At 33.3% G+C, this 144179-nt stretch overlaps 2 protein-coding genes and 1 long non-coding RNA gene across 8 annotated transcripts; 2 read left to right on the top strand and 1 right to left on the bottom strand.

The window, feature by feature from the left end:
• Window positions 1–36540: 36540 nt before the first annotated feature.
• LOC143223869 (uncharacterized) lies at window positions 36541–38151 on the bottom strand. The gene is made up of 3 exons (XM_076452345.1): window positions 38131–38151; window positions 36827–36936; window positions 36541–36679 (listed from the first exon to the last, which is right to left on the bottom strand). The coding sequence occupies exons 1-3, from the start codon at window positions 38149–38151 to the stop codon at window positions 36541–36543; spliced, it is 270 nt and encodes an 89-aa protein (XP_076308460.1).
• A 4360-nt stretch (window positions 38152–42511) lies between these two features.
• LOC143258520 (organic cation transporter protein-like) lies at window positions 42512–126909 on the top strand. 6 transcript variants are annotated; one of them, XR_013032335.1, is made up of 12 exons: window positions 42580–42858; window positions 48143–48371; window positions 56388–56491; window positions 58454–58608; window positions 65610–65778; window positions 74442–74571; window positions 79174–79280; window positions 83728–83942; window positions 96220–96401; window positions 101557–101693; window positions 124874–125064; window positions 125424–125562. XR_013032335.1 is itself a non-coding variant. In XM_076517614.1 (11 exons), exons 1-11 carry the CDS (start codon window positions 42716–42718, stop codon window positions 125557–125559), a joined length of 1707 nt encoding a protein of 568 aa, XP_076373729.1. In that variant the 5' UTR covers window positions 42583–42715; the 3' UTR covers window positions 125560–126909. The 6 variants fall into 6 exon arrangements, 3 of the variants coding, with proteins under 3 accessions (XP_076373731.1, XP_076373730.1, XP_076373729.1); XR_013032333.1 differs by having other exon boundaries at window positions 124871–125064; XR_013032334.1 differs by having other exon boundaries at window positions 124871–125122; window positions 125424–125560.
• A 9810-nt stretch (window positions 126910–136719) lies between these two features.
• Window positions 136720–143392, top strand: LOC143258521 (uncharacterized). Its single transcript, XR_013032336.1, has 2 exons — window positions 136720–141004; window positions 141466–143392. It is a non-coding gene; the product is annotated as an uncharacterized LOC143258521 (long non-coding RNA).
• The last annotated feature ends 787 nt before the right edge of the window (window positions 143393–144179 follow it).

Raw genomic sequence — 144179 nt, 5'->3', positions numbered from 1 at the left:
TATTCCTGACAGATACTACATCTTGTGCAACATATGTATGAATATTTATTATAATATCATTATAAAATTTAGATTTTAATATATAATATTTAATACAAGCAATATTTAAGATACAATGTTATTGCTCAATCTTATAAATACAGTAAATCGTGGTGTCTGTTGAAGCGTTTTTCTGTCTACCGTTTGAAAACTGCCCACGTAGAGAACATCCATTTTGAAATAACGGTCATGAATAATGTTGGTGCTAAATCTTATTTCTCAAGCAGGATATCTTACCTAAATTGTTAGTAATAGACTACACTATCATCCACATTTCAAAATGTGACATTACCTAAAGAATAAAAATATAGATTTACCATACGTTAAAGTGGGTCTTAGCCTGACTGAAATACTCAACAATTACTTTTCTCGGTGACTGGGAGGTTTTGCTCCAAGTAAAACCAAGTGTGCAACACAATTAACGTTTTTAAAAGCCACAAAATAATAAATTATTAAATTAACGTAATTATTTTTCACGTCACTGGGAATTGATACTTTTGGTTAGATTAACTTAAACTTTTCCCGTCACTGGAGATGGATAGATTTGCTTGTATAGCATATAACACAGCATGAGAATTATAAAAGCAAAAATTTTGGCTTGGTAAATTATGTTGTCTTTCAAAAGTTTAATAAAGAGACAATACTCAGATAAATCAACTAAATATTATTAAAGGAACTTTGAGAAGATTATTGATGAAAAGAGAAATAAACTGAGAGGAGTTTGAAAATCTTTAAGTATGTAACAGAAACAGAAGTAATACAGAAAGATAATACCACACATGACAACCACACCTGATATAAAGTCATGGTGGAAAAGCATGTACAAGAAGCGCATTTTTACATTGTTTGGTGTTGCGTTGGTAGTGTTATGCCATTTTTAGGTAGGCTATGCAACAATAGTTTTCAACGCAAAATATTCGTACACTCAGATCATAAAAACTGCATAAAATATGTTGGGTATATCTTCTGTTGGTAGCAAAACGCAAACAAAAGTTCATACCCATGTCACCTTTCATCCTTTACACGAAACAAATTGTCACAGGTTATCTTTCACCTTCCATAGAGAACGAAGGGCCATCATTTTTCATTGACAATTATCCTACGCATCTTTTGAGTATTTTCAATGGCTAGATAGATAAGGTAGGGGTGGTGGTGGGAGAGCGTACTCATAACCAGTTAAACCCACCACTCTACAACAAAAGTAGCTACCAAGCTAAATTATTTTTACTTTTAAATTGTAGTGTCTTTTGTTGGCTTCTATTTTCACTGGGTTGAACAATACGTTGGATGTTAGTATCCGTGTTATTCATTTAATATTTTATAATAGGTATTTTCCTTTGTTTATTCTACAAATGTTTTGTAAAAGACAGAAGGTGGTATCTTAGGCATACAGAATACAAAAGATAATTTCCTACCTAATTGCAATGTCATAATGCATTTCTTTTTTAGTTTGTTAAAAATCTTCCCCTTATGGTAAAGAAATAGTTTCCTTTAAAACATGTTTTATAAATAAAATTTGAATTAAGCAAGAGGGAGGTCCATCAACTGTAAAGCGTTATTGTTTATATTGGCAATAGAAAGAGCAGATTCTTATCTAGATCAAGCTTGGGTGCATTCAAAGATTATGTGCATTCATATATTCAATGCTGACGTTTATCTTATTGCAACTTGGTCTTAATATTAATTTTTGTTATCGTTGACTTTCTGATGTTGCTTACATTGGTGCCCCCCCCAGTGGCACAGCGATATGTCTTCGAACTCACGCCGCTAGAAACCGAGTTTCGATATCCGTAACGAGCAGAGGACAGATAGCCTATTGTGTAGCTTTGTGCCAATTCCAAACAACCAACGAAACAACTTACGTTGGCTTAACACATTATCAGCCCAAAAGAGCATTGAATTCCACAAATGCAAAATGGTAGTTTTCATTAAGAATGTGGCTTTTGTGATACTGATGGTTGACTTGCGATTTACAGGTATAATTGGGAGTTTACAGCTTTTTATAACTAAAATCTCTGTTACAATGAAATAAAAGTAAGTTCATGAATTTTAAGCAATTACTTGCTTTCAATTTTAATATAAATATTAAATTGAGCTTGAAGATCAGTTGCTTAAAACGTCGCAAAATAAAATATTTGTTTTTACTTTAAATGTGTTTTTACAATAATTTTGTTTTATTGGACTTATCCTCCAACACTGTACTTATTCCAAGTATCGTGAATCTTGGAACTTGCCCCTTACAATTGTCTTTTTGGATTTGGCTCGACTCACGTAGTTTAAAAGAAGTTTGGATTTATGTTCATTGATCTGAGCTGTAACAACATTTCTGTAACTTATGTGTAGCTTACTTCAACAGCAAGGTACACTTTAGTAATTTTAGACATTCTATATGTTTTGTATACTAAAATGCATCTTTGAAGTCTACACAACTTCTTTTGTAGATCCCAGTTTGTAACATTAAACGACATTAACCACAATGTTTAAACTACAAGTTTGAATTATACGGGAGTGCAAGCAACAAATCAATTTCATAACATTGTAAGCTATACAAATGATTGATTGTTATGTAAATTTGATATTAATTGTTATATTTTTAACACAATAAAATAAAGTTTTAGCATTTATGGAGAAATAAATGTATGTATATGTGTGTGTAGCACATGGTAACCGAAATGTTATTGTAATTAAGATGAAAATCACTTTCACAGGATTTTCACTCAGAGTCAGACTGTAATGATTTCGGTTATGCTCTTTGAGGAACTTATAAATTTGGGAATTTTCTGCAGTAACTGCAACTAATTGGTTATGTAACCAAACTGGGTATGCAATGATGAAACTTAGTATGCAATTGTGAGTAATTTATCAGACAACCTCCAACATTTGAAAGCTACAAATTCTTTGAAAATTTTTTTCAAAACGTTACCATTATTACAAAAGTACGAATTTGGTTGTTTCATTTTGCAAGCAAAGTTAATGGTGTTAATTGATCATAACTCTAACCAGATTTGTTATCAAATTTATAATAAGTATGTTTCTGAATAGTCCAAATATCAGTATGTCCAATCAGCATTTAAAACAAGTATGTCCATTCAAAAATACTTACATGCGTCCTAAAAATTTGCAATTGGTCATTAAAAGACTCTTTAATAACATCTTATCATAGCCTAAAAGGAATATCTTTTATGCAAGAAAGTTATATAAAATAACTTAAATATTCCCTGTATTTAAGAATACATATATATTTTTACTAAATCCCCAACTCCATAGGTACAAAATAGTAGCATCACAATCCATAATATCAACCCTTTTCGTTTGTGGAATTATTTCTGGAACATTTTATAATTGTCTCTGGTCAGAATAATGTGTTTGGTTCTAGTTAATAGACCATCCCTATTTTTGTCTATTATTTTTTTATAATTAATGTAATTTCTATATATTGATCCTCTAGACTTTGCCACCTACTGGCACAGCTGTATGTCTGCGAACATACAACACTAGAACCCTGGTTTCGATACTCATGGTGAGCAGTGCAGAGACAGCCCATTATGTAGCTTTGTATTTAATTTTAAACAAACAAACAAACAGATAGACTCTATATAAAAATATTTTCTCTATATGCCTGCCTACCCCACATTTTTTTTCACTGCGAAACGAAAACCACAAATACTTTTTCCGACCTAAAACTTTACCTATAATTGTATGTGTATTATCTTTGAGCAGTTTCCTTGTCTGCACTTCACACATTTTGAGCTCAGTAATAGAATAATTTATGGGACTTATTTTAAATTTTACTTAAGTCACATCTTTTATGTGGTTATATAGCTGGAATTTTTTGAAATAAATAGGATAACTGATTTATACAAATGTTGGTATGAACTTCCAACTATTGCCCTGAAGATCAAAACGTATCATCATCAATACTGGTCTGTCTCAAGGATCACCTTTCTTATCAGTCCCATTCAATACATACACCATGGATCTATCTCACCTTGAAAGTCCAACTAGATGTCATTTTCTAATTTTTGACGATGACAATCTGGCGTACAGTGAAGGCTCTATCAAAGCTGAAATAAAAAGAAAGATGTAATCAGACTTTAGCAGGATGAGCAGTTGGTGCACTGACAAGAACGGTCATCAGTACTGCCAAAATCCACATTCAGCGCATTAAATAACATATACGCTTATAAGGACAAACCATCACTATTCTTTATGGGTACTATTATCAATACGAAAGACATCAATGCATTGAACGTTGTGGCAAGATGTAAAGATAAATATTGCTACTTATTTATGATCTAACAAAGTATTGTCCATTCTATCATTGATTATGCACTATCAATGATCAATATCTGTGTTATGCAGCTAGGTAACTTTAAGAAGATACAGAACAGTTGGATAAGGCTGATATGGGATGTACCTCAGCTATTACTATTAAATCCTATTACACCTAAGCAGTATTGTAGAGAACCAACAACACTTAGAAGCAAAAATTTTCATTATGGCCTTGTATTGTATAGAAAATTCACTTCATTATCAACCCCATCGCCCTTTCCAATTAGAATACTACAACTCAACGATGACTTCTTACGCACCAGCCAAGTGTATTGTATTTCTTAAAAGGTGCTTCAGACGACAGTTATAGGTGACAATTGCTATATAAACACCGCTAACCTAATCCATATCCACAAGATCTCAGTGTGAAATAAATATCCGACACAACTGCAATCTGTGGAAATCTGTCTAGACATAAAACGTAGGTATTTGGCAGAGAATTAAGCATAAATAATATATAATGGATAATCACAGATGGTTCGTACACTACAGATAACGAGAAAGTTGATTTGGAATTCATCATCTCGTTGAGCAGTAATATTTACTAGAAGGCTTTTGGAGTACTCAAGATTCCCACAAGAATGAAATTAGAAAACATAAAGCAAACTTTCCTCTGAACTTCTGAAATAAATAAATTACAAATAGATAGTGCTATCAACATCATACTTTTTAACTGACTCGAAAGCAGTATTCGGTAATGAATGTTCAATGTAGTTGGTCTTCAACTGGAAGGAAAAAATAAAGAAAATTCATGATATGACCATTATATTAACGCATGTATCAAATAATGTATGGATAAAGCAAAACAGGGAAGCTGAGAAGCTCGCAAGGGAAGCCCATTTATCAAATTCTATTGGCAGGATATTAACTTCCACTACACTAACAAGCGTAAAAAGGTCTACATCGACATTCATAGATGGAAAGAGACTGCTGGAAAACAAAGTGCACTGTATTATATAATTTAGAGGAACCATGAGATGAAGTATTAATTAAATTGTGTATTGCCAGAAGGCCGGCTTTCACAAGAGAAACCTCTGGAATTGTCAACCTGGTGTTCATCTCAACTCCTGCACTAGACATTGTATTACATCTTACTCGTGCAGTATTTGCTTATACATTGTTCAGAAAACAAAGTGCAAGACGATGTTCCTACATTAAATTGTTTAGAAATGTAGTATAATATTAAACGTTACATACTGTTTATTATTTAAACACTATATTACATATTAGTACAGTAAACACATTTTTTCATAAAGTTGTCATAATAAAAACGGTTTTATCAGATTTGATTACAAACTTTAAGTTACGGATTATTGTAATAAAAATTATGTTGCAAAATACTGTTTTAATTTTCAAAACATGATATATATAGCTTTTCTATTAGTATAACGCTTTGCACATCAAACAAAAGTATCAAAATAACTAAGAAATATTGTAAGTAAGGTTTATATATAAGTTGTTATAACCCAAAACAATCCGAAACAAAATAAAAAAAATAAAATACGCAGCATAAATTGAAAGCATCCCAGGATACTGGCTATAATGTTGGATATAACATCTAACCCTAGGTTTTGAAGATGACTGCAGACAGTTGTGGAAAGGTGACTGCTCTCCCAAGTAAAAAAGAAGAATAAATGAAAAATAAAAATAAGGTACTTCAATTTGGGGGTAACTAAGTTAAATAACTTTACCTCTTGATGTTAGTATTACAGACCCCCTTGTGGTAGTAAGGCACTAATTAGTATTCTAATAGACTTATTATAGTAGTATGAAGGGGTCCAACCAATTATCTAAACCAAATATTATAACTCCAACCACCACCCATTAAGTCTGCTCTAACTATCAATTTTCAGACTCTAAACAAGTCTTTATATGTGGTAATGTGTTCATCTGCATAAAGTAGTGCCAAGCTGTTTGATAACCTTCTTCACAACTAAAAGGCCCGGCATGGCCAAGCGTGTTAAGGCGTGCGACTCGTAATCTGAGGATCGCGGGTTCGCATCCCGGTCGCGCCAAACATGCTCGCCCTTTCAGCCGTGGGGGCGTTATAATGTGACGATCAATCCAACTATTCGTTGGTAAAAGTGTAGCCCAAGAGTTGGCGGTGGGTGATGATGACTAGCTGCCTTCCTTCTAGTCTTACACTGCTAAATTAGGGACGGCTAGCACAGATAGCCCTCGAGTAGCTTTGTGCGAAATTCAAAAACAAACAAACAAACACAATTAAAAAGTAATAGGAGTTCTAATAGGAGCTACTTATTCCACTTGTATGGTAAATTTCTCATAAATTATTTTATGAGAACAGGTTTATTGAAAACTACATTTTGCTTTAACTTAAAGATATATAGATGATTTAATTAGTATAAATAATTCTGAAATAAATAATGTTATTAATATTATTTATCCGATAGAATTAGAAATTGAAAACACTTCAATATCTAATATAGAAGCACGCTATTTAGATTCAGTAATTAAAATAATTGATAAGATTTGTTTGTTTGTTTGTTTTGAGTTTCGGGCAAAACTACACGAGGACTATCTACGCTAGCTGTCCCTAATTTAGCACTGTAAGACTAGAGGGAAGGCAGCTAGTCATCACCAGTTACTTCTAACTTTTGAGCTGCTCCTTTACTAAAGAATAGTGAGATTGACTATTACCGTACAACACCCATACGGCTGAAAGAGCGAACGCATTTGGTGTGACGACTTCGAAATCGCGATCCCCTATTTATGAAGGCTCAATTGAAAAGATATCAATATAAATATTTTAATAAAAGAAAATATTTTGCCTTGGTCTACCTTCTTTTAATGTGTGTGTGTGTGTTTTCTTATAGCAGAGCCACATCGGGCTACCTGCTGAGTCCACCGAGGGGAATCAAGGCCCTGATTTCAGTGTCACAAATCTGTAGACTTACCAGCGGGGGACCTTTCTTTTAATAGTAATGCACCATATCCTTCTGTTATAAACATTATAGATTCACAATTATTCAGATTTTGTAAAATTTGTAATAAGTTACAATGTTTTATTACTAATGTTGAAATATTGATGCAATATTAATATTAAATGGATTTAACAAAGAAACTTTGAATAAAATGATTAAAATATTCTGTATTAAGTGTAAGAATGTATTAAATTGATATAAAAATAAAATTTAAAGATATTTTACTAAAATTTTCTGATAATTATTTTTAATTGTATATAAGATCATCAACAACTTGGCACTACTTTATGCGGATGAACGCCTTACTACGTATAAAGACTTGTTTAGAGTATGAAAATTGATAGTTAGAGTAGACTTAATGGGTGGTAGTTGGGAGCTATAATACTTGGTTTAGATAACTGGTTGGGCCCCTTCATACTAGTATAATTCATTTAATAAGCTACCAATAAGTGCCTTACTGCCATAAGGGGAGGTGCTGGAATGCAAACTTCAAGAAGAAGTTTATTTAACTTACTTACCCTCAAATTGTAGTACCTTATTTTTATTTTCAATTTTATTTGTACTTATTTTTATTGTTTCTTTTTCTTTACTTTAGAGACGTGCGAGACACTATGGGCTTGAGCACCCACATTTCGCTCTATTAACTTCTATTTATATTATTTGAATTTTAATTTCTATTGCTATTTTTTTATTGTTCCCTTATCTTATTTCTTTACGTGAGACTGGCAAACGAAGGTTAATATTGATAGATATATATCTCCACCGCAATGTAGGTCTCACTTCTTCAGTCACTTCCAAAACTTAGGGTACATTTTATATCCCACATTATATTTACCCATGTACCCTGGGATCCTTTCAGTTATTATAGCCTTTTTTATTTTATTGCGGCTTGTTTTTGGTTTTTAATAAACTAACATTATTTACATGTTTGGATTTACTGTTTCAACGCAGTTCTTCCATTTTATTTTGTTTCATTTTATTTAGCTCTTCACTTTTAATTGTTTGTTTGTTTGTTTTTTTTGGAATTTCGCATAAAGCTACTCGAGGGCTATCTGTGCTAGCCGTCCCTAATTTAGCAGTGTAAGACTAGAGCTAGTCATCACCATCCACCGCCAACTCTTGGGCTACTCTTTTACCAACGAATAGTGGGATTGACTGTCACATTAAAACGCCCCCACGGCTAGGAGGGCGAGCATGTTTGGCGCGACGCGGATGCGAACCCGCGACCCTCAGATTGCGAGTCGCACGCCTTAACGCGCTTGGCCATGGCACTTTTAGTATTCTCTTTACATATATATATATATATATATAGAGAGAGAGAGAGAGAGATACGTGACGTCATCTGAAGCTAGAAAAATTTAAAAGAAGCACTTTTCTAAAAATAAAATGAAAAGATTATGTCACACAATAATGAATATTACTAGTTTTTCTCGTATGTATATCCTGTTTCAGGCATCTCTTTAATGAAAATTGCATTTACTGTTTTGTGTGTATTTCCGTTTGCATGATTTATTCATCATCAGTTAATAACAGCAAACAGTTTTAGATCCATTGACAGAGTAATTCCATTTTTACCTATAATATTTTAGCTTATTTCCCAATCTAGTCTAACGAAAATTTTGCAATGATTTCCAAAATCTTATGATACTTTTTATCTTGTTTCACAATCTACCTACGAAAAGAATATGTAAAAAATATATTAATTTTAAATAGAAAGTTTACCAATACACTTTCTGACTGACTTTTAATAATCGTTTTTATTTATATATTTACACTTAAATTTATTTGGAATTATAGTTATGATATAAATTACTTAAAGATATCTATACATCTTTAAACTTAAAAATTTAACTACAAGATTGAAAGGATTAGTAAGTTCTTACAGAGTAGGATGACATGAAATATTACGAAAAATTAAACTACAGCTTCAGATAAAAATATTATTAAAATGTAACCAAATTCCAGACGCGAATTGAAGGATTTTACAACTGCATGGGCTTAAATTTATAAACTGTATAATTTTCAATATATAGAAATGCATACTATCTTAACCATGTTGATATACTGCCATAAAATATCCATGCTTCATTCCAGGATTCTAAGGTCTCTTCATGATTTACAGAGGCTTAATTGTGCCAGTCAGTCGTCATCATTATCTTAATTACTTAATTCAATTCTTTAATTGACTTGTCTATTGCCACTTCCCAAACTTAGTTCAATTTATATCTTTTAAAAAGCAAATCTTTTTAACTTGGCTTTTTAGATACGTTATATTCTTCTTGTGTTTTAATTATCAATTTTCGAATTATTCATTATTCTTTGATTCACATTTTTCCCAGTTGTTTGTTGCCATTTCTTAAACTTAGTTCAATTCAACTTTTTTTTTCAGATTTGATATTTTCTTTCCATGTTTGTGTTGAAAAAGAATATTTGGCAGTAAGCCTTCACGTATTGTTTTTTCCCAGTAAGAGAAAATTAGAAGAAAAAAGATATGATGCTTTTCTATAGATTTTCAGGAAACAGAATTGTAGGATTTAAGGGCTACTGGCCAAAAGTGTTTTGAGTTAAATCTAAAAGATAATACCTCTCATGATTCCCTTTGTATGCGAACAAAGTTCTAGGTGTCTAAGATCTTTCCTCTTTGAGCTATAGCGGTCACACACACACGAGCTCTTTTTATTATCATAGATAGTTTATACTCTCATTAACTAATTGTTGTGTTATGAAAGAAACTGTATGAAAAAATCTGCACGAAATATAGGACTACAATCTCCTTTTTAATTGAAGATGAAATAACTCTACCATAATTATGATGTATTTCCGCATAAATAAAATTGAAGTAAAACTGCACTTAACCAACTTAATCCAGTTCATATCATAACAGTTGTTGTCAAGCTACTTGCTAATATAAATAATATCTCAACCACTAGTATGTATGCCGAATTCTAGCTGACCCATCATTGGCTCAACGGTAATATTGACGACGCAAAACTCTATAAATTGCGTTTGATATTGGAAGTAAGCACAGCACAAGCCATTGTGTTACTCTGCCCTCAACAAACATACGTATCCTAACCAGCCGCTAGAACACTGGCCTTGGACGAAGGATTGCGTCAGAACTGGGCATAACAGATGGTTGTGGGACAATTGCTCCCATACAATTGTCTCTTGGACAACTTATCTCGTAGGAGCATTGACCCAGAACAACTATTCCTCAGTGCCATATGTTCTTATATTAATATAATTAACTAAAATAGGAAAAAAATAATACATATTTATCATAATCTAGAGAAAAACAAATTATCTAAATTGTTTAAACATTTCACCAATGGCTCTCCTTTACTGCGCATGACACGAAGTTTTGGTTACTTATAGTGAAATTTTAATTAGCTTACTTTTTGTTTACGTATATAAACCAGTTAATATAGCATAGCCCCCCAGTGGCTCAGCGGTATGTCTGCGGACTTACAACGCTAAAAACTGGGTTTCGATACCCGTGGTAGGCAGAGCACAGATAGCCCATTGTGTAGCTTTGTGCTTAATTCAAAACAGCAATATAGCATAAGTTGTTCAACAATAAACAAAATTTAGCATAAAATCTGCGTTATTTTATCCTACTTAAAACATTTTTATATAATTCATTCTTCTATTAAATGCAAGAAATATGCAACATATATGTGTGTGTGTTAGTTTAAATATACCTTTAATCAGACAACGTTCTGCACATCCAAATGATATCCTAATTTAAATTCCCACATGTATTCCTACAGAAATACATGGCATTCTATTTTAAATAAACTTTGAATTAGACAACGTTCTATAATGGTACGCGAAGTGTTAGTTTAAATAAATTTTCAATGACGCAACTATATATACGACTTTAACCTCGAAGCAAGCATTCTTACTTGTTAAAATATACTTTGAATGAGGCAGTTAATTGACAAGTACAAAGGAATGATAAAGGCATTTAAATAAAACAGTCATAACAGTTCAATTGTCTCAGGAACACTGCCGAAACTTAAATGTGAAGATAAAATTAAAAGTTGGTCACTATGATCCTGAGCTTAAGTTCATAAATATCTAAGAACGACAAGATTGTTTAGTTATATTATGTGATTATTTCATTTGGAAAGTGAAGGTTTTTGATATGGATGTTTCACATGTCAATACGGTAGATGCTGGCTTATTTGAAAGGACTATTAACTCAACTGAAAGGGCAGGCTTGAACAAGATCTAGACAGTGGTAAGGGCCAGAATAATAAAGAAACAATAGGATGTAGAAAAAATATAGTGTAAAAACAAAGAGTAATAACAGTTTTAATGGTAGGCAAAAGTTTTAGAAGTATAAGAAATGGAATAGATTACTTTAAAGCATTGGTAAATGGAAAAGTTTGAGTTAACAGGAAAATCTGAAATCTAGTTAAACGTAGACAATTTTACGGATATGAATTTCTTTGAAATACTGAGGTATAGGTTATTTAATAGGAATTTAAAACTAAAAAGAAAGGGACGGAGTGGCTTCATATGCGAAATATTAGTTACCTCCTATCCAAGTTGATAATATCAAAGCTAGTAGATGAGATTGAAACTATTTGGCTTATCATTAGTGATTATAAGGACAGAATGTTTTTAGTTGGAATTTATTACAGATCACCAAATGAAACTTATGAAAATAATAACAAAGTCAACAGTAAGATAAATATTTCAGCTGATAATGATGCCATAATTATGAGGGTTTTGACCTTAGGCATATAGACTGGAAAATGTTAAGGCTAAATTATGAGGGAAACAGATTTTTAGAATCTTTTAAAAATGTTTTTTCACCATTTGGTTAAAATCCTACTAGCAATATCTATTTTCATGTATAGTACAGAAAGAAATTATTGTTAGGGTAGATACTATGGAATTCCTGGATGAAAATGGTCATTACTGAATTAGGTCTGATATTTTGTTACATATAGTACTGTGCAAAAGTGTTTGGACACGGCAAAAATTAGATTTCAGCTTACTTTCAAAGAAAAGTGGAAGGTAAATCACAAGTGAAATATCAAAATCTTATTAATTTTTATATATAGTACAACAGAAACTCAATGGAAATGCTTGAGTTCAGCAAACAGTTAATATTATGTGTGTACCCTTTTGTTTCAATAGCTGCAGACAGTATTTACGATATTATTGCAACATAGTTAATGAAACTGTCCTTTGGAATTTTACTTCAAATTTCTCTAATACATTCCCATAAAGCTTCTTTGGAAGTAACGTTTGATTTCTAAAGTATTTGATCTATCAAGTCCCAGATCTGCTAAACTGGGTTGATATCGGAACTCTGTGGGGCCATTTCATCCTTTGAATGACGCCAGTAACTTCTTTCTTAGCTAAGTAATTTCTGCACAGGTTGGATGACTGTTTGAGATCATTATATGCTTGGTAGTATAATTCTTTACCAATACTCAAACCACTGGGCATATTATGATACTTGCACTGGTTTCCATTATTTCATCTCTTTTGCAAAAATCTCCTGTCTCTACAGCAGAAGAATTATCCCCAAACCATCACACTGCTATTCATTGTGGTAAGAATTTTTTATATTTTTTTCAGCCCAACATACAACCTACGCTTTGAACTAAATATTTCAAATTTGGATTCATCTATCCATTGCACCATTTTCAATCATCAACAGTTTAGTTTTGTACTTTTAGCAAACTTCAGTCTTTTGCCAGTATTTGGAGATCGAAATAAAGGTTTCTAAACTACTTTACGACCAAATATTTAATTATTGTTGAGTCTTTGCGCGACTGACAATTCGCTGTACTTTTGGGGCTATGGCATGACAAAAACATAATATAGAGTGTTAAATACTGTTTAATCAAGATTTATTTCTGGAGTATTATTAAATTGATTTCTTCTATTAGATACTGGTACCATATGTTGGCTTCTTTCCTTATATTTATGACACTGTATTTTATCAGTATATTTATTCAAGAAGAACCGTTGTAACATGCCCTTGATACAAGTATATGAGAATCGAAAGAATGATAAGTATTCTCACCCTGGCTCATTCAGTTGTCAAGAGGGATCAGTGAAGAATTACTATAGTGTTGAGATTTATATTCTGTAATGACATAGAATAATTATTCTCATAAAATGAAAAGAATTACAAAATATTCTGTTGTACTAACAGTTTTGTATAGTACTGCGTGAATATAAGACAAAGAGGATAAAAGAATTATCTCTTGTAAATTTGACAACAGAACTGATCAAATGTAAAACACTTTTAAAAAGAAATTGTCAAACATTCAAAATAGACAAGTTCCTTATGGGGCGGGGAGGTAGCTGCAAGTAAAAACCAAGTTGGTTCATAAAGGGTATGAAAAATAAAATTAAAGAAAAGTATTAACATTTTAAAAAAAAATCGAAATTGCTATGATAAGAGATTTAAAGAATTATAAAAGATCACGCAAGTTGGTCATGATAGGATTAGAAAATCGAAAAACTATATGGAAAAAGGTTGGTCGAAAATGTAGAAATTAATAGCAACGATTGTAAAAAATACATTAAGGGTAAGCAAAATATTAAAATGGTAGTACAGCCTTTGAGGGTTGACACAAAAAGGCTTACTTCTGTTTATTATGAAATGACTGGGCTATTAAATTATGCTTTTACTTACATTTTTACTAATGAAAATGTAATCAATACTTCTCATCTAAAGCAGATGGTAGATGGAACAAGATCGCATTAATTTTGAACTTATTAATCAAAATGTGATAGTTTGAAGAAAAATAAAGCTCTTGAGTCAGATAATAATCCCTGAGGGTTTTGAAGATTGGATATGTCAGCTACTTGGTATAATTTTGTATAAGTACTTGAACAGTGGGCAGATGCTAGATGATTGGAAGTTGGCAAATTTACATCTCTTTTCAAAGGAAGTGACAAAAATTATCTCTGTGATTATTAGCTTATTAGTTTTTTATATCAGTAAGTTATGGAAAAGGTTTTTTTAACGTTTGGCTTCACTAGATGAAAGACTTCCTTTACTAATATTGCATTCTTTGAAAGGTTTATTTCTTATATAAATGAAGGTACAGGAGTAAATCTGGTGTGCCTGGATTTTCAGAAAGTATTTGATAAGATACCACGTATCAGTCTTGTTAAAAATATCTCTGTAGGTGAGGGATTATATTGCATCACTGGATAGAAAATGTATTAGTGTAACAGTTGAAGTACCTCAAGACCTAATGTCAGAACCTTTGTTATTTTGTATTTACATCAAAGACATAAATGAATGATAAGCCAATGAATTATTTAAATTTAAGGATTTGAATTATTGATGAGTGGCAAATAAGTGTCTTTTTTTAATTACAATAAATACGAGTAATGTCCATGTGGCTTCTGTCTACATTCGGTATTTATAACAAGGTATTAATTTGAGTTGCGAATGTAATTTTGACAGGAATGGCCTAAATAGTATTACGGAAGGATCTGTTCGTTATTCTTATTAAGGAGACAAATAGGATTTTAAGTTGTGTGACTTGTATCTACTGAAATGTTGAATACAAGTTCAAATACACTATAATTTAATTCGTTAGGCCACATTGGAAATATTGTGTTTAGCTCGGTCTCCTCATCTTAGGAAAAAGATTGAACTGTTCGAAAAGGTTCGGGTAGAGTTACTAAGATTGGATGGAAATGTTTTTCTTTGAAAACATAAAAATTAAAGTTGTTTAAAAATATTAACTAAGTGAATTGGTAATGTGGGTGCATCGTCTATTTCATACTTATTTGTGTAAATGGTAAAATTAAGGGACACAAATACAAATATTTCCAAGGTAGAAGTCATCTTTAGCTAGAACAACTTTATTTTTTATAATGCGATACTTGGCCTGTGCAATGGGTTGCATTCGGATGTGGTAGATGCAGCTAATTTAAGGGGTTTAAAGAAATTTTTGATATTTGAATTATCAGGGCTAGCTTTAGGAGGTTTTCATTTTAAATTTAGTTTAGTGAATAGGATGGCCTAGATAGAACAATGAATCCTTTGTTGTTCTTAAATCATATTGAGCCATATCTCACGATCTTTTATTTCCAAACGATTAAAAACACACATCTTTAATCTCCTAATTAATTTATTCATTGATCCAATTACTGGTTAGGTGGAATATGTTACGTAAAGCAGTGTTTTCGGAATACATATGGAACCATTTCAGATTAAATAGAATTGCCCAACCTACCCTATTCAAGAATATTTACAAGGAAAGTAAAAATCATATTCATCATATTTTAAAATTTAAAAATAGCTATATTAATAACACGTTTCATAAAGTTCATAGTGTTTCTGTTCAAGTTCAGTATTTATAACAGATATACTGTTCTAAAAAATAAGCTGGCAATACCTAACGTGAAGTTAAAGCTGAGTCGTTTTTGTATCGCATCATGCACAGCTTTTACGTTTTCACAAAAAAACCTTGATTTACATTGCTCTAAAGCATTGTAATAACAAAATTAATGTTAAGTGAACTGAAATAGTATCTGAAATAATGTTTACAATATAAATACAATCAAATGCCCATAATAGCGATACCAGGCAAGGCACTGTAAATAAACCAGACTTTTATATTTTGCAGTGTACCTACTGGTATTCATTGATGAACAAGAAAGAATATATTCATAAAAGTCAGCGTAAAGATATTGTTTGACATCTTTACATGAAATGTTTTTGGTATAGAAAAGGCATGGTCAAACATTGCTGAAAACGAAGGGCATGAAATGTCAAAAACATATTCAAACAACCTTAATTTTAAACTTTCCATGACTGAAATTTGGATGAATACATTCCTGTAATTCACACAATTATATATATATATATACAATCTGCGAAAATATACGCCTAAAACTAGCAAATATACACATATGCTTGGGATAAATGTGTACGATTACATATTTGTAAACCCCACATATATTTTCTATAACTTGCATACATACGTGTCTATAATTTGCGCATACATACATATCTGAAATCTTTGCATAAAGAAATATTTGCACATGTATATGGTCTCCACTCATACATATGCATTACTGCGATCTCCTTCAATTCATGTAGATCTATAAAGATTACACGTTTAAGTGCATTTCCCTGAAAGGAGGCCATAGGCCGCCTGGAGATGTCAGTTGCTTTAATCACTTTCACCATTTTACAATAGTGTGTAGTCTGTCAGTCAGTCGGTAGACACTAAAATAACATCACAAAAGGGATGCTTAATATTGCAATTTGTACTTTTATGAGCGTCAGTGAACATGCGCGTGCTATGAATCACGAGAAGAATTATGCACTCTCTAGGCTGCAACACATCATGCCATATGAACTTCATAAGCATGAAATAAAAAATATTTGTTACTCTTGAAACAAAACACTATCCGAGACCCTTCGGAAATACATCTAGTTACAACACTACACGTCCTTAATATGCAATCAAGCTATACGTGTACGCGAGTATAATTTGTACGTATAAATTAATATGATCTGTATGTTTTAGTGTTCCATACTGCGCCGGCTGTGGCCAAATGATTAGCGCGCTAGTGTGAATTTGAAGATCACAGTTTCTCATCATGATGATATAAAATGCGCTTCGCACTTTGGACCATCGGTTGTATAAAAGCGACAATCGAATCTGGCTTTTCGAGTAGAGTACTGCATGATTTGACGGTAGGTGCTGTTGAGTGGTTACCTAGCTTCTAGTTTTTCAGTTGAAAAGTGTAGACAGCTAACAAATGTAGCCTTTGGTACCTCTTCGCGGGCATCTAAATCAAATAAGCTATAAGCTATCTGCATATGTCTGTAATCAGCATAAAAACATGTCTTAAATATGCAAAATAGCATATTCTATACTTAAATGTATCTTCAGTTTTTGCATAACAAGTTTCTAACTCTTTTCACGTGTATACCATACAATTTTAGGTATACTCCATATTTATAGGTGTGTAGAGATTTTAAATATGCGCTTCGCATCTACGTATTACATTTCTTAAAATCTTAAATAAACGTGCCTGTAAGGTGAATGTTTTTATTCTATACTTTTAGATGTGTTAAATCAGCAATTACGCATGACTGTAACCTGCAAGTATATGAAGCTGTGACTAGTGCAAATTCACTCTGACTATTTAGTACCAAGTCTTTCATAAAAAATATATATGTATAGAGATAGCCACTGGATAACAATGGGCAAATGCTAGAAAGATTTTTTTTTCAGAATGTGTTTCGAGAACACCAGTTGGAAAAACAGAATTAGCAAATAATGTTTCAAACTCCAGATCTTCATCGTTCTCCTTATCCTCTCAGCTTGATCATTTTTTTAAGGTCAGGAAAATACATTTGCTGTTCAAACTTCTTTTAATGTAAATCTGAATACTTTAAACTGATTTATAGCCGGAAATATGATTATTAAACCTCTAGCGTTTTCAAAACATTTCATGATCTATAAATCACGATCTTTATTTTGAGGTATCAGGTAACTGCAAGTAATTACACTCTAACGTTTACCTGTATTAATATGTAAAATAATTTGCAACTTAGTCGATATCAGATAATTTAAACACAAGGATTATAAAGGGTGGAGGCTGTAAAAAATCTGTGATGGTTAACTGATGAGGCCTGCTGTGCTAAATTAACTTTCCTAAATATGTAAAACCTGTAATATTACAGTAATATTATTGTCGACGATAAGAATGTTAAATTTTGGAATGGATGTATTTGACTATTAGCAGCTAATGAGTTTGATAATCATGAGAATATTGAGATCTTCTGACTAAATGTTCTAATGTAATTTACTGTTGAAAAATGTAATTTTTAAATTAGCTATTATTTTACTTGCCCCCCAGTAGCACAGTAGTATGTCTGCGGACTTGCACACTAAAATTCGGGTTTCGATACCCGTGGTGGGCAGAGCACAGATAGCCCATTGTGTAGCTGTGCTTAATTCAAAACAAACAAACAAACAAAAGAATTATTTTACTTACTCATAGATGGCGTCTCTTTGTTAGACTTATAAATCGAGACATCTTCGAATGTGAAAGATGCTTTGAACCCTTGTCCAGGAAAATTACCTCGACTCTGAAACAGTACATAAAGGTTTGGTCCAGTAGATATCATGTCTAAAAGAGTATTTGTGTTACAAAGCTGACCAGTGACTGGACTATGAGCGTCGTCACCGTCTCTCACTTCAGTTTTGTCTGAATTGTTGAGGCAACTGAAACATAAAATAATTATGCTTTGTTGTTCATGCCAATATTATGGCCAATATTAAAGTACAATGAGAGTCGTTAATACCAACGTTATGACATATTCTGATAGATTCATACAAAGGAAATATACTCTTGTTATTTATTTAACGTCAGAAGTATATTTGATTTTATATTTTTAACAGAAGAGAATATATATGTGTGTGGTTCTGAGGGTTTAGCGTCAAAAAATTATTTTCATGTAGTTAGAAATACCAAGTTATTATACAATTCTGTTTGGTTAATACCAGTAGAATAGTTGTTTTTAACAACAGAAATGTACCTGTTTTTGATTAATTAATGCCAACTTAACAAGAAAGCACATTTCACCATGATTGACAACAAGTTACATATGAATAGAATTATTTAATGTTAGAGACGTGCTAATCAGTATTATCCGTGAACATTATGAAACGACTTGATGGTCTCTCAGTAGGATAGCAGTAAGTTTATCGACTTACCACATGGCTTTGTTATATATAAAATAAAACACAACAAGTTACCGAATACTGAATACTTTCATTTAATTTATTGAATTAAACAATCTTATCTGGACAAAATAAAAAGGACCAAATGTCACATAATTTGTTAATTACTAAATAAAAATGTTTGTAACACCTTACTGCGTTTGTTGAATAATTAACAAATTATACGCTCGTAAATTTCAATATAATCAGTTAATAATGTCATAAATAAGGTTATCTGTTTTCCATGAAGTAAAATATCACTTTATTATTTTGGTGAATCTTAAAATTCTTACTGAATGCAGCTTAATTCTGTTCATGTATGAAAAAGTTTCTCTGAACTTATTATTTATTTGGTTCACCAATCTAACAGGTCTTTTGAAATTATCGCTCATTTATGTTGATGAAGTTCTCCTCCAAAGTTCTTTACCAAATGGTGATATATCCAAACATTTAAGTTAAGGATTAAAGCCTGTATTGTTTCCACTTCTCCAGTCAGGGTGAAATTCAAAAATCAAGGCACTCCCAGCTGAATAATGAGTTTGTTGTATGTCAGACAACTTCCCACAGAGGACGCTGTTGTGCATCGCTTTCTCGTTTACTTCGATATCTTTTAAATGTAGATATAATTTTGCGTAGTCCCCATACATGCAGTTATATATAGATAAAATAATGGCTGATTAAAAACATTATTTATTTTTTGGAAATAACACTGTTTAGAATTCAGTTATACTTTCTTGAAATAGCTTGTAGATTACCCCGTGGAGAGAAGAACGTGAGGTACGTCATGTTTCCAACAAAATTAATCTTCCTTTGTTTTACAGTCACGGCGGTTTCACAAAATGCACAACGGTAATCATAAGAATATACTTAAATATACTTATTTATATGAAAATTTAATTGTCATCAGTTTGTTCTAAGTTGATTTAACAACACACAGAAGCAATTGTTCGTCCTTTATTTCACAACCTTATGCCACCTTCAAGCTATAAAAAATATACATTAATTAATGTTAACTACTTCATTGTCATTTTCTTTAGGCATGTTGTTCTCATTTATACGACCAGGAACCGTGTATGTTTTATTACTCAAGAAAAGGTAAAGCTTTCTTTATAGATCATGCGAACTATATGTTGGCAAATAAATAAAGTTCAGGTTAGTTGTTTTGGTGTTTTATGGCGCAAAGCAACTAAGTTATCTGTGCCAAATAAAGTGTAGTTAAAACTATTTTCATGGGCAAGGAGTGCCTTTTAAAACTTAGAAATAAATAAAATAAAATATTTTTGAGGTTGTAAAAAAGCCACATGCTGTTAGGTAAATGAATATATTTCAAGAAGACGATTTCAGAATGTGAGTAGGGAACGTATTACATCACATATAAATATGCAATAAAATGACTGTTTATAAACGGTAAAAAACCTTGTTTACCACAAATAACATTGCAAAAAATTACATTAAGTTTAAGACTATTCTGCTACAACATTTGAGTTCGAAGCAGTAAGTTATATAAATGTTTAAAATGTTTTGTTAAAAACACTAATGTTAATAATGAAAACAAATACTGTAACTTTAGATTTTAACTTTTTATTATTAAAACATGAATGCTCATAGTAACGCCTTATATTTAGCGTAATAGTGTTCGTATACAGGTATTTCGTGTTTTTTTGATTTTTTGTTTTCAATCAAAAGTTAAAATAATATAATCCTATGATTTGTAATTAAAATAAAATCGAAGTTTAAGTAGTGACAACTGCACTTTTTTTGGAGACTTCCATACTGGCTAATTAATTATCGGTCTTTGATAATCTCAAATGTCTGTTGTTATATAATATGGAATACCCTTGACAGTTTGGAATCTAAGTAATCAACCACAAACCGACGAGTGCAGTATGATTTTTTGTATGAAGCACAAAAAAACAGAACTCATTTTTTAAAGTTGATTTTATGAATTCTATTTGTTTTCTTCTTGCTCACTTGCGAGAACAAACATGAATCTGATAATTTTGTGTGATTATAAAATTATATTGTATAACTTGTAGTAGTAACATAAACTTTTTAAACATACATAACAATAATATTACATTTGTAAACTATTTTAACGAGTTTTTTAATTATACAGCGAAATCGTCGAAACACCGATAAATATATTAATGTTATTTTGCAGATGTTTAGAAAACAGATTGAGAGAGAAAAACTTATTGATTTACGTACAAGTAGATACATAGATTCATATTCTTACCAGCTGTAGCTGATTTGGCAGTTCGTACGTGAATATGCACTATTTGGGCTAGAATTGATGTGAGGAAGATTACACTGGTCATGTTCTATATAAACAAAAACATTGGCCATCTTTGAACTGAGACTAATTAAGATTCATTATCATCTTCGAAATAAATATACCTTTCAAACTTTAATCTTCCTACTTATTAATAACCAGTCCTTTAAATGTGTAAAAATTGTTTATTTGTTTGAGGTTAGGTAAAAAAAAACTACGCAACATGCAATCTGTGCTTTGTCCAGAAACTCAGTGTTTAGCATTACAAGGTCTTAGACTTACCTTAATTTTTTTTTTCTGTTCGCATTAGATGACCCTATACACAGGATTGGATATATTTTATTAAAACGATTTTGAACATGTAAGTCAACAGTCTTCTTATGGTTAAGTAGACTTACAAAGCTGAAATCTAAAGTTTGGTTCCTCGCTGTGGACGAAGCACAGAAAGCATATTGTATAACTTGTTGCTAAAAGATAATCAATCAGAGGCAAGTTACGTGAAAATTACAGCCGATATATTGTTGCAGTAGAATGGCATTTAGCAAGATTACATTTTGACAATTTTGTGGCATTTTGTAGATATTGTATTACCACTGTACAATAACCGCTTTTCAGAAGAGTATGTTACAGTATCCTCCGACACAAAGTAGTTCATAAATAACCATAAAGATATGGTCATGTCGAGGCTCTAACATTTCTAAGACAGTGATATTCTTTGTACTTAATGATGTTGGAAGACGAAGGAATATACGTCAACTTGGTACTCTGGGACCATCCAAAAAGAGATCTGAAACAAGTGATACAGCAGCCGTGGTAAGCAGAATGCATCTTGTACAAGGTAATAATTCAAGAGTACAAAAATCAAGATAAATGCCTTCCACTCGCTCTAGCCGATATAATCAAGCTATTTCTATGTAGAAAAGCAACATAAGTTACATGTACACAAGTTGCTTTTAAAACATATCTTTTTAACTGTTGTACACCTCAAGCAGCTCGTAAATGAAAAAAACTGATATTCATGCAGTTACATAGAAAGACATACCAGTTAAGTTTTCCGCGGATTTTTTTCTATTACATATTTGAAAAAGACTCTGAGAAACCTTTATTCTCATACACTAGCTGTATTGTGGAAAGAAATAGGGAGTAATTGTGTGCTTTTGACACAACACCCTTACAACATAGCCTTCTGCCATGGAAATTATGTTGCAGAACTATTCTAAAACAATCAGATGTAGCATGACCGAACATGGTTACATGAATTGTAACGACGTGGTGAGGCTCCATAATCGTTTTACTATAATGTACTCAACCTGTATATTATACGCACCATGGAGAATGTCTACATCAATCTTTTGTGTTTGAACTTCTTGTCATACGTATATGGAAATTAGTTCTAGGGTTTATATACCGTATTCAGAGTACAAGCTACATGGGTAAAGGAACAAATCTTACCTTTATATTAAAGTTATGGAAGCATGTGCAATGTTGGCATTATGAGAATTACTTCGTCAAATATTAATTCCTCTGTGATTTCTATAGTGACGTGCAAGTTGGGTGCCTAGGTGAGCTAAAAACCCCAACTTCCTCCCCTTATGCCTCAAAAGTTCCTTTCTCTTTGTTATTAAACTTGTATACAGCTACTGACAGACATCCCTGATTCCATACGTTGCTTGATGCGATCTGAGGAAAAAAAATGCCAGCTTTAAAATGAATAACACAAAGAGACTTATAGGTGTTTACAGCAAAAAAAACTGATAATAATAGTGGTATGCTATAAAGTATTCATACTTAAGAATTTAATGTTTAGTTTTAAACTATAAACGTGTTTACAGTACTGATTTAATAATAATAAAAGAAGATCGGATTGCCTCTCATTGCTTTTTATCCTATGTGTACCAGCAGCAAACCATAGACCCCATAGTCTCGGTTAATGCTGCCCCTAAAAGAAAAGTCTTGTCTCACGATACTTGGAAAGTGCCCTTTTTTTGTCAGTAAGCCTCTGCACGTTACTCTATTTCCGATGCTGAACCTCATGAATGTTAGTTGTAAATACCAATTATAATTTATCAAAAAACTACAGTGATATGTTACTAAGTTTCTGAACACAAAAGTTTCTATGAAAAGCCTTCTTTATCTAAAACCTTTATAACTTTAGAATCCTTGAAATGAACAAGGAAAACAAGCTTTATATTCCTGAGAGGTTTTCTAAGAAACGCAGTTTATCATTCTAGGCTCCAAAGAACTAATCTTAATCAGAATTTGTTTAATAAAATAACATGTTGTAACTATTTCATTCAATTGTTAACATATATAAAGCCACAAATTACTGCTATTTTGGATAATGTAGCTACCTTTAAACAATGAATGCCTTAGAACGGCTGGTATGGGTATTAACAACCGCAAAATCATAAAAGCCCTCCTTATACAACAATTAAAACCAAAATTAAACCAATATAATGGAACACCTTTATACCTGTACTAATTAATAACCTATCATCCAACTGCAACGTTCTCTACAATCCCTTACCCGTTTATACTCTCATTCCTAAGACGTGTGCCCGGCAACGGTCAGTTGCAAACTCTCTCTTTGTTAACCTGAAGATGACCTACAAAGGTCAAAACGTTGTTCTCTGCTTATTAATAGAAGTGTTAATACCCATACCAGCGGTTCTGAGAAACATTTTGATTTCAAATGGGTTTCTCGTCATCATGAATGAATGCCTCAACTCCCTTATATCCCTTAATGATTGCTTCGCTTAAACAAGTATCAAATCTTATTTACGACAAGCGTTTGTACCGGTTGTAAGACAAACGAAAGGTACTTGACTTGTAGATATTCAATCAGAATAAAAATCGATGATATCAGACAAAATTTAAAAAAAAAAAAAATCCAAAGTTCTTAAGGTTTGACTGTCTTGTCGAGAGAATGTTCGTTTGTTGCCGAAAACCCTTGGTGAAAATATAAGAAAATGATTTCAGAATGAATTTCACTAGAGTAGGTAATCTTGCATACTTCCAGTCATGACATAAGTTTCTAAAGTCTCAAATTAATATTTTATTATTGAAGTTAAAATTATCAGGCCACCTTTTTGATGAAGTGATCGCTAGATTTTGTATTTTGTTAATTATGGAACGTTATAATATTCCATAAAAATATATTTTTAAATAAATGAATATAATTTAAAAAGAATACAGCACTGTGCATACGGAAATTTCTCTGTCATTTGATACAATGTCGTTTATCTCATGAAAGAGATCAGTGGTAGTTCTTCTTTCGTCCTAAATTTTCTTAAACGAAGAAATTTAACCTCAGTGTCATCGAGATTAGGTGTTATGTCTCTTCCTTTTCTATTACCGAATTTACCTGTTTCGGTGTCACGATTCAGAGTGTTCTTAACAGTGTTAGGGGAGTATTTCAAATCTGCAGCAGTTTGTCAAAGAATCCAACCAGCATTATGTAAAACTGTTATGCTAACACTCTGCTCTTTTGACAGTTCTTTACGATTCTGGGGCTGGGCCATGAAAGCAAAACCTAGTATATGGTGTTAAACACTGTTTTCTTTATCTGTGTTTATTTATCTAGCATATACCGGTACCATATATAGCTCAATATAGTTAAGACACTGCGTGGGGTAGTATGACAGTTATTTCAGACCCATAAGTTTTATCAGTATGTTCATTCAAGTAGTACCCTTATAGCATGCCCTTGGTACAAGTATATGAGAATTCTAAAGAACGATGAGTATTCTCACCCTGGCTCGTTCAATTGTCAACAGGGATAAATGAAAAATTACTATAGAGTTGAGTGTACATTCTGTAATTGCTTGAAATAACTAGCCCCATAAAATGGAATAAAATGACAAAATATTCTCTTGTTCTAACACTTTTGCACAGTGCTGTATATCACGTGCCCTGTCAGCTATAATTACTTATCAACAAGCAATAAATGGCACTCCAGGTCATGGTACAAAGTTTAAAAAATAGCTTAGAAAAAACAGTAACCACAAACTTACATCACAGCAATTAGCTTTCTAGAAGATAAGAAAATAGTATATAAGAGCTCACTTGTAAAGGTCAGAAATCTATAAAAAAAAAACATTTCACTTTTATTTTAATTTTTAGAACAACACTGGATAAAGTCACATGATCTAGCTAAAAATAAAAGCTTATGTCTTTCAAATTCACTTCTGATGATGACGTAGTAAATATGCAGAATCCACATTTTAGAAATGCTTTTATTTACGTATTGATTTTAACGTTGTGTGTTATTTGTTTATTATTTTATGCAATACTGATTTATCATTGTTATACAATTTTTAAAACTCTCAGTGGTGACTGAAGGACGGAAACCATTTTCGTTAAAGACGACAAGCGACTTTAGATAGATGTTTGCCTATTCTACCAGACATTTCGGCTTACGCCTTTTTCAAGGGTCTATGAACGTCACGGGTTATAAAAATGATTGTAAATTATAGTAACCCAAAATAATATGTCAGGTAGAATAAATAAATATTTATCTAAAGTTGTTTGTCAACTTCATAGAAAAATATACTCCAAAACAAGAAACGCAAAAGGGATATTTTTGTTATTTTAAAGAGAAATATATGTAATAACGTTACAAGCTCAGAGTATGTGATGTTACACGTGTTAAGGCACTGATTGTCAGACCCAAATGGCAATAAAAGTTGTGCACTTTGAAAACGGAGGAAAACATCGGATTTTTCGCCAAAACGCATGCGCGTCCAATAAATTTTTTGAGAGATATGCATGTTCTGCAAGTGCAACATGTGCAAAATCCCTATAAAAGTGACGGGTTCTCGGTTTCCATAGCTCAGTGTTCAGCCACCGACACGCAATACAGTTACGCCAAGACTGACTGAAGCACAACGCAACAACGCCATTGGTCGCTTGGAAGCAGGCGAATCTCGATCAGATGTTGACAGAGCTTCGAATGTCCACCCAAGCACCATCACAAGGCTATGGAATCGTCACCAACAACATGGATTAACTAGTGACCATCCACGATCTGGCAGTCCTCGTGTGACCACGCCCGCACAAGATCGCAATATCCAGTTACGTCACCTTCAGGATAGGACCACCACTGCGACGTCTACTGCCTCAACCATACCAGGGCTACGTAGGATTTCCGATCAGACCGTACGCAACTGTCTACGAGATTCTTAGGTCCCATGTGCAACCCATCATGGTGAACGTCAACGACGTTTTTCAACATGACAACGCCCGTCCTCACACAGCCCGACTCACCACTGTCTTTTTGAGACACCACAACATCAACGTTCTTCTCTGGCCCTCCAGATCACCAGATTAAAACCCCATCGAACATCTTTGGGACGAGTTGAACCGACGTCTGCGACGGCGACAACCTCAACTGTAGACTCTATCTCAGCTTGCAGCAGCTTTGCAGGCTGAGTGGACAGCCATTCCACAGGATGTGATTCGTCATCTCATCGCTTCCCTGGGCAGGAGATGCCAAGCAGTTATTGATGCTTACGGGGGGCATACTCGTTATTGACGTTGAGTGACGTTAAACTTCACCTAGTGAGCGTGGACTTCGCCTTTGCAGACTTTGGATGTTCAGCAGTGAATGTGCAAAGTTTCACACATGTCATACAGAACTACCCGGAATAAACTTGTTAACAATTTATCTCATATTTTGCCTTTTGCGTTTCTTTTTCTGAAGAGTATATTTACCTATACTACAGAACACTCTGATAAGTGTAAAAAAATGCTTTAGACAAAATCTTTCAGGCTTTCTTATAATACATGTACACATATTATGATTATGTGAATAAGCGTACACTATCGCAAGCCTCAGTAACGGATAGAAAAGACTTTGCTGCAAATACACATATATTACGCTTAAATGTATGAACAGATCTTTGTAATGCACACTTATACACTGCTGGCCAAAATCTTAAGGCCAATGAATATAAAGAAAAAATGTACATTTTGCGTTGTTAGACTCAACCACTTATTGGAGTCGAGCTTCGAAAGATGAAAATAAGAAAAGGGAAAATGAAAATTAAAACCCTTTTTAACATTTAATAGGGAAAATGTGAACACTATGAAATTAGCCTAAATACTAGTTGACGTTAAACTTCACCTAGTGAGCGTGGACTTCGCCTTTGCAGACTTTGGATGTTCAGCAGTGAATGTGCAAAGTTTCACACATGTCATACAGAACTACCCGGAATAAACTTGTTAACAATTTGTCTCATATTTTACCTTTTGCGTTTCTTTTTTTGAAAGTATATGTTGATATACCAATTTGTTTGTAAATTGTACCACTTATAGACTGAGACCTTCGGATATCCGTAATCAGAATAAAAGCTGTATTGGCACTTACTAAGAACTAGGATGAGTAAAGGAAACTGGTATTTTTATTATACCAAAATAAATTAACTATTTTACATAACTCTCTAAAAGCAGTGACTATATATAGTTAATTAAACGCTAATAAAGTATAAATTATCTATTAAAAATGTCTTAACAAAAACCAGTTTTATGAATATTATTTAAAAAAACGATATACTTTTAAAGTTTTCCCAATAAAGCTATGACTATGATTGTATTTCAATATATGTAATGGAGAAGCCGCAGATATTAGACTATCCTACATCATATCACTGTCAGCATTCAATGAGCTTTTTCGTCATTAAACTTTCAGAGCGAATTATAAGATAATTTTTATTCGTATGTTGACAAACTATACACGTAGAATTGACTATTTTAATAATTATAATGTCGACATTGGGTTATATGATCAGTTTTAATTATACATCATGAAAATTTTAAGCACAACTTCGTTTAATTCAACTCTTATAAAACCTAGACTGAAGTATACTTATCATGTAAGCTTAAAATGTAGCATTCTTCGTTATATTTATTTTAAAGTTCAGACTAAGGTACAGAATATTTCTCGGTTATTTATCACAGGAACATTTAAAGCCTTTATCATACTGAAACTGGTATGCAGAAACATATTTCATCATACATGGCATGAATTTTGATATGTATTGTCTCGTAACCTTCAATATTCAGGATTAAATACAGAGTGATTTTTGAATAACTGTATAACAAATTATAAGTTATATGGCTCTTGTCCACTCTCACTAGGCCCGGCATGGCCAGATGGTTAAGGCACTAGACCCACAATTCGAGGGTCGTGGGTGCGAATCCTCGTCACACCGAACATGTTGCTCCTTTCATCTGTGGGGACGTTATAATGTGCGGAAGATGGTGATGATGACTAGTTGCCTTCCCTCTAATCTTACACTGCTAAATTAGGGACGGCAAGCGCAGATAGCCTTCGTGTAGCTTTGTGCGAAGTTCAAACAAACAAACAAACCACCCTCAACATAAATGTCAATCCTTAACACCGAATATATTTTTCTTGAAATGTGCCAGTATTTAAAGGTTGTATACTCATATTTTACAATTAATGCTGCAGAATGAGCAACATACACTACAGATTCAAAACTTGACAATGGTATTTTTGTATCCATTTCTAATTAAGTTATCTTGTGTTATAAATCACCTTATTATTTCATGCATAACAGAAACAGGTTTCGTATTTAAAATAACGCATATAAAATCAAATTATTACTCTTAGGAAAACTACTGTAATATGATTTCAGTTTTATATCTACATAAATAAGACTTAAGAATTTCTTATTTGCAATTACTTCAGTTCTCACTTATGATTGAAACATGAAAGTCTCAAGAATTCTGTAATTTTTAAGAGTACTTGCCAGTGACACGTCGAATGTTAGCGTTAGTCTTGTAAAAAAAATGAAATTGTACAAAGAATGGGGAAAGGGTCTGAAACTGTCTTATTCGGAGCGACACTGATAGAGGAAATTTTGTAGAACTAATCTACTAAAGCAGCTTGGGTAAAATTGACGACGTTTTGAACGTCTTTATCTTTTGTGTTCAAGTCCCCTTACACGTTTTAGTTTTATCGTGGCAGATATTGTGAAAATGTTGTCAGAAATGAACTGCTCCTTTTCGCCCTAATCAACTTGCATTAATTATCATCATCAGCTTGGGTAAAATTGACGACGTTTTGAACGCCTTCTATCTTTTGTGTTCAAGTCTCCTTACACGTTTTGGTTTTACCATGGCAGATATTGTGAAAAGGTTGTCAGAACTAAACTGCTCCTCTTCGCCCTAATCAACTTGCATTGATTATCATCATCATTCCTTATTGGGTATTTAAGTTTAGAAATACCAGGTGTGTTCAAAAAATCGGTCGATCTCTCTTCGCCCCACTCGTGGTTTAATAAACTATTATAAATAATACATAGGTGAAAAAAAAATTTATATATTTAATTATTGACTGGCTTGATTTTTTGTTTCATCGAGACAACCCCTTCAGAGGAAAAGAGACGAATAAACTCGAGCGCCATCGTGACGTGTGTATTTAGAAAAGTTTTTGAAATTCTATTTTCACTACTAGTTACGTCGAAGTAGAATCTTTTCTAAAAATTATAAAAATAGAATGAAAAAAGAAGATTAAACAAAAGAATAAATTAGATAATTAGATAGAAAATAAATAAATAATATAATATAAAAACTTCAAACAAACATCAAATTACCATCCATACAAATGAAACATCTCTATAACTACAACCCTCTGAGGATGGCAGGTACATACAAAGGCTGAATGACATAAGAAAACACTTATGCAAGTTACGTGAAGGTGTGCTTGTGCAATTCAACTTTCCAATACCTGAAAAAAAAGCCTCATGTTTTGAAACAAAAGACATCTTCCAACATTTCAAATGCTTGTCTATCTATAACAACGGAAATTTATCAGTGCATGTCATCCACTTCACTTGCTATAATTCCATACAGAACCTTGGTATATCACCCTTTTTCTGACAATATTTATTGGAAAATAAAAAGCTCCTTTTGTTTAATGTGGCTAGAGCTATGGCAGACATGACTTGCCTTCATACCTTTTGCATTGATTGTGAATTGTAGAATTGGACAGATATGCATTCTTTAACATCTACTCAACTGGGTTGAGATCAAGACTTTGTGGAGGCTATTGTATCATTTGAATAACTCCAGCAGCTTCTTTCTTAGCTAAGTAATTTCTGTACAGGTTGGATGAGAGTTTTAGATCATTATATTCTTGCTAGTGGAATCATTTACAAATTTTGTTCAAACCACTGATTTCACTATGACGGATCATTATCTGGTAGCACTTGCATTGGTCCATTATTCCATCTATTTTGCAAATATCTCCTGTCGCCTCAGCAGAGAAACACCTCCAAACCATCACACTGCCTCTCCCATGCTTCATGGTAGGTACTATGCACTGAGGTAAGTATCTTTCACCTCCACCTTTCTTCCGCCAGATGTACAACCTAAGTTTTGAACCAAATATTAGAAATTTGAGATCCTCCGTCCATAACACCATTTTCCAAGAACCAATAGTCCAGTTTTTTGTACTTTTTGGAAATTTTCAATCTCTTGACAATATTTGTAGATCGAGATAAAGGTTTTTAACTGTTACACCACAAAATATTCCATACTCGTTGTCTTCTTGATACTGTAGATTGGACACTTATTTTTTATTTGGTACATGATAGTTCATATCATGCTTGAAGTCAGTAGTAGTATTTCTTCTCTGCCGAAGGTTCCATAAATGAAGATATTTAACAAAAGTATTATCGAATTAACGCGTTCTACCTCTTTTTGTCCTAGTTTCAACGGCCTGGCATGTCTAGATGGCTAGAGCGCTTAATCTAAGAGTCGTTGGTTCGAATCTCAGTCACACCAAACATGCTCGCCCTTTTAGCAGTAGGAACGTTATAATGTACGGTCAATCCCACTATTCATTGGTAAAAGAGTAGCTTAAGAGTTGGAAGTAGGTAGTGATGACTATCTAGTGACTACATAGTGATGACTAGTTGCCTTCCATGAATTCTAGTCTTACACTGCTAAATTAGGAACGGCTAGCGTAGATTGCCCTCATGTAGCTTTGCGCGAAATTCACAAACAAACAAACAATCCCATTTGCAACTTTACCTGTATTGGTTTAATGATCTGGGATGTACTTGACAGTGTGCGGGGAGCATTTCAAGACTGCAGCAATTTGTCAGCGAGCCCAACCAGCATCACGTAAAGCTTTTATGCGAAATATCTGCTCTATTAACAATTCTCTACACTTTTGGTGCCATGACGTAACAACAAAACTTAATATATAGTGTAAAATACTACTTTTTCTATCAAGGTTTATTTGTGGAGTGTTATTAAATCATATCTCCTATTATACACCTGTACCATAGACTAGCTCCTTGCTAGCTTTTTCGATATAATTAAGATACTGCATGGAGTACCATGAGAGTTGTTTCAAACTCTAAATTTGATCAGTATGTTAATTCAAACAGAACCCTTATAACATGCCATTGGTACAAAGAATGATAAGCATTCTCTCCTTGGCTCATTCATTTGTCAACTGGGATCAGTGAAGGATTATCATAGTGTTGAAATTTATATTCTGTAATGGCATGGAAGAATTCGCCCCTTAAAATGAAAAAAATCTCTTGTTCTAACATTTTATCACAGTACTCTACTCGTAAGTCTGTTTTTCATATTAACCCAAAACACTTAAGCTCTAAATAGCATGCATCACATTTATACACTAATTTAATTTACAAGCTGTTTCGTGTTGCTTTATAAGCAGATATTCAAAATTTACACACATAACACACTAACTGCAATATGAAACAAATGGAATTTATGGTTTATTTATTTGTTGTCAAGCACAATTCTGCGCAATGGACTATATGTATTGTGTTCATCTCTGTATTCGAAACCCGGTTTTTAGTGTTACAAGCCTTCACACTTACGGCTCAGTCACTATTTGGTGAGAATGTTGGGTTTTTTAATATAACTATACATACATTTTATTATTTTGCAAGTACAGTACGTAGTCCCAAAGAGGACATTTTCTCACAATAAACTAAATCATTCATACTCAAAATATTTTCATATCCAAAAAGTAAGTGATAATACAAGTTTGGAGACGACTTTACCAGATAATGGAGAAATGTATTATAAATGTACGAGTTTTCGACAACGTTTTGTCATTCTCAGCCACAAGTAGTTTAAAGAGATACACGAATATATATACAGCATAGAACAAAGAGGTTACTTGATCAGATATTGCGTCACAGTCTAATACAGGTTACTTGGTATTCGGGGTGTTGATTTATGGTAGGACTATTTTTTCCTTTAAGATCATTTCTTCTATTTTGAGTTTATTGATATTAGGTTTTTTGTTTATAATTACAGTGTTTCGTATCAATATACTGTTTTTTTAAGCTGCACTTGTGATAAATATGGGAGTTTTTGTTGTTACATTCAGTGAATCTGTTTATCAATTTTCTATCTGTTTTTCCGAAATAAAATTCGTGACAGTTATTGCATATAATTTTATAAATGGAATTGTGTGTTTCTATGCAATTTTTATTTAATAGTTATTTCAGTTTAGTGCCTGATTTGGGGGTGAACGTGATGTCATCAAGAATTTTATGGGAAGTTATCAAGTAGTAACACAGTAGTCAATTTATCATGGTCTGTGTATATCTGCTTTCCTTTTATGTATGAGTTTAACCTTTATTTGGTAAACTCTATTGGAAATAATTTTGTTTCAACTATCTATAGTAAAGGAACGGTTTACCTGAATTAACATCCAATAACTTAAGTAAAATTTTCTTTTTAGCAACTAAGGGAAATAGCAACACTTGCCTTTTAAATCATATTAACTCTGAAGTACGAAACAATAGATTCTTGAGACACAAAAATGGGAGCTGGAATACTAACTTCAAATGGCAAGTATTCAACTTACTTACCCCCAAATGGTAGCACCTTATTTTCTTTTTCTTATTTTTATTTCAGTTAATTTCCTTTTTAACTTACGAGAGCAGGCACCTTCCCACAACTGTCTGCAGGCAGTGAAAAATTATATGGATGTGGGGCGTTGTGGGCTTGAGCACCCACATCTCGCTCTCCTAATTTATATTTCTATATCTATTGCTACTCTTTTATTTCTTATGTGAGACTGGCAAATGGAGGTTAAGAATGATAGACGGTGTATCCCCACCGCAATGTGGGTCCCACTTTCACAGTAACCTCCAAAATCTAGGGTGGATCTTATAATCCCACATTATAGCTTGTACCCTGGAATCTTTTCAATTAGTGCAGTGTTTTTCCTTCAATTTATTTTTGTTTCGGCTTGTTTTTTTAAGTTATAACAAACTAATGTATGTATATATAATGTCCAACTGAGACCTAGAACTTTCTACAAACTAAGAGATGTTTTGTTGTAACAAAACACACTTAAAACAACGAGAAAAATTCAAAAGGTTTGAGTGATATCATGTCAATTTACAAACACTAAAATTCACAATATATCATTCGTAAACAGCTACTTAAAAAGCCTGTGGTAAATTATCGGTTCTAAAAAATATTAAAGTTAATAGTAGCGCTTAAAACTACCCTAATTATAAAACTTGTATTAAATTTAAATGAAACAGTAGTGTATGTCTTAAAAACTTCAAAATAAGGATTCAATCAAATTAAGTATCAAAAACATAAATTGATGTGTTAATTAGTTCTTCATCGAACACCGGTTATAATCATACAGCAGATATTTTTCTATAATATAGGGCCCCAGTTGCACAGTTATACTTCTAGAAACAGGGTTTTAATACTCATGGTGGGCAAAGCACAGATGGCCCTTTGTACAGTCTTATGCTTAGCAATAAACAACCTATAATAGAAAGTGAAGTAAACATTTCCAATGTAAAAGGGGAAAGTAATAGTACTCAATTGTACTCTCTAGAAACATTATATCTTTAAAAAAGCAAACTAAGTTTTATATTTATGTTTTCGTGTTTCTCTTTTCTTAATAGATGAAATGCAAGTTTAAAATTCGTGTTTTCTTTTCTATTATAAACAAGATAATTTTTCTTTGCATCCGTGTCATATCTTGCTTACAGCCCTAGTACAATTATTTTAGAATTTTACAAAACAAAATAGTTTGAAATATTTAGAAAGTATTTTTTTTATTTGTCTATCTAACTAAAAGTAATTAATATTCGTTAGTCTTCACTTCGATACGAATAAAAATGCTGATGAACTGTATTCTTGTTTTGAAAAACTACGTCAAAACAGAGACATCAATTTCTTCTTTACAAGATTTTTTTCAGAATATGTATTTGTGAAAAAAACTTACTTGATACATATGAATTGTGCAATAATGTTGTTTTCAACATAAAGTAACTCCTACTGTTAATTCATTATTGAATTATTAAAAATTGTGAAAAATTTGCTGCGAATATCTAGAGCAAACCTTGTTTGAAATAAATTTCAAAAATGTGTATGTTCTTCTTCATAATACAAATTAAAATATGCAATGGTATATTGCATTTTAACAGATATTCCAACTTTTAATGCCACATAATATTATGACTGAAGGACAGATTTCTATGAAGAGATGCAATGGAAAACTAGACGATTAAAAAATATATTAATTTGAATAGGTGCAATAACAGTGAGCTTGAAACGGAAAATTAATGAGGCCAAAAACCGTGCGGGATAGAAACCAGAGCGATTTTTAAACATACCAAAGGGCAAATATTAACCTATATCAATCAATTCAGTGTTGCTGTGTAATGTTATCTGCACCATGAATAGTCAGAAGAAGTAAACGAAAGGCTGGTCTACGAGGTGGACAATTTTCCTCAATTTTACGATATCATCCGTCAGCAATAAAAGAGAAGCAAGACGTCCGAAACACTAAAGGATTTAACCTAAACATGTTAAATATAAAAAAAATATTCGTTCTTAATCATTTTTAAGTGCAATAGAATATGGTTTTAACTAAATAGCTTACTGTATTTTTAAGGGATTTCTACAGTGCAAATATAAATTGGATAATTATAATATAATGCTCCAGTATATAATGTTTAATGACATAAATATATTATAATGGATTCAAATATGACATTTCGGTTACGCAGGTGAAACGACGCATGTTAAAAAAAGGGTTGACACACAAACAAAGTATACATAAATATATATAATCTTTATTTACAGCCTTGACTAATCATTCTACGTACGTGCTTATGTTTTTTATTATTAATACCTGCCATATGAGCCGGTCCAATATCGTCATGTGAATTCAAGAAAATAAGTAATTAGGTTTGGATTGTTTGGATTAGACGAAAACAAAACGTTTTTGTGGCCTACGTAAACCAGTATAGAGAACTTTTGTAAAGTAAAACTATATACCAATGAAATGTTTTTGAAATGTTCTAGATGTGATTGTGAATATGATGGGTTAAGTTCAGCGATTGAACTAAACCGCGGCCTAAGTCAGATGAGGGACTTACTTATTCGAAGATATCCTAGGCGATTTGACAGCCCAGAAACAAAAAGAACAAAAAAAATGGACATGATGGTGTCGTTAGCTTCGTTATATATTAATTATATATAAGAAATCATTAGTTTTAATATTTTTTGAAACTGATAGTACAGTAAATCCCAATAATACAGTGTTAAAATTGAAGCAGATTCAAAAGGCATTACAACACAGTTTTCACAGCGATTTTTAAAGTTAAAATGTAATTTCTGTGATTAAGAGTAAATATAAGAAGGATAGTGTAATGCCCCGTGTGGTATCACGATAATATAGTCCGCATTGATTTCATCATGTCATATTTTTATTTTAGAAGTTCTACCTAGCTTCATTCATTGAGTTTTATCAAAATAACTCTAAATTACTATTTTCCAGAATGCTCGTCTTGTGGACTATCTTAGACTAAATACTAAACGATAGCCGGCAATTTTGTGTGATAGGTGTTAAATTAATAGCAAATGGTTCAAGTTTCTTATTGGTCATACTACTGACATACATGTTTCATGTAATTAATTCCTCGATTCTAAATATAAAACATGTACTTATTTACCAGTTGACTTCACCAGCTTTAAATAATCTTTGAATGATGTCTCACTTAATTAGCATCATTTGAGGCATGATTTCTATCCATACATAAGCTCTGCAGAGCTTCATTGTTGTTGCTTGCTTCCCTGATGGATTCATACACATCAATATTTTATTCGTTTTCTATAGGAAGCTGTAAAACACATATATTCCTTTAATAACTCGATTTGAATTTCATAGATGTAAGTGTTTATAGTAAACCTTCATCTTCCTTCTAAAATATTGCCTGTATGTGGGTCTCAACAAATAGGTCTTCAAAGAAAATGCTTTATCACCAACTATCACGTGAGGGAAGGCACCGATTTCAGGTGCACTATGCAATGTCATGTCATAAGGAACATGGATCTTTTTCTTTTACAAAGCTCTTTTAAGAAGAAAGTTAGCGAAAATTCTTCTGTCGCTATTTCAGCTATAGAATACTACATGAATTACAATGAAGCAATATGTATATTCGATCAACCACACCCATGATAAATTAGGTGGAGCTTGCATCAAGTTGTATTTTCCAGCTATTGCCCCAATAGAATTTGAAAAATTATGTCTGTTTTGAAAATCTGCTGCAGTGGAAATCTAACATTTAATACATGATCAAATAAATATTGTAATAAACCTAAACATTATCTTTCACGATGTTTAGCTTTAAATATATCGTAGTAGGTTGTTAATATTATATTTCTTAACATTTGCATCTTGAAATTCTTAAAATTATGATATGTTCCAGTTCTTAACTTTTGTGCTTTTAAAACAATAACATAGTTAATTTAGATTCTTTTATTTAAATAGCACCAACATTGCATTATACATTACTATAACAATGCAACAATAATAATTCAGAAAATAGTGTTCACAATAAATTTATATGTATGAATTTATTTAAATGTTAAAATACCCTCGTTCAACACATGAAAATACTGTATGATTTCGGTAAATCTAAATTGTTTCAGAGGCACTCCCAAGGCAATCTCAGGTTGGGCATGAAAATATCAGAAGTGTTTCAAGATGTACAATATTACATTATTACGATTTTCATTGTATATATTCAACATAGAAAACAACCTAGACTGATTCTTGGAAATAATATGAAGATTAAGATGTGGGCAATAGCGAAACAGACAGTGTGAGTCACATAAGTCTAGAGAGTGTATAAAACAGCAGCAGTCATGCAAGGAGGACCATTCATCCTTTCAGCAGTCTAAAAGAAGAAAGAAGGAGGTAGATCAATCACTTAAGGTTGGAAAGACAACCGTATGTTACTTTGACTGACGAAGGATAGACGAAAAAGAGAATTAAAACATATCTTCTCCCAGAGTATGGCTAAATATGAAAGTTTCTGGCATCTACAGTAAAATTTAAAACACATCAGATAACGAAAAAGGCTGAAATAAAGTCCCTGATAAAAAACAAAAAACACCTCGCTCTATTCAAATGTAACTGATGTATGTAACTTCAATGTAAAGAAGTTCGAGCTCTTTACCAATGCAATGGAATACTATGAATACACCTGAGTAATTAGTGCACTATCCCTGTGCCAAAAGAATGCCACCTCAGTGAAGAGTTGTCAGGTGAATAGAGATCAAAGGATGCCACTTGAGAGTTACATAACTATTACACAATATGCAAATTATGCTGAGACTTGAGAGTTAGATAATTTTTTTCGCTAGAGAGTGATGTGGGTTAACGTGTCTCAACATGACATCATTTTGTTTGTCTGAAGTTAAGCACAAAGCAGCACAATAAGCTATCTGTGCTCTGCCCACCACATACCGTTCTGCCGCTGGGTACCATGACAACAGTATTGTAGTTTATACTTAATTGCCTTTCCTATAAAGTAAACACAAAACATGTTATTTGTATTTTATATTGGCTTAGCATAACAGTAAAAACACATTCTTGACTCTTTATTATTTTCTCACCATAACATTTTTGTAATCAGATCTACTTCAGAAAAATGTCATTACAGACGAATTTACGTAAAATCGTTTTACAACAACATCATGAACAAATATATCATCAATATATTTGTGGGATCTGAAATGAGATAACAGTTTTCGTTTCGACACACAACTATAATGACAATAACCATGCCCTCCCCTTCAGTGGCACAGCGATACGTACGCTAACTTCTACCGCTAGAAACCGGGTTTTAATACCAGTAGTAGGCAGAGCACAAATAACCCTCTTTGTAGTTTTGTGCTTAATAACAAACAACAATATATACAATACTGTTTTTGCAGTATTTTTTGTTGTTGTCTACTTTTAACAGTTTTTCTCGATAAATTTTCTCATGTTTATGTTATGTATAAGCTGTCCTAAAAGATCAAAATATCCTCCTTTTTCGCTTCAATCAAAGTAAATACAGACTCAGTGGCTCCCAGGTTTATAACATCGGATCCAGATTGACGATGTACATTTCCTGTATAGCCGTACATTTGATTACTAGCAAATACATCCCAAAGTTTCTTTTACGTGCACAAGTCTTCTTAGAGAATGGAATAAATTTCTATAGTGTTCATGGTTTATTATATATCATTTACAATGTTTCTAGACTGATCAATATCTGAAATAAAGTGGAATTCTGCATAGGCAAGAACATTTATAATGTTGGATAAGGCATTAACAAAATGTATTACGTACATTTCCCTGTTTTACCAAGATGAAGTATGAATCTTCAGCACATAAAACTGGGTGTCAGATCAGAAGCAAAAGTATATATCATCCCGTGTTTTCATCACATTCTATGTCAATTCCTTGATTTTGAACATTTTTTTTTCTGTTCTACTAAATAACGTTTCATAGTTTTGTGCATATAGGCACCAAAATCTGGTCATAAATGTCGAGAAGGAATCTGTTTTTCATCCATTCTGATTGCCACGAAATTGATATTGTGATGTTTGAAATTGTAAAGTTGTTTTGTTTTTTATCCAAAACCCGATGCAGCATTAGCATCAGTAAAAACGTATTACTGATAGGTGCTTGTAAGTTTTCTTAACGATTTGAAAAAGATCTGCATACTAAATATTTTAAAGGATATTTCGTGATCTTGATTCTGCACATGATCTGCATGAGATAAAAGTTAATTTTCTGAGGTAAAACATACTGATAGATTTTCTTTAAAGTAGTAAAATTTCTTATTACGATAACAGAATGTCCATCTGGATACTCACAATATTTGTTTGTCTATGGATATGGGGATATAACGTCTATGTGTTTAATCTTTTCTCCCTTTTTTACATTATACAATAGTTTTGTCGTGTTGACTCTCTTTATAAAAGGTATCTTATATATCCGGGTAGGAAACTATTGCGTGGTTCCTAAGGAAATTTATCAAGTCTGAATTGTTAGTTTCATCTTCTTAAATTCATGTTCTTAAATCAATTTGACCTAGATCCCAGAGCTTCAAGCTGCTGTTGTCTTTCTAGGGTATGCTTTCTAACAAACCACAAGGGTATATTTAAATCTACATTCTTTGTATCAAAATAATAAACTATATTATAGCTATGGTAGCACTACCTGTAAAAATTCATATATTTTACTGAACTCCTTACAGAAACTGCTTACTTTATAATTCAGATTTATTTTTCACCGCCGTTAAGTGCGTATTGGATTTTAACTCTCTCAGATGTTTGTATCTGAACTAACTATTGGATACTTAGTTGGCTATAGTTGTTGGATATAAAATATCTCTGGTTAAATATGAGCATTGGTTGAATAAATTTGCTTCTGTATACAGTTATGCACACAGAGGCATTGGTCGTATACCTGAAGAGGTCTGTCTGTTGTACGAAAACTCTTCCCTGAATTGAAGACAACACAGCATCATCGAAGTATATCAGTATTCGGTCAACAGTACTTAATGATAAAGAAATAATAGTAAATATATTTATATAATGCTCAACATAATTTAAGATTAAAAGAATAAATACATTAGCAGAACTTCTAAAGCAAAGTTCAGAAAGAGACTAAAGAGAAGGGGTGAGACCTTAGCCAAACTTGCAGAAGATGTGAAAAAGAATCACCCAGTCAACCTATTTTGATTTTCTACATAAAGTAATGGATTTGTTGATACATGTCCCATTCACATTCTCGCTACGGGATCTGACGAATTGGTCGAGTTGATGACCCCAAATTGACCTTTATAGCTTCCATACTATAACATATAGTCTGTTTTTATTTGATTTTTTTTGTATCTTTAGGAAATTTTGCAAGTTTTCAGTAAGTATTAGAAGTTTTTGTAGACAAAAAGTCCGAATTTTGAATAAAGTATTTTCACTGAAATGGTCATTTAAAGATATGGAGCCAAAGTGTTGACAGCTCAGAGGGCAAAGTGATTTTCATATTAAGATTAAAATTACTTTTCTTCGTGGAAGATTGTCATATTTCATAAGTCTAATCCTTAAAATCTCGTAAATAAATTTCAAACGTTAATTTTTAGGTAAAACTTTGTAATTTATATGTTATTTTCTCTACCCAAACTCTGTAAAGGTAGATCGATTTGACCTCCCCAGAGAAATACGAAATAAGTCTAAATTACTTCTTCTTCTAGAACAAATTTATACCATCCTAAAAAGCTTAGAACGTTTACAATAAAAATTTGTTTTTACTTAAATTTTATTGCTCTTTGAACCGTGTTTAACTAATATAACGATAATAACCCCCTAACACAAAATGTGTGTGTGTTTTTACATCAAAGCCACATCGGGCTATATACCAAGTCCACCGAGGAAAATTGAACTCCCTGATTTTAACGTTGTAAATCCGTAGACTTTCCGCTGTACCAGCGGGGACTATAACAATTGTAAATCACTGTGAGTATGAGAACGTTATCATATCGAATTGCATAACTCAAGAGCTACTCGAGAGCTTATCTAGTGGAAATATTTTTTTGCAATTACTTTTTATTCTTTTACCTAATCTAATCAAAATAATAATAAGTATTTTTTTTTAATTTCGCGCAAAGCTATTCGAGGGCTATCTGCGCTAGTCGTCCCTAATTTTGCAGTCTAAGACTAGAGGGAAGGCAGCTAGTCATCACCACCCTCTGCCAACTCTTGGGCTACTTCTTACCCACGAATAGTGGGATTGACCGTCACATTATAACACAATCATGGCTGAAAGGTCAAACATGTTTTGTGTTACGGGGATTCGAACCCGCGACTCTTGGATTACAAATAAATATGCACATATTTTGTTTGTTATAAAGTTAGAGAGAATTATTATCAATTTATGAAAGATAAAATGTAATAGGTGAGTGTGTGGATTTTATGGGCTTTGAACAGAAATTAGTACTTGTACTTATAAAACAAATTATAATGTTACTTTGATAATACAATTACTGAAATTTCACGTTTATTGATTTCAGGATTTTGTTGTTTCAACCCTAATACTTTACGCAAAAGCTTATCTGAAGAAGAATTTTTGGTATAAAACATCTCAGTTCTTTAGATAATCTATTAATTCTTGAATTAGATAAAGGCAAAAGTATAATAATTTTGAATAAGAGAGACTACGTTGATAAGGCTTTAACTATTTTAAATAACAATGTCGAATTTAAGAAACTGGAGTCTGAGTATCAGTTTTTATGTATTGGCCAAATATTTTACAGTAGGAGTCTGTTACTTGTGTCACCAAGGCTGTCATCTCTAGCTTCTGTCTCCACTGGAATCTGTCAATATCTTTTACAAAGGTAGATCATGGAAAAGGACTTGCCCCCTTCTAGTTTCGTCACGGTCGTCTCTGAGGACTTATAATGCTAGAAATTGTGTTTCGATACCCCTGGTGGGCAAGGCATAGATAATCCAATATGTAGCCGTGTGTTTAACAAACAAGCAAACAGATTATCGTTTGAAATTGTGAATAGTTTTATTCTTTACTTTTATTGCATTACTGTAATAAAACATTTTTAAAGATATCCTTCTTTTCTAAAAGCAGTATTTAAGTATCAATATTTGCATGATCATATCATATACATATTTTTAACACATTTCAAAATTCTGTAATTTAACAAAATTGCAAAGACAATGTAACTAATTGTTAAGATTATTGGGAAGGCAAGATGTATCTGTTATCGCATATACTAGTAGTAGCATATATTTATGTTGTGTTTACGATCACATGTGAGATCAAATACCAGATATAGTGCAAAGTCCTAGACCAAGTACATAGGTTAAGAAAATACAACGAAATTTTATTGATATCTTTTAATTATATGGTCACATGAAAACTAAGATAAGTAGGGATATAAGCTGTGAGTTCTAGGTGGCGCATTGTTAGGATTTAAGAAAGTTGAAAAGGGTGTGGGTTCATTTTCAAAATTAGTAATATTTGGTTGAAGAAATCGTTGGACTGAAACATGAATTTTGAAGAAGTATTGGAGCATCTTGGCCATTTTGGGTCATATCAAATAGTTGTGTATTCTTTAGTATGTATTCCATCTCTACTAGTAGGCATTCATATTATGGCCTCAGTCTTTTTAATGGGAATACCGAAACACAGGTAAGAAAAAAAATAAATTTACGTTACGATTTACAGTGTTGCTTCCATTGTGACCGGAACAAGTCTCAAACAAAACTGGTTCTTCATCGCTTCAAGTTTTCGAGACTTCTTTCACACCCACCTTTATGAGGAGTAAGTTTTAGTAGAACATACCCTTAAAATATCGCTTTAAGGAAATATCAAATGCAGTTTAAGTTTTAAGTTAAACTCCTGGAAAAAGTTACTAAAATGCTTGTCATTTACCTTACCAGGAAAAAAAGAAAAACAAAGTACTTGATGACTCATTAATATTATTAATGTAACATTGTAAATGTAATGCGAGGAAAATTAAAGGCTAAAGCTGACTTTTGAGGCAATACACTAATAACAAGGTTCCAATTTGAATGGACTTTATAATTTATTAATTACAACTACTACTATCCAGAGTACCACTTTTCTAGATGTAAATTGTATAAATTCATAGTAATGAAGGGTTTTCTTGGGATATGAAGTTGCTTCTGATTTGTCTAATTGTAAAAAATGCCCATAAAGCTGAAAAGCATAAAAATGTGAAGCAAGTGTGCATATATTTCTATGCGGTTCCACCAAACCTTTGTGCCAAATTTGGTGAAGATCCATCTACAGAGGTGAAGTAGTGGTAAATAATGCCCACAAAAAATTGCAAAATTCAGAAATTAATTTATATGTTCTCCTGCATGGACCTAATAAACCTCCATACCATCAGTGATGTCGAGAAACCCACTTGTTGAGAAATTTATATGCAAAAACGGCTCGTTTGAGTTGAGAAAATATTTTACATAGAAGGTCGAAATGTTGTTCGCTCTTCTATGTAAAATATTTTCTCAACCCAAACGAGCCGTTTTTGCATATAAACCTCCATACCAGTTTTGATGAAGATTCATCCACATTCTACAAAGTAGTTATGTAGGCAGACAATAGACAGTACTGTTGCCAATGACCAAAGAGTGAATGTTAACCAAAAATTAGGTCTTAGTTTTAAATATTGGTATATCAACTGTCTCACTCCATGCTCCACTGTGGTTTGGATGGTTTTATTAAATACAGAAGCATTTTCTGTTAGAAAAATATGCAAGCTAAATTTTGTAACCATCTAAAATCATTATTAGCAATTTATTTGTAGAAACAAAGCTATGCAGTGAAGTTTGTGGTACTTGTTACATAACTGACAAACCATACTTGGATATTTCTACCCAAATCGAACTAACAGTTTGTCAAAAAATTGAATGGGGATTGTAAACAGACTGATGTTGGCTTGGCAACAACATTCTTTATATCGTATCATTGAAAGTAAATAAGCAAAATGTCCTATGTTATATCATATGGTGTTGCTAGAATGAAAGAACATGCCCTAATAGCCTACGATGAAAGTGGTATAAATTATTTACCAGTTATATAATGATATATAATGGGTGGAGGTTACTAGTGGTACATATTTGTCAGTCAGTGTGTGAAGATTAAAACATGCCCTAATAGCCTACGATGAAAGTGGTATAAATTATTTACCAGTTATATAATGATATATAATGGGTGGAGGTTACTAGTGGTACATATTTGTCAGTCAGTGTGTGAAGATTAAAACTGATGTTATTACAAAATTGCTTCTATATCTTCATAGGTACTCAAGTTCTTTTATGGGTTTTCATAACTCATTTTTTAGCTGTTGCTTATGGCTTATAGAATGACTTTTTTTTTTTTCCCGAGTTCAACCTTTTAGCTAGTAACCTCATTATCTGTAATTTTGCTCTGATCCTGCCTTAAATAATTTCAGTTTGAGGTTAGGATTGTAGACATCCTTATGAGTAATAAAATCAAATAGAGTATACACATGCCTCATGCCTGGTATTGATACTACACAAAAATATAGTTAATGAGGAGAAAAAGGTCTTATTGATTAATATACAGTAAAACCTGTCTAAGGTGGAATATACACGGGACCAAGTAAAATTCCTGACTTAAGCAGGTTTTCTGACTTATACAGTGAACATGCATTTCTTAAATTATATATAATTTTTGAGCGAAACGTTATACTTTCTTGACTCAAGGGAAGTAAGACGTTTGTGAATAAAGTTATACTGTTTATGCTATATTTATTAAAATAAGAACAAAAATTGACATTTAAAATATATGCAAGTACACAAAATCTTAATCAAATTTATTTGAAGAAAGTGTCCAATTTCAACTATTTCATTTTTTAATAGGGTTTATCATGCGGTTAAAAGAGAACATCAATTCTACGGCCATTTTATTAAGTTCATTTTCCTCCATTTTTGCATACAATTTGATAGCGTTAATATAAATTAACACTTTCAGTGAAGTAGGAATTTCTATTTCCTCACTGTCTTTTCCATTGTGTTCATCTTCTGAATCTCTCACACTGTTAGCATCTTTCAATTCTATTGTAGATTTTAAATAATTTTCATCAGTTTCTGGTAAAACATTCTTGTGAATGTTCACAAAACTTTTTGCACTCACAGAATCATCTGCATCAAACTTCTCAAGCAGAGTTTGGATTTTACTAGAATCGTCATAACAAATAACTTTTTTTTTAAAAAAAAGGGTATTTAGCAGCTTTATCAGAAAAGGGTATTAAATACAATTTCCCTAAATTTTAAAATTAGAGAAGATAGGAATTTATTTTTTCTGTGAGAAATATTTAAAGAGTAGAATTTTGTACTTAAAAGACAAATATATTTTTACAAACCATGAATTTAATTTAACTGAAAAATAATGATTGTAGAAAAAAGAACAATATATTTAACTGATACTCACTGTAACAAAATGTCTGAGAATTTATTAACATTTAAATAAATTAATTAAATAAGAAATTAATATTTACTCAAAAACATTTTTTCCATCTTACTCGGATTCTAATCCTACTTGTTGGTAGATAGGGTAGGTGAAAGTTTTTCGTCTGAATTACGCAGGTTTTGCCATATACAGGGCCTTTTATAAGAGAAATCTTAATATAATGCTGCAAAATGTTGATATTTTCAGCTTGTACAGGTTCCACATCCTTTGGTTCTAGGTACAGGCATTTCCTTGGATGCATCTTCTCCCACCCCAAGATGCAAAAACAGTGTCTCTGGAATCCCCTTCCAACAGCAAATACCTCCCTCGAACTTGTTGTGGTTTGGTGGTTGCACACAGAACCCCCTCTATACCTTCTGTGTTCACTGTTGAACTATATGCCATTTCTCTTGCCCTGGATCACATTGAAGCTAAGCAGTACTCAAACTGCACTATTTTTACTGACTCTCTTAGTTCTCTACTGGCCCTGGAATCATTTCACGTTGGTTCAAACCCTGTTCTTGCTGATATTCAAAACTGACTGGCCCATTTCTCTTTAACATCTACTTCTATCCAGTTTTTCTGTATATCAGGCCACATTGTGGGAATGAGCTTGCCAACACAGCAGCTAAATCTATCTGCTCTGGCACTATCACTGCTGTGCCTGTCCCATACATGGACTATGGTCCTGTATTCAAGGCTCAGCTCCAAGTCAACTGCCAGCAACATGAAAACAAGCTTTTCCAAATAAAACCCTATATAGGAATTTGGCCATCTTGCTTCCATAAGGATTGGAAAGAGGAAATTTTTCTAACTAGACTACACATTGGTCACAGTTTTTTAAATCATCATTTACTTTTATCTGGAACTGATGCACCAGTGTGTTGTTAGTGTAACACTCAGATCACAATAAGCCACATTTTACTTTCTTGCCATTGTTACGATTCTCAATGATGGCACCATTTTAAACATGTTCTGTCCCAAGGTTTGTCCATAATGTTAGTGTTATTGGTGATGGTGACACTATCCACCTTGGTAATGTTTTTAGTTTTTAAAGGCCATCAATCTCTTTAATGCTATTTAAGTTTTTTAATTTATACATTATACCTTTTTAATGTGGCTCCCCTTTAAAAATCACAGTTCATCTAGTTCAATTTGAAATTAGAAACTGGCCATAATATTAAATAACTCGAAACCAGGACTGAAAAGGCCGACTTCAGGTGACTAATGCTGCTGTTTGAACTACTCGTTAGTCATCCTGACAAGTCATTATAATTTTGCTACACGTCTTTTAAAATCTTTTTATTATTTTCCTTTTTGAAAATGGCTATATTGTCAAATAACTCAAAACCAGGACTGGAAATGCCAACTTCAAGTGATTGATGGTGGTTTTTGTACTTATCTGTTAGTCTCCCTGACGAGTTATGATTATTACAGTTAGACTACAGAAAGTCCTTTACGACTTGAATTACCATGGTTTTTCTCTTGACAATATAGACTAGATGTAAACATTTGTTTTATGCTATTTATATATTTTTTTAAATTTTGTTTTGTTTTACCTTAATTTCCTTTTATGAATTTTACTAAATTTACTTTTAACATTTTACCAGATGTTTGGTGCAGATAGCCTAGCTGCTTTGTGCCATTACACTAAATCAACCAACCAGTCAAAGACATGTTTCATCCAACATCTCCTTTTCTTGAATATATAGATTTATATTGAACTAAACACTGCTTATAAAACTAATTCTAGTAGCACTGAAGAAAGATTGTCTAAATTCAACTTGTAAATTTTATTTTTCTGTTGACAGAATCACTTGACGACCTTTCTCTCACAGCATTAGTGTGTTATATTTGTTCAACATCACAACATCCAGTGAAGCATATTAAAGTGCTAATCTTTTTAACTAAAATGCTGTGTATTTTGTCAAATATCTTCTTGAACATGACTAAATACACCTAATATATAGAGAAAAAAGAGCAAAGAAACTAAAAGTAAGCTTAATTACTTTCTGGACTGCATGTTGCTGGCATTATATCTTGGAAATTAAATGACCAAAATTTTTAATTTCTGTAACTACTAAAGGTGATAGAAAACATGTTGTAACCTGTATATTAGTCATTTTTATTACTATTATATTAGTTAATGATGTGAAAAAAATATTGGAATACTAAATAAGTAAACCTAATATTTTGAACTATTTTTCATCAGAAATTAGTGTATAATATATGATGTGCACAACAATTTTTCTGAACGAAAATAGTTTAATTTAGAAATTTTGTGTGCAATATTCTTAGAAAAAATGTTTAAGGGTGAAAAATTGAATTTAGGGCATCCTTGTCAATGTTTTTTAATCAAAATTATAGCACTTTAACTTTTTTAAAGTACATGAAATTTTAAGTATATGTTAATTAACATAATGTACATATTTGCTTTAAACTTCAAGAATAAACTTAGAAAACATGTCGTGAACAGGTGTTTCATCAAGAACTGTGACAACTCACTCTCTGAATTTGAAGAGCCCTGGTTTCAATATTCTGTTCCAAAAAATGATGCAAGAGGATTTAATCAATGTTACAGATTCAAAAAAGCAACAAGTACAGGGAATGTTTCTTGTTTGGTCACTGATTTTAGTAATGCTACAGAGAAGTGTTCTAACTGGGTGTGGAACAAGGAAGAATTTCAATGGACGACTGTCTCAGAGGTAGGCCAAACAAACAAAAACATGACATACGAATGTTTGGAATTTGTGTTAAGTGTACATCATAGTACTGTTCTAAAATAGGTTTAGTAAAGCACTTTATTACATATGCCTTCAGAAAAACCTGAAACTTGTGATAATCCTACATTAAGTTACAGCTTGTGGAAAACTGTTAGTAAAACTTGAATTTTCTTTTTTCAAATTGTAACCTGCAACAATAACATTACAAAAAACTTGTGACCATTTCAGTCATTTCATGTCAGTCATCAAAGAAAGGCAGCTACAAACTGCAATCTATCAAATACTTAAGTGAACCACAGCAAATGGTTTTCAACTTTCTCTCTCTTAAAACTGTTTGTGTACATTTCTGCGAACAACAGGATATTCATCCAGATCCAGAACTTCATATTGATGATGCTGTATTTCTTGTCGAAGTTCTTAGGTCTTATATTTGACTGTAAATTAAACTTTATTTCTCCTATCAAACAACTTCATGCCAAATGTATAAGAGCACTAAACATCGTCCATGTTCTCTCTTCCACCTCTTGGGGAGCAGATCGATACTCCATGTTTAAAATTTATCTGATCCAAACTTGACTATGGGTTTATGGTTCTGCCAGAACCTCAGCACTGAAAATATTGGATCCTATTCACCATCAGGGGCTTCGGCTTTGCACTGGAGCTTTCATACTTCTTCAGTCCAAAGTTTGTATGTGGAGTACCATGAATCCCCTCTGTATATTTGCCATTTGCAACTGTCTCTTATGTATGCTTACAAACTTCGATCTTTACCACAGTATCATACTTGGGGCTGTGTTTTCCATCTTCAGTGTGCCACACTTTTTTTTATAATAGAAAATCTGCCTCTGTTCCTTTTAGTCTTTATATCCAAGCACAATCAGAAAAGTTGGATTTATCTTTGAATAGCATAGCAGTATCAACATATTGGCCTCTTCCATCATAGCTAATTACTATCCCCAACTGTGAACTATCTTTAAGTCATCTGGGGAAGGCAGATACTCCTGATTAGAGATATTATTCTTTATTTGCTGAACATGTTTTAAACAATCCATCCATTCTCATATATACAGATGGTTCAAAATCATGTGACTGTAGGCTCTGCCATGGTTTGTTACAGTTCGGTTGTAGCGCACAGAATCCCCTTTACAGTTTCTTTATTCACTGCTGAATTGTATGCTATTTCTCTTGCCCTGAATCATATTGAAACTATGCAGTATACGAATTGTATGATCTATACTAATTCATTCAGCTGTCTATTGGCCCTGACATCATTCCATGTTAGTTGCCACCCTATTCTTATCAATATCCAAAACGAACTGGCCCATCTCTCTATCACCTATCTCTGTCCAGTTTTTTTTTATTCCAGATTATGTTGGTATTCATGGCAATGAGCTAGCTGACAGAGTGGCAAAGTCCATCTGCTCTGGCTCTATCACCACCGTAACTGTTCCATACATGGACTATAGTCTAATTATCAAAACCTGACTCTACACCAGTTGGCAGTTGACATGGAGTGAGCAACGAAATAATAAGCTTTTTCAAATCAAGCCTTCTTTAGCTCTTTGGCCATCTTGTTTCTGTAAAGATCAAAGGAAGTTGTTTTGGCTAGGCTACACATTGGTCACAGTTTTTTAACTCACCATTTCCTTTTATCTGTTACTGATGCACCAATGTGTGGTCTGTGTGCCACTCAGATCACAATCATACATTTTATTATCATGCTGTCATGACAACCAAGAACGATGACATCATTTTAAACGTATTTTTATGGTTGGTTTGCCCTTGACGTTAGCCAGTGTCATAGGTGATACTGCTCACCTTACTCATGTTTTTGCATTTTTAAGAGCCATTGGTCTTTTTATCTTAAGGTTTTTATTGGACTATATACTGTTTTAGCATGATTTCTTTACACATTTTAATTTTTATTTTTACCTGAACCTAGGACAGGAAAGGCCAACTTCAGGTGACTGACAGCAAGTTTGCACTTAATGCTTCAGTCTTCCTGGCAGGTCTTAATTTTACATATTTTAACTTTAATTTCAATATACCATTACAGTATACTACATCTTGTTTGGCGCAGATATCCTAGTAGCTTTGTGCCAGTAAACATGAAATACCTACCTCTTAATACTAATGGTTCTAAGGCACTAAATTTGTATTCAATTAAATATACCAAAGAACATAGACTAATAAAATGCAAAAAGGAAACAATTTCTATTAACTCCCAAAAATTTACAGACTTTATAACTGTGCAACAAATTCATCCAAGATAGCCATTAATTTTCTCATGGAATCAAAGCTTGTTTTCTGAGTGAAATTAATTATCTGTTTAGAACACAACAATGTACAGTATGACTTTATATTGGTTATAGGTAACATGATTAAACATAAGAGTTCTAAAAAGAGGATGTGACAGGTGTGGTCTGATTTTCTATTCAGGAGCTCTGTAACCAAACAAAATTGAAGTCTGCAAAAATTATGGTTTGTCTATGCAATGACGAGCTTAGTGATTAATTTACATTTCTTTTTGTGCTTTTTGATGGAGTGGTGACAAAATAGAAAAGATAATGTCATCCTGGAGCAGTTAAAGATTTTTTTAAATATTGTCTTGTAGAATTAAGAACCAAAACTTGTATACTGTTGAAATATGGATTATTATCAATGTTTTTGTGCTGCATTAATTGGTATAATATTGTGTAATTTGATAAAAGTTTGTATGCAAGACACTAACACTTCGTGCTGTAAGTAGGGTTAAATGTCATTGACAGTTGACAGCAAAGAAAAAAAGTACTTTATTTTTTGTTTTTCATGTTTATTTTTTATTATGAGTAATACATAACAATATGGGTATTTTTAGATTAAGATTAGATAAGTATAAAAATGTTTCACGAGGCACATGAAAGCGGCATGTCAGTAATATAATTGAATATATTTATGTGAGCTGCACATGCAACAAGTGATTTCAATTTATGGCATAGATGGTAGTTAGGCACAGTTCAAAGGGCAATAGAATAAAATTTAAGTATAAACAGATGTGTATTGTTATGAGCTTAAATCTGCTTAAGATAAATATAGTTTCATATTACACTTTGAAGCTCTTCTAAAAGAAAAAAAAAAGGGTATTTTAGATTTATTTCTGGTGGTTGCAACGTCATTATAATTGACTGATTCAGTTTTCAGTTACAGTAGAGAAAAAAAAATTGGTTTTACTAGGGAAAATCACGTATGAAATGTATTCAGGCGGTTTTTAAGGTTTATAAAAAGGAAAATTTAGAATATTGTGATGAGATAAAGTATTTATAAATTTAACACAATTTATTTTGCACATACTCATACAATAGATATTCACAGAAAAATGTATTGAAATACATCACTAAAAAGATGTGATTTTTTTATGTGAAAAACTTGTTAATTCAAAGCTACCAAATTTTGTAAAGATATACATATATTGAATGTTAAATGTATTAAATATATAAATACTTTAACTGAGTGCAAAGAGGTCATGTTGTCAGTCAAGTTGATAAAATCCATGCTTAGAGAGGTAATTCCAACCCTTGGCTATCTAATGAGGCTGACCTGTAGTAGTGATTACTCATGAGTTGAGGGTGAAAAGCATGTGTGTTCTGGATGTTGTGCAGTTCCCCTGCTGTAATGGATTTACTGTTATATAAGTGTTTCAATATTGACATTTGTTTCTGTTAAATATATAAGAAATGAATGTAATTGTTAAATGTGTATTGCAAATTTCTTGCCTATTCACTGAAATTATATAAGGTGCTTGAATAAAAGAATTACCAGTATGTGTGTGCTGTTGTCTTTATTATTGTACAGGCTGAAATTTTTAGAAACTTCTCATGCCTATAAGTGTAACCAATGTGACATAGCCAAGAGATAGTATATTAATATGTAATTGGTTTGCTACAATTGGTATATTATTGGAAGCTATAACTATGATTAATGTTTATTAATTAAACTTTAGATATTGACCAGGAACATTTATAGATTTTGAACAATAAATATATACAAACTGTTTAAGTTCAGCATATTGGCATCAGATGTTAGTATCTTTATGAAGACATTATACAACTTCAGCTGTGAAAAACTTGCATGTGATCAGTCGAGCTACACTACATCACCAAAAGTATGTGTATACATTTGGCTGTTTCAGTCACACTCATTGCTAACAGGTGCATAAAATCAAGCATACAGCCATGTAATCTCCATAGACAATCATTGGCAGTAGAATGGGTTATACTGAAGAGCTCATTTTTCAACATGGCACTTTCATAGGATGCCACCTTTCCAACAAGTCAGTTAGTCAAATTTCTGCCATGGTCAACTGTAAGTGCTGTTATTGTGAAGTGCAAACATCTAGGAGTAGCAACAGCTCAGTTACGAAATGATAGGCCACACAAGCTCAGGAAGCAACATCAGCACAAGAACTGTTCTTTGGAAGCTTCACAAAATGGGTTTTCATGGCCAAGCAGCTGCAAACAAGCCTAAGATCACTATGAGCAATGCCAATTGTTGGCTTGAGTAGTGTAAAGCACATCACCATTTGACTCTGGAGCAGTGTAAATGTGTTCTTTGGAGTGATGAATTACGCTCCACTATCTGGCAATTTGACAAATAAATCTGGGTTGGGCAGATGGCAGTTGAACGCTACCTGCCTGAAGGCATAATGTAAACGGTTAAGTTTTGTGGAGGAGGAATAATGGTCTGGAGCTGTTTTTCATGGTTTGGACTAGGTTCTTTAGTTCCAGAGAAGGAAAATCTTAATACTACAGCATACAATGATATTCTAGAGAATTATGTGCTTCTAACTTTATGGTAACAGTTTGGAGAAGGCCCTTTTTTCTTTCAGCATGCCATTGCCTCCATGTACAAAGTAAGGTCCCTACAGATGTGGTTTGCCAAGATTGATGTGGAAGAACATGACTGGTCTGCACAGAGCTCTGACCTCAATCCCATTGAACACCTTCGGGATGAATTGGAATGCCAACTCTAAGCCAGGTCTTCTCACCTGACATCAGTGCCTTGACCTCACTAATGCTCTTGTGGCTGAATGGGAGTGATTCCCTTCAGCTGTGTTCCAAAATCTAGTGATTAGCCTTCCTAAAAGGGTTAAGGCTAATACAATTTTCTTTCTTAATACACATATTTTAATATACAAACAACAATATAATTTATAATAGTTATTATAAATAGTCATTACAAATAATGGTTTATGTACAAGAGTTTTTTAAACTTGCAAACAATATTCAGTATTCTATCTGGTTTAGAACTGAATATTTTATCAACACTCCATGTGTACAGCAACAAGCAAGGTAATTCTGAATTTGTTATGCTTTCCTTAAGCTAGCTAGAAGCCTATTCAACGAAATTGCATACCTAAATGCTCTGTATATATGACTTTTATTACTGTAAGTAATTATTTTGTTTCTGTCAATAAGTATTTGCAGATACAGAACTAAAATGTCTAGTTAAAAATATTCTGCTGCTAATAATTTTTAAACTTTCAACACTGTGTGCATTATTCAGTCTGTTATCTTTTATAAATACTAGCTTTGAATGAAGGTATATTGAAATTAAATCTGTAAAATTAAGTAACAAAATTGTGTGCTACAGTTCTGGTTGTGAAAGCTGTTATAAAGCTAATAATATACAATTGTCACCAGAGAACAAACCACAGTTAGACTTGCAATGCTAAAAACCAAGTAACTTCAGAGATTTGCCTTGTAAAACAAATATTCCCAAATTTTGAAAAGCCCATGGCACTTGTTAATAAAGTTAGAGTGTGAATGATCAGCAAAAGGAACTATTACAAATGTGCAAGGTACTGAGAAGCTTTCATCATCATGAGGTGCAAGTACTTCACACAGATACAGTAAATATATGTACATTATGCAACAAAGATGTCACGTGCCCAAAGATTGCTTAACAATGTAGTATAGGTCTCTTGGTACTCTGGGGTGTTGGTTTAGAGTACAGCTGTTTTGTTCAATTCAGATGGCTGCCTTTATTTTGCATTTATTGGTGTTTGATACTTTGTTTATGATTGCAGCAGTTTGAATAAAAAATATATACGTATGTTGTGGCTTTTTGAGTTACAATGATGGTAAACATGGGAGAGAGGTATTCTGTATGGTGGATCTGGTTTCCAATTTTTTTCCACTTTCCCCAGTGTAAAATTCTGGACAGTTATTTGATGTCAGTTTATAAACAATGTTGGTATTGTGTAATTCTGCATAATTTCTGTTTAGTAATTATTTAGTTTATAGCTAGGTTTTTGAGTGGATTTGAAGGAATTTTATGTTTTAATATTAAGTTTCCCAAGTATGAATAATTTTTGAATTGATTTCATGAATTAATGATAAACTTTATTGTTATGTCGTATTTGGTTTATTAGCATCAGTTTTGTTCACAAGTTTTGAGGGTTTGTTTGATTGGTGAAAATTTTGGTCTTTCGTCTTTTGTTTGTAGGATTATTAATGTTTCTTCATATGATGAGGATTTGATGTTATTTAAAACATGTAAGCTGTTGGTAGATAGTATCAGTCTAGAATCATAGATAAGATATATAATAAATATTGCAAGAAACTTTAAATTTCATGATGTACTAAATTACAGATAACAAAAAAGGGAGGTAGAAAAAGAATGTCTGCCTGATCTTTGACTATGGTTAATAAAAGTAGGTGATGTTTTTATGTAAAATACAAATTTCCATGTAAAATTTACTTCACAATTAAAATTTATATTGTTAATAGTTTGAAAAATAAAAGTGAATTAAGGGATAATTGTTATATATAAAAATTTCACATGTTTATGGTCTAAGAGGTACTGAACAGATAAATGGGAACTTAAAATTTAGAATGAAAGAACATGAATGATTGATAAATTATAAATGGGTGAATCAGCTTATGAAGAACATGTTGTGAATTTTACTTGTTTTTATCTGGAATATAAAAAATACTGAAACGTAATACAAGATGAACTAAACATACAGAATCCATAAAAGTTGTTTAAATAAAATTAATATAAACAGGTGTTTGCCCAGGAGCAATGGAAGTACATTTTGGGAAATTGTTATTGCAGATGGTGCCACTGTGAAAATATACTAATTATACATGTACTTAACTTTATAAGAAACTTCACATTTATTTCATGGCTTCTTCTGAAGATGGGAATTATTTCCACTGAAATATGTAATGTTTTTAAATTATTTTTTAAACTTCACAAATAAGTTATTGTGCAAGTAATAAACATTGATTTTTCATTTAATTAATTTTATTAAAAAGGATGAATATCTTAGCATAGAAAGTACATTTAAACAAGGATGTTAAAGTAATGCTTTGTTTGTGATTTTATGATATTCATGTGTAATGTACATCTTGTACAAAAACTGCATAAATGGAAGATAAAACGTATTGTCCTATCATTGTCTTGTAATAAAGTTCATTTTTAATGTATATTTCCTAGGATAAAAATGTAACTTGTTATTTTTTAAAAGAATGTATAAAATTTGTACTTTGTCTAAAGTTTTATAAATATGATAAATATTGTAAAAAAATAGATATTCTTTTTGATAGTTTGTTGATACCTAGGTGGAAATAAAAATTGCTTTGAAGAGTTTCTCTTGTTACAAAATATTGAAATACATTTTTAGTCTGTAACATGTGTAATAAACTACTTTAACTTGAATTCCTTCTTTTAAGCAAAATAATTTATTCTGTTTATTGTTTTATAATATATTGAGCCATGTGATTATGTTTATTTACTTTGTGTGAGTAAATTCTTGAGTCCACTCAAACAAATTGCCAACCTGAAATAGTTTTCCATACACTTAATTTATATTAATTTAGTGGAAATTTTTGTCTTAATTTAGTTGTACAAATACTTGGAAAGAAATTTAGTATTGTAAAAGCAATACATTAATAGTTAATTTGTATTGAAATTGACAACATTATGAAAACATATTTCCTGTTTGTTTAAATCTAGTGGAATCTGGTTTGTGAACAAAGCATGTTTGTTGCCTTATCTGGTTCTGTCTTTATGATTGGCATCTTGGTTGGAGCACTTGCATTTGGAGCACTGGCTGATAAGTAAGCATTTATATTTATATTTTGGATTTACTGTATTTAACCCTGTTTGCAACGAAATAGGGGTCAAAGGCTGTGTTATTATGTTTAACCTGCATTGAAAATTTTATTGAAATACTATTTTTATGAATTTGTCAATAAGTTTGGAATCAAATTGTAGATTATAATTCAAACTTTAATATTATGGGTTAATTTCTTAATTAAAAGGTAAATATTAAAATAATACATCTAATATAGAGTTTAGTAAGTCACTTGATATACTGAATACAGCATTGTTTAAAATTAGGTTATTGTGATATCAAATACATATTCTATAGTTTTGTACAAATTAGAAACTAAAATTACCAATATTAACAGGCTAGAATATAAAAAAAACCTCTTTGCTGAAATATGGATTATGTACTGAATCAAACACAGTGGACCATTCACCTCTTTTGGTATTTGGAAATAGTCCCTTGTATACATTTACTTCAGTATATGACATTTGAATAACAAATTGACAGTTTATAATGTCCCCTGAGGGGTTTTTCAGCCATCTTAATATGTGAAGAGGTTACCATACTATTTCAAACCAAGATTTCAAGAAGGCAGATTTTGTCTTTAGTCTGCTTAAGTTTCATGTTTTATAAACCTAAATACATCAGTTACTAAGTTTAATAAATTATAGGGGAATTTTATGGTATCAGTATATTTATTTGATTATTTGGTTATTCAACCACATTTGTGTGTGTGTGTGTGTCTAAACCTAAAAAAAAATTGATATTCTCTGCATGCAAAATTTTAAGTCTTAAAAACCTATGTTCACCAACAACAGGGTACAAAGGTTGTAGCAAGGAAAGAATTGTTTGCTTTATTTCTTGATTTATTGTTCTATGTCTTAAGAAAAATAAGTTTAATAATTTGTTTCTAAATTGTAATATATACAATAATTGAAATGACTTGTATACTACAAAATACTAGTCCACTAAAACACAGCCAAGACACAGAAGACTGAAGGTATTTTTGTATTAATGGATATGTAATGTTAGCTAGGCATGACTGGAAGGTCAATATAGTAAAATATTAATAAATATACGTAAATATATAGTGTTATAAGATTTAAGTTACTTAGACTAAAGATAAACATTTGTATTTTTGTGTTATATGTAGTTATTCAGGCATGAAAAACCATAACTTATATTTATTTTCTATTTTTTTTTATGATGGTTATGAGGTCAGTTAAGTGACAGACCCTACATAGTGTTGAAAATGAAATGTAAAATTTGAATTTATTTAGGAGGTTTTAGAGATGATACAAGTAATATTTGAGGCTTTTAAAACAAAAGTTTTTTTTTAAGTTGTAACATGAAATCACCTTTCACACAGACTAGTAACAAAACAGCCTATATTTTTCAAACAACTTTGTAGGGGTAAATATTTCATTAAAAAAATCTTTTTTTTTATACAAAAGAATTGTAATTTTTACTGAAAGTATACCAGATTTTATGAAGGTACACGTGTATCAAAAGTTATAGTGCAAATACTTAACATTTGTAAATGTGTAGATGAACTCCTGTATATTATACCAAGCCTGTTGCAAAGGCGTTAATGTTAAAAAAATAAGGGTTATCTCCTTCAAATTAACTTTGGTATATTTACTTGTGTAAAATAGTCAATAAATACTCTAAATGTTTAACACACTTAAGAATTTTTATTCTGTTTTAGATTTTTTAGAAAAAAAAAAGTAGCACACTTTAATCATGCAGAATTTGTAGGTTTTTCAAAAATGTTTCATTGGCAAAATTTTTAAACATGAAGCAGTGTTAATACATTTCCCATTTCTAATGTAATAAAGTTGCTACATTTTGATTTTAAGGAAATTGGTTTGGATTAAGAGGCAAGATAATGTTTTAATGTGATACCAGAGGTAATGTGTATACTTTGTAGAAAACCTAAAATACTGTTTTTTTTTGTGTTTTTTTTCAGAGTTGGCAGGAAGCGAGTATTTCTTTTTGCCCCACCACTGTTGGTATTATCATCTGTTGGAACTGCCTTTTCCCCCAACTATGTTGTATTTATTCTTCTTAGATTTGTAACTGCTGCAGCAATATCTGGACTCTTCCAGACAGGATATGTTATAGGTGAGTATAAATGATGCTATTCAACTTTGTAATCAAACCTATTAAGTGAGATTAATTTCAGGTTTTTGTTAGCCAAGGATTTATTTGGGATGAACAAATAAATTCTAAAATGAAATATACAAATGGGTTTTAGATTACTAGCAAAACTATATGTAGCTGCGTAAATTGAAAATACATATTTCTTGGTGATATATCAGAAAGTAGCTTAAATCAAAAACTATTTACATTTAAAATTGAATTGATATTTTTACTTTCATGGTACATTTTATGCACTTTGCTCTAGGCTAAATGATCCCAAACTATGCCTTTACTTTAGGATTGTTATACCACTGCTCGTAATATCTAAGATTTCACAGCCCTCTTGCACACCATCACTAAATTTGTAATGGGCAGACTGTAATCAAAATATTCTATCTGGATAAATGCATTTTGGCATTTATGAATCCTAATATTTTGAGGCATCAAGTGTGATGTGGCACACTCTGGCTTTTAAATAGGTTAAATTATTAACCTTTTGCAACAACACAATGTAGTATGTACTCTTTTCTAGACTTGTTATTCCAGACAACTCACTATTGTTTTGCATACTTATAAGCACATTCATATCAGTGTTGAGACCTTAATTCTTGTATGAGGTATGACAAACGTAACAAAATATTGAATGATTATTTAAAATTGAAGAAACCAAGAACCAACTTAAATATCATGATGCTTGTATTCTCACTTAACAAAATAACAATTAAGCATAGCCTGTTGAAAGTTTTAATGACTAGTTCTTGAAAAAAGTCAACAATTAATGTTAAATATTACAGCTAAAAGAGGTAAACATATTAATATTCTTTGGATCCAGCGAGTCTCACTTGGCATTCAAAATATGATGTGTACTGCAAAACAACATTTGTGCAGGGGTGTTGGAATTGTCAGATACTTAACTGTAAATGTACTAAGCTGTTGGTACAATTCTGTCCAGAATTTCAATGGTCTGCCTTGTAGACATAGTATCTGATCATGTACCTTATTCCATTTGGTCTTCTACATTCTTTTCAAGATATTTCAGTGTTGTTCATATTCTTTTGAATAGATATCAGTGGCTTTAAACCAGCAGTTGTCTTTTTTTTTTTCGTTTCTATTCATAATTCTTGAATTTTCTGAGCACTAAAATTACATGAAAGTACAACTAAACAACAGTACTTGGTGTCAACAATCAAATAACTTCATTTTTTATTATGTAACATTTTTTTTCTTATTCATTCAAAAAAGGCATACCTTTAAGTCTTGCATTTAGAAAATAAGCTTTGATCAAAATGCCAACAGTGGCAACCAATGTATATCTGTTTTCAAGGTCCTGAAACATTGTTTTTTTTGATCTGCATTATTACTCCTGAGTCATCACTGGGTGGTTGAAGGTAAATTTTTAACTGATTCATTGGAGGTAAACTTGATACAGTGACACAAGATTCATTGTTAAATACCTGAGTAGGCTCTGAAAAGGTTCCAAAATTTCAACTGGCTTTTCTATGTTTCTCATTTCTAATTTTAGTATAAAATATCCAACAAATGCTTCAACCTTATGGTAGTTACTTCAAGTTCACTTAAGATATTTTAACTTTCTAAATACTGAGTAAAGCTTGAGCTCATATCTTGAGTTAGTCCATAACTTCTTGAATGCTGGTGTACAGTTTTGAGATAATATTCCCCTTTTATCTTGATGTCACTTGCTATTTTGGATTAAAAGATGTAAACAACATTACAAAGTCAGTCTCTTCCATGTTTTGTAATGAATGCATACCCTTAACTCTGTAGTTTAATAATACCTCTGTTACTTTTTTTTCTGTTTCATTTTGTTTTTAGAAATAGTTGGCTTTAGTTGGTAAAACCATATGCTTATTATGTACAATTACCAGTATGAGAGGCCTAACTATATCTGGTTTGCTGACTGAAGCTGTACTGAGAAACCTTGAATAAAACTGCAACCTACAACAGTTATGGCCAACCAAAGGATGCATTAGGCCTCTTACATCCTAGAATTTGTTTTAAGTTTTTATCTTTGGTGTAAAAAAAACCATCAAAATCTGTAACATGTATATATATAATTAGTAACAATGTTTTGACTTCACACTAGTCACAGTTAAATTTTATAGGTTCTCCTGGTGAGACAGCAGGAAGTTTATGGAAGTACAGTGCTAAAATCTGGGTCTCACTTTCCCACATTGGACCCAGTAGACAGTCCAGTGTGGGTTTGCTGTAATACATACATTTTTAGGGTGATAATATGATACGTGTTAACATTTTAAAAGTTAGATGTGTAATAGAACCAAATTTGCAAATTAAAAAAATTTTGACATGAAAGAAGAGACTTTTACTACAGTAATATATTATTTTGGATTAATCAGTGTTAACTGTATATAACCAAAGTAACTTGTATGTCAAAGTTAAAATATTACATTCTGTAAATGATGTTTTAGTCAGGTTATAATCCACAGGCATCAAAACATAAAACTTTATTTTTAGTAATGTGATTTGATATGGAAATAAAAATTTAATTTTTTTTTAATAGGCCCTTCACAAGTCAGTGGGAAACATTTTTGTTTAAAAAGAAAAAAAACTACCCAATCTGGTTTTTCTTAATTTGAACTGAATTTATTTTTATGATTGTATTGCATTCTTTTAATGCTGAGGCTGTGAAAAGTGAAGTATTAAAGTGACTTAAATCCATCATAGCATCGCAAAATTAACAGCCAAACACAATAAGCATGGAAGTTTCCAAGTGACACACAGAGGTATTCAGAAACTGTATAAACTACTTGGTAGGTAATGTGCAGCAAGCTGAGTACAATATTATACCTATAGCTGCTTTCAAAGCTTTCCTCTCTGCACATTCTACTGATAACTGTCATGATGCTTTTACCTTCCCTACCAAATTGCAAGCAAAATAGTTTGTATCTAAATTGAAAGCTAAACATTGAAGAGGTGATAGCAGAAGCATAAAAGGTTGGCAGTTGTTTAAATAATGATGCTGAGAATGTATTACCAGTACTAACTAGTATGGAGACTTCAGAATGCTGAATGTAACTTAAAAATTTATCAGTTAACAAATGAAAACTTGTCTCAAAAAGATGCATCCAAAACCATCCTGTTTGGGAGTTTTCAAACTAAACTTCTTTTTAATATTCAACCAATTGTAGTATAAAGATGCATTTTCCCTCCAAGGGGGACATGTTGAATTGCAGTTATATAGTTATGGTTTTTGTTTTTCAACTAATGTAAAATAGGTCTATGAATGTGATAGTCTTAAAATAGAATAATAAATACTGAGAGAGTATCATAAAATATTGAAATATTTTGACATTATAAATTAATTCATGTCTTTGTCAACAGTTATGAAAATGAAGAGAAAGCATTATGTATTTCATGTAACTGCCAATAAGTAAAAACCACAGAAAAAAAATTTTTATATTTTATTTTTCAAAAATCTTAATTTATTGTTCCAGAATTGACTATTTTTAATTTTTTTGAATACTAAATAAGCATTTGTTTAAAATTGTATCATTAGTTTAAACAGGCTTTATCACTCAATCTTGTTTGTGACAGCAGTAGAAATTTCCATAATTTTTTATAACCAGTAATAAAAGTAAAAACAGTGAACTTGATATAATATACACAAGTTAAGTATTTATACTATACCTTTTAATGCAGTATGTGTACCTTCACAAAATTTGGTAGTCTTTTAGTAAATATTAGTTTTTGTACATACAAAATCAGATTTTTTAATGAAGTATTTTTTACTAAGAATTGGTTTGAAGATATTGAGCATCTTTTCATTACTATCCCAAATGTAAAGTGATTTTCTTGTTATGATTAAAAACTTCTTTGTTCCAAAATCAGAAACTTTATTTTATCTGTTATTTTCACTACCCTAACTATATGGTATCTATCAATTTGGCAACCTTGTAACCACCTTAAATTAGGAAATAAATCTAAATTATCCTTTTTCGTTTCCAGAATGACTGCAAATAATAACACAAAAACAAATGTTTTGTCTAAGTGGCTTAAATCTCTTAACATTATACATTTATATATATTTGTTATATTGACCTACCAATCATGCTTGGTTAACATTACAAATGTTACAATGATGTGGTGCACATATACTCATATTACTATATCCAAAAGTATAAAACTGGCCTTTTCAAAGTGACTTTTCTCATCTGTACTTTAGTGTAAAATACAAATAATTTATGTATTGTCAATGAAATATTTTTCTCTTTTAGAGAAAATTAACACTAATAGAATTAAGTAAACAAAATCAAAAGGAAGGACTGCATTAAAAACAGCAAATCCAAACCTCTGAGTAACATAGTTTGTTATAACCAAAAACAAGACAAAACGAAAAGAAATTAAAAAATAATTAGTGCAGTGTATTTTAATTTTTTTTAAAGAATCCCAGGGTACATGCAATAACATGGGGTATAAACTACACCTTAGGTTTTGGAGGTAAATGAAGTAGGACCCACATCATCTATCAGACTTAACTTCCATTCACCAGTCTCACATAAAACAAAGTAAAAGAATAACGATAGAAATAATAGATATAGAAATTAGGAGAGCGAGAGGGGGTGCTCAAGCCCAATATGTCCTACATATATGTATCTCGCCCTTCACTGCCTGCAGACAGTTGTAGGAAGGTGACTACTCTCTAAAATAAATAAAAAAATTTAAAGATAATAAGAAAAATAAGGCACAATTATTTCAGGATATGTAAGTTAAATAAACTTGCTTCTTAAAGCTAGCATTCTATCCCCCATTAGGGTAGAAATGCAGTAATTTGTAGCCTAGTAAATGAATTATATTAATGAAAGGTCCCATCCAATTATCTAAATTAACTACTATAGCTCCCATCCACCACCCATTAAGTCTGTTGTATCATACTCTAAACAAGCCTTTATATATGGTAAAGTGTACATCTGCATAAAGTAGTACCAAGCTGTTAAATGACCTTGTTTATACCGAAAATAGTTATTGGAAATATTTAGTGAAATTTATTTAATTTTTATTTTTGTTTATTTAATGCATTCTTATATTTGTTACAGTATAGTTTAATAATTTTGTTTAAAGTTTCTTTATTATATTCATTAACTATTCATTTTTGTATCAGTATTTCAATATTACTGATAAAATTTGTAATAAATAACCATATTTTACAATATCTGAATAATTGCAAAGTTATAATGCTTGTAATATGAAAAGGTATGGTACATTACTATGAAAAGAGGGTAAACCATAGATTGGAAAGGCAAAATAGTTTCTTTTATCAAAAATATTTACATTAATGTTCTTTATAAATTATTTTCATTTTCTTATTCTGTTGGATAAATCATGTTAATATTATTAATTTCAGGATTACTTATACTCATTAAATCATCTATATATTAGTAATTTAAGGTAAAAATATCTGGATTAGTGTAGTTTTCAATAAACATATTCTCATAATAGTAAAGATATAAATTTGTTCTGCAAGCAGAATAGTTAGCTCTCATTGGGACTCCCATTACTTGTTTAAAAACCTGGTTAATGAAAAATATATAATTATTGTAAATGAAAAAAATTAATGTTTTTGGAGCCAAATTTTCTTCTAGTTCCATGAAAGGATAACAACTGTTCTATCAATGAATTTAAAACAAAGATTAAATCTTTTAATGGAATTGTGGTGTATAATATGGTGAAATCAAATGTTTGAATATTTATTTGTTTACATTATTTTATATACATACATACATACATACATACATACATACAAAAGTATTACTGTTTAGGTAAGCTCTTAGCTACTTTTCTTGAAACATAGAAAAGTAAATAAAGAAGTATAGCAAATTTTTCTTGCAAACTGTGTATGTACATGTTTTCTGCTTGCCGTAGGTTCCTAACCCCACCAAATTTCAGATGTGGAGGATGTGAAACAAATTTTGTTGTTGTTGTTTTATATAGATATTTAAAATAACCAAAAACATAAATTACTACATCAGTACAATAAAATTGCATAATAGTTTATCAAACTTAGTAATTAAGTTAAGTTTAAAAATTTCAAATTTCATACTAATTAATCACTCAAACTTACCTTCAAATCTAGATTTAATAAACAAATTAGCTTTTTACACTTTAAAATGGCAGAGAAAACCACTATGGGACATGTCATATATTAAAGTAAGCATATATAAAGGGCTGTTTCCAAAAGTGAGAAGAGTTCAGAGCTGTTGTTTGATTCAATACATAAGCTATATCTCAACAAATGGAAGAGTTATGAGGTTCTTATTTTATATTCTAGTTTGTCAGTATCTGTAATTTGAGTTTTTGATTTGTATGAAACTGTAGACTTAGTATGCAAAGATTGATATTTAGGTGTGTGCTTTTAATATTCACTTTAAAATTAGCTTATGATACTAAAATTGGAATTATACAATTTGATGCCAAACTTATCAACATAAATTCAGAGAATGATAGTTCAATAAAATTTTGAGTGCAAGTTGATGACATGGGCTTTGACCTATGACCCATTGCAATAAAATTAACCATTTTTTAAATTTTATTTAAATTTCAAACACCTGGTTTATCATATGTTTTAGTAATAAAAACATCAAGGTGAAAAATAAGCAAGTGTATCATTTTTGTAAAAAACATACTTTTGATTTAAAGGATTACCTTTATGCTTTCTTGGAATAATTAAAAGACATATCGGCAAACAATAAGTATTAATTGAAATAAAGAACTCGTATCTCAGCATTTAGAGATTAATAATGTTTGCCAAATTTTAGTCCATGTTTCATTCTTTGTTTATTGAAATGAGTTCTGAAATTCACTTTGTTTATACCTGATAAAAGAGGTAAATATTTCATAGCATGAAGGAGGTAAGTGGGTCCATAATAACTATTTGATTATAGTTAAATGTCATTTCTTAAGTTCAATAGGACTGATTTCATTTAATGTTTTAACCATTAACTATACAGTGGTGGAAGCTGTTGGGGTATCTCGAAGACTTTGGTGTGCTAACATGCTTCAAGTTGTGTTTGCTTTTGGAGAGCTAGTGTTGGCTCTTGTTGCCTACTTTATCCAAAACTGGAGGACTTTAGAGTTAGTAATAGCTGGACCTACTGCTCTGCTCTTGGTTTATTATTGGTGAGTATGTTGTCAGGTTGGTTTTTGGTTTTTATGTGAAAATAATGTACAGAGGTTATAATCATCTAAAAAATGTTTGAAATTGTCAACAGTAAAATGTATCTCCAGCTGTTTTAAGAACATGCTAAAGACTGCTTTCAGTTTTGCCTTATTTCTTCAAGTAATCTAATTAAATCACTGACAAAACAGTGCTGAAGTTGAAAGAATTGTATTTTACTTGGATGTTTTCAGCAACTGCTCTTTGTCGGGCTTATGTAGGTTATAAGTATTAGCACTTAAAATTAATAGTGTAACTTAGTACCTCATAAAGAGTAGTTGCTTGAATAAAATAAATCTGTTTTTGTTTTAGCATTGTGTTTTTACAATGACTTTATTATATTAATCTCTCAACATGTGCAGATTCTAGTTTGTCAAACAGTTTTGTCATATGTTTTCCAGACCTTGTTTGCTGTTGGATAAATTAAACTAGTTATTCTTAGGTCTCCAATTTGATTTTTGGATAGCACAGACAAATATTTAAGGTAATAGCAAGCATTTTATTATTAACTTTTCTTGGTTAAGGTATCTTTCGCTTTGGCACAAGTCGACACTCACAAAAAGAATGAATAAAGGGAAGCATACTTAGATCTGTATAAATATGTTATAACGTGAATGAACTTTTAAATTTATCACAATATCAAAATTAATATATCATGAGTATTACTGTTTTTGATTATTCTTCATCAAAAGTACTTTCAAACTTCTTAGGTTGTTCAAAAAAATTTATGTACTTTTGGTGCTGTTATCTCAACACCAACATAAACTGCAAGTGACAGATGTGTTTATTTTCAAATGTTATGATTTCCTGCCATAGTGGTTTGGCAGAGTGCAGAATAATGAAGTTTTGGCCAAAAATGTATTTGACAAATTTTTTTAAATTATGAAACAAATCTAATTCTCTGAACCTGACTGAAATTTAGAGTAAAAGACTGAATACAATATTACACAAAATAAATCTAATAATAAATATTTTATTAATTTTTCACACAAAATAAAACTTGTCTACAAGGGAGAAATTTTTTTTGGAGAGAGAGTTATTAAAGTTAAGAAATTCTCTGAAGTTGAAGTTTAAACTTTAAACCTAAATCTTGAATTAGGTAAAAATCAATGTAGTTTCAAAATTAAATCTGTATCTCAGAAGCTATAATAAAATCTGTACAGTTCTATATGAAGAAGATATAGCATTTATTCACTAAACAAGACTGCTAGTTTGCTCATAGCTTCTACATTTCTCTCAGAATTGTTGATATAACAATTTCAAAATACCCGACCATCCAATGGAAAAGGTCACAGAGTGTGCAATCTTGCAGAAATCTTTTTCCATGTGAAGGAAAAGGTGATACCTCAGGAGAATAACTTAGAACAAAAGGTAGTAGGATGAAAGAAACTTAATGACTCTTGATTGTTTTGTGCTAAAACTGCAGATACTTGGAATAATAAAATTTTAAGCAGTTGTATGTTAAAATAAAGTAGTAGCAAACACAATGTATACCTGCATATTTTCCTCCCCACCTTTCAGGTTATCTTGACCATCTGTAATTTAAAAAAACCTGCAGATAATTAAATTTATCCATCTATTGATCATGAAATCAGCATTATCTTCTCTTGTCTCTCTAAAAACATCTTGCAGCAATAACATAATTTTTTTTCCATAATAAATACCCATTAACAAACAATTCAAATTGTAAATTAGCCCTTCAGACAGTGACTTCATGACATATCATAAAGTCATTAACATGACAAAGATTATATACTTGTTTATTTATAACCTTTACCTTTTTTTAACTTCAATAAATATCTACCCAGCTTATTTTATTAGCTCTTAATTAAACCAGTTTCTAAAATGAAAACCTAGTTATATTTATAATTTCAGGAACCTTATTATTGTAAGTTTCTTTGATTAAAATTAAACCTTAGTTTATTTATCACATTTAGTGATTGATATATATTTTTTACTTGATTTCCTTATTACCTGTAATTCTAGCAAATTAGTATTCTTTTCTTTAGAGTTAAAATTATGTGCAAACAAATCATTCAAACCTATACTTGAAATACGTCTACATATTATCAAAAATTGATTTGTGCTGTGAAACCTGCAAAATTTATAAGGTCCTTTAACAAAATCTCAAAAGTCAAGTAACTAGTCATAAAACTCCAATTTTTAAGGGGTAAGAGCAAACCTTGCTCCCAGAAACAATGCCTTTTTTGTATAATTTAATATTTGAATATAGTTTAATGGATTAATGATATCATCAGGATTTTGCAAAAATTTACTTCTTTGGTTTTTTTAAATATGAAGAATTTATTATTTATTATCTCAACTAATTAAGATGTAAAAGCATAGCTATAATCCAATTTTTAATTAATTTTTCATCACAGATTTTTTAGTTTAACATTTTTCTTTGTTTAACTTTTTACACATTGATAAGGTCCATCAGACCAACTTTATAACCATTTGTACTGGTACAGTTTACATACTGCTAAATTCTAATATATTAAGTATATTTTCACATAATTTGGTAGACTTTAGGAAACTTTGCAAGGCTTTTGCACACATAACAGAATTTTTAATGAAGTATTTTTAATTCCTTTTCCTAACAGGGTAAAAGGATTAATTTCATCTGCCAAAGTCCTTTTTTCAGGTTTTTTATTACCTTAACTTTTTTTAATCTATAGATGTGCATCTTGAGAATTTCGGTATTAGTTCAAAATTGTACATTTATTTAAAACGTTAAACTTAGCTTACAAGTTTTTTTTCACATTTCCAGAGTCCCTTTAGTACTGTTCTACCATAGATATCTTGGATGAAACTTTTACAGACTTGTTTTAAATATCAAACTAGATAATATTTTGTAGTTTGATCTTAAATTGGTAAATGTTCCCTAATTAACAACCTTCAGTTTAAAGATAACCCAACCAGATCTAATTCACATATTTGGTTTAAAACACCCTTGGGGATAATCATATATGCAGATGTGACAAACTATTTATATATATTTCTCTTCACCTCATATTTTTCAATTTTGAGTTATAAATTAATGATATATTCTGGTTAAGTAGTTAACATACAGGATCCACCTGCAAAAGTTGTAATATTTTCAAAAGGAGATCCAAAACCTTGATACTTTCAAATATTCAACTTTTCAAATGGACTCAAGTTTTGGGTCTTGTTTCGACAAAATTAGTGCTAAAATGGAGTTGCTAAATTATCGATACCTGGTCATTATAACAAACTACACAAATTAGAATTAGAAGAAAACATAGAAAAAGCCTTTTATTTTAAGAATCCATCCTACTGCTACTAACAATTGCATTTTTCATATCCTAAAAACAAATATTACAAAAATCCTTAAAACATATCATATTTTAAGCTGTGACCTTCCAATATATTATAATGCCAGTCTCATACTTTTCACATAAATTGCTTAAACTAAATCACACCATGCACTAAATTACTATTAAACTGAAATTTGTAGCTTTCTACCTCCTTAAAATTAACTTGGACATTTCCTACCTCAGTTTGTAACTATTCTACTACATTAGTTTTTGACCATCCATAAATTCCATGGCCCATCATGACCAGTTGGTAAGGGCACTCGACTCGCAATCTGAGGGTTGCAGATTCGAATTCCCTTCACAACAAACATGCTCGCTCTTTCAGTTATAGGGGCATTATAATGTTACTGTCAATCTCACTACTTGTTGGTAAAAAGAGTAGCCCAAGAGTTGGCTGTGGGTAGTGATGACTAGTTGCTTTCTTTAGTCTTGCACTGCTAAATTAGGAATGGCCTGATGCAAAGAGCCCTCATTAAGTTTTGCATGGAATCCCAAAACTAAACAATACATAAATTCCAAGAAATTTAGCATTTTAGTCTTGTTGTTTTTTTGCATTCGGGTAGATGTTTTAGTAAACCTAATTTTTTCTTACTGTTTTGGTTGTTTGAAAACAATTCATACTTTTCAGATGCATTTTAGAACACAAAATGTACATCCGGCACTAAAGTAGAAAATTCCACTTTTGCTGGAACAGTGTCATTGGTCTAAGCACATCAAACTTTCCCTGTGAACTGTAGGCTTTGATTACTAAAATAAAACAAATAATTGTGTGATTTATGTATCTTAAAATATGCTCTGTTTAAAAAAGTAATCATATAAATACTTTGAAATTTTCAGCAGGGTCAGTGTAGAAAATGTAACACCTACTCACAAGTATTAATGAAGATATTAGGGGTAGGGTGCAGTGCCTTCAAGTACCTTGCATATTACTAACCACAATCAACCACATAAGGTTCAATTCACTGTTTCCATCCACAAGCTTTTTAATAATTGTATTCCTTGTATAATGGATTGATTGATTATTTTGTAACACCTTAGAACTGTGTAATCTTATGCCTATGAATATTACCATTACATGTTGTATTATACACTAATAGCTTAAAAGAGATATCTCCCTGCTCATATGCATATTGCTTGTCTAACATTTTTAGGGGGGGGGGTTTACATTACTTATGGCTGCATCTCAAAAGCCATGACAAAGTAATAGGCTGGTATCTATGATTAATAAATTTCAGTATACTTTTTTTTTCAAGCATTGCAAAATAATTACCAGTTCAATTCACCTGGCTTATCCTGAATGACTAGATGAATTTTCTCAAATCTTTTGCCTTTATTTTCTGAATCAGAATGGAATAAAATAATGTTTTTATCATTTCATTATTTTGGGTCAATCTGGTTCTCATGATCTTTATGGGCAATATAGGAACACAGCTATTTAACACATTATGCACTTTCATCTACCACTTGTTTACTTGAACTCTCACATTGTACTGACTCTTCAGAGCACAAGGTAAGGTTTCTCTTCAGTTAAATCAGAATTTTATCAGTACTGCTGGCATATATAAAAGCCACTTTTATACTGGTGCATTCATTTCTTCACTGTCATATCATAGTATTTTTTTTGTCACTTAGTGATTTTTTCCTAGCAGTGATTATTCACACATTCTTATAAATATTTTGTGGGATATCTACTCCAGGGGAAGAGCAACGTTTCATGTTAACAGGGAGCAAGACTTTCAGTTTGTGTGTGAGCATGTATTGTTGACCAGTTGCATGGTATGTCATCATGACATTTGGTAAGTACTTACGTGATTGGTAGGGTTATGGTTAACAAACTTGGCAAGAATATGCTTGATAGTCTGTATTAACCACTTTACCAAACCCTTAGTCTCAGGATGATGATGCAGTTTAAGTCTTCGTATTAAACATTTTACAAAATATGGATAACATTTGACTGTTAAAGTTAATTCTATGATTCATGTGTATATCTTGAGATACTCCAAATTTGATTATTCAGCACTCTGCCAAATGCATCAGTTGCAGAGTATGCCAGTGTATTAACCACAGGATAAGCCTTGACCCAATTCATGAGGTATTTAATGGTCACAAGTGTAAATAAGTGATCTTATTTCATCTCTGAAACTGGACCAGCAAATTCAGGGCTATTGTCTGTAGTGAAAAACAAAATTTCTATGTTAAAGTTTACCCTTGTGGATGGCATATTGTATAGCATTCATCCTCAAACACAGCTAAAATAATTATCATCAAACATCGCCACAAAATTGTGGGCAACACCCGAGTCCCTTCCTGCACTCATAACAACTTATGCAGTTGCCATAGGCTCTGCATTCATGCTTTGTTGCTTAATCTGAGTTACTTGTGCTTTATGTTGTTGCACAGTGAGGAGTGACCATGGTCAAAAATAGATCTTTCAGTTGCTCTTCTAGAGCTCTGTGTTAATCATGACGAGTATAATGGAATTTTTTATTGTATGTTGTAGCAGAAATTGCTTTAGCTTTGACATGGTATCCAGTTTCTGGACATTAAACAATTGGATAAGTTCTCAGTGTGGCAAGAAATTCTGTAGATTGTCTTAAGTTGTGAGTCCAGATAACACTGACTAAATCATACTGTTATTGATCATTCTGTCATTCCTTCTAGATTTTTTAAAGTTCATTTAAGAAATGTTTCTTTCACTTGAATAGCAAACTTTCCATTATAGTCCAAAAAGAATTATGAAGGTGCAACTGCAAAAAGTTGCATCTTTTTACATTCACTCATACATACATGTATGTATACTCTGTGTAAAAGTGTATTCAGTACCAAAACAGCTGTTGGGTTTTCCTGAATGTGTTTTACCTAGGTGTAAAAGCAGATAAAAAAAATGTTGCACTGTTGCTCACAGCACCAGCAACCTGCATTGTGTTCATTTTTAGTCACTTTTATTTTTAAAAGTTCTTCCAGAATAGATCTATAATGATGAGTAAACACTAAGTGGCCATTTTCAAGAAACAAAATCCTAACTTTGCTAGAAGAAGAAGATAATTCTACTTTTAAAGAACAAGGAAGTGACAGTGAAGTGGAAGATGATTGTGAAATAGATCATGTAAGTGAAGATTCGTACTTAATCGAGAGCACAATAAGACAGTAATTTTGCTTCATCAACCCTAAATGAACAATATATCTCTAAAAGATAAAAAAAGTTTGGAATTCTAATCCATCTCATCAACCAAGAAGCAGAGCTGCTTTTCATAATATAGGTTTGTCAAAAGAGAATGTGGTCCTGTTGTTTCTTCTTTTGTACTTTTTTTCTACCAGTCTCTACTTAACTCTGTTCAGCATTGGAGGAAACCCATGGGAGGAAAGCAATGACATCAAATTAAGAAATGTATTGGATTTCTAATTCTCATAGTGATTTATAGATATGAAAATGTTCACAGCTACAGGTCATAGAGAATGGTCTCCCTCTTTTTCAATAAAATGATGAGCCAAGGAAGATTTCAACAGATATTAAGAGCATTATGATTTCATGATGCACAGACAACAAAACAGCATGGAAGTACTAACATCTGTACCACCAGTTGTACCTCATTTTCTCATACTACATTCTCTTTCAGAGAAACCTTTAGGGCAAATGACCCCCTTTTTTTTTATTCAGAAGGGACTAGAGGGACTTACTGGCTCTCCAAAGTCAGTAAAGAAGCTTCGATCTGGAGACATATTGGTTGAAACATCCACATCCCAACACAGTGAACTCCTTGAATTGAAAGGCAATTGGGGATATACCTATTGAGGTTACACCTCATGCTACTTTGAATTCATCATGAGGAGTTATTGTTGAGAGGGATTTGAAGAACATCCCTGAGTCAGAGGTTCTCGCTGGTTTCTCCACTCAAGGAGTTTCTGCAGTGAGGCACATCTCCACTCGCAGAGGTGGAATTGTGGTGCCGACCAATGTCCTCATTCTCACATTTACATCATCACGTAAACCAGAAAAGCTGTTGGGTTTTCCTGACTATGTTTCACTGAGGCGTCAAGGCAGGTTTTCTTAATTGAAGGGTACGGTCGTACATTCCAAACCCTCTCCAGTGTTTCCAGTGTCAGAGGTTCGGTCACTCAAAAACGTCATGTTGTGGTTCCCTGGCATGTGCCCGTTGTGTTAAGGACCACGATACCTATGAGTGTGAAACGGATCCACATTGTGTCAATTGCAATGGTTCTTACATTACTTGTGTATGCATTTATTTCTAGATCTGTTGTCCAACATTAGAGGATAACTTTCTGACTGGAAATATTCATGTAGCCTTGCACTGTCTCACTTTGGCTGCATTTGGACAACTTTTTCAAGGCTGTTTCTTTCATTTTTCCCCTATGTTTCTCGTCTCTTATTTGTCTATCAGTGTTAGTGATCTGTTTCTTTTCCATTGATGTTTCACATCTTTTTTATCCTCTCATTTCTACAAATTGTTTTTCATTCTTCAGACAACACCAGCTCATGAGGATAATTTCTCTATTTAACCATTTTCCCTTCCTTCCATTTCATAACTTTATCCTTTTCATGAAACAGCTGATTAATTTCCTGCACTTTCTTAGATTGTGTCTGTTTCTCCCTTTTCTTCCTTGGCAACCATCTTTGTTCATTTTCTTTCCCCTTTTGGTAGAATTCTGTTCATTCGATTGACTTCTTCCTTTTTATCATCATCCTCCTGTACTTTGTTCCAAGTGTCTTCTCACTCACTTTGACACCTTGTTTTCATTGGTGTTTTATCTTCATTGTCTTCTGGAGGTAATTTTTCACTCAGGCATGTAGACTACTCATTATACATTTTAGCATTCAAATTTGAAATGTTATTTTTTTGTGTTAAAAAGATAAGCTAAAACTTGTAGAAACCCAGATAATGTTTAATTATTTTTTTTGTGTGTGATGAAAAGTGGAAGTTAGAAACATCTATCTACCATTTAAAGGTTGTCTCTTTTTCTTTTTTTTTTTTTTTTTTTTTTTTTAGGTTCAAGTTTTTGTGGATCTGCTTTTTTAAGTTAATTGTATCTGTGGTTGACATCCATGATGTTAGGAAAATGTGTAGGTTCAAGAAATCTATATAGAAATGAATAAAAAATTAGAGTTCTTTTTGGCAAGATTAGAGTAGATTAATATAAGACCTTGGGTATGGTCAAATATATTGATCAAAGGGTTATGAGATTGGTCAAAATATTACTAATGATGATAGGATGTAACTTTCACCTGTGTTGAAGAGATTCCCATTTTATTACTTTTTTTTTTTAACCAGGATTCTTCCAGAATCAATAAGGTGGTATATTTCTAAGGAAAAGTTTGACAAAGCGAGAACAACAATAGAGAAGGCTGCTTTATGGAATAAAGTTGAAGTGCCAGATTCTGTTTATACATCAACTGAGGAAGTAAGATTTTACACCTTTATATTCAAATATGAATAATATCAAATATTTGAACAAGAGAGAACCCTCATTAGCTGCAGCACTTAAATTTCTTTTAAGCAGGATTATAATAAATAAACCTGTTACTTTTTTTCTTTTTATTAGCTGTAGTTGTGCAGTATTAACTTGAAGAGCATGTATACTTAATTTGATTTTATTTCTCATCAAGATCTCTACTAGCCTACCCTCAGATTCAAATTATTTTAGGTGAGATTGGAGTTGATTAATCTGAGACCTAGGTTGTGGTCAAATACATAGACAATCAACAAGCTGTGCTGGGGCTAAAAATTAAGATATTTAATAATTTATGTATAACCATGTATGTATGATCTGGCTGACTGTTGGATTTATTTATATTTAGTAAGTACTTTGGTTTTAATTACAGATATTCCAATTAAAAATCTTAATAAAATAATGAAAAAAAAAGTCTATAGGTAAGTGACCATGTCTTGAAGGTTCTGAGTAGCAATCCTCACCATTTGTACTGGCTTTTGTATCTCATTTTCTTATATTGCATTCACTTTCAGACAAATCTTTAGGGCAAATGTCTCCCTTTTTCATTCAGAAGGGACTAGAGGGACTTTCTGGCTCTCCAAAGTCACTAAGGAAGTTTCAGTCTGGTGACATATTGGTGGAAACATTCACATCTCAACATAGTGAACTCCTGTTGCATTCAAAGGCAATTGGGAATATACCTATTGAGGTTACACCTCATGCTACTTTGAATTCATCATGAGGAGTTATTGTTCAAAGAGATTTGAAGAACATCCCAGAGTTGGAGAAATTTTCGCTGATTTTTCCACCCAAGGAGTTTCTGCAGCAAGACGTATCTCCACTCGCAAAGATGGAATTATGGTGCCGACCAATCTCCTCATTCTCACATTTATGTCACCACGTCCCCCCTGTCTCCATCAAGGCAGTTATATTAATTGCAGAGTACAGCCATACATTCCAAACCCTCTCTGTTTCCAGTGTCAACGGTTCGGTCACTCGAAGATGTCGTGTTATGGTTCCTTGACGTGTGCTCATTGCAGTGGCAAGGACCATAATGCCTATCAGTCTGAAACGGACCCACATTGTGTCAATTGCAATGGTTCTCACCCTTCCTACTTTCGTTATTGCCCTAAATGGTTGGAGGAAAAAGAAGTGCAGAGTTTGAAAACAACTTGTAACATTACTTATTCTGAGGCTTGAAAATAAATTGCTGTCTACCACCTCATCTCGGACGTATGCTGCTGCACTTTGTTCCACAGCTACTGTGGGAGTGCAGACAGATCTCTCTGTACCTTCAAAAGAATTGTTCTCCAAAAAAATGTAAAGTCTCTTGACCTTCGTGGTTAAAAAAAAAGTTGATGAATCAACTTCAACACCTATCTCTATCCCTGATTTACATTCCACCAAATCCCAAGATCCACATCCTTTGGTTCCAGGTTGAGGTTTTAGGAATACATTGAGCAGCTGCTTGTATAATACAGTCAGTTACTGCTGCCACACAGTCGTCTATTGATGGCAAACAAGAACACTGCACTAATGCCAGGGTTTTGTGAGCACTATACCCAAACACCAGCATCAGATATAATGTCCACAACACCTGTTGAGAACATCCAACAGTGGTAGTTGGTTGACCCTAGCCCAAGTGGACCATCAGAATGATACAGTGGAACTGTCGAGGTTTATGTTCTAATCTGGATGACATCAAAACAGTGATTGCTTCCTACCATCCTGTTTGTCTCTCTTTACAGAAAACATTTCTGAAACCTGTCAATTCAGTCACCTCTTGGCAGTTTTCTTTATACAGCAATGACTGTGAACAAGTGCATGGAGGGTGGCATTGTTGGTTGATCATCATTTGCCCACCCTGTCTTTGTCACTCGATACACCCTTGGAGGCCATAGCCATCCGTGTTTCCTTGGGTCATACCATCACTGTTTGTTCTCTCTATCTGTCACCTGGAGAGACATATGATCAATCAGACCTTGATGCTCTCATTGAACAGTTGCCATCTCCCTTTTTCATCTTGGGGGATTTTAATGGTCATCATCCCCTATGGGAAAATGCTGATATTGATAGGAGGGTTCGCTCTGTAGAGTGTACGCTTTCTGATCACAACAGATGGTCTGCCATTGCTTCTTTTGGCCTTCATATCCAGGTGCAGTTGGATGAATTGGGTTTGTCCTTGGATAACATTGCTGTATCCACTGGTCAGCCCATCCCACCATAGCTTCTTACAGTCTCCAATTGTGACCTATCTTTAAGTCATTTGAGAAAAGTAGACATTCCTTATTGGAAATACTGTCTGCTATTTGGTGAACATCTTTTGAACCATCCTTCCATTCCTATTTATACAGATGGTTTAAAATCAGGTGACTGTGTGGGCTCTGCCATGGTTTGGTGGTTGTTGCATGCAGAATCCCCTCTACAGCTTCTGTGTTCACTGCTGAACTGCATGCCATTTCTCTTGCCCTGGATCACATAGAAGCTAAGCAGTACTTGAACTGTACGATTTATGCTGACTTGCATAGTTCTCTACTAGCCCTAGAATTGCTTCACGTTGGTTCACACCCTTTTTTCGCCAATAATCAAAACTGACTGGCCCATTTCTCTTTAACATCTACTTCTATCCAATTTTTCTAACTAGACTATGCATTTACTTTCTTTGTTCATTATTTACTTTTATCTGGAATTGATGCACCAGTATGTAGTTTGTGTAACACTCAGATCACATTAAGTAGCTCGAAACCAGGACTGGAAAGGCCAACTTCAGGTGACTGAAGGTGGATTTTGTACTTACCTGTTACGTTAGTCTTCCTGGCGAGTTATGATTACTACAGTCACACTACAGAAAGTCCTTTACAACTTGAATTACTGTAGTTTTTGTCTTGACATTGTAGACTAGATGTAAACATTGGTTTCATGCTATTTATTTATTTATTTTTAACTTTTTTTTGTTTTACCTTAATTTCCTTTTATGAATTTTACTGAACTTACTTTTACCTTTTTACTAGATGTTTAGAACAGATAGCTTAGCTGCCTTGTGCAATAAAACACTAAATCAACCAACCAACCAATTTCTTTTGACAAGGGTTAATCACGCACAAAGATGTAACGTGGCTAGTTAGATCAACCAAGGCTGTGTGGATAGTGATGAATTTACCTTGTCAAAAACCTTGTGAAAGTGAATTCTTTATTTCTATTCATAAAGCATATTATATAATAATCTTCAGGATTTCATTACTAAAGAAAATGTTCAATTATGTTACTCAATGATTTTGACCAATTATTCCTAAATATGTGAAACGCTGTGAAAAACAGTTTGAATACTAAATAAATGTTATCAAGAAACCAATTAAAGAAAAACTTAATTGAAATACAATCAAAATCAGAAATAAGTACAATCAAAATGTTTTATGCATTCTATTAAGTGAGGAGTGTTATTAACTCCATCGTGTGTTTCACAAAAAAAAGAAAAAAAATTCTTATTTAAGTAAAATCAATACTAAACCCATTAAATTACTTGATGTTTTAGCTTCATACAATATCTTGTAAATGCATTCCAAGTGAAGTTATTCATGGTTTTAGTGCTAATTATCTAATACTTTGTGATATTATTTGTTGATACATCAATCTTTTTGGAGTCATATCTTCATCTGTTTTTACCATTTTGATCTAAAATAATGTTGTGACATCCTTTTCTTTATTATTGTCTTGTGGTATTTTCACAATCAATCTCAAAGGTCATTGTTTGCTGATCTTAATCCTGATCCAAGTTGCCTGTAGTACAGGTGTTAAATAACTCTTTGAATGGAAGACTTAGAATGCAAATTTAAATTTTGTTGTATTGTATATGTTAATTTTTTTATACATGTGTATTTAAAACTTTTTTAGAGGCAAATGTCTGTAATATTTCTAGGAACTATAGTTATAGTGTTGAAGATTTGTTTGTTAGTTAACCACAAAGCTTCACAATGGGCAATCTATGCTCTGCCCCCACATGTATCAAAACCTGGTTGCTAGTGTTGCGAGTGCACAGATGGTGCTAAAGAAGAATAGAACTTACTCAATATGATTTTGACATTTGTCACTGAAAATGTAGCAGCTCATGTAAATTCTCCAAATTGACAGATTTAAGCTCTTTTAAAGTAGCTACATTGTTCATGAATTTAAGGAACAATAAATAGTTACCAATTGAAAATTTTACATAGTGTTTTTTTTATATTGTAAATATTTATGATTTTGATTAGCTCTGCTCCTTCGTTCTCCACCTGATTCAAGCACTGTAATGTCAATGTTTTGCTGAAGTTTCTTGTCTTTTCAAAAGTTGAGTATTCCAAAAGATTTGCATTCTGCTAGTTTATTTTTGCATAGTTCATGCATGTACTGAATCTATAGTACATGTTGCAAAATAATTATTGTTGGTTTTAATGAGTGTTTTAAGTCAAATTTAATGTGACGTGATTGGGTCCTCCTTTCCAATCACTTTAATTAATTGCCAGTTGATTGTATAGAGTGAATTATAGATAAATATCCAATCATAGCACAAGTTTTGGTGGTGTTTTTTTTCCTTAGAACATTGCACTCTGTGATCAAGACAGTAAGAAACCTACAGCAGGAATTGTGGACCTGCTACGTAATCCATGCCTTTGTAGGCGAACGCTAAATATTGCTTTTAACTGGTAGGTTTACCTATTTCAAAATTCAACACATCTAAAATTTTGAAAACATAGGTTATAGTGTGATTAATAAGTACTATAAATCTTTTTTCATTACAAAGTAGAAGCAGCAGAAGTCTTAGTGTTTCCCTAGGAGTGGTTTCTGAGTTCAGGTCATAACGAAGACATTGTTCCACTTTAGCACAGTTAACTTCTAAATTTGCAAAGGCTTATGAACTATCATTCATTTATATTTTCTTTTTTCTTGTTTTTTCTGGTACTGTTTTTGTTAATACTTTTATAAAAGTGTAGGTAGAATTGAACTTTAAAATTTCTAAGCATGAAACCCCATGCATTTATTTTACATATGTATAGTATAGCTCAAAAGACACTTACTTTCCAAAAGTTAAAACAATATATTAGGTTTTATTTTCACCTTATTCAAAACAGTAACTAGAAATTGGCATGTTACAAAGATTGAAATATCCAATCTAACATTCATAACAAACCAGGAATGATGTCTTTCCATGATCCATTAAATATTGAGAATAATGTCACCTTTATAAAGGAAATCTCTTGTGATGGAAATGCAGATTAATTACAGTAGTGAGCAGATGTTCACAGAATTTATCTATCACTCAAAGTATTGTATAAGAATCAACTGATTTTTTCAAAGAACTTCTAAGTATTTGCTATTGCTAACAGGATATTTGTATCTAAATATTACACTGTGTAACACAAATTTTGTTCCTGGATAGTATGTGTTATTTCTTAATTGCTTATGTTGTAAAAGTACAGAAAATGGCCACTGTTCCCTTCAAACTTTGCTTTTGTGACCTGGATAATGAAATTTAGAAATTATCCTATCTTATATGTGAAAATGGGTATATTTTCACATTTTTGTTTACATAAGGTCTGAAAAAAACAACATGAAGCAAAATTTACATGTATTTATACTAAAATTATACAAAATTGAACAAAAATGTTTAGAAGTGAGTAGTTTTTTGAGATTTGCTTTTTTTCTCGCAGAGTGGGTACAAGGGAGCTCAGGGCAGGGTGGCACTGGGGGGTTGGATGATGGAAGGTCCAGATACATGGTAGCAAATGCATTCTTGCCAGCCCGATGCTTGTAAAAATCTACCATGCAGAAGTAGCAATTGCTTGAGTGGTCAGTGGGTTCACTCCAAATTCTTGTAATAGCAAACTTCATGACTCACTTTTTCCCCTCTGTGCCATCCTGCAAAAGAGCAAAGTAAAATTATTATGAAGAATAAATTTATTTCATCCACAGTTGATGTGTAAGAGGTTCATGCAAAATATTTTGTGATATTTACACTATACCATTGGAAATAAAGAAATTGAGATATTTAAATTTTAAAGGTCTAAAATTTGTATAATATAAAATCTTACTATTCAAGCAACAAAACAATTATCCATCTTACCTTCTAGAGTTTTTTGCAGTGCTTGCAGGTAAAATGAAGTGTCAAGGATTTGTCTTGATCCCTGACAAGCATGCAGAAATATGCCTTGTAGGCTTCACACATTTTAGCAGATGCTGTCACAGGGTACTTTTTTTGTTCTTGTTTTGATAAATTGGCCACATAAATAGTAGAATGCATCTGGAGAATGCTTGCAGCTTCTTGATGCCATTTCTGATAAAATCAGGTAGGTCTGTGTTCACTTAGAAGCTCACCACTCACCATTTCAGTTTAGTTCTGTGTGTGTGTGTGTGTGTGTGTGTGTGTGTGTTGCTATGGAAAGTTCCAGAAAATTCTAAAAGGTTCTTGTAAGTTCTAGACAGTTATTAAATACTTGTAAGTTTGAGAAAATTCTCTGTCAGCTACTCAACACTGAATCTACCTGGAATGTTCTGGAAAATAGATAAATTTGAAAATTTCATTACCCATGTCACAAAAAGCAAAGTTTGAAGAGAAAAATAGGTCATTTCCATTTACTTTAGGCATAAGAAATTTGGAAATAACACTATATCCCCAGGAACAAGAAAAAGTAAAAATTTTGTTATATAATGTTATTAGTATCTAGCAGATCAATCATGTAACAATGGTATTTCTTGATTTAAATTTTATTAGTAATATTGTCTTGCCATAACTAAATTATCATTAGCTACATAGGCTTGTCATGCATAAACATTACTAGTTGTTAGTTTGCTGTTTTTACAAGTTAATAAGCATGTAAATTCCAAAATTGCAAGAAATTAAAAAATAAATAGAATAAAAGGTATTAAGGTAGCTCACCAGTTATTAATTTGTAGATTTATTAAGAAGCTAATGATTTGAAAGATAAATTTCATTTGTTCATGTGATTACTTCTATCTATAATTAAACAACTTCTAAGCTATTTACGTTTATTGGAATTCTTCCAGAATGTTTAATACAGTTGTCAGTCTTTTCAAAATGATACTTTCTCTTCTATCATTTACCTGTTTATAGAAAAATGAACTGCACATTTGGAAATTGTGGGTGTACTGAAAGTGATGATAAAATCACTATTCAGACATAGTTAGTGGTGGATGGTGTTGAGTATCTGCCTTGCCTCTAGTTTTATGAGCTCAAAAGTAGGAATGACTACTTGCAAATAGCTATCTGTAGCTTTGTTTGAAAATCTAAAACCAGCTATTCCATCATAAAAATGTTTTTGTTTGAAAGAAAAATAGCTTATTGTTTTTTTCATGGGATGTAATCTGTGATGCAGTAGAAACTTGTTTCTTTGTCATATCACTGCATTAACTTTATTAACTTGATTCTTTTACAAAGGGTCATGGTTCAAAGGCCATATCATCTCATTTGTTGGCTTGCATATAAAATGTTATTGAACTACAGGGAAGACTTTGGTATTAGTGGATACATAACGTAAGTGCATATGCACAACGTCAGTGTAAGTTATGTAATGTTAGCTGAGCATGACTGGAAAATCACAATAATAAAAATTAATAAATATGTAACATTATGTTTACTCTAAGTAGCTTTAGTCTCATAAACATTTATATTTTTGTGCTATAATATGTAGTTATTTGAGCATAAAAAAAATAGCATAATATTTCCTAATTTTCTTATGATGGTCACGAGGTGAGTTAAGTGACAGACCCCACATAGTTAAGGTATAGAAAATAACATAAATTTATATTGAAAACAAACGTTTGGTGTGTGTGTGTGTGTTTCTATATGTATTTGAGATTACACAAATAATATTTGAGTTATTTGGGACAAAGAACAGTTTTTAATCATAATTTGAAATGACCCTGTAGTCAGAGACTAGTAAGGAAAGAGTATTTTTACAAACAAATCTATGGTATACAAGATACTTGTAACTATTACTAAAGGTGTACCAAATTTTATGAAGTTAAACATGCTGTATCAAAAGTTGTAGTGCAAACATTTAACATGCAAATGTCTAGATGAACTCGTGTATTTTATACCAAGCCTGTAGTGAAAGTGTTCATTTTCACACAAATTGTTTTTGTCACAAAACAAATGTTTAAAAATTGAAGACTATCTGTCTCACAATAAGCAACTTACTACATTGTGTATAAATGATTAACATAAGTTTTCTAAACTACTTTCTTTTTATCATTTTATCTGATTTTTTTCTAGAAATTTGTTTAAGCTGTCAGTTGATTCAATATTAACTTGAATAAATATGTTTTTATATATGTTTTGATTTTAAAAAGGGTCATTGAAACACTTGAAAGAAATGCTGTTTATTTACATGTGAGTATGGTAATTAAAAAAGAATTAATAATTAGTTTATTTTTGTAAGTTTCAAAAGAAAATTCAACTGGTAATATTTCATGATTTGTTCTAATTAAAGTTATTTTTTTGTGTGAAGAAGACATGTACTGCACTTAACTAATTTGTAAATGAAAATAACCTGATTTTCTATATTTCATTTTCTGTTTCATTATGTCAAGCTGAAGTAAAAATGTATTTGAAATATATATAAAACAAAAGTGAAAGCATTATAAACAATGGATGTTTTATATGGACATGTTTGCATTTTGTGTGCCAGATATGAAATAAAACAGTTTCTTAGCCTTGAATATTTTTGTTTACCTACATCACAAGTTCAAAGAATGTCAAATAACAAATTTGATGTTGTAAAATAACCTGTTTTGCAATTTATTATATAAATCTAGCTTATTTTTGTATACATACAAAAATATGTCTTTAGAATTTTCCTTGTTGCATTTTTATTTAAATTGTTAATGAATGGCAGTATAAGAGCGTGTAAAAAATGTTTTATTACATGACTGGATCAATTGACTCAATACAACATTTAGTGTAAAGAACGTTATCTGCCTTTGTTTAATTAAAGTAGTAAAAACATAGGGTTTAATTTTGATAATTTTCTTTTCATATCTCAGTTTTCATCTTTTTGTAAGTAAGTTAGTAGAACTGTGTAATTAAGCTTGCATTGTGAGGAAAGTATTTTTGGATGCTTTTTCTTTATTTAGGTTTGTTAATTCTTTAGTCTACTATGGGCTTTCAATGAATGCTGGTAATCTAGGAGGTGATGTCTATGTAAATTTTGTTGCACTTGCAGCTGTTGAGATCCCTGCTGTTGTATTAGGAACACTGATACTTTCCTGTGTTGGCCGAAGAACTTTACTTTCAGCCATGTTGCTGCTTGGAGGATTATGCTGTGTTGTAAATCCTTTCATCCCTACAAGTAGGTAAATTGCAACTTCCTATATATTGTATTTGTAATACATAGCTAAAGGGCATCTAGTAAATATGAGTTACCTGCCCATTACACAGTAAGTGTACACTTGAAGACGTGTATATGTGAAGAATAAAATTGTAAAACACCTGTATCTACAACAGCTTATTAATTTAGTATATTATTTGCATTAGTATGAATGATTTCATTTACAAGCTATAAATGTATATTTGAATATCAGATGAAAACAAGCTTTTCCAAATAAAACCATGTACTGGACTTTGGCCATCTGGCTTCCATAAGGATCAGAAAGAGGAAGTTGTTTTAACTAGACTACGCATTGATCACAGTTTTTGAACTTTTGTTTTATCCCAAACTGATGCACCAGTGTTTAGTTTGTGTAACACTCGGATCACAATAAACCACATTTTACTTTCTTGCTGTCGTTACGATTCTCAATGACGGCACCATTTTAAACATGTTCTGTCCCAAGGTTTGTCCATAACATTAGACAGTGTTATTGGTGATGATGACACTGTCCACTTGGTAATATTTTTAGTTTTTTAAAAGCCATTAATCTTTTAATGCCACTTATGTTTTTTAATTTATACATTATGCCTTTTTTAATGTGGCTCCCTTTTAAAAATCACAGTTCATCTAGTTCAATTTGAAATTAGAAACTGGTCATAATGTTAAATAACTCAAAACCAGGACTGGAAAAACCAATTTCAGGTGACTAACGCTGCTGTTTGAACAACTCGTTAGTCATCCTGGCAAGTCATTATAATTTTGCTACACCTCTTTTAAAACTTTTTTATTACTTTCATTTTTGAAAGTGGCCATAATATCAAATAACTCAGAACCAGGACTGGAAAGGCCAACTTCAGGTGACTGATGGTAGTTTTTGTATTTGCCTGTTAGTCTTCCTGGCGAGTTATGATAATTACAGTTGTGCTACAGAAAGTCCTTTACAATTTTAATTATTGTAGTTTTTCTCTTAACGTTGTAGACTAGATGTAAACATTGGTTTTATGCTATTTATGTGTTTTTTTTAAACTTTGTCTTGTTTTACCTTAATTTCTTTTTATAATTTTTACTAAATTTACTTTTAACTTTTTACTGGATGTTTGGCGCATTTAGCCTAGCTGCTTTGTGCCGTAAAACACTAGATCAACCAACCAACCACTGATCATAAACAATGTCATTGCATTTGCTGACTTGCATTCAAAATTTTACTGAACTACTATTTTATGAATTTATGCAATACATTTGGTATTAAATTGTATATTATGATTCAAATTTTAGTATTATACATTAATTAATTACTTAATTTAAAAGTAAATAATAAAATAACATCTAAATATAAATTTGTGATTCACATGATATATTGAATGTATCACTGGTTAATATTAGATGTTTGTGATGTCAAAATATTCCGTCTGTAGTTTCATATGAATTATGATCTCAAATTACTAATATTGACAAGCTAGAATATAAAATAAGAACCTTGTATTTCTTCCTCTTGTTGAGGTGTTTTATGTACCAAACCAAATGGTTACTCCTCACATCTCCTCCATATTTGGAAACAGACCCTTGTGTATGTTTACTTCAATATATAATGTGAATAATCAATAAAAAGCTTAAACTGTCCCCTGGTGGCTTCTTCAGCCATTTTAAAGTGTAGGAAGCCAACTTGTTCTCTTTAACCCAGATTTCAAGGAAGTGAGCTGAGTCTTTAGTTGGCTTAATTTCATGTATTTTTAGACCTAAACTAGTAACTAAGCTTGATGAAGTATAGTTGAATTCTATGGTGTAGATGTAGCAATTTGTAATTTTATTTGAAATGTCTGTCTAAAACCTTTAAAAATGTCATTGGTTCACATCCTCCACATGCAAAATATGGTAGGCTTAACAACTTTTGGCTAGCAACAAATGAGTACACAGTTCATAACAAGAAGAGATAATAAATTGCCCTAAAAAATAACCTTGTATCTCTTCTGTTTGTTGAGATTGGCTTATGTACTTAATTAAATGGCTTGGCATGGCCATGTGGTTAATGCATTCAACTCATAATCTGAGGGTCACGAGTTTGAATCCCAGTCGCATCAAACATGATCACCCTTTCAGCCGTGGGGCATTATAATGTGACGGTCAATCCCACTAATCATTGGCAAAAGAGTAGCCCAAGATTTGGTGGTGGGTAGTGATGACTTCTTGCCTTCCCTCTAGTCTTACACTGTTAAATTAGGGATGGCTAGCCCTCATGTAGCTTTGTGCAAAATCCAAAAACAAAAGAAACGAGTACTTAATCAAACAGTGGCCCCTCATACCTTTCTATTATTACATCCATGAATGAGCTTTATTAACAGGAATATGATGTGGAAAACCATATTGTTCTCATATGCCTATATGAAACTGAAGGAATTGAACAGAAAGCTCAGGATGGTGTAAAAAAAAAAGAAAAAAAGAGGAAAAATGCAGTTGTACTTTTCAAAATATCTCAAATTTCTTTTGCAGCATAAAACTTTCCATAAGCCCACAAAAACATCATGTGAGAATTGTATCTTAATTCTATTGCAATGGGTCACTAGTTGAAGGTCCTAATAGTTTTCTTAGCCATTTTAGTGTTTTAGAAGCTGTTTTGCTGTTTCAAACCAGTATTTCTTGGAGGTAGCTTATGTCTTTAGTCTGTTCAAAATTTCATATTTCAATTTTTTTTTCCACAGTTTGTGAATACAGCTTAGTTACTAAGCTTGATAAATTATAGTGGAATTCTATGGTATTGATATAATAGTTCAACTTTTTGGTTATTCAAATATACTTACATAACCTTTTTAAAAAGGCTTATCAATCTGTGTTTGGCAGCAACTTGAGTACAAAGGTTGAGTACAGTGCAAGTTCTGTAATGTTAGCCAGGCACATATTGAAGGTCAGTATAATAAAAATAATAAATATGAGACATAAACTATTCAGACTAAACATTTGTGTTTTTGGTTTATAATCTGTTGTCATTCTGGAATGAAGAAAGCATAATTTATATTTATTTCCATTTTTTTTTTTTATGGTGGTTATGAGATTGGTTAAATTTACAACCCCACATAGTTAGGGTAGAGAAAATAACACAAAATATAGTGTCTCACTAAAAGCACGTTTTTTTGAAATGATTTAGGAGGGTTTAGAGATTATGCAAATGATATTTGAGGATGTTGGTATGAAGAGTAATTTTTAATCATAACATGAAAATTGTTACACACTCGGACTTGTAATGAACAAGTAAATCTTTAGTAGAAATACTTTATTAAAAGATATGAATTTTTGTGTACAGAAACTTATAAACTTTCCTGAAAGTCTACTACATTTTATGAAACACTCATTCAGATGTAGTATTACAGACAAAAATCTATCTGGTCTTTGAATGGTGTTGAGCTGAACTGTTTGTTCTGCCTTGTGATGGAATTGGTAATAATTTCATAGATGTATTTTATGATACAAGTAATTTAAAAGTCTTGTCTTTTTCATCATCACTTATGTTCTTGGTATTCACCATAGTCAGTCAAGTGATGACATCACACATTGATGATATATGGCTCATGGACAATATGCCTCCAAACACCTCCATGAGAAACCATTATCTCTAAAATACTTAAGATTTCTCATTACTCCTACAACCAAATTGCATATAATACTAAACTGTATTACTACCAAAGTTTTAGAATCTTTCTTTCTAATAGATTATATATAACTTCCTGTAACATCTAATCTCAAATGCCTCCAACTATTTACTGTCTTTCATCAGGGTTCATATTCATAAGAAACAGTTAGCCAGATGAACACTTTTAAGAGTCTAGGCTGCATGGTTTTTGTGATCTTACCACTTTTTCAAATGATATTAAGTTTCTGATTTCTGAAGCACTACCACAGCTTCCTTTCACTGTTACTTCAGGATGTATGGAAGTGTCAATTTAGTTATAGTGAATGACTGTTTACTATGATACTAGCTCTAATGTTGTGTTTTACCTTTAGATTTCATGGAATTTAAGAGAATATCACACAACTTGTCTGCTTAACCCTGTCCACCAGCTCTTTCATTTATTCTTCAGATGGCACAAGTAATACAGTATTATCTTGTATTTTAGGTCACAAATAGTTCTATTTTGGCACTTCCTTTAAACACGTGAAAAGCTTGCCTTATGATATCCTTAATGAGAGGATGCAGCAGTGCTTCATTCTTTCTTGTTATAAACTAGTTGGAGAGCTCTGTTGCTATTCTTGACCGATGACTCCTGTTTACTCTACAGACAAGGAAGTATATCAATAATATGCTGTAAAAACCCATACTATCCAGAATTTTTACAAGGCAATTAGTCCACAAAGTCTAATTATTTCATCTTACTTGTAAATTCTAAAACAGGATAGATGCATTATTTTATTAAATAACTACAATATAGAAACTAGTTGATCGTATCTTGGTGTTTTAAGTTCAGCTTATACTGTTATAACTTAGATTATAAAGCAGGCTAAATACCTTTTATTTTTAATGTTACATATATTGTTAGTTCTAATAAATTAACACTCCTACGAAAAGACGTTTCTAGTCTTGATTTCTCCAAGCCCGTTCCCCTGGCTGTGGTTTCGCTAGATAGTAGATAGGGACAGCGGGAATCTCGTTAATCCATTCATTAATGGATTTAAATGGTAATTTCATTTAAATACAAAATTATTAGCCTAATATTAATAACCTTTCAAGTTGCTCTGGGGCCTATTAGGCCCCACTTTTTGTAGGAGTGTTAAGTTGTTTCCGAAATCTATATAATTGAAGATAAATCTTAGTGTCAAAACAAAGTATTAATTAGAAAATAATATTGGTTCTTAAACGTTAGTCTTAACAGTAACAGTTTTAAAAATAGGTTACTGGTATTTGGTATTAAATATTTATTTTCAGGCTGTAAGTATAAATACAATGGTTAAGATTAGTGTAGGAGTTAAATATTCATAGTTTTTTAGGTGTAATTGGTGCATTGAGTAGCATGTAACTGTAAGGAAGTCAGTAACAAAGATGTTCAATTTTTATGTAGACTTTGTAGGTTGGAGACTATCCCAATTAATTAGAGGCAATAGATAAAGAAGCATAAACTGTGGAAAATGGCAGCAGGATTTCAAGAAGAGATTAAGCATTTACATAGCCAATAGTTAAAAAAAAAATTAGTGAACTTAGTTACAATGAACGTATTCTGTTAAGCAACAGACTTCAGCCCTTGGCTTCTACAGATGAGAAACTATTGGAGGGAAGGAAAACAAAAGGGTAAGATAGGGATGTGGATGATGAGATTATAATTATAGGTAATTCCTTAAGGTATGTAGATCGAATAATCTGTAGAGTAATAAGAATAAAAGAATTCAATTATGTTACTCAAGGGTACAGGTGAAAGATAAGTGACAGAACAAGAAATATAATAAAGGCATAGAGAGATGCAGTTTTTGTTGTGTATGTTGAGATTAATGGTGTATGGAAAGGTAGGTCAGAAGAGCTAATAAATTAGTACAGATGGTTGATACGTGAATTTTAAAAAAAAGGCCATAAATTTTGTCAAAGATACTGCCCAGAATCAACTGTGGGGATGAAATTGTAATTAGGTTACAAAGGCTGAGTACTAGACTCAGTATGTAAAGATGAGCAGATAAGCTGGTTGGACTTGTGGGATTGGTTTAGTGAAAGAAATAAGTTTTTTTTTAAATGGATGGTTTACATTTAAGAAAGATAGGGCTGCCATGTTTGCTAAGGCAATTAACTTGGCTGTAAGGGAAATTTAAACTAGAATTAGACAGTTGTGATGGCCATGAAAAACTAAATGCAAAAAGAATAAGTGGCAGAGAAAAGTTCAGCATAGGAAATGAGTACAAAAGTAGTTGAGGATAAACTTCATTATTACTATTGTAATGCTAGAAGTATAAGAAATAAGATACATAATTTTTAGAGCATTAGTAGAAATGGAAGGTGTTACATGCTGTTGAAGTTTAAAATACTAAAAATAACAGCAAGGAGACTGAATCCATTTGGATTTCTGTTAGTGGATATAAAGGAAAAAGGCTTTTAGTGGAGATTGGCTGCAGGCCAGCAGATGATATTCATGAAATTAATGAGAAACTTTATAATGAGATTAACATTTCAGCTATTAATTACATCAATAATGAATAATTTTAATTTCAGACATGTAGATTGGGAAATAGTAGTCAAACCACAAGGGAGAAATGTTTGATTTTTTTTTAGCTGTTAAAGATTTTTTTGTTTTTTTATTAGTTAGTTAAGGAACCTATGAGAAACAATATTATTTTAGACTTATTGTTAACTTTAAAGATAGAAATGTTCAAGAGGGTAGAAATTGGGGAGCATCTAATGCAAGTGATCATTCCTCCATTAGGTTTGATTTTTTGCTGCAAATGGAGATAAGGAATAATGATATTTTGGTTACAAATTTCAAGAAAGTAAAATTTGGAAGGATCCAGTGGGAATTATCAGTTTGTAAATTGGGTAACTGAGTTATTTAGAAACACTGATCATATATAGAAAAAAATTTTTAAGATAAATTTTCAAATATTCAGTTACACATGTTCATTATAAACAGAAAATGGTAGCTACAAGTAAAATACTAGGTTGGCTTACAAAGAGTTTGAGATAAAATTAAAGAAAGCAATATAGTTTAAGAAGTTTAAATTGATATAAGACTTGGAAGATTACAGAATAACAAGAAAGCTGGTAAAGCAGGAAATTAGAACATCAAAAATGATGTATGAGAACAGGTTGGCTAAAAATTTAAAATTTAACAGTAAGGATTTCTTTAAATACATTAAGGATAAAGAAAATGTTAGAATTTGAGTTAGGATCATTTGAAGTATGATAAAGGAAGACTAGTATCTGATGATTATGAGATGGTGGATTATTATATTTTCCTTTTTCTTTAGTTTTTACTGATGAAGGTTTAAGCAGCAATCCACATCTTGTTGATAAAAGAAGATCAAGCAAGATTAAGGGATTAATTCTGAGCTAGTTGAGAAAAAATTGGGAAATTAAAAAAAAAACAAGGCCTCTGGACCAGGTAATATTTCCCCAAGGGTTATTTTAAAGGAGGTTATAGATTACTACTAATATTTTTTGTCAGTCTTTGAATAGTAGGGAGATACCAGAAGATGGAAAGTCAGTTAATGTGACTCCTCTTTTTCTTCTTCTTATTCAAGAGGTGATAAAAGGTATCCCTGTACTTATAGACCCTATAAGTTTTGCAACAGTTGTGGGAAAAGTTTTATAAAGTCTATTAATAGATGCTTTTAACACATTCACACAACATGTGTGCTATTAAGAACATACTTTATGCTGTTCAGAAGGTTGTGTTTATTTTCCATAACTTAGAAATAGGGATGTTTTCTGATCTATTTCACACTCTGCTCTTGAAATATATATTTAAGACCTATCACTTGGTTCCAAAATTCAGTGAATTGAAGGGAAGATATTTCTGGCTTGCATGTGTTAAATTTGTGTGTGTGTGTGTGTGTGTCAAATGTAAGATGAAATAAACTTAGGATTTTTTTCAAAAAATGCAATGTTTCACCCATTGTCCAAAATACCAAAATTAGTAAAGTAGGTGTTAAAATGTTAATAATACAAACTGAGACCCAATTTGCAATAATTGAAATATTCTAGGAGTAAAGTGGGTTTAGTATTCTGTAGATATTAATCTAAAAGAAGTGATCTATAGAGGAATGAAAAGAATGATTTAATTTAGAAATTGATCAGTGAGTGCTGGAACAGGGCTACAAATCTTGGAGAATATGAGAGTATTATCAGTTGGACTATTTCACATAGAAGATTATATTTGAATACAATTATTATTATTACAATGAACAAAGAACCACTGGCTATAATATAACTGTAGCTGATCAAATCATGAAAATCATTGGTATTTATTTTTTTTAAAGTTTTTTAATGTGTCCAGCAGGTTCATTGCAAGTATGAAATTCTTACTGGAACAATGTTAAACAGACATTAATTGCTTGAAATCACACTCATGTCAGGCAGGTGCCAAGAAAGGTATCTTTCCAAAAGGACAAAATAAAATATTAATATGAGGGAAATTGTTTAGCTGATTAAGCATAAATGTCAAGAATCTTGTTCGTAGAACAAAAAAAAAACTTATAAGAAGCCATTTAACAAACAAGTTTAAAAGTAACAGTTGTGGTGCAAGCAAAACAAAGAGGGGTTGGAGAGTTAAAAAGAAGCAAGGTGCACTTAATCAGATAAAAATGAGTTTTTGTTTAATATTGTTGGGAAAAGGAGCAAGAAATAGTAGTGCTTGTAACTTTGTAGTTTTCATACATTATCTTAATAGAACTAAAGATAGTGATATTTTATTTTGTTCTTCACATGTATTCTTTCTATACATCTAGTCATTAGCATTGCATTTGTGAGTCTAAGAAAAGAAACAAGTTAGGTCTGTATGGTTATGTTTATTCTGGTCGAATAACCATAGTTTTGCTGAAGTGAATGCAACTTGTATTCTAAATTTATATTTTAAAATGTCTTAAATCTTTAGCCAAATAAGAGTGCAGGAAGTAGGTTATGTGAAGTAACTTTAAAAACCATTTTACAAATTTTCAATAAACATCTTGTGTATTTTCTTTTTGGTGAGTGAAGGAAGGTCTATTTTCTTTATCTTGTATAGTATTGTAATGTGCCACTTTTAGAACTATTCACTGAAGAAAGTCCATCCATTTCAGCAAGTTTATGTAAAGTAGTGTAAAAAAACTACCCTGTGTAATAGTTTGCCATTATAGGATGTGTGTGTGTGTGTTTTAACCCTGCTGCTACCTACAACATTTCTGCTGTTTAAGAGTAAGAGTTAATAACATGTCAGTCTTCTCAGTGATGTTGAGAAAATCCACTTGTAGAGAAATATATATGCAAAAACGGCTCGTTTGGGTTGAGAAAATATTTTACATAGAAGAGCGAACAACATTTCAACCTTCTTTGGTCATCAAATAGAACCTGACGATGACCGAAGAAGGTCGAAACGTTGTTCGCTCTTCTATGTAAAATATTTTCTCAACTCAAACGAGCCGTTTTTGCATATATATGTCAGTCTTCTTTTGCTTTTAACTCTCTTGTCACAGACATCCTTTATAGTGCATGCAATGAGGTTAGTGTGTCACATTCAAAATTTAATTCAACGTCATTTTGTTTGTTATAACAATTAGTATAACGTAAAATTGTAGCCAAAAATCTGTATTTTATTATTATACAATTTATAAGTTCTTAATTTCCTCAAGTACGGGAAATGAGTATTTTTCTGTATACATTTCCTCTTTTCTGCTTCATTCACCACCTCTCCAGTAAGTACAAATTTAACACATTACTCACTATAATATTTTCATTGTTCAGATAAAGCATAATCTTCTTTGCTTTCAATCTTGTTTGGTTATAGCCATCAAATAGAAAATCAAACTCCTTTTGCCACACTCATCTGTCACGTCCTCTTTTAGAATTTGTTAATAGTTCAGTCTTACGTTTAATTCTATATTTATAACCAATAGCAAGTCAAAGTTTTCATCTATCATTATGATTCTCAATGACAACACCATTTTAAACATGTTCTGTCCCAAGGTTTGTCCATAACATTAGACAGTGTTATTGGTGATGGTGACACTGTCCACCTTGGTAATGTTTTTAGTTTTTTAAATGCCATTAATCATTTTGATGCCATTTAAGTTTTTTAATTTTTACATTAGAATTTTTTTTAATGTGGTTTCCTCTTATGAATCACAGTCCATCTAGTTTTATTTCAAATTAGAAAATGGCTGTAATATCAAATAACTCGAAACCAGGACTGGAAAGGCCAACTTCATGTGACTAATGCTGCTGTTTATACTAGCTGTTAGTTTTCCTGATGAGTTATAAATAAGATTTTGCTACAAGTCTTTTAAAACGCTTATTACTTTACTTTCTGAAAATGGCCATAATGTCAAATAACTTGGAACCAGGACTGGAAAAGCCAACTTCAGGGGACTGAAGGTGGTTTTTGCACTTACCTGTTAGTCTTCTTGGTGAGTTATGATAATTACAATTTTGCTACAAAAAGTCCTTTTCAATTTGTATTACTGTAGTTTTTCTCTTCACATTGTAGACTAGATGTAAACATTTCCTTTTATGAATTTTAATGAATATACTTTAACTTTTTACTGAAAGTTTGGTGCAGATAGCCTAGCTGCTTTGTGCCATAAAACACCAAATCAACCAACCAACCGACTCCACTAATTTTTTTTGTCACATTTTCTCCGTCATTGTTTTTCACAGGTCTTAGTGGATGGCTTTTCTGTAAACTAAAAGATTCCAAGGATTTTGGGGGATAAGCTGTATGAAGATTACAAGTGCAATTTATTGGATTTGGGAAGTTGTGGCCTTTGCGTTGTCCATGGAGCTTTCATGACTGGGTCAATGTTTACTTATTGGAACATTGATAACTGTACGTGAAGTATGTATCCATTATTTTACACAATCTTGTAAAGATGGAGGATTTCACAAAGGTGATATCATCCACTATCTTCCCAATTGCTTGCCATTGTTTGGAAAAATCTCCAGTTATTGAAAGAGCACTGAAAGTGCTTTCCAACATGAAAATGTATGATGAAGCTGTGAATAAAAAAGTCAATGACCCCAAAATAGTCATTTGAAAATGTGAGAACTAACTTGGCTAGTAATTTGTTAAAAACCAAATTGAAATTTTTTTTTTTTTTTGAGTATTAAACCACATGACCCTTTTTTTGCAAATATTTCAGTCAGACCAACCCATGGTACCATTTCTGACTAGTAATTGAAAGAGTAGCTGATATTAAAAGTGAAATAACTGCTGTTGAACTAATGAATTTTGACTTAGAATGTAGAGATGCAAGTGTTAAATTGAAAAGTTATAGAAATGTGGATGTGGGATATTCAACTGAAAAATCATTTGAAGATTGCTCAGTAACAGAAGAAATTCAGTGACAATTCTGTGATGGAATTCAAAATGTCTGCTAGGGCCATAATCATTAGGGCTGTTTGCAATATGTATGAAAACTATGCTTTTGAACAATTTTGAACGTGGTACTAGAAGCAGGGAGAGATAAATGCAGCATCTGTGATCAAATTGTATGGCAATTTTAAAACTTCCTTACCACGGTAGTAAAAAACAAAAGATAAGGTTAAAGTTCTACCAACTACAATTTGATAATTTCTTGAAGCATCACATACAGTTATTTCTCCTTACTATCATCAGCTATGCTTTTCTAGCTGTTGTAGTGCTTGTACCATTTGTCAGGCATCTGTGAAAAATATATTTTCATTCAACAAGGAAATGCATGAGTGACAACTTAGAAGCACAGTCTATGATTGCCTGGAGGATTATAGTTGACTACTTCAGTGTTGTTGGTGCTGAAAAAATGTTTTTATCGAAAGAGTTATTACTCATGCAAAGCTGTAAAACTAAAATACCATAATTGCCTCGGCGAGTAGAAAGAAAAGGGCAGTGTAGAGAATAACAAAAAAAGAGAAATTTTAGAAAGTAAAAGAACTATTGAAAAATGCAAAAACTTAAAGAATATGAAAAAATTCAGGAGGATATAAAACAATACATATCCATTTCCCCTTTTGTCGCTTAGCTCATCTGACAGATCATATTGAATGAGAAATGCATATTTATAATATGAATTTCAGTACTGTAAAATAAAGTCAAATATATATAAAGTTTTTTGGTATACAATCATGATGTACAAAAATTTTATAAAATTACAGTGAAATTCAGTTAACTTGTGTAATTTTAGCTCCCACAAAATGCTTGAGAAACATTATAAGAAAGTCTGGAAAGTGCTTCAAATTGATCTTAATTCATTATTGAATATGCTTTCTACAGAACTTCTTATCCTTCTTCCCTGCCTTCATTATTTTGTTTTTTTTGCCTTGCCACAAATGACCGTTATGATATATACAAAGTACTCATGGAGGACTCTGCATGGAGGATGTGTCACCTTCCAGTACTTTTTGGAAGTATAATATAAAACTAATTTCACTATATACTGGGAAAGTACGTGTTGGTATGTGTATGGGTAGAATTTTATTTAAATGCTTCTCATTGTGCAAAAACTTTGCAGCAGTTTTGCAAGCTGTTTGATGTCTGTTGAGAGGTATTTAACTTGGATACATTAGTTTAGAAGATTATATTTTGTAGCAAAACAAATTAATTCTTTATTTTTTTTACCATTTTAGCCTTAGCCTGGGCTGGCACTACACTTGCTGTAATTGGAAAAAGTCAGATTGCAGTGTCTTTTGCTGTGGTTTATGTATATTCTGCTGAGATATTTCCAACAGTTGTCAGGAACGCTGGTATTGGGTTTAGCAGCATGTGTTCCAGGATAGGAGGAATCCTTGCACCTTTAGTAGCTAACTTGGTAAGTCATGATGATGAGAAACTCAATTGAAGTAAACAATTTATTCTAAAGATGGCTGGTACGGGTATTAAAACTTTAATTAAAATAAAGTACAGAACAACATTTTAACTTTCTTAGGTCATCTTCAGATCTGAAGCTGTCTTTAGAATAATTTTTTTTAACTTGATAAGTATCCTTAAGTTAAAATATGGGGTGTCCTAGAATGCCTTTTCCAAAAAAAAAGAAAAAAAAGAAAGTTGAATAACATTTTTATTATTTGAGATATCAAAATTCAAAACAAAATGTCTTGTTAGTTTAACTTCATTTAATTGATAAAATTTCTACGTGTCTTTCATCATTAGTTACAATCAATCTGATTCTGCATTCACCTTCTCAGAACACATTTTCAAACACAACTGTAGGGATGGATGTGATGGCATCACTGATAGGAAGTTTCAGTTCCTCAAGATCCTTTAATTTATCATGGTACAGGTAAACATCGATATAAAACGCATTGATAAAGCGCGATAATCAGTTGGGCGCGATGGGGTCTTAGGCCCCAAATTTTTTGGGGTTTCTACAGAGGCCGTCGCTTAATATTACCACTGCTTAATGTAATCAGCCAGTTAATGTAATCAAAACCAAATCCACTTCAATCTTTTGTATGGTTTTCACGCGCATATTGTGATCAAACCCGGCCTGCATGTAATAATTCCTGGCTGTCAACTGCAGTAAAGTACATAATCTGCCAGTCATAGGATAGCTCTCAGTGCGTAGGCAAGAAGTATCAAAACTTTATTTTCATTAAAACCACAAGTCATCCTTGATCGACCGATGGATGACGAAGGATGAGTCATATACACATACACCAGTGACAGTGGCATGAAGTGCTGCAAATGATAGCGTCAATGTTGAAACCATATAAATTTTTAAGAAACAGCTCGCTCCCCAGAAGCTTTCAGACGAAATAGTTTCTTGGAAATCTGTGACGTCAGCTATTCCCTTTTATTCTAATATCGCCGAATAACTGAAAGGTCTTGTAACACCAGCTCGTAGGCAGAATTTCGTCGACCGAATCAATTTTGTCGTGAGTGAATGGGATAGTGACCATCCAGTGGCGACAGACTGAGATTTTCATATTTTTTCAACATACAGCGTATTTATACCCATGGAGAAGAGAGGCACCAAAAGGAATGCTTACACAGTACAAGAGAAGATACAGATTGTGCAGCGAATCCGAACGGGAAGCAAGGACCAAGATTATGAAAGAAATAGGAGTTCCAGAGTCTACACTTGAGGTTGGCTGAAGAATGAAGATCAACTGAGAGAATTCTGCAACCAGGTAGACAGAATGGCAGGACTACAGAGGAAGAAAGCCAAGACAGCAGCAGACCCAGCAGTGGACATGGAAGTTTATGATTGGTTTGTGAGACTTCGAGCAGACAACATTCCCATCTCAGGACCCATGGTCCTTGCAAAGGCAGAGAAGTCCTACCAGCAACTATACCAGAAAGAAGATTGGCAGCCCACCCATGGATGGCTACAGAGATTCAAGGAGCGGCACGGCATCAACCAGATCAAGATTTGTGGAGAGGCAAAGTCGGCAGATATAGCAGCAGCATTGGAATTCATCCCTCAACTACAGGATTACATCAAGGAGAATAACTTGGAACTGAACCAGATCTACAATTGTGATGAGAAAGCAATAGAGAACCCAGCGGCAGCACCCACAGATTTTACCACTCCAGATGAAGAAGAAGAAGATGACGCCATTCCAGAAGAACTCAGGAATTGCATCACCTCAACTCAGGCAGTACAGTACACAGAACAACTTCTATATTGGGCAGAACACCACAATCTAGGAATTTGCAAGATACTACAGATCCAGGACCTAATGAGAACTGCAAAGAGGATGCGGAACCAAGGAGGAAGACAACAGACACTTTTGGAGGCTTTTGAAAGAAAGAAGACTACTGAGTAACTATAAATTTGTGCATTTCAACTTGTTTTATGTGCTTACTATATTTTATTGTTATTAAATTTTTTGAAAAATCCGTTTTTGTTTCAGTACTGAATTCGTATTTTAAACTTTGCCATGACATTTTTTTATCTAGTAATTATTTGACTTCAGTTTGTACTTAGATTTTAATAATTAGTAAATAAATTATCAAAATTAATTACTATATGTATTAACTTTTAAAATTGAACTAATTTTAATCAGCGTCTAATCGTAAAAACGATCACATGATTGCTCTGACGGAACTACTTTTAGAATATCAGCCCCCATCAAAGTAATGAATTCGATAAGTTTTTTTAGAATTCTGCTTTTTACATTTAATTTCAGTCTTAAAATTGAGTTTAATAAATAAAAATAAATAAAAAAAAAATGCTATATCATTGGTGTAAGTAGTTTTGTTTGTTTTTCTTTATTTCACTACAAAACGTGTAAATTTTGCATTATCGCTCACCCCAAGGGTAAAAAAAATATATAATCAAATCGGTATAAGGCGCAATCAGATACAACGCGGTCGAATTTTTTGGACCCCAACTAGCGCCTTATATCGATGTTTGACTGTACTTTTGTTTTCCGAAAACCTCAAAGGTAGAAGAGCAAAGAGGTTAAATTGAGGAACACTTCAAGAGTTATTTTATTCAAAAACAGGGTCAGTTCTGAAATATGAAATAAAACACATTCATAAATAATGTTAGTAATAATAATAATAATAAAAAAAATTGCACAAAATTTAAGTCTTCAGAAGATGTACTGAATTTGTTATTACTTAGTGAGAAACCTATTGGAATGAATGATTTAAAAATGCAGTAACAATAACTTTTACAGTAGACATTTCTAATTTCAATTATTACAATGTCTTAAAAGTTGCATTTAAACATGCGATTTAATTTCGGACAACATTATAGACTTTTATAGTCTGTAAAATTTTGTAGATGGTATTAAATTAGCTATGTAGCAAAATAAGGTGATTAAAAGGGGTTTTTGGATATTTATTTTGTGTTGACTTTGACTTTTAGTAGCAGCACTTCAGGTTCTATTTTTTTTCCATGTATCTAGTTTTCTTCAGATCTCCTCATTATTTTCAGTAATGATATATTTTGTTTCTTTGAGATGTTGAAAAACATGCAAGCATTCTTGAACATGTTTTTTGAATCGGACTCATTTCCATTTGGTTTCTTCAATATATAAGTATTTACATGAGTTGAATTTTATTTTGTGGGTGACTGTTGTTTATCTTTGTAAGCCTTAAAGTACAGTAATCTCCATTCCCTTGTATTGATTGAAATTTGTCATTGATGTTCTCTGCAGCTTCATCTCTGATAAAGAGAAAAAAGATTTTTAAGCTAGAGAAAAGGAACAAACTTGGATAGTATCTTAACTGGGAATCTGAAGTTTTCCATACAACAAAAACTAGAAACCTTGAAGTGTGCTATGCAAGTTGAATTTCATATATACACTACAAACAATTTAAAGATAAACTGGAAAGAATTTCTGAAATTTTAATGCAAGAAAACTATCTGCCTGAAGTTGTTAAAAATAAATATACCCCAAAAAGGTTTAACAAAAATACAAATGCTAAATTTGAAAACAACTTCAACTTTACCACTAGTATAATTCTTTATGTTTAACACATCAAAAAAAGCCTAATTTTGATTATGAAAATGGCTTGTGAAGAAGCATAACATCAATATAAATATCATAAACAAAGAAAATCAAGAAACTTATTACTAACAGTTATCCATTGAAAATAAAATCAGTCATCTACAAAATCAAATGCAAGTGCAACTGATGTAAACACTTGTTTTGGAAAAGCCAGGAGTGAAATGAATATCATATTAAAGAAACATCGTAGAGGACCCTTACATAAGTTTGAACATCTCAAACAATCAAAGCGTATGTATTATCACTTAATGTCAGAATCATTAAAGAAGAAATGTAAATCAACAGAAGAAAGTATCCAGGAATTCCCTTTATTTCTATTAATAATTTAACACCACTTATAAACTTGTTCTCACATCACAAGTCTATAATATCTCATATTCAACAGGTTTTTTTATATAGCTTTCACCTGATGATGATCAGATGTTTCGTGTCAAAATGTTGAAATTGTCAAAATCAAAACGTGTACTTTAAAAGTTGCAGATATTATATTTTTGAATTAAGCAAATGTTATCTTAATTTGGTTTTCAACTAATGTGGTATGTATAATATAATTTGTTAAAACAGGTGTAGTATGTGTGGCTGCTTTAACATTTATAGTTAAAAGAATCTAAATAAATCATTAATTAATAGTTTATTCAGTTAACAAAACATTCAGTGAAATCTTAGCTTCACCCATTTAACAGGCATCATTGAGTATGTGTAAAGACAAGTCTGGCAGAAATTAACAATTCAAGTAAATGGGTCTGAACGTTTGATAAAATATATAAACAGTATAAAACTAAAAAGCCACTGAAGTTCTTTATTACAGTTATTGGAATTGCACAGTTTTGGTTGATGATAGCTAAGTTTGAAGTTGTGTTGAGAAAATAATAAAACAAACTATCAACACAAATATTTTAATAAATAATGACATTGTAATACTGTTTCTAGAAAAAAAAGTTAATTAAAACTTGTTAACATATCTCTTTGCCATCTTAAGTTGGGCTGATTAACCTAAATTTGTAAAAATTAAGGAAGTTTCACTCATGGTTATAAATTTGAGCCTATAATAATCTGCTTGAAATTGCAGGGCCATTGTGTGATTACTAGAAAATTTGTTCAAAAATTTACCAAACAGATAGTAAAGCATAAAATTCAATTATTTTTGGGTAGATGCTCTTCATCAGTTAAAACTCACTAATCAAGAACTGATTGTATGAAAGTTTTAGTAACAGTAAATATTTAATGATTTAAAGTAAAAAATAAAAACAGAAGAATTTTGTAAATTTTTATAATTAAATTCAGACTTGCATTGTGCACATATTAAAAAATATGTAAGAAAAACCAAACTAGACATGGACTACTAGCTATAGGAATCACAAAAACCTATCTTGAAAGGTTGGTAATCTTTGTCATGAGCTAATATTTTATTTTTACATTATATGTGTAAAACAGTATCTTAACAATTTTTAATTTGTAATAATAATTTATATTGAAATATACTGCTCATCCCTAATATAGGGTACATTCTACAAACCTCTTCCAATGTTAATCTTTGGGGGTACAGCTTTAGCATCAGGGCTCTTGACGTTGTTTCTTCCAGAAACTCGTGACCAGGATCTGCCTGAAACAATAGAAGATGCTGAACATTTTGGAAGGTACAGCTTCTTCTCTCTTTGTAGCTTTAAAAGTGTAGAAACTTCAAGAAAATATTTTTAGTAAGTAAACAAGCATTAGGTAAAGTACTTTTAATATATATGAACGAAAAGTATACGCAGTATCAGTACAAGAACCTTGAATCCTGGGTGTAAAAGATCTAATACTTAGGTTCATAAATGCATAATGGTAGTATTTAACTAATATAAAACTTCAATACACTTTCATAATTGTATGTTTTACAAGGGTAGACTTAAATTTTTATTGAAAGTTCTTAATTGAGGAAAGTAATTTGTGTCAAAAATATATAACAACATTTGATTTCTCACAAATAGAACTTCAGATTGAAAATTCTGAATCTTTTAATTTTTTTTATTATGACATCATTTTTATTATTTGAGAAAAACTTTTTTCTTTTTAATCTGTACAAATTTTTAATGCTCCTTGTTTACAACTCATCATTTGTGTACCAGTTCTTATTTTATGCTGCAATACTACTTTCTGTTGTGTTCTATATCAACTTGAATATGATACTATGACTCTGTTTCATGGTAGGAAATGTCAATCCTAATATATCTCTGCTGCAAATTCCTTCTACACCCTTCTGCATATTTCTGCAAACAAGTGATATTTATTAAAATAATGGTCCTGTATTATCCTATTTGTTGGAAACTCATCTGTTATACTACTATTACTTGACATTGATCTTAATAACTTACTTTAAATAGCAACATCTTTTGGTACTCTGTATATTTACTTTGTCTCTTTTATTGTGCTGGAAAAGGTTTGTTCTTGTGTGTCTCATACCTTTCTACAAGAGTTGTCTCTCGTAGTAGAATCTGCTTCTTACTCTTGAATGTTTTGAATGTTTGACTACTTACTTTTTTTGTTTATTTAGTGGAAGACTTGCATTTCACTTAGCCAATAATTGATTTGTGTTGCTTGTTAGACTTATCACACTTTTCAATTTTTTTATTTGTATCTCGTATAATCTTTTCCTCCATCTTGACTTTGCAGTAGAGCTCTCTCTCTCTCCCTCCAATTAAATTATTATAACTTCTTAGAAATGACCATTCCAACATGCATCACCATCTGTGTTCTGATTGGTAAGTGCTTTACTTACACAGAGTTTTTTTTTTTGGGGGGGATTTGCAAACATCTACTTATTTCATATCTGGAGTTTTCACCTAAATTGTTAGTTATTTTCCTTTCATGGTAGTTGAGTGTGTTTAATTATTTTTTGTTTATCAACATGTTTCCTAATTTTATTACCATGTTGTAGGAAGCAATAGGCCTATGAGTATGATGAGAATGGATCATAATTGTATGATATGCATATGTAGCTATTTTGCATAAACATTTGATACATAGTTATGAAAAAAAAAAATACTGAGGCTATAATAGAGAAAAATATTCTTGTGAAGTTTTATCATTTCTATAATGTTTTCTTTCAAATTTTTAAATGTTTTTGCTGGGTACTCCAAAACCTAGTTACTCACATGACACTACTATATTCACTATCCCATTCTTAAAAAAGAAGAAGGAAAGGGTACATAAAGTTTAAGTTAAGGTAATGTAAACAGAGCTGCAGACAAACTATTATTTGAAAGAGGAAGCAGTAAGCAAAAATCGGAAACAAAGAAAAAGTCACAACAGATACTGAAAATTAAGGTGGAAGAAATCATAGTGATAGTAGGGTACAGCATGGACAGGTGGTCAGGGCACTCAACTAAATCTGAAAGTTGTTGGTTTGAATTCCTATCACACCAAACATGCTTCACCATTTCAACCATGGAGGCATTATAATATAACGGTCAATCCGCTATTCATTGGTAAAAAAGTAGCCCAAGTATTGGTGGTAGGTGGAATGATTAGCTGTCTTCCCTCTAGTCTTACACTGGTAAATTAGGGATGGCTAGCACAGAGAGCTCTTCTATGGCTTTACATGAAATTCAAAAGCAAACAAACAGTGATACTCAGATTAACTTCCAGTGGCAGGCCAGTGACATTGATTAGCAAGTTATTGATCTTTAACAGTGTACAGAAATCATTGAGTACCTTAAATCAATTTATTCAACCATTGATTATACTTTCAAAACTTGATTATACCATACTAACTTTTACCTCTTTAACTGACAATAATAAATATAGGAGATAAAGAATCAATTACTTAAGCAACAAATTTTTAATAGTTCACTTAAATTTTTTATTTCTTAAGTGATTATTGTCTATATGCAGTCAGTTTACGGTTACTGTCATTCCGTAGCAGGATGTGATCTACGTTCTAGGACAGGAATGAGGTCTCTTTTTCATAGGAAACTTCCAAGCTTGATTTCTGTGTGATTTGTAATAGTAAATACTGTATGTTATTGTGTCAACATAAATATCATCCAAAATGTGTACAATTTTGTATAATTAATTTAGCTTGTTTCAGCTGCAGCTAGTTGCTGCTCATCATAATTTAAGGTATTAGGATGTAGCAATCATTGCCATAGATTTGTTGTTTCACTTCACTACCCCCCAGTGACAAAGCACTGTCTGCAGACTTGCATTGCTACAAACCAGGTTTCAATACCCATGGTGGGCAGAGCACAAATAGCCCATTGTGTAGCTTTGTGCTTAATCCTAAACAAACTCCACTATTACTTAAGTGAAAAATTCATCCACAAATCTTAACTTCTGTTTTCAAAATATTTCAGTTAAGCTCTGGCCACCAATTTTGCTAACTTTTTTGATGAGAGAGATGGAGGCTGGCATGGCCAGATGGTTAGGAAGTTTGACTTGCAATTTGAGGGTCAAGAGTTCATATCACCATTACACCAAGCATGCTTACTCTTTCGGCCATGGAGGTATTATACTGTGACAGTCAAACCCACTATTTGTTGGTAAAAGAGTAGGCCAAGAGTTGGAAGTAGGGGGTGATGACTAGCTGTCTTACACTGGTAAAATTAGGAATAGTTAGTACAGATAACCCCCATGTAGCTTTGCATGAAATTCAAAACAAACAAGCACAAGTGCATTTATGTAACTTCTTTCTATGTGCTGTAATATGTGGCTATGTAATCATGTAAGAGTATTGCCAGATAGTGTACAGTATTGTGTAATGTCAGTCACTCAGAATGAACTGTCAACAATTACTTTTTTCTCACCAAATACCAATATTAGTAAGTTAATATCTAATCAAAGAAAGAGTTAGAAGTTTTATACTTTTATGTTAATTTCACAACCACTAAATTGGTGCTTATTATATGTCTTATTGGTGAAAAGTTAAATGGATAGATATTTCAGTTTGTTTAAGCATCTCATTCAGAATAGTGAGAATACATATGATAGCCTATATTTTGCAGGCTTATGCTATAGTATACATGATGGCTGCAAAACAATTTCAGGGCTAACATTGTTTTCATCTTTCGTTAATAGTTACATCTATTGTTTTCCTTTTCCATCTAAGCATCCATTAATTTGTATTACACGTCTGTGAATTGAAACTTCATAAGTTGTTTTCATAATGGATTTTTCATAATTCTGCTGCACAGACTTAGAAAAATAAATGGATATTATTTTCTATCACATAAGGATGTTATCATATCAGAAATTAAGAAACAATAAATGTTTTCATAATTAAATAAACTGAAGAAAATGAAACAACTTTGTAAAATTGTCCTATTATTTTGTGTGAAATATATATTTTTGTCTCAAACCTACATGATTTGATCTTATGTATTGCACCTGAAGTTCATTTCAATCAACAGCAGTAATCAGCTATCGTGCTGCTGTTCCATTTTCTCACATACTTTCTATCCATTTACCTGATGCTTTGACTCTTCCCCTTGTTCTATACTGATAACACTGAGATTTTAAGGGAAATATTCAATATATAAATGTAAGAAATGAATTTTTAAGCTCATATTACAACCCAACCCTCTAGAATTTATTGAGCATGTATTTGACAATATTTTCCTAATTTGGGCCCTTGTTTCCTAAACATTTGTCAGTCACATCTTTTAAGTTAATCCCTGCTTCTTTTCAACTTTCCTCATTGTTCTTGTGAACTGTTCATCTGAAATACAATTACTTTCTTAAACTGAAGCCCAATAAAAAGTTCCATCTTTAACCCTTTCCAGATAAGTTACGGGTGAAAGGCCATGTTATCATGTTTGTTAATTTGCATTCATAATTTCAATGAACTGTTATTTTATGAATTTGTCAGTAAGTTTGGAATCAAGCTTTTATTGTAATTTTTATATTATACATTATTTAAATTTGTAATTAAAAAATAAGTATTAAAAAGCACCTAAACATCGATTCGTGTGTGCGTGTGTCACATGGTATGTTGAATACAGCACTTGTTCAAATTAGATGTTTCTAATGTCAAAATACAAAGTCTGTAGTTTTGTATGAAATAGGAATAGGAACTCAAATTACTAATATTGAAAAACTAAAATTTAAAATTAAAACCTTTTCTGTTCACTGAGCTTATCTTTATATTTAGTGAATTAAACACAGTGGCTCTACTTACCTCTTTCTATTAAATGCACTTCTGTCAAAGAAGTTAATAACCAGTCGAAAGCCCAGGATGTCCCCTAAGTGATTTTCTCATCTATTTTCAAATGTAACAGCTTCCTTTCATTTTTAGAGATGAACTTTTTGCTGACAAGTTGAGTTCTTACTCTGCTTGAAATTTCATATTATAATGGAATTTTGTGGTATTGGTGAAGTAATTTATACATTTTTGGTTATTAAAATGTATGTATAAAACTTGTAAAACAATTTTTTTTTAATCCTCCACGTATGAAATTTCTCTGCTTAACAAGCTACTACGAGCAGCAACTGAGCACAAAGGTCAAAATTAGAGGAGAAAATTGTGTGCTTTATTTTTTTATTTATTGTTCTATGTTTTTAGAAAAATGGGTTTAAGAACTTCTTTGTAAATATTAATAATCTATATACATATCCAATGTGTAATAATTGAAATGTGATTTTTACAAAATACTACTTCACTAAAACATGAATAAAAATGTCACTTTGTAAAGACTTAACATCAGGTTTATATTTTTGGATATAGTAACATGAATGCATGTGCACTGTTTTGTTGTAACTTCTGTATTGTTAGTTAGGCACAGCTGAGAGGTTTATATAATAAAAGTAATAAATCTGTATAAATCTAATGAGATTTAAGCTATTTAGTATAAACATATGTTTTGTGTAGTCATTCTAGAATGATAGAGGCATAATTTATATTTATTTGCTAATTTTATATGGTGTTTACGAGATCAGTCAAATTGACTGAACCCATAAACATTATATTTTATATCAGTTTCATTAATAAAGGTTTTTAAAATAACATTTGATAAAACTATTTGTATGTTGTAAATATTTTGCATGTAAAGTTTGAAAAGTTTCTTGTACACTAAAGTATTTTTAATCTTAGAATGAAAATTACTTTACACGTTGGATAGGCAACATGTAAGAATAAAAAAGGTGTGAAAAAAACAGTTTAACAAACCTTCAGACTTAAAGAAATCTCTTTTGTGCATGAAAACATTTTACTGTTTACTGATAATATGCCAAATTCTGTGAATATATGCTCACTAATTTAAATTAATAAGTTAATTAATTAATTAATAATTAATAAGAAAAGAACAAACTCTTAATTTTGCTGACTACACAGGCTGGCAAAATGACTCTATTCAGTTTTCCGAGTCTTTTCCATATCCACCTGATAAATCTGTGATAAGCAAAAAAAATGGTTATAAATTTGGTCTCAAAGACTGAGCTTGTGCTGAAAGTGTCAAGTTTTGCTTCTGAAAGATAAATATATAGATACTTGAAACAATTGCCATCCTTGTCTAAGGCCTTTAGAAACTAGTTCATTGAGCTCAGTCTTATGTGAAGTGGAGGTAACAAGACTTTCTTTATGTAAACCAAACTTTCACATTGTGTTTTTGTTCTTGGTATCAGGCTGACCAATGAATAATTGCCACTCACTTGGTTCATAGACTGTAGCTTCTAGCATTAGTATTAATTTAGCAATAAATGTGATTATTTACATTTTAGACATAATAAATGAAAACGATTCACTTATATAAAAGTGCATATGTTGTTTTGTGAAAAAAAAAGAATGCATATTTTCAGATTTAGCATGCAAGATTAACTGTAGAACATGTAAATATTTTAAGATAAAATCACCACAGGCCTGTGTTATTAGTAGTTTTAGATGTGCTTTTGCTAGAAAAATAAAAACAATGCATCACACAATGTAAATGTACTGTGTGGCTTAGTGGTTTATATTGTCTTTTGCATTTTAGAAACTGTTGTATTGATAGTTGTCAGAAATTTTCGGGAGCCCACATACCTGCCCGAATTACCCATCCAGATGGGTTTTTGGTACCCAATCTTATACTAACATTTTTATACAATTCTTTTCTCAGTTCAAGCTTGTTTAATCCATAAAAGTATTTAAACAACATGTAAATTTGTTATAACAAGCTGAGATACCCATCCTTTGTACAGGTTATGAACTTGACAAAATGTAGGGATGGATGTTACAATAAATAACATAATTCTAACTACTATACAATTTATTTATCACAATATTCATAATTACCTCTCAAAGTTTTATATAAGCTGTAAGAACTCTGTATGCATTCTTAAAACATGGTATCACTTTTGTATGAAGAGGTTGTTGTCAAAGTAGTGATGGTACAGATGCTTTTTGTTACCAGCTTTCAACACTAAACTCTCACTAGTTTTTAACAATGCTTCACTTTATTAATTAATTGGTAGTCACTGGGCTTAAAAGTGTCTTTACATGATGGTGTAAGGTCATGTGTTAGAAAGAGGAAATGGCTATAATTTAATAAAATAACTCTTCTTGACAGTGTTGTCATGGCTGTTATAGTATCAATTTCATCTAAGTTTATAAATTATTGTAATAGTGAAGGCCATTTGTTTTTTCATTGTTCAATAGTGTCAATGCACTATTTGAGATGCATAAGATGTGCATGTGTTTTCTTGTAGTAAAGATGTCTGTTGTATTCACAGGTGGAAGTTGATCCCCTGATTTTAGCATTGTAAATTTAAAGATTTACCATGTTTCCACTGGGGAATGAAAAATTTAGATTTCCTTTAGCCTCTTCCTACATATGAATGTAGTTAACTTGCATCAAAGACAATGAATGCTCAATAATAGGGATTGAGGGGGTTGTGAACTACTCTTTTCTGTTTCAGAGTGTCATCCCACAAAGTTTGGTTGAGATGAGCCCAGAGATCTTGTAGATGCATAACAGACTAACAAACACTTAATTTTGTTTTATATACCTTTGTTCTGATAACTTTTGTTTATGAAGATGAGTGGTAAATTTTTCTAACACTGATTTCTTTAGCATAACTTAAAATATATTCTTGGTTTGACTTTCTAAGAAATTAGCATATAATAGAACATTGAATATAAGGTAAATTTTCAACAAATTTAATAATTGCTTTAGAAACTGTACTTTGGTTAGGTATAATTCCTGTGTGGTTGCCATATTTTTAAACACTTTAGGTTTTCAGCAAAAAATGAAACAAAATATGCGGGTCCTCGAACTCAAGTTCCTCTCGGTCGTTCGGCTGTTTCTGTGACGTTTTACAACTATGACGTAATAGTTGCCAAACACACTTCGTTGTGTGCCAACCATTTTCTTCCTTTCAGTGCTGGTGTTTTATGTAAATCTATTGGTTCTTTTTTCAGATTACATACTTTGTGAGACTATGTTTTGTCTTGATATTGCTACTTTATGTTTGTTTCATGATAACATGGTTTACTGCATTGCTTATGGTTGTAAAAACGGTTTGGCATTGGGCAAAAGCTTCTTTTTGTTTCTGTGCAAGGAGAAGGAACCAGCAAGGTGGCGACATTGGGTGTGGATGGTCAATAGGAAAAACTGGACTCCTTCACACCATGCAAAGCTTGGTCAAGATCACTTTGAATGCTCATGTTTTGTGTCGAATCCCACTGTTTTGGATTCCATGGGTTTCAAGCCAGTCAGGTTGATACTGAAAAAAACCATCGGTAGTAGACAGGATCGTCCCCACCGTCTTTCCTCGTGTAGAGCTGAGGACTGACCTTAGCCTGCGGCATACTGGTTCCACCCCTCTGAAGCCATCCCTTGCCATCACAAAAAGAACAAACTCCTAATTTTGCTGACTACACAGGCTGGCAAAATGACTCTATTCACTTTTTCGAGTCCTTTCCATATCCATCTGACAAATCTGTGATAAGCTAAGTATCTATATAGCCTGAAAATGCAAAATTACAAACTTATAACCTTAGTAGAAAGTCTCTCTTCTCTCCTAGCTATTTTGAAATTCTATAGATATTGTTTTGAATCCACACATGACCACAAAATATTATTATTAAAATCAAAATTATACTGATGATTGGTGGAAAAACTTTAAACAAGAAATATGTGCAACTGAAACAAACATCTCATTGGGCTTTGGAAATATTGATACACTTCAGATGACTAAGTAGGATCATAGTTTTGGATAAACAGTATCTTTAATTGTAGGTTAAACTCGAATATACTATTTTAGGTTTAACTGCATCTTGAAAAATACACACTCGTGACTTGGCTCCTCATCACCAAAGGGACCATTCAATTCAACAAATTCATAGTATGATGCTTCTAAGACATTGATATTTAGGCAATTTCCATCAAAGCCTTGAGTTTGGGTAATGCACTCTTCATCTTTTAATTGGTTTGACACCTTGTGGTATGAGCGACAACAAACGCACTTTCTCCTGGTTGGCATCTGCTTGCATAAACCACACCTACACCTTGCACAAACATATGAAATATGTCATATAAATTATACATTTATGGTAAATATTAAGTTAACTATTCAGACTGCTACATCTAGTTTGATTTTATAGACAGAATTATGACGTATAATTGAAATTCATTTTGTTACGAGTCATAAATACCCAGTACAATGATTGTGGAAGGGCTAAGTATTAGTTACCATAGTTGGCAAAGTATAAACAAATAAAACCTAGTCTGTGATACCAATAATTTATAAACACCAGACAGGTTTGGAGATGCTTAAAATTGCACGTGAAATAATACAGACCATATTTGTTGTCATGACTTAGGCTTACCATTCTTCCACTGGAGATATGATCGACTCGCAACCGGCCTGGGCGCTATCAGTATCACTCACAGTTCCACTACTCTCACTCGTGGAACTGCTGTCATCACTAGAACTTGTCAGATCCATGTCAAAAGTAACTGTTCTCGGTTCATTCAGAGTAGGTTCGAATTGATATGACACTACTCAACACTGTTCAGAACACAAAGTTAAAACAGACTCCGCCTCTGTTTCTCCATATGCACTGGCCATGTTTATTTACATTCAACATGCTGGCATTGGCAGTTTGTTTGACAACTATTATGTCGCAGTACTTTTCCTAGTGGTAAACGTAAAAACTAAAACGTTCGGATTGCCGCTCGGAAAACGTCTCTTTCTGCGCCAAGTTCTATGTTTCATTTATTAGCACATATTTTTTATAAAAAATGTGAACCTGCAAATTAATCAGTGTAATTAGTTCTTTTCACTGGAAAATTTTCTTTTTTCTGTAAAATTCACCTTTAAAGATTTATAACACATTTTTATTGAGGTTGTTAGCATTTTATTGTTTCCACCAAACAAAATAAAATTAGCAAATCAGATAAGCTTTATGAGTATGTTAAGCAACTGAAAAATATTCTTGTGACTTAAATCTTTATTTAAGATTATTTTTGTGTTTATCCTATTCAAACAATCCACATTAATTTGCTAAGTAATTATTTCTAATTGCAATTGTGATAGGTTAGTAAAAACATTGTTACTCATATTGGTCATTTTAAAGTTTTTTTCTTTTATTAATAGTTTTAGATTTATAGAAAATAAGTGTGTATTACTATAAAATTTAAATGGTGACTGCATGGTTGTATTCATACGACACTATTGATTCATTTACTAAGTAAGAAATGTCTAAATCATTAAAAAAAGTTGTAGGAAAACGATTTTTCCTACGATTTTTGTTTTATACAAAAATTATTTTCCAAAACAATTAATACAAGTATAAAATAATGTACTGGTTGAAGATTAGGAAACTAGCACACACCAGTTTTATTTTATGTGGGAATAGGGGAATTACCAGTAGATTAATCAGTTAAAATGTATTTCTTAAGATGGGTGGTATGGGCATTAAAACTTTACTTAAAATAAAGTACAGAACAATGTTTCAACCTTCTTAGGTCATCGAGTTAACAAAAAGTTTTTAATTGACTGTTGTCAGGCACAGGTCTTAGAAACAAGAGTGTAACTGAGTATAGAATTGCAGGGAGCATCACAGTTAGATGTTAGATTATGAATTAGTATAGGTATGAAGGTGTTCCTTTATTTGTTCAGTTTTGGTTTGCACCTCGGTGTGGGTTCCTGTACGTGGTGAGGGGACTTCTCAGGGAAGGTTCTGTTCTTTCAGGTTACCTTCTCTGGGATCTAAACATCCACCCACGTGTTTGCCGTACGTGGCCGCCCATGAAGGAGAGGAGAGGATCCTGGTGATTGAGGGGTCCAACCCTAACCACTTTGGCCTCGAATTGCTGTAGACGGGCGGCCTTTGGGTGGCTCCCCTTGGGTCAGTCAGCTGGTCCACTTGGGCAAGAGTCAACCAAGTACCAGTGTTGGAAGTTCTTGGTGGGTGTTGTGGACATTGTGTCTGATGCTGGTGTTTGGGTATAGTGTTCACAAAACCCTGGCATTGCTATAATGACCTTGCATGACATTGTAGTGTATCCTCTCATAGGGCTCCATAATGGGTGTGGCCAGTGGCACTGAAATTTTCTTTTTTCTTATGGATCCTCCTAATAAAAATTTAAATAAAATAGTGAAAAAACAGTCAATAGGTAAGCAACCACCTCTTGAAGTCTCTGATCAGCAATCTTCAACACCTGTACCACCAGTTGTACCTCATTTTCTCATACTACATTCTCTTTTAGAGAAACCTTTAGGGTAAATGTGTCCCCCTTTTTTATTCAGAAGGGACTAAAGGGACTTGCTAGCTCTCCAAAATCAGTAAAGAAGCTTTGATCTGGAGACATATTGGTTGAAACATTCACATCCCAACACAGTGAACTCCTCTTGAATTCAAAGGCAATTGGGGATGTACCTAATTAGGTTACACCCTCATGCTACCTTTAACTCATCATGAGGAGTTATTGTTGAGAGGGATTTGAAGAACATCCCCGAGTCAGAGGTTCTCGCTGGTCTCTCCACTCAAGGAGTTTCTGCAGTGAGGCACATCTCCACTCACAAAGATGGAGTTACACTGCCAACAAATATTCTCGTTTTGACATTTACATCACCACATGCACCTGCCACCATCAAGGCAGGTTATCTGAATTGCAGGACACAGCCGTACATTCCAAACCCTCTCCAATGTTTCCAGTGTCAGAGGTTCAGCCACTCAAAGATGTCATGTCGTGGTTTCCTGACATGTGCTCGTTGTGGTGGCAAGGACCACGATGCCTATGAATGTGACACAGACCCACGTTGTGTTAACTGCAATGGTTCTCACCCTTCCTACTTTCGTTCTTGCCCAAAATGGTTGGAGGAAAAAGAGGTGCAGCGTTTGAAAACAATACATAACATTAGTTATCCTGAGGCTCGGAAATTGCTGCCCACCACTCCATCTCGGACATATGCTGCTGCAGTGGGAGTGCAGACAGATCTCTCTGTTCCTCCAAGAGAATCGTTTTCAAAAGAAATGGAAAGCCTTTTGATCTCCACGGTTAAAAAGCTTGATGAATCGACTTTCACACCCATCTCTGTTCCTCCCATACATTCCAACAAACGTCAAGATCCACATCCTTTGGTTTCCATTACAGGCATTTCTTTGGATACATTTTTTCCTCCCACCCCAAGATGCAAAAATATCTTTCGTTCACGTCCTCAGTCACTGGAACCCCCTTCCAACAACAACAGACCTGTCCAATCGACCCAGGGCAGGATCCATGGAGGTCAATAGACCTCCTCCGAATAAGGACAGTAAGGAAAAAAGACGTGGTTGTAAACAGATGGGTTTTCCAGCCACTCTGCCTACCTGTCATTAAAAATGGCCACCTTGATACAATGGAACTATCAAGGTTTATGTTCTAATCTGGATGACATCAAAACACTGATTGCTTCCTACCATCCTGTATGTCTTTCCTTACAAGAAACATTTCTAAAACCTACCGATGCAGTCACCTATCAGCAGTTTTCTCTGTTGAGAAATGAGAGGCTGTGTGATGGACGAGTACATGGAGGGGTGGCACTGTTGGTTGATCAGCATATGCGACCCTGTCTTTGTCACTCAACACACCCTTGGAGGCTGTAGCCATCTGTGTTTCCTTGAGTCATACCGTCACTGTTTGTTCTCTCTACCTGTCTCCTGCAGAGACATATGATCAATCGGACCTTGATGCTCTCATTGAACAGTTGTAGTCTCCCTTTCTAATCTTGGGGGACTTTAATGGACATCATCTACCATGGAGAAGTGCTGATATTGATAGGAAGGGTCACTCTGTAGAGCATGTGCTCTCTGATCACAATCTTTCTCTTTTCAATAGTGGTTCTTCCACTTATTTTCACACACCTAGTCTGTCCTTTTCCACAATTGATCTCTCGGTTTGCTCCCTTTCATTATTCTCCCATTTTTCATGGAGGGTTGACAATAATCCATTAGGCAGTGATTATTTTCCTATACTTTTGTGAGAGACTGGCCGTGGTCTGTGCCACCCTATCCGCATGCCCTGATGGAAGCTGGATCAGGCAAACTGATCCATTTTCCCTGCTCTCGCAGAACTTGATCCTGCCATCCTGAGTCAGCCATCACTAGACGACTGTGTGGCAGTGGTAACTGACTGTATTATACAAGCAGCTGCTCAGTGTATTCCTAAAACCTTGACAAGTTTTCCACAATATCTTTGTCCTTGGTGGAATCCTGCTTGCCACGAAGCATGGAAGGCTCAAAAACGGGCCTGGGATACTTTCCAAACATATCCCACACATTCCAACCGCATAGCTTTCCAACAGGCCCATGCACATGCTAGGTGGGTAAGATGTCAAAGCCAGAAGGAATTTTGGATTAAGTTTACAACAAGCATATCTTCTACCACCAGTTCCAAGGTCGTATGAGACAGGGTTCGAAGGGTCAATAGGCACTACAATTCTGTCCCCCTCTCTGATGGCCAAGAGATAGCTGATGTCCAGAGTATTGCCGATACTCTAGGTGAAAGGTTTTGTTGGGTATCTAGCACTTATGCTTGTTCCTCCACCTTCTTGGCCATCGAGACTCGGGCAGAGCGTTCACCTCTTTCCTTTCAAACTGACTGTCTCTTTGACTATAATTGTCCCTTTACACTGGTGGTACTGAAAATGGCCTTTCATCGGTCTGGCAGTACATCTGTTGGACCAGATGATGTACACTATAACATGCTGTGCCATCTATCTCCTCCTTTTGATATTCTTCTAATTCTTTTTAACCAGATCTGGCAAGAGAATGTTTTATCCTAATGCCTGGGAAAGATCCCAAGATTCCTCCAAACTACCATCCAATTGCTTTAATGAGCTGTCTCTGTAAGACCTTAGAGAGGATGGTTAATGCTCATCTTTTTTGCTTCCTTGAATCAAACAACCTCCTCTTGCCCACCCAGTGTGGGTTTTAATGACAGCACTCCACTATGGAACACCTAATTCTACTTGAAACATCATTCAGAGAAGCCTTTCTCAAACAACAACATCTTGTATCAATATTCTTTGACATTGAGAAGGCTTACGACACAACATGGAGGTATGGCATTTTGCAAGACCTCCATATATATGGGTTGCGTGGCCATTTACCCATGATTATTACAAAATTTTTAATGGACAGGAGATTCCAAACTTGTGTTGGTTCAACACTTTCCCATTCTTTTCTACAGGAACTTGGGGTCCCTCAGGGCTGTGTTTTGAGTGTCACACTTTTCAATATAAAGATTAATGCCCTCACTGAACAACTCCCTCTCACTGTTGCAAACAGGCTCTATGTCGATGACTTTCACATGTCGTGTCAGTTGTCAAACATGAGACATATTGAGCGGGAACTACAAACTGTCCTTAATCATGTACTGTAGTGGACCTCGGCAAACGGCTTTAATTTCTCTCTTTTAGATTGTTTGCATGCACTTTTGCTTCCAACAAGGTATTCACCCTGATCCTGAACTCTGTATCGGTGAAGTTCTTGGGGCTTATCTATGACCTTTAGCTGACCTTTATACCTCACTTAAAGCAGCTATAGGTCAAATGCACGAGAGCACTGAACATCATGTCCTCACTACCACCAGTTTGGGAGCGTATCACTGTTCTATGTTAAAGATATATCGTGCTCTTATTTGATCGAAACTCGACTATGGATCAATGGTCTATGGCTCTGCCAGACCCTCGGCCTGGACACCATTCATCATCAAGGACTTCGACTCAGCACTGGGACTTTCTGCACCTCCCCAGTTCAGAGTTTATACATAGACTCTCATGAACCTTCTCTGCACCTTTGCAGTTTGCAACTGTCTTTACTGTATGCTTCGAACCTTCGTTCCTTACCAAAGCATCCCACCTTGGGATGTGTTTTCCTTCCTCAGTGGGCCATACTTTTTCAGAACAGACAATCTGCCATTGCTCTTTTTGGCCTTTGCATCCAGGCACAATTGGATGAATTGGGTCTATCCTTTGATAACATTGCAGAACCCACTGGTCAGCCCATTCCACCATGGCTTCTTACAGTCCCCAGATGTGACCCTTTTTTAAGTTATCTGAGAAAAGCAGGCACTCTCAATTGGAAGTACTTTCTTTTCTTTACTGAACATCTTTCAAACAATCTTTCCATTCCAATTTCTCTGTGGGCTCTGCCATGGTTTGTTGTGGTTCGGTGGTTGTGCGCAGAATTTCCTCTACAGCTTCTGTGTTCACTGCTAAACTTTACACTATATCTCTTGCCCTGGATCACATAGAAGCTAAGCAGTACTCAAACTGCACTATTTATAATGACTCTCTTAGTTCTGTACTGGCCCTGGAATTGCTTCACATTGGCTCACACCCTGTTCTCGCTGATATTCAAGACAGACTGGCCCATTTTTCATTAACATCTACTTCTATCCAGTTTTTCTGGATACCAGGCCACGTTGGTATTTGCAGGAATGAGCTTGCAGACACGGCAGCTAAATCTATCTGCTCTGGCACTATCACCACTGTGCCTATTCCATACATGGACTATGGTTCTGTATTCAAGCCTCAGCTCCGTGCCAGCTGGCAGTCAACTTGGAGTGAATAACGCAACAAGCTTTTCCAAATAAAACCCTATATTGGAATTTGGCCGTCTAGCTTTGTAAGGTTCGGAAGAAAGAAGTTTTTCTGACAAGACTACGCATTGGTCACAGTTTTGTAAATCATCATTTACTTTTATCTGGAACTGATGCACCAGTGTGTAGTTTGTGTAACACTCAGATCACAAAAGCTACATTTTACTTTCTTGCCATTGTTACGATTCTCAATGACGGCACTATTTTAAACATGTTCTGTCCCAAGGTTTGTCCATTATGTTAGACAGTGTTATTGGTGATGGTGACACTGTTTACCTTGATAAAGGTTTGTTTTTTAATGGCCATTAATCTTTTTAATGTCATTTAAGTGTTTGATATTTATTCATTACACCTTTTTAATTGTGGTTCCCTTTTAAGAGTCTCTATCTCTCTAGCTCGATTTGAAATTGGAAAATGGTCATGACATTAAATAACTCAACACCTGGACTGGAAAAGCCAACTTCAGGTGACTAATGCTGCTGTTTGAACTACCAGTTAGTCATCCTGGCGAGTTATTATTACAATTTTGCTGCATGTGTTTTAACACTCTTATTACTTTACTTCTTGATAATGGCCATAATGACACAACCCAGAACCAGGACTGAAAAGGCCAACTTCAGGTGACTGGTGGTGGTTCTTGTACTTACCTGTTAGTCTTCCTGGCAGGTTATGATCATTACCATTATGCTACAGATAGTCATTTACAACTTTGTAGTTTGGATATCAACATTAGTTTTATGCCATTTATGATTTTAATTGCTGTTTTGTGTTTACCTTCATTTCCTTTTATGAATTTTACTACATTTCCTTTTTTTTTACCTTTTACTGGACATTTGGCAAATTACTTTTACAATTTTGCTGCATGTCTTTTAACACTTTTATTACTTTACTTTTTGATAATGGCTATTATGACACATAACCCAGAACCAGAACTGAAAAGGCCAACTTCAGGTGACTGACGGTGGTTTTTGTACTTACCTGTTAGTCTTCTTGGCAGGTTATGATCATTACCATTATGCTAGAGAAAGTCCTTTACAACTTCTCTTACTCTGCTTTCTCTCTTAACATTGTAGACTAGGTGTCAATATTGATTTTATGCTTTTTCTGTTTTTCAATGCTGTTTAGTTTTACTTTCATTTCCTTTTATGAATTTTACTACATTTACTTTATTTTTACCGGACGTTTGGTACAGATAGCCTAGCTGCTTTGTGCCATAAAACACTAAATCAACCAACCAACCAACAGTTTTGGTTTGAGTTGTATAAATTGGGCTTGTAAGGGCTTCTTTGTTCCCCATTTACTATCTAGGTGTTTTCTATGGTTATATTGTGCTTATTTGATGCAAATGTCAATCTCAAGCAGTCAATTCAGCCTTGCACCTATCATTATACTGTTACAGATATGTTGATGACACAATGACTGGATTCACATCTATGAGGTCTGATCAAAAAGTTCTAAGACTTCTACTGTTACAGGTGCCAATACAGAGGCAGTGAACTTCACTGAGGTGTGTACAAAGTACAAATAGTAATCTACCCCATGAGCAAGCCATTTCTCCATACCTTGTATCTGTGTTGCAAAAATCTTGTTCAAAGTCAGATGTATCTCTTGCCCCTGTCATATTATAAATGGACAGAAAAGAAGAGCAATGTGTTTGCATCAAGATTTGTGTGAAAAATGGTAAAGGAGGAACAGAAATCCTCAAAATTTTAAGAACTGCCTTTGGTGATGACTGCTTAAGTAACACTGTCGTTTATCAGTGGATAAAATCCTTCTAAGATGGCCAGGAATTGGTCAAAGATGACCCACACCCTGGGCAACTATCGACATTGTCCACTGATGAAATGGTTGCTAAGGTGAAAGACCAGGCCTTTTATAAGGAGGTCTTAATTTGCTTGAGGGAAAAAAGTCAGTAAAAAACTCTGAGATATGGGAGAATGCTCAGTGGTTTCTTCATCATAACAATGTATCTTCACACACTGCTCTGTCTGTTCAAGAATTTCTGGCAGGAAAAAACATCCCTGTCATATTGCACACCCACCCATATTCTCCCAATCTTGCCCCTTGTGATTTTTTTTGTTTATCAAAAGTCAAAAGTAAGTTTAAAGGAAAGGGATTTGATTACTTCCAAACATCCATAATAATGTGAAAGCAAAACTTAGTCACATAACAGTTGAAGACTTCTAGCATTGCTTCCGAAAATGTCAGGAATGTTGAAACAACTGTCTCAGCTAGGGAGAGGTTATTTTGAAGGAGATAGCATATAATACTGATGTATGTACATTATTCTTCAGAATAAAGGTGAAGTCTTAGAATTTTATCATACTTTGCACAGAACACATTTAGTTTTCAACCACCCCAGCATAAAGCTTACCTGTGAACATGAAAAAACTAACCAAAGAGCATTTCTCAATCTCAAAATCACAAGAGCCAATACTCAATTCAAAATAGAAAAACACACACACACACCTCCATTCCTACCTAAATAAACAATACTAAATATCAAGATACAGCAAACTACAATACCTTGCACTGCTGCATAAAATATACTCATGATATTAGCAACAAAATAACACATTTGGAAAAAAAACCTTGAATCAAAATATAACATTCCAATAAATATTTAATGTATTCAAAAGCCAGGTGCAAAAAAGCCTCTCAATGTGGATTCCTATATGTGATGAGAAAGTTCTGTTCTTTCAGTTTACCTCCTCTGAAAACTAAACATTCACCCACATTGTGTGTGGTAACCTGTGAAGCAGAGGAGAGGATCCAAGTGTTTCTGGGGTCCAATGCTCACACATCACTTTGGCCTTGAATTCCTGTAGGCTGGTGGCCTTGGGGTGCCCCCCAGGGTCAACTTGCTGGTCCACTTAGGCTAGGATCAACCAAGTACCAGTGTTGGACATTCTCAACAGGTGTTGTGGATATTGTGTGCTGCTGGTGTTTGGGTATAGTGCTCACAAAATTGACATTGTTGCAATCTCCTTGTTTGGCATTGTAGGGATCCATGTTGGGTGAGATCAGTGGACACCAAAATGTTTTCTTTATTGTGAAACCCCCAACTCAAAAATGAAGTAATAAAAAACAGACCATAGGTAAACAACCATTGTTGAAGATTCTGAACAGCAATTTATAACTTTAACATCTGTACCTCATTTTCTAATTATATCCTTTTATCAGACAAATCTTTTGAGCAAATGTCTCCCTGTTTTGCTTCTTGTTTTTTTATTCAAAAGGAACTAGAAGGGCTTGCTGGCTCTTAAGTCAGTTACATTACAGGGCATCTTAATGGAAACATCTACTCCAAAACACTGAACTTCTCTCGCATTCAAAGGTCATTGGGGATATCATTGAGTTTACTCCCCATGATACTTTGAATTAATCACAAGTAGTTCATGTTGAGAGGGATTTGAAGAACATCTCTGAGTCAGAGATCTTTGCTGGTTTCTCCTATTCAAGGAGTTTTTGCAGTGAGGCATATCTCCACTCACAAAGATGGAATTAGGATATTGACCAACGTTCTAATTTTGATGTTTACATCACCATGTCCACCTGCCACCATCAATGCAGGTTATCTAACTTGTAAGATATGACCAAACATTCTGAACCCTCTTGGATGTTTCCAATGTCAGCAGTTTGGTCACTCAAAGGAACCACAACATGATTTCTTGATGCATGCTCCTTGCAGTGGCAAGGATCATGATACTTACAAGTGTGAAAAGGATTGTCATTATGATAATTGTAGTGGCTCTCACCCTTCTTGCTTTCATTCTTGTACCAGGTGGGTGGAGGAAAAAGAGGTACAGCATTTGAAAATGGTTCACAACATTTCGTACTCCAAAACTTAAAAGTTACTGTCCACCACCTCATCTCAGAGGTATACTGCTGCACTCCATTCCATTGGTGAAGTTGGAGTGCAGACAGATCTTTCAGTGCCTGACAGTCATTTTCAAACCATGTGAGGAATGTTTTGCCCTCCTTTGTTAAAGAGTTGACAAGTTAACACCTATCTCTATCCCCACCATTCCTTCTCATGGTTCCCTAGTGCCACTTCCTTTGGTTACAGCTTTTGGTATTTCCTTGGGTCCATCTTTTTATTTGGTCCATGATGCACAAAGATTATTTGTTCATGCTGATTGGTTCTTACTATCCTGTGTGTGTTTCCTGTAAGGAAACATTTATGAAACCTACAGATACAGTCACCTTTCAGCAGTTTTTTTGTACAGAAATTAGAAGTTGTGTGATGGACGAGTTCATGGAAGGGTGACACTGCTGCTCGACCAGCATGTACCCACCCTGTCTTTGCCAATTCATATGCCTTTGGAGGCCATAACCATCCACATTTCCTGAGGTCATACCATCTTTGTTCTCTCTATCTGTCTCCTGTAGAGGCTTATGATTAATGAGGTCTTCATGCTCTCAATGAATAGTTGCTATCTCTGTTTTTAATCCTGGGAGACATTAGTGAGGTGGTACTATCTTTCTCTCATCAGTACTGGTTCTCATATTTATTTTCATACACCTAGTCAGTCTTTAACTGTTGTTCATCTTCACCTTTCACATATTTCTCTTGAGTGGTTGACATGGGGCAGTGACCATTTTCCTATTATTTTGAGGGAGACTGTGGTTTATGTCACTTAACCTGCATGCCTCAGTGGAAGCTGGACCAAGCCAACTGGTCTCCTGTCACTGCTCTCTCAGAACTTGATCATGCCATCACCTGTAAACCATTCAGTAGATGACTGCATGACAACAGTGACTAACTGTACTATCAAGGCAGATGCTCAATGTATTCCTAAAATTTCCATGGTAGCTTCACCAATATGGTGGAATCCTGCCTGCCATATGGCATGGAAGGCTCAAAAACAGGCTGGGATACTTTTTACAAGTATCCCACACTTTCAAACTGTATCGCTTTTCTGTGGGCCCGTGAATATGCTCGGCAAGTAGAACATCAAAGCCAAAAGGAATCTTGGATTAAGTTCACATCTTCTGCCACAAGATTTGGAAAGTCAGTGAGCAGTATACTTTTGCCCCCTTTCAATCCGAAGTGGCCAGTACATTGCCAATACTCTTGGTGAAAGCTTTTCTCATGCATCTAGTACTTATGCTTCATCCCCCACCTTTTTAGCCATCAATACTATAGCAGAATGGTTGCCTCTTTCCTTTCAAACTGATCGTCTCTACTACTTTAATCGCCATTTACCTTGATGAAACTCAAACTTACTCTTCATTCCTCTGGCAGTATGTTGTTCAGACCTGAAGATATTCAACATTAGATGCTGCACCATCTCTCTCTCCTACCTCTGTTGCTGTTCTAGTTGTTTTTAACCAGATCTGGCAAGAGAATATTTCTTCTGATTCTTGGTGCCAGGCCATTGCCCTCTCATTTTCTAAGCCTGGAAAGGATCCCAAGATTCCTTTAAACTACTGTCTAATTGCTTTGATAATCTGTCTCTGTAAACCATCAATAGATGACTGTATGGCAGCAGTAACTGACTGTATTGTCCAGACAGATGCTTTTCTATTCCTAGAACCTCAACACATTTTTCACGGTACCCTCATCTATGGTGGAATTCTGCCTGCCACATAACACGGAAGGCTCAGAAAAGGGCCTAGGATACCTTACTTTGGTATCCCATGCTTCCAAACTACATCACATTCCATTGGGTCCATGCACAGCTACAAACTGCCCTCAATTGTTTACTGAAGTGAATTACAGCAAACAGTTTTACCTTTTCTTGCTTTAAAACCATTTGTATGCACATCTGCTGTCAATTAGGTATTCATACCAAGCTCTGTCTCTGAGAAGTTGTGCTTCACATGGTCCTTGAGACAAAGTTCTAGGGGCTTATCTTTGATTGTAAGCAACTTTTATTCCACACATCAAGCAGCTACATGTCAAAAGCACAAGGGCACTGAACATCCTCTGTTTCCTCTCTTCCACATCTTGAGTGTGCATCAGTGTTCTGTACTAAAAATCTACTGCACTTTTATTCAGTCAATATTGGACTATGGTTCTCTACTATCTAGCTCTACCAGGACCTCAGTCTTGCAGGTGCTTTCCACAGCTATCTAGTCCAGAGTTTGTACACTGTCTTAACCTCATCTGCACCTTCACCATTTACAACTGTTTTTAATATATGCTTTGAAACTTTGTTCCTTACCAAAGCATCTCTCAGTGTTTTCCTTCCTCGGTGGGCCATAATTTTTCAAAACAGACGGTCTGCCATTGCTCCTTTTGGCCTACGTATCCAGGTGCAGTTGGATGAATTGGGTCTGTCCGTGGATAACACTGCTGTATCTACTGGTCAGTCCATCCCACCATGGCGTCTTACAGTCCCCAATTAAGTCGTCTGAGAAAAGTAGACACTCCAGATTGGAAATACTGTCTGGTTTGCTGTTCACTGAACATCTTTCGAACCATCCTTCCATTCCTATTTATACAGATGGTTTGAAATTAGGTGACTGTGTGAGCTCTGCCATGGTTTGTTATGGTTTGGTGGTTGCATGCAGAATCCCCTCTACACCTTCTGTGTTTTCTGCTGAACTGTATGCTATTTCTCTTGTCCTGGATCACATAGAAGCTAAGCAGTACTCAAACTGCACTATTTATAATGACTCTCTTAGTTCTCTGTTGGCCCTGGAATTGGTTCACACCCTGTTCTCATCAATATTCAAGACCAACTGGTCCATTTCTCTTTAACATCTATTTCTATTTAATTTTTCTGGATACTGGGCCACGTTGGTATTTGTGGGAATGAGCTTGCCAACACCACAGCTAAATGTATCTACTCTGGTCCAATTACTGCTGTGCTTGTCCCATACGTGGACTATGGTACTGTATTCAAGGCTCAGCTCCATGCCAACTCGCAGTTGACTTGGAGTGAGCAACGTGAAAACAAGCTTTTCCAAATAAAACCCTATATAGGACTTTGGCCATCTTGCTTCCATAAGGATCGGAAAAAGGAAGTTGTTCTAACTAGACTACACATTGGTCAGTTTTTTAAATCATCATTTACTTTTATCTGGAACTGATGCACCAGTGTGTAGTTTGTGTAACACTTAGATCACAATAAGCCACATTTTACTTTCTTGCTATTGTTACGATTCTCAATGACGGCACCATTTTAAACATGTTTTGTCTCAAGGTTTGTCCATAACGTTAGACAGTGTTATTGGTGATGGTGACACTATCCACCTTAGTAATGTTTTTAGTTTTTTGAAGGCCATTAATCTTTTTAATGTCATTTAAGTTTTTTAATTTATACATTAGAAATTTTTAATGGGATTCCCTTTTAAGAATCACAGTCCATCTAGTTCGATTTGAAATTAGAAAATGGCTGTACCATCAAATAACTCAAAACCAGGACTGGAAAGACCAACTTCAGGTGATTGACAGTGGTTTTTGCACTTACCTGTTAGTCTTCCTGGTGAGTTATGATAACTACAATTATGCTACAAAAAGTCCTTTACAACTTAATTACTGTAGTTGTTCTCTAAATGTTGTAGACTAGATGTAAACATTTGTTTTATGCTATTTATGTTTTTTTAAACTTTGTTTCGTTTTACCTTAATTTTCTTTTATGAATTTTACTAAATTTTCTTTTAACTTTTTACTGGATGTTTGATGCAGATAGCCTAGCTGCTTTGTGCCATAAACACTAAATTAACCAACAAACCTAAGAAGGTCAAAGTTGTTCTGTGCTTTATTTTATATAAAGATTTAATACCCATACCAACTGTCTTGAGAATACATTTTTTAATTCAAGTAGTTTTCTCATCATCGTGGATTAATCAGTTAATGAGTCTGTCAATCAAGAAGTAAATACCATGAATAGACCACCCCAGTCGTATTTGATGATGGAGATTTGTTGAACTTGTGGCTCTCAGATTCTGAATCAAGCATCGTAATCACCAAGCCAAGAACTTCTCAAATATGTAGAAATAAGGATGCAGTTTAAATGTGGGTAGTCAGTGATGATTAATTTATTTCAGTGCAAGGAAGGTTATTTGTGTTACAAGTGAGTTATCATGTTTGTCTCTGTTCAGTTGTTTAGATAGTCAGCAAGTTAATTCTGAAAGTAAGTTTATTTGTGAAGTTAAGCCTGCAAGTGAATAACTTAAGTGAAAATAAAGAATTGTATATAATAATATAGCAGTCACACTACATCTGTTATATCCAGTTGCCGTAAGGCCTTTTTAATACTAGGGTTCTTCAAGGCAGTTGAGATATCACAGATGTAGAAGTGATTGAGACTGTTATTTATATTAACAAGTTGCTTGACAATAACTATCTTAATTGAAATAATTTTATTTTTGCAGCTCTATAAAGCAACTGCCACAAAAATATTTCTCTAATGATGAGAGTCACACATCCAAGAAACTGCAGGAAGGAACTGTTTTTCTCAATAACAGTTTGTTTGAAAATAAAGAAGAACAGTTGAGTTTTTTAGCATAAGGGTGTTTATTAATTTTTGGTAATGTAATATTTAAGAGAAAGGTGAATCTACTTCCTGTTCACATGTTTTCTATATTTATAATATACCAAAAGCAGCAGTTATTTACCAGATTGCAATCAAATATTTTCTAACTAAACCTTATCAACAGTGAATAAGTGTAACAGTGTACTAACTATATAGCAAATTTTAGGTTGTAGCTGCAGCTATTAGTACAAGTGTGTATGCTGTTACCCCCTCCAAAGAAAGTTTTATTTTATTTTTCATTGTTTAGTTCTACAAATGCCTAATTTTTATTTTTTTATCATATGTATGTAAAAGATTCATGATAAATAATTAATATGTTGACACTATTCATGTGTTTTAAGATTAGGTCGAGGTTCCAAATATATAAAATTATATATGATTATATAAAGTATGATTAATAACAGTTTGACAAATCCAATCTACTAAAGAACATTCCAGAATTTTCAGTGTGTTGTATTTAAATAATGACCTTGATTAAACTTATCAATGTATCATATTTAGCAAATATAAGTATAATGAATTGTTGAACATAAGATTTTTACAAAAAGATTACCATATTAAAGAACACAAGAAAACACCTTTGTAAATTTTTTATACTGCAAATCAAATAAGCACAACTGACCATAGAAAACAAATACAAACACAAAATCAAAGAAGCTCTACTTATACAAGAACTCAGAAATTAAATCAATATAAAAGAGAACATTTACACCTATATTAATTAACCTAACATCTAACTGCAATGTCTACTATAATCTCATACTTGTTTACACTTCTGTCCTTAAGACGTGCCCAACAACAGTCAGTTACAAACTCTGTTAACCTGAAGATGACCTAAGAAGGTCAAAACGTTGTTCTGTACTTTATTTTAAATAGTTTTAGTATCCATACAGCCATCTTTAGAATACAATTTATTGAATTTATTTTGAAGATTTAAATATTTACGAGACTGAATCATAACTTCATTACTAAAACAGTGATTATTCATTTGTTGTATAGGTAAAAATCAAATAATGAAACTAGCATTTAAAAGAAGTTGTTTGTACATTTAAGTTTTTACTTAAAACAACAGTAGCTTATATCTTTAATTAGAATGCTTATATCTTGTCACAGCACTTACTGATGTTTTGTCAGAATACTTGTATGTGATGTGAAAACTCTTTCTGATACCATGTTAAGAATTTCTATATGCTGTGTCAGGGGACTTGCTGATATAATGTTTAAGAATACCTATGTGTTATGTCAAAACACCTGCTTATATTATGTCATGATATCTGTTGTACCATGTTTTCATGTTGTATATTAAAATACATTATATGTAGGCATATGCTTTGCATGTTGCTTAATCACTAGTGGTAGTTTTACAAACGGTTTTAATTGATAAAACAGTTTTATCATAAACTAATTTTATTGTTTTATTATTAACAGAGGCTTAGAAATATACATTTACCAGCTAAGATTAACATTTATGAATATTAAAATGTTAGACATCTGAAATAAATTATAGTAACCATGCCTGTTCATAATGTGCCAGACCTTTGTTTACACTAAAACTGAAATTTTGTTATGCTGTACTCTGCTTCTAATAATCAGCAAATATGAATATTAAAACCTTTTCCTAATATTAAATACAACTCTTCATGCTTGTTTTTATATAAAAACAATTTGTAGCTGTTTATTCATGCTTATTATTCAAAACTTGAGATATGAACAGTAAATTTCATAATGTTGCATTAAAATTGGAAATTTAATACTTTAATTTCAAATTTTATTTCTTGGAAAAATTTAGTTCACAAAGAAAAATGCTAAGAGATTAAGATAATAAAAATGTACAGTATGTAATAAATAAAACTGAAATTAGAGCAAACTTGTATTTTATAAAGGAAGGAGTTAAGCAATATACAATTTCAAAAGATGAACTATATTTTTACTTTAAAGTCTATTTTTACAAACAAAACTGATTCTATTGTACATAGAATTATTACTTATTCAAACAATTCATACAACACATCCATATTGAAAGTCGTTCATAAGAAAGTGCCTAATTGGATAAAAGCTTCACAAATGACTGCATTATCATGTAAAAGTATAAACAGTTCAAATTCATACGAAGTTTTGTAAGCTGTAACCAGATGCTGATATTTCTTTTGTGCTTTAAATGACAAAGATGTACAAAAGATTGACAAAGTTTATTTCATTTAGAAAATATAAATGGGAACCAACTTAGATAATTCAAAACTAGTATATGTTATCTTGTAATCAATCAAACAAAACTGAAACAAATCAAAATAAAATAATTCTGAAGAAAGATGTCAAAACTGAAGAGTTGTTTTATTTTAACTGACCAATGTGTTTTTTAAATGTATTAAAAGTTGTTCTCTTTACCAATAATTGAGATTCATTCTAATTCTCGCCATTATTATCTTCCACCCCTCTGTGTGGATTCCTGTACGTGGTGAGGGGACCTCCCAGGGAAGGTTCTGTTCTGTCTGGTTACTTTCTCTGGGATCTAAACATCAACCCATGTGTTTGCCGTGAGTGGCGACCCGTGAAGGGGAGGTGAGGATCCTGGTGATTGAGGGGTCCAACCCTAACACACCACTTTGGCCTTGAATTCCTGTAGACGGGTGGCCCCTCTTGGGTCAATCGGCTGGTCCACTTGGGCTAGAGTCAACCAAGTACCAGTGTTGGAAGTTCTCAATGGGTGTTGTGGACATTGTGCCTGATGCTAGTGTTTGGGTATAGTGCTCACGAAACCCTGGCGTTGCTGCATTGTCCTTGCATGATTCTGTAGTGCGTCCCCTTGTAGAGCTCCATGGTGGGTGGGGTCAATGGATATCGAAATTTTTCTTTTTTCCTATGGATCCTCCTTCAAAAAATTTAAATAAAATAGTGAAAAAACAGTCAATGGGTAAGCGACCACGTCTTGAAGACTGAACAGCAATCTTCAACATCTGTAACACACGTACCTCATTTTCTTATATTACATTCTCTATCGGAAAAACCTTTAGGGCAATTGTCCCCCCTTTTTTATTCAGAAGGGACTAGAGGGACTTGCTGGTTCTCCAAAGTCAGTAAAGAAGCTTCGATCTGGAGACATATTGGTTGAAACATCCACATCCCAACACAGTGAACTCCTATTGAATTCAAAGGCAATTGGGGATATACCTATTGAGGTTACACCCCATGCTACCTTGAATTCTTCACGAGGAGTTATTGTTGAAAGGGATTTGAAGAACGTTCCCGAGTCAGAGATTCTCGCTGGTCTCTCCACTCAAGGAATTTTTGCAGTGAGGTGCATCTCTACTCGCAAAGATGGAGTTACACTGCCAACAAATACCATCGTTTTGACATTTACTTCATCACGTGCACCTGCATCTCATTTACAGGGTACGGCCATACATACCAAACCCTCTTCAATGTTTCCAATATCAGAGATTCGGCCACTCAAAGACATCTTGTCGTGGTTCCCTGACATGTGCTCGTTGTGGAGGCAAGGACCACGATGCCTATGACTGTGACATGGACCCACATTGCGTCAACTGCAATGGTTCTCATCCCTCCTACTTTCGTTCTTGCCCGAAATGGTTGGAGGAAAAAGAGGTGCAGCTTTTGAAAACAATACATAACATTAGTTATCCTGAGGCTCTGAAGTTACTGCCCACCACACCATCTCGGACATATGCTGCTGCAGTGGGAGTGCAGACAGATCTCTCTGTGCCTTTTAAGAGAATTGTTTTCAAAACAAATGAAAAGCCTTTTGACCTCCACGGTTAAAAAGCTTGATGAATCGACTTTCACACCCATCTCTGTTCCTCCCATACATTCCAACAAACGTCAAGATCCACATCCTTCAGTTTCAGATACAGGCATTTCTTCTGATACATCTTTTTCTCCCACCACAAGAAGCAAAACAATCATTTGTTCACATCCTCAGTCACTGGAATCCCCTTCCAATAACAAAGACCTGCCCACTCGACAAAGGGCAGGATCCATGGAGGTTGATAGACCTCCTCCGACTAAGAACAGTAAGGAAAAAAGACGTGGTCGTAAACAGAAGGGTTCTCCAGCCACTTCATCTATCCGTCATTAAAAATGGCCACTTTGATACAATGGAACTGTCGAGGTTTACGTTCTAATCTGGATGCTTTCAAAACTGATTGCTTCCTACCATCCTGTTTGTCATTCCTTACAAGAAACATTTCTCAAACTTTCTGTTACAGTCACCATTCGGCAGTTTTCTCTGTACATAAGTGAGAGGCTGTGTGATGGAGGGGTGGCACTATTGGTTGATCAGCATGTGCCCACCCTGTCTTTGTCATTCAACACACCTTTGGATGCTGTAGCCATCCGTGTTTCCTTGGGTCATACCATCACTGTTTGTTCTCTCTACCTGTCCCCTGGAGAGACATATGCTCAATCAGACCTTGATGCTCTCGTTGAACAGTTGCCATCTCCATTTCTAATCCTGGGACATCATCCCCTCTGGGGAAGTTCTGTTATTGATGGAAGGGGTCACTCTGTAGAGTGTATGCTCTCTGATCACAATCTTTCTCTTTTCAATACTGGTTCTTCCACTTATTTTCATGCACCTAGTCAGTCCTTTACCACTGTTGATCTCTCGGTTTGCTCCCCTTCATTATTCTCCCATTTTTCATGGAGGGTTGACAGTAATCCACTAGGCAGTGATCATTTTCCAATCCTTTTGAGAGAGACTGGCCGTGGTCGATGCCACCCTACCCGCATGCCCCGGTGGAAGCTGGATCAGGCAGACTGGTCCACTTTCACTGCTCTCGCAGAACTGGATCCTGCCATTGTAAATCAGCCATCACTAGACGACTGTGTGGCAGCGGTAACTGGCTGTATTATACAAGCAGCTGCTCAGTGTATTCCTAAAACCTCGACACGTTTTCCACGATATCCTCGTCCATGGTGGAATCCTGCTTGCCACTTAGCATGGAAGGCTCAAAAATGGGCCTGGGATACTTTTCGTAGATATCCCACACTTTCAAACTGCGTCGCTTTCCAATGGTCCCGTGCACATGCTAGGTGGGTAAGACGTCAAAGCCAGAAGGAATCTTGGATTAAGTTCACAACTAGCATATCTTCTACCACCAGTTCCAAGATCATATGGGACAGGATTCGAAAGGTTAATGGGCACAAAAATTCTGTTCCCCTCTCAATCTTACTCTCTGATGATCAGGAGGTGGATGATGTCCGGAGCATCGCTGATACTCTAGGTGAAAGCTTTTGCCGGGTATCTAGCAATTATGCTTGTTCCTCCACCTTCCTGGCCATAAAGACTCGGGCAGAGCGTTCACCTCTTTCCTTTTGAACTGACTGTTTCTTTGACTATAATTGTCCTTTTACACTGGTGGAACTGAAAATGGCCCTTCATTGGTCTGCTAGTACATCTGTTGGACCTGATGATGTTCATTATGACATGTTGCACCATCTATCTCCTGCTTCTCTTGATGTCCTGATTGTCTTTAACTGGATCTGGCAGGAGAATGTTTTTCCTGATGCCTGGCGCCAGGCTATTATTTTACCTTTCTCTAAGCCAGGGAAAGATCCCAAGATTCCTTCAAACTACCGTTCAATTGCTTTGACGAGCTGTCTCTGTAAGACCTTAGAAAGGATGGTTAATGCTCGTCTTGTTTGGTTCCTCGAATCAAACAACCTCCTCTCGCCCTCCCAGTGTGTGTTCCGACGACAGCACTCCACCATAGACCACCTAATTCGTCTTGAAACAGCAATCAGAGAAGCTTTTCTCAAACGACATCTTGTATCAATATTCTTTGACATTGAGAAGGCTTATGACACAACATGGAAGTATGGCATTTTGCGAGACCTCCATATATATGGGTTACGCGGACATTTACCCATGTTTATTAAAAAAAAATAATGGACAAGAGATTCCAAGTTGTGTGGGTTCAACAGTTTCTCATTCTTTTCTACAGGAACTTGGGGTCCCTCAGGGCTGTGTTTTGAGTGTCGCACTTTTCAGTATAAATATTAATGCCATGACTGAACAACTCCCTCTGACTGTTGCACTGTTGTCTGACTCTATGTCGACGACTTTCACATCTCGTGTCAGTCGTCGAACATATTGAGCAGCAACTACAAACTGCCCTCAATCGTGTACTGAAGTGGACCATGGCAAACGGCTTTAATTTCTCTCTCTCTAAAACCATTTGCATGCACTTTTGTCGCCAACGGGGTATCCACCCTAATCCTGAACTCCGTATCGGTGAAGTTTCGCTGCCAGTGGTCCCTGAGACCAAGTTCTTGGGGCTTATTTTTTACCGTAAGCTGACCTTTATATCACACTTAAAGCAGCTTCGGGTTAAATACACAAGAGCACTGAACATCTTCTGTGTCCTCTCTTCTACCAGTTGGGGAGCAGATCGATGTTCAATGTTAAAGGTATATCGTGCTCTTATTCGATCAAAACTCGACTATGGATCAATGGTCTATGGCTCTGCCAGATCCTCGGCCTTAAAGATGCTGGACCCCATTCATCACCAAGGTCTTCGACTCTGCTCTGGGGCTTTCCGCACCTTTCCAGTTCAAAGCTTATACGTTGAATCTCATGAACCTTCTCTGCACCTTTGCCCTTTTGCAACTATCTTTACTATATTCTTCAAAACTTCGTTCCTTAACAAAGCATGTTCAGGATGTGTTTTCCTTCCTCGGTGGACCTTACTTTTTCAGAACAGACGATCTGCCATTGCTCCGTTTGGCCTTCGCATCCGGGCACAATTGGATGAATTGGGTCTGTCCTTGGATAACATTGTAGATTCTACAGGTCAGCCCATCCCACCATGGCTTATTACAGCCCCCAAATGTGACCTTTCTTTCAGTCATCTGAAAAAGGCAGATACTCCAGATTGGAAGTACCGTCTTTTATTTAATGAACATCTTTCAAACAATCATTCCGTTCCCATTTATACAGCTGGTTCCAAATCAGGTAATTCAGTAGGCTCTGCTATGGTTTGCTGCGGTTCGGTAGTTGCGTGCAGAATCCCCTCTACAGCTTCTGTGTTCACTGCTGAACTGTATGCCATATCTCTTGCTCTGGATCATATTGCAGCTGAGCAGTACTCCAACTGCACTATTTATACTGACTCGCTTCTTTCTATACTCATCGTTTTCTTTTATCTGGCACTGATGCACCAATGTGTAGTTTGTGTAACACTCAAATCACTATCAGCCACATTTTACTTTCTTGCCATCGTTACAATTCTCAACGACGGCAATATTTTAAACATGTTTTTTCCCAAGGTTTATCTGTAACATTGGACAGTGTTATTGGTGATGGTGACACTGTCCACCTTGATAAAGTTTTTACTTTTTTAATGGCCATTAATCTTTTGAATCTCATTTAAGTGTTGCATATTTATTAATTACACCTTTTTAATTGTGGTTCCTTTTTTACAGTTTCATACTCTCTAGTTCAATTTGACATTGGGAAATGGCCAGAACATTAAATAACTCGACACCAGGACTGGAAAGGCTGCTGTTTGAACTATCCGCTTGAACTACCCGTTAGTCCTCCTGGCGAGTTGTTATTACACTTTTGCTGCATGTCATTTAACACTTTTACTACTTTACCTTTTAGTACTGGCCATAATGACACACAACCCGGAACCAGGACTGGAAAGACCAACTACAGGTGACTGACGGTGATTCTTATACTTACCTGTTAGTCTTCCTGGCGTGTTATGATCATTACCAATGTCAACATTGGTTTTACGCCATTTTCTGTTTTAATTGCTGTTTTGTTTTGTTTTGTTTTACCTTCATTTACTTTTACAAATTTTACTCCATTTACTTTACTTTTACCTTTTTACTGGACATTTGGCTACTCATTACTACGAATTAGCTAAGTGTCTTTTAAAACTTCTATTATTTTACATTTTGATAATGGCTGCTATGACACATAACCCGGAACCAGGATTGGAAAGGCCAACTTCAGGTGACTGATGGTGGTTTTTGTACTTTCCTGTTAGTCTTCCTGGCGGGTTATGATCATTACCATTTTGCTAGAGAAAGTCCTTTACAACTTTTCTTACTCTGCTCTCTCTCTTAACATTGTAGACTAGGTGTCAAGATTGGTTTTATACTTTTTCTGTTTTTCAATGATGTTTTGTTTTACCTTCATTTCCTTTTATGTATTTTACTACATTTACTTTATTTTTACCTTTTTACCGGACGTTTGGCGCAGATAGCCTAGCTGCTTTGTGCCATAAAACACTAAATCAATCAATCAATATTATCTTCCAAATCTTGCTTTCAAACATTTTAGTGGCACACATCAACTGGGTTTGAGGTTTCGAGTTTAATTATATATTAATTCTTCGGATTTGCAATGCTATTAGTTGAAAATCTTGCTCCTTCAGATTTGTAAAGAATTACATCTTCCTCTTGCTCTGTGGTTTGTTAAACTTCATTTTCACGTAATTTTTCTTGTTCAAAGATACTAGTTTCTTAAAATAATATATTCAAAATGAATCAAACGTACCTATAAAAGTTCTTTACATTATAGAATAACACAGCTGTAACCAAAAGTCTAAATAATTATCCTTTTTCTTTTGTTATCACAATATATACCGTTGTATCTAAAGCTTTAAATGGTTAAATTACTTTAAACACCCTTTAACAAAAAATTACTTTATGTTGTTATAATACCACTGTGAAACATTTTAAATATTGCTTGTTATGGATAAACTAACAATTGTGCAGTTTAACTTCACTTTTATTAACTTAAAGTCTTCTTACTGAATTTGTACTCACTTAGTTGTGTGTGTGTCTATATACACTGCTCGTCAAAATCTTAAGGCCAATGAACATAAAGAAAAAAAACTTTTGACCAGCTAGTATTTAAGTTAATTTCACAGTGATCACATTTTCCCTATAAAATGCTAAAAATAAGTGTTTTTTATTTTCCCTTTTCTTATTGTCATCTTTCAAAGCACTATTCAAATAAGTGGTTGAGTCTAGCAACGCAAAATGCATTTTTTCTTTGTGTTCATTAGCTTAAAGATTTTGGCCAGCAGTGTGTGTGTGTGTGTATATATATATATATATATATATTGCCTAACCGAGGCCTTTAACTTTCTACAAAATACGAGATCCAGTGATGTTACAATACTCATTTAAGACAACGAGAAAAATATGGAAGGCAAGAGTAATGACACATAAAGTTACAACAAACGACGGCCCAGCATGGTTAGGTGGGTTAAGGCGTTCGACTCGTAATCTGAGGGTCGCGAGTTCGAACTCCCGTCGCACCAAACATGCCCTTTCAGCCCATATAATGTTACGATTAATCCCACTATTCGTTGTTAAAGAGTAGCCCAAGAGTTGGCGGTGGGTGGCGATGACTAGCTGCATTCTCTCTAGTCTAACACTGCTAAATTAGGGACGGCTAGCGCAGATAGACCTCGAGTAGCTTTTTGCGAAATTCAAACAAACAAACAAATACAACAAATGAGCTAAACATACGACTGTATTTTAAATACGGTTGGTATGGGTATTAGCGCCTTAATTAAAATAAAGTACAGAAGGTCAAAATATTGTTCTTTATTTTATTTTAATTAAAGTGTTAATACTCATACCAACCGTCTTTGAGAATACATTTTTATTTTAAGTGTGTTTCTCCTTATCGCGAACAATGTACGATTCTTACGAAATTTGTGATAAATATGGGTTTGACAAAAATACAAGACTTACTTGCTCTACTATATTTCGTTAATATCGTAACATAGGTACACGTAAATATGTTTATAAAACCCGATTTAGCACTGGTTATAGCTTTTAACAGTACTCTCTGTGTTCACATAGATTAAGATAATTTATATTATTTGGTTATATTCGACTAAAATTCTAGTGCATAGTCTAAGCAGTAGCTTGTGTATAAGAATAACGTAATAAAGAAACGCTTCCCCAAATACTGCCCCGATGCCTGTTTAAAACTTTATTTAAAATAAGAAAAGGTTTTATCAAGTTGTGACTAATATGTTATGATTATGGGTCATGGGCGTGTAATGACTGTAAGGCCATGCATATTAGCAAAATGAAACTTTGCTTAAAAACTAGAGTATGTGCATATTTAAGAGTATCTAACAGAATAAGTTATTCACTATTTAAACCTAGCCACTTATCCATTCCATAACATTCTGAAACCACAGGTCACAATATCCCATTTAACGATCTCTCTATCATCACCACAGGATTTGCAGACTTTGACCCCTGCATTAAAGTAAGTCTACTCATAGCTTGACTACCTTACCCTTAACGATTCGCTTTTTGGATTTAAAATTGTTCTACATTTTAATATTTAACTCAGCTTTTAGTAATAATCACCTTTTTAACACGATTTTAATGGAATAAGTTATTCCGAAGCGTTCAAACTTTATCAACCGTATTATTCTTCTTTATCAAATTTCAGTTTCACCGTTGTGAATTTAAAGCAAGTATCGTTTTTTTCTTGTCTATCTATAAAGCAATATGTTTCTAACGCTTTATTTTTACATAACATTCTCTTTTCCGAGTATGTTGCATCGGAAATGAGATAAATTTAACAATGGTATATTAAAAATTTACAAAGATGCTCTATAGAAGCTCAAATGACCTTTATCACGTGACTGAAATGCATTTATATATCACTCATTCATTTACACCACCATGTTCATTTTATCCCTATAGAAAGAAGGTTTACCTTTCGAAAGCGCTGGGGTTGTAGGATTTTTATTTTTTCATATTAAGATTTCTTTCTTCAATCTATGCTTTTCTGACATCATCAAGCTAAAGTTACATAGATAGTTTCTAACAAAAATAATCAAACAGTCTATTAAAAGTCAGTGGTGTTTTAACAAAATTAACTTTGACAACTATATGAATAACGTACAGTCTTGGTCAAAGTGTTGTAATACTGTTTTAAATTGATGTTTACATGCATAAAGTAATATTGAATAAATGTTTGAGTAGTAACAAAGAAGGTAGTAGTTATTAACCACTTTTTTTAAAACATACGCACACCTGCTTTGTATGAAAGGGCGTACCTTTGTTACAATATTTTTCAAAACAGATGAATACTTTGTTCAGACTGTTTCTCTGGGCTTGGTGTAAAGTTATGCTTCGTCACGTGCTAGAAGTTATAGGACATCAAATTGTTAAACTGTCTAGAAATAGTATGAAGCAAACGGGTATTTCCAGTACAGTAAGATTCCCTTTATGTACTGTATCCCAAATCCTGAAACGTCATTGGATTACAGGAAAACTTCTAGGAAAGTTTACTGGTAGATGCTGAAAAACAAATGCCTGATATGACCATTTATTGATCAAGTTAACACTTCAAGGTCGAAAGAAGTCTTGCAATAGCTTATAAGAGAAATGACAAGCATTCACTCCAGGGTATCTCAATGAATAGTGAATAGGAGACTAACCAAACAAGATTATTTTGCAAAAGTTTTCAAACTGATATTAACCAAAATTCACTACTATCACCATGTTATTTGGACAAAACAGCACGTAAGCTTACAGTTAGCACTCTGGCAATGTGTCGGCTTTTCAGATGAATCCTATTTTCGACTTGTTAAAGTTGATAGTAATATTTGTGTTGCTACCAAGATATTACAGGTAATTGTGCCAGTGTGTGATGGTCGTTAAGCACTGGTGTTGGTATTGCACAGTGTGTGCTGCCCAGATGAAAAACTCGCCTACCCAGAACTACCAGAGAACTATTGAATCTCCTTTACAATGAATAACTCTAGATATCGCTAGTCTTATCCCAAACCCTTGACAAAGTTAAATGGTGTTTTTTGGTCATTAATCATCACTTGTTTAAGAGAGATGAAGCTTATCCATTGCTTGATACTTCAACACATTTAATAGCTGATGATTTAATATAGTAAGGTATAGCCCAATTTGATACATTTGAAGAAATTTTCACAAATAAAGTTCTAATTTCAATAACTAATTATTTTCTATGTTAGCTATAGTTAATGAACAAATTCCATGCATTATAAATACAATTAAACATGATGTTGAATATTAGATGGCAATCTCAGAGGTTGTGCTGACAAGCACTAATACTTCACATGGAGGTCGGTTATCTCGACGTAAAAGTAGTTACTTTACTGAGTGTACCAGAGGCCTTTTATCTGTATAATGTTATATTAGTTCTCTATTTCTTGTTTTTATAGCTACGCAATAAAGTATTTTATTTTTCAGCAATTTTATTCCTTATGAACGTTGATGAACACCTTTGATGGTTGCCACCACTGCATTAGTAGTACAAAGGAGTTCAATAAAATTCAGTACAGTTGTATCACATATTTGATATAGGGGCTTATTTGTATAATGAGCACTACAGAGGGGAAAGTTATTAATTACAAGCAGTATTTATTCCAAAATGGAAAATATCCAGTAGCGAGGAGATTTACATGACAACAAAAACAGTTTGTTTGTTTTTGAATTTCGCGCAAAGCTACACGAGGGCTATCTGCACTAACCATCCCTAATTTAACAGTGTAAGACTAGAGGGAAGGCAGCTAGTCATCACCACCAACCGCCAACTCTTGGGCTACTCTTTTACCAACGAATAGTGGAATTGACCGTCACATTATATTGCCCCACGGTTGAAAGGACGAACATGTTTGGTTCGACCGGGTTTCGAACCCGCGACCCTCGGATTACGAGTCGAACGCCTTAACCCACCTGGCCATGTTGGGCCAATAAAAAGAGAAGCAAAGGTTTTTTGATTAAAAGAATAGAACATTCATTATCTCTATTAAGTATTTTACATTATTCTAAAAGCATATTATGGCTAAACATTTCTAATTTTGCTAATTCAAGCCATTATGATTGTCACTTAAAAGATCTTTAACGAAAATGTAAAAGCTAAGTTATAAAATACATTACTATACTCGGAGGGAAACCATGACTTACACTGTGGAAACAGAGTGAATAGTTGACAGGTGGCTCATTTCAGTTGCGGGATGGGCAGCTGGTAAATGTTTTCTGATACAGACTGACTTACTGCGGATTATATCTAACTTGCGTTTATAACTTTTAGGTATTATCTCGCTTACTTGTATACAGTATGTGACTACATTCACTCAGCATCTTCAATTGCAATCACAGAAGCTACACAAGAGCTCTTGATCTCATGTGCTCATTGATATCTTTACTCTGACCACATGCTATAAAATGTCTTTTAGTTTACTTTAAGTTCTGTTTGTTGTCAACTCCTTTGACAGCTATTTTAACTTTATATAATCACTCATCTCATCAGTTTACCTTAGACCTCTTAGCAGACTTTTTCCAAGCTCGAAGTTAATAGTCTGATATTTATAGTTTTGACAAGTTGTTATACAGCAGTGTTTTCTTCCAGGTATTCAACTTTTGAGAAGAAATCCAGTTTGGAAAGTACATCTTGGCTAGTTATGCGTCAAAAGTGTCACTTTCGAAATTAAAAGTGAATTACGTTTATATACACACGTGGTTACTTAAATGAGCTCATTTCTTTATACCTACTGTTTACTAATTCGAAATTAGCTTACTGAAGGAAAATTATATTGAAACATTCTCTGTATGTATTGTTGCTTTAATATTTTGTTCGATATATTTATATTATTAACGTTTTATTTCTTATAAGTGTTTGTTTCGTCTCTTCCCTCTATATTACACTCTCCTTGAAACAAGGAAATTTTCAAGAATTCTTAATGTGCCTTTACAAGACTCAACTTCCATACAGAAACTCGTATCAAGTAATCTTTTCTCATGCTTCAGTCATTGATCATTGCATTCACATTCCAAAGTCTCAGTACCGTCAAAAATTTATTCTTATGTGCTATGCATACTATTATACACAATAGGACAACTTATCTATACAAACTCCAAATTATTTAATAACAGTTTAGGACAATATCACAACAATCATTTCTAATTTCATTATAACTTTGTTAACAAAATGAATAGTTAATAATTATATGTAGAATCACTTTAATACAAGTATCTTGATATTTTACGGTAAATAAAAGAAAAAGTATCATAAATACTATTCTAATAATATACAGATTGAAAACCAGTACTTAATATATAAAATGAAACACTAAAAACTACGTAGATATTAAAATACAAAATCATATATATATACTTAGTAGATTGGTTTGTTTTGTTTAGAATTTTGAAAAATCAACTCTATAGCCAAGAAGTTTTATACTGATAGAGATCAATAATCTCACAAAAGAATCAGATCTGCCCTTGACAAAACTAAAGAAAGAACAAACTGACAATAAACACAAAGTGTCATTAATGAAATTACATGTTCCTGTAAACAAATCTATGGATAAACTGGGAAACATTTTATAGAAGAAATAAAATAAAATTAAGACTGCAAAATACTGCTGGAGACATACACATTTAATTACAAAAACATATCACCTTTACAAATAGTCATGTACTCCACTAGTTTATGTCCAACTAGTAGCCAGATTCTGGCTACTGAAATATCACTTTCATAACCTTCTGGGATCATTTTATGAAGTTACTTGGTAGCTGTGGTCCTGTAATGTGCAGCCATCAAATTCATTTTACATATCAGGCAGCAAAATTTCATGAAACTAATACTTTTCAGCTAACCTCATTATTTGTTAGGATTAAGATTTCTGCTGTCATTTCTATATTTCAACTTACGCTTATAGTAAGCACAATACCTTTATCTCATGTGTAATCGTTATATTGATTCAGATATACGGATTAAGCATTCTCTCTTGAGCTCTTGCCACTTAGCTAGATCAAGAGAGTGACTTTCTAGAAATGTCAATGACCTTTCGCATCAGAAAATTCACTTAATGGCAATGATAAGCAAGTTCTTTCTGTAACAGTTTTGTAGTTATCCCTGATACTGCGCGACACACACAGCCTTAGAGGGCGTTACACGCGCGTAGACCTCAGTGAAAGAGAGAAGGGATTGATGTCAACAAAGGTAATGACGTCATAGTTCTACAAATTGTAAACATAGGACGCTAGTGTCAAGTTAGTGACATCATGAGAAAGGGATGCGTTGCTAGGCGTATGTGACGGACGATTACATAATACAAACTGGAACCAAACAATAGAGGTTTTTCGTGTGACGTCACTCTTGACCTAGTTATTGCTGACCGCCATGATGGGTGGAACGCTCGGCGTGTTTATATTCCAACACAAGGGTGATTCATAGTCAAAAGTGCGCGATGGTACACTCGTGTTGTGCATTTAACTGTTCAAATCGACATGGACAGGTGGAAAATGTGTCATACTACAGATTTCCTAAAGATCCCGACTGAAGAAGACGATGGATTGCAACTGTCAATAGGAAAAACGGGACATCCACAGAGCACACCAGACTTTGTAGTAAACATTTTGTGTCAGGTATGTATAATTCGTCTATAGCCAGGCTGAATAAATTGAAACTTACATGCATGATATATGTATAGCAGAACACACTGCAGCACCAGTCAAAGATATTTTTTTGCACACTTTTATTTTACTTTTAAATAATTGAATAGTAAATTTAGTGAAGGAACAATATCATTCATGATGAATAGGTTATATAGCCATTTGTACATTAAGACAAAATGTTAATATCTCTTAAAGGACCAATTTAAGTGATTCATCAGAAAACCACAACTGGCACAAGATTAAAAAGTGTGCAAATAATTACTTTGTTGGCTGTACATTCAGTTGTTAAACAATGTTCAGCATATTCAGTTATATATATATATATATATATATTCAGTTAAAAGTGTACAGTGTATCTGTTATATATATAAATATTATCTGATGATGCCTGTAGATCTATATCTTAACTAAGTTATTGTACTCTGTTTCAGGGACGAAGAGTGATGATCCCCTATTACCTGACTATGTACCTTCCATATTTCATTTTACACGTTCTCCCCTGAAGAGAAGGAAAACTGCTGAATTGTGTAAATATGAAAACAGGAAAGAAGTGACCAAAAGGAGAATAGAACAACAAAAGAGACATGAAGCTGCTGCTGGGCTGCTTGACCTTGCTTTCATAGAATTTAAAACAAAAGCCAATAACGAAATAGTGACAACCTGATGTGATTATTGTTTCTTTTTACTGAGTTTTTTGTAACCTTTTAGACTTTCATTTGTATAGGTGGAAGTCCTGTTTATCAAATATATATAAATGTCACCATATGTAATATTTGGCAGATCTACTCCGGAAACAGTCTGACTCTGAGCAACGTTGTCTTGGCTGGATATTACTGGCGTAAATACACGTGGCGGGAGCATATACGGGTCTCCTACACCCAGTTCCTTCACTTTTTCTTCATACCTGGCCTTTTCAGCACCTGTCAGGTGTGCTACAAGTGATGAAAAGCCAGCGGCAGCCATTTATATGTGAATAGTACTGAATACAGCAGTTGTTAACTCGTTCAGTCATGCGGGACACTTGCCACCCAATATGGCGGTATGTGACCTCTTTGTGGTCACGTGACACTGATAGGTTCACGCAAAACATCTATATATTGCATCTTAGAACAGCTGGTATGAGTATTAACACTTTTACTAATACAGCAGAAAGCAATGTTTCGATCTTTCTAGATCACCTTCAGGCTAATCTTCTGTGTTAACCAGTTTAATTCAAGCGTTAACTGCTTAAAAATAGTTGGATGTATCCAAAGCGACTAGCACTACTCATGTAACTGGTCATTCTTTTCAACCAAGAGAAGATCACAATCATGAGAAATCACATTCTACCAGCAACGACAATGATGAGATCTACAACATTTTCCCGAATATAACATACATTTTCCCCACTAAAATATGCATCTAAACATCAGGGTATGTATATGAAGGTAATTCTAAATGGATTTTTATAGTGTAGACCAGGGGTGTGCAACAGGCGGCCCGCGGGCCACAACCCGCCCCGCCAAGCCATTTAGTGTGGCCCTAGTTGTTGTAATCTAACCATGTGGCCTGATCTGTAATCCAACGCAAATGGAATATTTTTAAAAGCATCGATCCTACGGGATTCCCAGGCTTCGACTCGACAAACTTCTAAAATTATCTTTGCTAGAGAGGAGCAGGCCGAATTCGATTGGTCGGCCTCCTTAGGGCATGAATAGGTGACGTGCACTAGCACTATTCAGTGATGTCGAGAAACCCACTTGTTGAGAAATTTATATGCAAAAACGGCTCGTTTGGGTTGAGAAAATATTTTACATAGAAGAGCGAACAACGTTTCGACCTTCTTCAGTCATCGTCAGCACTATTGTCTACGACTCAACGTCATGTCCTGAACCTCGCCTTCGCCCGCTGGCGACAATTTTCCCTAACCTCTGCTGTCCGTCATTCATTATTGGTGAAAATTTTATTACCTTTTACAGTTACTACAAGAGATTGAAGGTAAATTGATTATTATTTAGCATATTGTTGTGACTTTACTGAATTTATTAAATTTTTTGCTTTCAGATGCATCTGATTCTATGTACAGTGTGACCTCGTTATTCGCGGGGGTTACGTTCTTTACCCTCCCGCGAATAGCGAAAAACCGCGAATATTGGATGCAGTTTTAAAACGTATATGTATGCGATTATATACTATATGAAATGCTTCCCAAACACTAATGATACTTATACTCATTGATGCAGTAATAATGTAGCAATATTGCATACTGTTATGTATTTCACTAAATTGTACCGTGCGTTACCGGGCTGTGCTTTGCCGTTTGCGTTGTTGGGGAAGCTGAGGCAGTCAGCCAATAGCAGTCCAATCTTGTTTGGTGAAGACGACAATTGATAAAACGGCTTGATTGAGTAAATACAACAGAAATCTCCTCGAAAAGCCCTTTCAGTCTCTGTGACCTACAAAAACGCAGTTCGCGCATAACCCGCGAATATGCGGGGCCGCGAATGGCGAACCGCGAATAGGCGAGGTCACACTGTATTTTGCTATTCTCAATTAATTTAAGTACCGGAAGGCTATGATCGGGATGCCAATTTAGAAACATGTGTTTCTGTCCATAAGAGGTTCCATGTGTAAATAAATTCTATGTTTTTTTCTACTTTGCTATTTTCGTGAGAATAATTTTTGTTTTGATTTCAGGGCTAGTAAAATGTCAGCAGTTAAGAAACGAAAAATTGATGATGAGGGAAGGTTATTCAACAGTGAATGGTGCACAAAATATCTTGTTGTCCCACATAATCAAGGTGTTGTCTGCCTCGTCTGTCAAACGACAATTGCAGTCATGAAAGAGTACAATATTAAGCGACATTACGCAACTAAGCACTCCTCCCAGTTTGATGAAATTGTTGGTCAGGCACGAAAGGACAAAATTGAACATTTAAAACATCCATTGAAAAGCAACAAGGTGTTTTTACCACTTTCAAGAAAAATTCAGAACTGGTGACAAAACTGAGTTTTAAGCTTTGTGAATGTATGGCAGAAAAGGGAAAGCCTTTCAGTGATGGATAATTTATTAAAAATTGTTTAACAATATTCACAGAATATGCATGTCCAGAGAAAAAATATTTGGTGGAGCAAACTAGCCTTTCCCGCTTTACTGTCTCACGCA

The sequence above is a fragment of the Tachypleus tridentatus genome, chromosome 8, assembly GCF_004210375.1.
Source record: "Tachypleus tridentatus isolate NWPU-2018 chromosome 8, ASM421037v1, whole genome shotgun sequence".
Taxonomy (NCBI): Eukaryota; Metazoa; Arthropoda; class Merostomata; order Xiphosura; family Limulidae; genus Tachypleus; species Tachypleus tridentatus.
The sequence above is the reverse complement of the archived record's forward strand: the minus strand, read 5'-3'. Positions and strand labels throughout refer to the sequence as shown.

Coding starts and splice junctions, on each gene's coding strand:
- LOC143258520 (XM_076517614.1), top strand. CDS start 42,716: ATGAATTTTGAAGAAGTATTGGAGCATCTTGGCCATTTTGGGTCATAT. Junction 48,372..56,387: donor AATGGACGACTGTCTCAGAG/GTAGGCCAAACA, acceptor GTTTAAATCTAG/TGGAATCTGGTTTGTGAACA. Junction 74,572..79,173: donor TTTATACATCAACTGAGGAA/GTAAGATTTTAC, acceptor TTTTTTCCTTAG/AACATTGCACTCTGTGATCA.
- LOC143223869 (XM_076452345.1), bottom strand. CDS start 38,151: ATGGTACCCAGCGGCAGAACG. Junction 36,937..38,130: donor TGGTACCCAGCGGCAGAACG/GTATGTGGTGGG, acceptor ATTAAATGTTAG/ATTTCCACTGCAGCAGATTT. Junction 36,680..36,826: donor CCTAATTTATCATGGGTGTG/GTTGATCGAATA, acceptor GACATTGCATAG/TGCACCTGAAATCGGTGCCT.